Here is a 144,179-nt window from a genome sequence, read left to right on the forward strand (position 1 = left end):
TCATCATCTGGGATGATTTTGATTGATTTTATTGTGATTGTGTACCATCAGAATGGACCATAACGAAGGGCGAATCTCGGAAAAATTCCTTTTTTTAGGTATTTATCAATATTATATATTTTTAAAAGATCATTTCTATTTATCATAATTTTTAAAATATTTTTATAAGATAATATAAGTCTATTCAAAAATATTATAATCACATCGACCGATCAAAATCAGCGGATCAGTTCGAGTTGAGTTATTACTATGTATTGCCATGAGTATTTTAGAGAATATAACAAAAAGGGTATTAATTAAAAAATAAAAAATATACGTCTCTTGAGAAAAGTTCAAAAAAATATTTTTCTAAAAATTTGCCCCAAAATGAATCCAAAGGTTCGTACGAGAATAGTTTGCTGAGGAGTTGTTGTTAGTATAAAATCTGTAATCATGCTATCTATAATGCGGAAAAACTTTTATACTAAGATTGAAATCAAATAAATTGGATCTAACAATATTACGATGCATACCTTTCTTATTGTTCAGAAGAAATAAACCTTATCTGATCTACAAGTGCTCTATCGTCGGATCTGAAATATCAATCTGCAAGGATCTGCAAAAAGAACTAATCCTTCTCCTCTATTCCTATCTATTCACAGGACCACATAGATTGATGGATTAGGGGATTAAGGGAGAGGGAGATTGAGAGAAAAACCTTAATCTCTTAATTGACTCAACTGACTCAGATACTACTCGGATGCACACTTGACCCCTAGAGGTCCTATCTATCAGATGCGCACAGATAATATATTTAGCCCCTAGAGGTCCTGTCTATTTATAGGCGAGAGCAAAGGGTCTAGAATAAGTTATTAGGAGAGTTCCTTCCATCAAGGTTATCTCCTAAAGAATCCTACTTTAATACGGACTTCTTTTCTATTGACCAATAACCATAATCAGAATCCAATAATATCTATAATATATCTTACCTAATTAAATAGGGCCATATAATCTAACATTCTCCCACTTGGCCCAATAATTGGTAAGATACAAAAAGACTTAAAAATTAAAAATAAATAAATAAAATTTATTTAAAAACAATTTGACTCAATTGGATTCTGAAATTTTTGAAAAACTATATACACGCGCGTGAATTTTAGAAAATAGGCCAATAAGTCTAATAATAATAATAATAATACTACATTAAGTTTGACTAACAATATGAGTCATAGTGGTTGTATGCCATCAGTGTCACACTTCCTTCTATGTACCACAATACTGTTAGCCTTTCCTAATGCAGTCCAAAATGACCCCTATAATTTGTCTTGTCAAGACAATCCTGTCATCACATTCAACCATAATATGTACATACATAATTGTGAACAAGATAGCAGAAACAAATAACTTTAAGTACGTAAGTAAAAATGTCAATTATAGTGTCCACTCAAACATGCATCACCATATCCTTTATGGGTTGCTCACAAACTCAATCATAAGAACATGTTCTTTCAAAATACTTTAGACTGTAAGTCCTAAGTGAATGGATCAGCAATCAATACAGTGGAACTCAAGTAATTAATTGACATTAGATGTTTCTGGACTCATCTTCTCTAACCATCAAGTACTTTATACCATAATGCATATAGATGCAATAGTACTTGTCATTCTTAGAGAAGAAAACTACTACAATGTCATAAAATATCTTCAACAACTTGGTAATTGAGTCTGACTACACCAAGCCCTGAGATAAAAATTTTGCAATCACAAATTTGATTAGTGGCCTCAAAGCATGCCACAAAATCAACTTTTATTATTAATAATAATAAATTACCTCTCTAATTACATAAATATTAACCGTAAGGTGGACTTCCTATTATCGAGGTAATTTATACAATCAGCATCTGAAAAATACCATTATTTCAAGTTGATATAATTTCATACATGTGATCATATAATCATTAGTCCCTTCCGGATATCTTATTACTTTCTCTGTAGTCCTTTAATGTTTTTACTTCTGGGTAACTCCAATATATACCCAACATTTTAACTGTAAAAACTAATATCTTTTCTAACAGAGACTTGAGCATAGACTTCCAACTACGCATATACAAAGAATATCTTATTTATCTGATTCTTTTCAAGTCATTTTCAAGCATTTACTATTGACTAAAATTTTGCTTTTATGATTTACTGAACAAAGCTGTATATTAAAATCATTTCAAGACTCGGTTGATATATCCTTTCTAAGACAATCTTCATAATCATTGAGGTCTATCATTGAATTACTCAATGTTAATAATATAAGATGTCTCATTCATATCAACCATATTAAAACTCTCAGTGACAAATTCTTGATTTAGTACAATAAATCAAGATCACTACTAGTAAGGCAAAATATTATCCATATATAAGACCAATATAATAAACTTGCTCCCACTGATATAAATACTAATTAATAGTATTTACCTTAAATCTGAAATAATGATATGAAGAACTTTTATATATCATTACATTGAAGCTTGTTTAAGGTCATAAATGGATTCCTGAATTTGCATACCAAACTTTATATTTCTTTCATTTTCTTTTAGAGTAAATCAGGTAGAGTAACCCATATAAAGCTAGATCTTTAAAAAAAAAAAAAATATTTTCATATCATTATGATATAACTTAAGCTCATAATGAATCATTAATGTCATGATGATTCTTAACGAGTTCATTAAGAATCTCGTTATGGTCGATACATTCCTTACGAGTAAAACTTTTAACCACAAGTCTGACCATTATATCGACATTGTCCTTTGAGCCACATTTATATAATAGACTCTTTTACAATTATTGGACAATTCGATAAATTTATCAGACACCATTCTGATTATTAATTTTAACTCTTCTTTTATTGCATCATATTACTTTTCAGAATCATTACTTTTCATGACCCATGACAACAATAAGGGATCCATTCTGATTCCTATATCATAATATAATTCTTGTAGATATGCAACATAATAACCATAAATGACATGATTCCTTCCCCTTTGAGATATTCTCAAAGTTATCAATTATGGTTGTTCTACAAGACCATTAATAATGATATCAATATAATGTGGGAGTTTAGTAATATTATTTTGTTGTTCACTTTTATCAAATCATTTAATGATTTGAGTAACAACAATCTCTCGAATAATAAAGGAGTATTAACTTGCATCTCCTTTATATCAAAATTAAATTTCGAGATTTTCACTCCCACTGATTTGCTATTTTATAGGAATCTTATGTCACCATATTTAATTATCCTCGTACTATGATTAGAGCAATAAAATATGTACCCCTTTTAAACTTTTCTGAATAGATAATAAAATATTCAGAAATAATTATTAAATCTAATTTTCTTTTATGTGAGTTGAAGATCCTTATCTCCATAGGACAATCTCAAATATGTAAATATCTTAAGTCATGTTTCCTATCATTTCATAACTTAAAAGAAGTCATGTAATTTACTTACTAGGAACACCATTCAAGATATACATAGTCGTCCTTGGAGCTTCTTTTCACATTGATTTGGGTACAAAAGAATAATCTATCATGCTCCTAACCATATCTATAAGGTACGATGATATCTTTCAGCAATCATATTATGTTGTAACACATCTGGTAAATCATATACCTTATTTTTTCAAGAATCTAAAAGAATTATAATTGGGTTCATCATAAATACCATAAAATTTATCACCCTTTTCAGATATGATGATATTGACCTTTCTATCTAATTGTCTATCAACTTCATTTATATACACTTGAAGAGTGTAAATGGTCATAGACTTTACATGAATTAGATATATATAATTATATCTCAATAGATTATTTATATGGTGATAAAATGTCTCTCTTTAATGAGACAAAAGCATATAGTGATAAACATAACCTCAAGGAGTTTATAAAACTAAATTTTACTTCAATATTTAATTATATGATCATTGTAAACTTATGATTCATATTAATTCTGCATAGACTATTATACAGAATTCAAAGGTTAATTTTATTGAATCACAGTATGTTTACAACCACCAAAAGAGAAATAATATTATAACAATTCTAGGTAAAGAATTTAAATTCCCAGAATTATAAGAACATAACATGGATTCTTAAGATTTATCAAATTGAATCATCTTTAGATATAAGCGATAAATACAAACTAATATCGCTTTCACTTTAAGATAATTCCCTACATTGATAAATATCTCATTCTCTTTTGGTTTTATCTCAATATCTATTATTGGTAACATATGATGAAGCATCAAATTAATCCATCAATAATATTAGTAATATTTGATTTGAACCATACAAAGGTTATAATTATACATTTTTTCATTTGAAATCAAATCATATAGTATATTTTTTCTTCACATAATTTTATTTGCTACAAAAGTAACACTTTATTGTGAAGATATTCTTTTATGAGTTTATATAATAATTATAAACTCAGATGGAATTACGCTTCATCCTTATTTTAGTGTTACCTACTCCTTGAGTAGTACTCAAAATATTATGAGTCTTGAGCTTACAGCTTTTATCATTTATTTTGAGGATATAATCTTAAATCCCTCAAATATTATCATTTTAAGATTTTAACTAATGACTTATCAGATAATTTAAATTGATCCTTAGATATTCTTATGCGCAAGTTGTAAACTGTACTGAAGTCTAAGTATCATAAAATTGAGTATTTCATGCCTTTCTTGATCAGTCACCTCAATTATTTATTTCACAGAACTTTCAGTAATTATGTTCTGTTCAATTAATATGAGATCTCACTTACTCAATACAACTTGTATATGCTCAAGTCATTTGTTTCAGAAAGTATAGGGACATTTATAGAAACACGATAAAGAAAGTGCCACAGTAATAATATAACATTAATGCTTTGAGTTTCCAAAATATGATGAACTATTGATATCATCTATATTTCACCTTTGGGTGAAATATTGACATATCTAGTGTTCACTCAAAATCACTTATGGAGGACTAATACCATTCTTGTGGAATAGTGTTGTTACCTTTGGGTATACAACCCTAAACTGCAAGAATATCCAAAACAGTATCATCCTACCCCATCACATAATTATTTGAAATAGATTCTCCTTTGAGATTATCTAAATCTCATAATTATATGTGTCATCGTGAATATTATTTTATTTAATGTCATTTAGGATGAATTCCATAATGTATTTTATAGATTATTAGTCCAGGTCACTTTGGTGGCTACAGGACCAATACAAAAATATAAAATACAGTCTAAAATATCCCATGAATGACATGAACTTTATTGTAATTCATATCCCATAAGCCTATCATCCCAGGCTACTTTGGTAGCTACCGGTCAGATAAAACTTAAAAAGATAATTCCTTTATCCTGATTCATGCTGCCATTATGAATATTATTTTATTTAATATCATTTAGGACTAAATACATAATGTTTTTTTATAAATTATCAGTCCAAGTCACTTTGGTGGATACAGGACCAATACAAAAATATAAAATACAATCCAAAATGTCCTATAAATGATAAGACCTTTATTGTAATTCATATCACAAAAGTTTATCATCCAAGGCCACTTTGGCAGCTACAAGTCAGATAAAACTTAAGGAAATGAATTACAAATAATATTCATCAAATTTATTTAATTTATGCTAAGCAGTTCAATAATAGAATAACAACCATAATAATTATTGAATATTAATGCTAAGCAGTTTCAATAATAAAATAACCATAATAATTATTGAACATTAATGCTAAGTAGTTCAATAATAGAATAACCATAATAATTATTGAACATTAATGCTAAGCAGTTCAATAATAGAATAATCATAATAATTATTGAACTTTAATTAGCAAAAGAAAACTCATATGATAATCATGATAATATATAAATCATGTCTTCATTGCCTTCATGTGAAAAGTAAACATAATTTCATAATTTTAAATATATACATGTGAATAACTAAATAAATATCCAAGAACAATAATTAGATTTTATTTATCACATGTATAATCAATAATTCATATGAGAAAACTATAAAGTAAACCATAATTTATAGTTTTTATTTTAATCAAAAATTAAATCCAATCAAATAACCAAAATATAATCATGATTAAATTCAATCATAATTATAATAAATCATATTTATCAATTTAATAATTGAGAATATAACTTAAAATTCTCAATTTGAATAAAATTGTAAATATACGATAGGATATAAACTGAAATTAAGAAATTCACGAAGGGCAGAACTATAATTTGGCAAAATTAGACCCGAGGGTAAAATTATAAATATGTTGTCAGAACATAAACTAGAATTACGAAATTTGCAAAGGGTAGAATTGTAATTTTGCAAAACCCTAACATCGAGGTCAAAACCGTAATTATGCCAAAACCCTAATCTGCTTGCGCCCGTTGCGACGTGCGGCGCGGTCGTTGAGACGTGCGGCGCTGCCGCCGCGGGGGGCTGCCTCTGCCCACGAGCGGCCGTTGCGACGGTTCCTGCCCGCGCGTGGCCACCGCCTGTGCACGGCCTACCCACGCGCGACCGCCGCCGGTGCGCGGTTGCCATGCCGCCGCGCTGCCTGTGCCCACGCGCGACCGCTGCCACTACCTGCACGCGGCTGTCGCGGTTCCTGCTCGCGCTTGGCGCGGCTGCCGTTGTCGCTGCTCGCGCTTGGCAGCGGTTGCCACCATCTGCGGCCACCGCCCTTCCGCAATCACCGCGTTCACATGCGGTGCGGGATGTCCGTGACGCCGCCACCGTTCGCAAGCGAACCTCTACCTGCGCATGACCGTGATGCGCGACTGCGGGGTGGTACACGACCCTTTCTTGACAACGATCAACAGAGATGATCATCTCAATAACATCGATGATAATAAACAGCAAATTCATCGATCAAACATAAAATTATACATTGCTCATAATCAATAATAGAGCAAATCATATAGAAAGAAAACAAATCAATAATATCCGACGAATCATTCAAGCATCGTAAAGAACAATAATAGATCTAATATATTTGATCTCAAGAACCTGGCTCTGATACCAATTGTTAGCATAAAATCTGTAATCATGCTATCTATAATGCGGAAAAACTTTTATACCAAGATTGAAATCAAATAAATTGGATCTAACAATATTACGATGCATACCTTTCTTATTGTTCAGAAGAGATAAACCTTATCTGATCTACAAGTGCTCTATCGTCGGATCTGAAATATCAATCTGCAAGGATCTGCAAAAAGAACTAGATCCTTCTCCTCTCTTCCTATCTATTCACACTCTTCCTATCTATTCATAGGACCTCCTAGATTGATGGATTAGGGGATTAAGGGAGAGGGAGATTGAGAGAAAAACTTAATCTCTCACTTGACTCAAATTGAGAGAAAAACCTTAATATCTCAATTGACTCAATTGACTCAGATACTACTCAAATGCGCACTTGACCCTTAGAGGTCCTATTTATCAGATGCGCACATATAATATATTTAGCCCCTAGAGGTCCTGTCTATTTATAGGCGAGAGCAGAGGGTCTAGGATAAGTTATTAGGAGAGTTCCTTCCATCAAGGTTATCTCTTAAAGAATCCTACTTTAATATGGACTTCTTTTCTATTGACCAATAACCATAATCAGAATCCAATAATATCTATAATATATCTTACCTAATTAAATAGGACCATATAATCTAACAGTTGTTGGTCAAAGAACAGCCAACGAATTCAGATAGAGTGTAATGGTAGAAGAACACCTGCGTTCTCTATATAGTTTTTGCTTCCCTTCACCATCTGCCCACTGCGTTAGCAAAGTATCGCTGGAACATGTTGGGGAAAGAAGCTACCGACCATGAAACCTGTTGCTGCTGAACATTTCGCCATGAGAATCCAAAGAGGAGACTTCTGATTCTTTTATTTTAATGGTCATGTGATGTTCCGAGGCATGCAAGATAATGTCTTGTACAGTAGTAATCCAGGATTTATTATTCTTTTAATGGTCATGTGATGTTCCTTACCATGCACGATCATGTCCTGTACAGTAGTAGCTCATTGCAAAGGCACACAGGCATGATTCATGGTGCCGTGAAATGACAAGGAATTCCAGCATACAATCTAAACAAGTAGTCAGTCGCAGAAAGCAACACAATCAAAAGGAAGAACAAAGAAAATGAGGTAGGAGGCTTACTTGGCCAAAATTGAGTAGCCATGGCATAAGTTGGAACTTTAGGCAAGCCTTGCATCAACCTCTCACATAGGTTTAGCACATAATTCAGGCAGCTCTCAAAGCATATCAAATTGCATGTCGCTGATTTCGACTCATAATCAACAGATTGCTTGCTAAAGCAGGGAACGCACAAGATGGAGTAGGTATGACTAGGAATGGCAGCTAGCAGAATCATTGTTAGTTTCATGTCGTTCAGTGAAGTTCCCTATTTCCCTGTTCAATCATTTGAATCATATATCTAGTTTTCATGTCGATTTACTCACCTAATTCCGTTGACTTCCTCGGCAATGTGAACCTCGGAATCTTTGGCTTCTTTGGCATTGCACTAGAAAATGACTCCCCAACGGACGCGCCGCGCCCGTGCTGCAGTCAAGCAGCGGAGTGGCGGAGAAGCCTCGCCCCTGTCGCGAGGCACAGGTCCCAAGTGCACGGCCACTGCCTGCGACAGCCGTGAGCACGACGGAGTCCATGGAGGGGATCTCGCTCCCCCTTCCCACTGTGGAGACCAACAACAGGGCCCGACAGTTCTCTTCCTTTTCTTTATTCCCCGCGCTTTGTGATGCACGAACAAAAGCGGCGAAGCGCACGCATTCAAAGGGAGCGGAGAGATAAAGAGCAGTTCTTTTGCTCTGCTACCAAGCGTATCTCTTTTCTCTGGTAGCTGAAGTAGTTCGACTTGCCTTGAATGCTTTTCGCTTTTCTTCCGTGTAATTTCCTGCGAAGGTCGCCGCCTCCCTCCCTCCCAGCGTTTCTTGCAAGCTGCTGAGCTATTAACTCTGCAGGCTGTGAGCTCTGGAAACTGAAGAGAAGCGCAGCAGCCATCTCTGCAACTGACCATGCCGCCTCACACAGAGGCGACCTTCCTTTTTCTTCTTCTACTCTGCTTCTTCTCTGCCACAGGTGATGCTTTGTTTTCTTTCCTCGATGCTCTCCGCCGAGTATTCTTCTCTTGCGCTGCCCAAGTTTGGATTTTGACGCCGCAAGATCCTCTTTTTACCTCTTCTCGGTGCTCTTTAACGCGCTGTCGTCGTCTGTGGCAGCTAAAGGTGGGCGCTTTGCGAGGCTGGGCATCAACTATGGCACCCTCGGCGACGATCTCCCCTCCGCCGCTCGCTCTGTGCACCTCCTCCACTCTATTGGCGCCGGCGCAGTCAAGATCTATGACGCCAACCCGGCCATCCTCCGCGCACTCGCTGGCACCCGCTTCCGCGTCTCCATCATGGTGCCCAACGAAATCATCCCCTCCCTGGGCGTCAACGCCTCCGCTGCCGACGCCTGGGTCGGCACCAACCTCGGCCCCTTCTACCCCGCCGTCCGCGTCCGCTACCTCCTCGTCGGCAACGAGATTCTCTCCTACACCTCCCTCGCCAACTCCACCTGGCCCTTCCTCGTCCCCGCCATGGTCAACATCCACCGCGCCCTCAGCGCCCGCTCCATCTGCGACGTCAAGGTCGGCACGACCCTTGCCATGGACGCCCTCGTGACCTCCTTCCCGCCCTCCGCAGGCGCCTTCCGCTCTGACATCGCTGAGCCGGTGATGCGCCCTCTACTCCGTTTCCTCCACAAGACCCGCTCCTACTACTTCGTGGATGCCTACCCTTACTTCGCCTGGGCCTCGAATCCCTCCTCCATCCGCCTCGACTACGCCCTCTTTACCTCCAATGCGAGCTTCAACTACTTCGACCCAGGGAGCAAGCTGACCTACACCAATCTGTTCGACCAGATGCTCGACGCGGTGGCGGCGGCGATGGGCCGGCTAGGGTCCGGCGACGTCCGGATCGCGGTGGCGGAGACGGGTTGGCCGAACGCCGGCGACCTGGACCAGATCGGGGCCAACGTACACAACGCGGCCATCTACAACCGGAACCTCGCGCGGCGGCTGGCGGCGCGTCCGGCCGTAGGAACGCCAGCGCGGCCAGGGGCGGTGATGCCGGTGTTCGTTTTCTCTCTCTACAACGAGAATCAGAAGCCTGGGCCGGGGACGGAGCGCCACTGGGGGCTGCTGTACCCCAACGGGAGCAAGGTGTACGAGGTGGACCTCAGCGGGCGGCGGCCGCTGGACTCGTACCCGCCGCTGCCGCCCCCGGATAACAACGAGCCGTACAAGGGGAAGATCTGGTGCGTGTTCGGCGGCGACCGGAAGGCGGCGGCGAACGCGACGACGGTAGGGGCGGCGCTGGCGTACGCGTGCGGGCAGGGGAACGGCACGTGCGACGCGATCCGCCCAGGGGGGCCATGCTACAAGCCGAACACGCTCGTGGCGCACGCGAGCTACGCGTTCAACTCCTACTGGCAGCAGTTTCGGCAGGCGGGCGGGACGTGCTTCTTCGACGGGCTCGCCGTGCAGACCAAGACCGACCCAAGTAAAGGCCCACTTCCTTTCTCTTTACGGTGGCTTCCTACGGAAGTTGAAGTTAGTCTTTATTGTCCATAACCTGTTCGCTGAAAGTTCAAACTGACGCAACTATTGCATGGTCCAGTGTGCGATATAGCAGGTAGGATTAGATTATGGCAACTTCTAGGATTCACAAAGAACTGAAACATAGAATATGGTTTAAGGTTTAGAATTGTGTGATGACTAAAATTAATTATAGATCAATGTAAAGAATGCAGTGTTTAAATGGAGAAGTCAGAACTAAAATGATGGCAACTTCTTTATGTGAAAATTAAGATGAATGTGATACATACCGTATTGCAATGGCAACAAATTGGAGTTGATTTGAGATGGGTCGGTAATGGTTATGATTGGACTTCCGAAAACAATAAACTGCTCGGGCTTGATATCAATGGAAATGAAAATGTTTATGATATTGTTCAAGTCGTAAAATATATCATAAAACATATCTTTCCTCTATAGGTACTTGCTGAGGTTGGCATTTTGGCCACCGAGAAGAGGTAGCTTGAGTCATTGTTTTTAAGAGATTTCCTAGTTATGAAGTATATTATAACAGATGATATGGATGAGGGTAACAATTAGTTGTTTCTGATTTATTAGACATGTATCTGGTTGTGAATACCTCAATAACATATAGTGCCTAGCATAGAGCAAAACATAGAACAAAGTAATGTGTTTTTTTACTAATATTATCTTTGCAATTATTCTGAAAGATTAGATAAACAAACATTCGAATTAATGGTGATGTTGTATTTGATTGTCAATAGTTGATAGCATATGGAGCCTTGTATATGGCATAATATTGAACAAAGGAATGTTCTTTGACTTGCTCGCAAAATGGTATGACAGGTTAGAGAAAGAAGCATTCAACCTAAAGTGACATTCCCATTCAACTTGGCACTAAGAAAAAACATCTTTTTCACATAGGGGAAATTTGTCACAAAATGATTTGAAGGATTGGGCAATCAAACATTCATTTTGATACTAAGAAACAACTCATTGTTTTCAGATAAGGGAGACTTTGACAATTTAGTCGCCTATTAACTTATGCTTTGAAGTTTAAAATGTAAATGTTTAGCAAAATTCTCTAACATGTATGCCATTTTTTAGTTGATTTCTTCATGGTTCGTATCATGATCATGATATATTTTGGGGAACTATTGTCACTCTTCATTTCTGTAATACTCTCTTAATTGTTGAAACTGTTCTTCATGCTTCAGTAGATTACCGTTTATAACGATATGGGAAGATTGTTTGTGAAAGCACAGTTATGGAGCATTTGTGTCGGATGCAATGCTTTCTTCATGGGCTTTACAGATTCATGAAATAATGTGGCTTTACGGTCACACAAAAAAATTTCGATCTAATGATTCTCCTTTTTATTTGTGTGCTCTCTTTCTATGTTTGTTGTCTTGATTGAAAATGCTGGCTGGAGTGATTTTTTGATGATCTCTGCAGGTTACGGAACTTGCAAATACGCGAGTTTGACAAACTGAGGAGTATTAACACTATCAGCAGCATGTCAAAATCAATATGTGATTTGCGGAATCCATTTGTTGAAACTCTTATTTATTTCCAGTGTTATGAGTTATTTTGAGATTAATTTGCAGTGGTATCTGAATTTCGAGGGTTACCTCTCTGTATCGTTCCAACTTAAATAAATTTTACCGTGTTTTGCTGTTCATCTATTCTCTACCTGTTTTTTCTTCTAATTTCTTTTGGCATTTTCATTCATTCCACTTTGTAAAATTTGTTGATGTCGATAATTATAATGAGGAAGCATATAAATTCTGTGATAAATATGAGCAATTACTTTTATGCAGTTGGTTTAGAAAATTCTCCAGGGTTACTTGGAGTGAGCAAAAGTTTCATTTGGATGAAACCAATTTCTCCTCCTCTTAAAATGTTAATGAGTTCCAAAAGAGTGTAGCAGGTTAGCTGCAATTATATTGATGATCACCCAACGCATGAACCGTTTTAGCCTGATACTATCGATAATATCGATAGGAAAAGAAAAGATAATTAGTTTTCAAACTATCCTTACTTCTTATTATATCGGATAGTAATACACCTATTAAACTTTTCAAAAAGAAAAAACTTACGAGAATCTTAAACTATTCTCGAATCTTAGTCTTATAGGTTCGAATACTTGAGAACATATAGATGTCATAGTGAAATATAATTTAATTAAACTAAGAGTCTCTTATCCCTACGACTCGACTCTATTTAATCAATTTATTTAAAAGATAAGATAATAATTTAACATCTTTCAAAAGATATATTTTAATTTTTATCATAAATTTTTGAGTTAAATCATATAGGATAAAAAAAAGTCAAATGGATAAAATTTGTGAACACATGAATAAGGAAATAGATTAAAAAAAAAGATTCACTATAAATATTCTTTTGAAAAAAAAAAAACTTAAATGATCTGCTTAGACTTTATTTTACAACTATGACCTAAAGCCTCGCGGAATGAGAGCTGTTAGACTTTATTTGGGTTGAAGAACGTCGCATTTTGTTATAGTTTCAATCCTCGAGCACAGGAAAACATAATAATTCTTATGTAATGGTCGGACAAGTAACAAATTTATGTCAAACCCTACATTCATAGATTCACAGAGAAAACACAGATAGAAATTATGACCAATTCACATTGTGATGGTAATGATCAAAGGAAATCCAGTCAGTGTACAAAGGAGGATGATAATGATAGATAGAACATTTATAAATATGACCGAGTTTCTTGGAAATGAAAAGGTTGTCATAAAGATATTGACCGCTGCACACCGCTAGAAGTCGATCCGTCGTAAGCGTTTCTGGAGTCATCAGACCTCCTCTTGATAACTATAATCCAAGTAACAATCTCCAAGAACAAGGCAATACCACCCAAAATGCAAATTATGATGATAAAATACACTGTCCATTTATGATCGATGTTCAGTATCTGCAGGCCTTTGAAGACGTTGACGATCCCCAACACAATCACGGTGTATCCCACAGAGTGATGGTAGATGTTCCAGTACAATCTGTACTTGTGATCCTTATTTGGCCTCAGGAGCAGAGCAGAAACCTGTGGATCACACGAGTCAAGCCATCAACAACAAGTTTAATGAACACAGATGAGAACTACTTTAGCATATGGCATATGAAGAACATAGTTGTCAACAAACTCTTGAGTGACTTCTTTCTCCGAGTAATTCATTCAAATAATAGAATGTGTTTGATGAAGTCAATTGCTCCATAACTCATCGACAAGTTTAGCATGTCTCATTTGAAGAACATGGCAGATTTCCTTCCTTCTCCGAATAATACAAAGAACAGAGGGTGATGCTTTGTTAGTTACCTGTATGGTGCAAAGAGTGAAAAGGGAGATGCCGATATTGCGATGAGTGGTGTACTGGATTCCCTTAGATCTGGAGCCAAGAACGAGACCAGTAGCCCAGCCACCGACTCCAACAGCGTAGCCAATAATTTGGCACGATACATGAAGATAAAACCATGCAGGGTCTGCAGATCTGAATGTTTTCAGATATCTCGCGAAGAGTTGGCCAATTGGAAGCAAAATCCCCCAACTCACAGCATTCAGAATTCCATGTACCTGTATAGGAGACAAGTTAGGAGTTTGAATCCTGTAAGAGCATTGTTGAGTAAAATTAAGAAGAAAGGAGTAAATTCTAATTGTTTGCTGGCTATAAATTGGTTTGCGAAATCAAAATATTGCTTGAAAGTCTTTAACTATTCCTATATTTGCAATTTATAGCACTTCTACTATGATTAATATTAGGAAGTCTATGTAGACTGATAGAAACATATAAGCCATGCATTTGGAGAGTAGTAGTAGTAGTCTGTAATAAGTTATTTCAACTGCATATTGGACCGATGTTTTAGGTGTCTCATCATATGAATTTTTTGAGAATTCATTACTACATATTGGGTCAATTTTTCCAACATGTTTTTAAATTATTCTCCACCAATTTGCTTCTAAAAAAAAAGTAAACCTTTTGTCACCATATACCCCAAATCAGCCAAAAATATCAACTTTGGAAAGAAACCAAAACATTCACCGCCAAAAAGGAAGGATTTTTAAGGGAAGGGAAATCAAGGCAGGAAATGCATAAATTCCACTTACATATTTGTTTCTTCTGGGTGCGGTGCCTCCGCCGGATGCCGAGATCGACCCCTTGATGAGATCCAACTGTCCCAGCGACTGCAGATTTTCCGGCTTGAAGTCGTGCTTTTGGGGGACGCCATTCGCCACCGCCGACCCCACCTGCCACACCTGTTTCACCTCCGTCATCCCCGCCGGCAGCTTCATCTTCGCGAAGAGCCGCATCACCCCCCCGGACTGCTCCGCCGCCATGTCCGACGTCTCGAACTCGATCGGCCCCTCCGCGACGGGGCCGTACCTGGTGATGTTGCACGTCTTGATACCCATCACGCCGTTGGGCTGGCGGAACGCGATCAGGGTCTGGCACCCGATCATGCCACCACCGCTGGGGTTGATCGCCCACGACACCCACCCCTCCGGCCCCGCGGGCGGCGCCACGAACGCGAGGGACAGCGTGGCGGACGCGTTGTCGTAGGACCAGTGGAGCGAGGAGGAGAGGCGGGGCAGGTCGATGCACGCGGCGTACACGCGGTTGGAGGAGAACGCCATGGAGGAGCAGCCACTGGCGGTGGCGGCGGCAGCAGAGCCCACAGCAGAGAGGAGGAAGAGAAGACGAAAGCCTAGAGCGGCCATGGCGCCAGCCAAAAACCCAAACTTCGGAGGTGGCCGTCTTCCTCCACACGCGCTCTTCACTACAGGCCTGGGAACCGAATATATAAGGAATCGACGGGGGTTTTCGCAAAAACGGAAGGAGTACAAACGAGTCTGTCTACTTACATAAGTTAGTAATTGATTAGGGAATCGAATGCCTAATAGACCGATCGGAGGAGAAGGAAAATATCGATGGAACAGTACGTCGTTACGAATTCTCGGTTAACGAGTGGTTTCGTTGCCAAAATTAGCGAGGGAAAAGAAGGAAAGATGACAGCTCGCTTCTCGGAGAGAGAGAGAGAGAGTCGGTCGGGGGCGGGGGGGAGGCGGGACGAGGAAAGGAAGGACGGGTACGTTGTTCCGCGGGGATGTCAGAATCAGTAAGCGTGGCATCGTCTAATTCGGTGTGGCATGCGTAATGGAGCTGTGGCCAGAGAAATTAACGCGGTCAAATTTGTTATCCTCACCCTTAAATTTAGAAAGATGCACTCCGACGCTTGGAAACTTAAATACTTTTCGTTACTTGTCGGAGTTCGTTTGTACGGCAGAAAACAAAACGTCGAAAGTGTCATTTAACCCAAAATTTTTGTATACATAAATATATATAATAAATTTGTAATTGGACTCAATTTTGATATAGTTTATGTTAGAAAACTGTCAAATAAGAGTGAAATAGATGTAAATTTATTCAAAAAAAAAAATAAGAAACCAAATTAGAACTTGTAAAACGAAGTATTATTCTTATTTTTAACAAGAATGTGAAGCTATTTAGAATGGCTTAACTATTAAGTCCACAAATTTGTTACTATTCACAAGTAACTTTTAATACAATTCATGCTGAAAAAGAATCAATAACAGTATCACCTTGTTAATGTACAGCGGAGAGTCTTATATTCTTTTGAGTCAATTCTGAAGGAAAATACGAGGGGAACACTCATCTTGATATGAAATCTATAGTCAGCTGATAAGATTCTCATATGAGATCCAAATAACCTTTCACCCATCATAAATATTCAAAAAACTGAAACATAAACTTTATAGCAATCATAAATTTTCTCCACTTCCTATGTGGTAGAAAAGACAATCCAAAACTCTTTCTTTTTCTTTATGACAAAAAAATAATTATAAATTTTCTTCCTATTTTTATAAAAATATATCCTCAATAAAAAAAAGATTAGTTCTTTCCTTTTTTTAATTACTCAAACTCATATTTGCATATCTCGGATTAAGCATCGAAGGGATATGGTCGGAAAGTCTCTCCCGACCTTAGTTTCCATATAGATGGCATATCGAAAGCATAATACTTCTACCTTACCAGTATCGTACTATTGAATCTCGGATTTTGATGATGAAACCAATTAATAGTATTTAATAATTTAATCTATATTTTGAGTGACGCAGGATGCTTCGATTAGGGAGAGACAATTAAAGCAGGAAGAATCATGTTGGGCCGGGAAAAACATGCCATAAGATTAGACATCGCGCCGGAGGATCGGTCGACGTATTGACAAAAGTCTTTAGGCCATGGTTTCGAGCATCGGGCCAAGAAGAGTAGATATTGCACTAAGAATATCAGCGTTGTGGAGGTCAAATGGCCAATTGAGTAATAGGCCACAAGAGAGGACGATGCGTCGAAGAATCGGACGAAGCGTCGATGGACCAATAACATGCCGGACAACATGATTCATGCTTAGTAATAATTGTCTAGATCGAAGTGTGTTTTATATATGCAGGATTAACTACGATAGCAAGGCATAAAGCAAAATGAAGTCTCGGAGTTGAGAACGAGATTTCGTTGGGAGTTCGAGAGTTCGTCGGAAGTCCAAACGTTCATCGGAAGTTTTGCCGGAACCAACTGAGAAGTCCAAGAGCTTGCCAAAGAAGCTCGTCGGAACTCGCCAAGAAGATCATCGTGAAGTTCAAGAGCTTACTGGGAGTCCGCTGGAACATTGCTGAGAGTTCGTCGGGAGATCGTCGGAAGAAACCTTGACTCATTAGACTTATTTAGCTTAGTGTATGCTTTAGAATTCGTAGTTAGCACATAATTAGGATTGGAATTGAGCCAACCCAATAAGGGGCTAGTTGGGCCAATGTAAGGACTATGTTGGGCCAAGTGAAAAGGCTCAAACAGTGACCCAAGAGGTGGCACCGTCGTGGCATAGTCTCTGAGATTGTGTCAAGCGATGATACCGTCGGTTTGGGCAGTGGTACCGCCCAAACATAGCCTCTGAGAGATTGTCAGGTGATGGTACCGTTAGTCTAGGCGGTGGTACCATCAGTGTGGGCGGTGGTACTACCTAGTGTCAGGTATCAAGCGGTGGTATTGTCAAACTAGGTGGTGGTAACGCCCAATGCAGTTCAGTGTTAGACTAACACAGGCGGTGGTACCGCCTATACCTAGGAAACCCGAGATGAGACATTTTTAGACTCAAAGTTTGAATCAACTTGAGGCCTATAAATACCCCTCTCATCCCTAGTTAAAAGATACAAGCATAGAGAGTTTTGAAATAAGAAAACGCTGTTGCAATCACTTGAGAAATCTCCTCCTCTAGATCTAACTTTTGAATTCTATTTAAAGAGGAGTGAGTGCTTGTAAAGGTTGTCTCCTAAACTTGGGAAAAGGAGAAGAGAGGTGTAAGAAGGAGGTTGATCTTTGTCTATTAAAGAAAGATCGTTAGTGGATGCCAGTGGCCTCGATGGAAGAGGAATCGGCGGAGTAGATGTAGGTCACAACAACCGAACCACTATAAACTCTGTTTGCATTTCTATTTATGCAATTTACCTTTACTATAAACTTACTTGCTTTATATCTACTACCCTCTTCCGTACACTTTCAATTTTAAGTATATTTCCGAAATCGGCTTTAATCGAATGAGAAATTTTGAACCGACGTAATTTTTACCGCTGTACTAATTCATCCCCCCCCTAGTGCCGATTTGTTCCTAACAGTTGGTATCAAAGCAAATTTACCTTTGTCATAATGTGAAGATTGATAAAAAGGGAAAAGAATTACAACATTGGATTCTTCCCTTCCATTTGATAATGACATAGGGGGAGCAAATTTTGCTAGCTTGCATACTTCAAGAAGAAGCAAAAACTTTTTAGTTTCCTCATCTCAAAAGCAAGAAATACAATCTTACAAAAGTGCTATCTTTCCTATCTCAAGAAGCAAAACTTATAACTTGCACATTGCAAAAGGAAGCAAGAATTGCTAGCTTACACTATCTAAAATGATAGAAATTTTTTTTTGCTAGCTTGTATGTTGTAGAAAATGCTATCTTAATATCTAAAACTTGATAGCTTGCATGATGTAGCACTTGCTAAATTTGCTAGCTTGCATGATGATAAAACTTGATATTATATTTATAATGCAATGATTTGAATTATAATATGTCCTAAACACTTGATAGTTGAACTTCTCCTTTTGTGGATGACAAAGGGGGAAAAGTATGATAATGTTATGCATAAGTTTATGATAGCATGTTGCTTAGATTTTTGAATCCAAGAGTTCTATCAATATGGCATATTGATGGGGGAGTTTGTTTAAACTCCGTCATCAATTGGTTGTCATCATAAAAAAAGTGAGAGATTGTTAAATCTCAGATTTTGATGATGAAACCAATTAATAGTGTTTAATAATTTAATCTACTTTTTGAGTGATGCAGGATGCTTCGATCAGGGAAAGACAATTAAAGCAGGAAGAATCATGTTGAGCCGGAGAAAAACATGTCAAAAGATTGGATACCGCACCGGAGGATCGGTTGACGTATCGACAGAAGGCTATAGGCTATGGTTTCAGGCATCTAGCTAAGAAGAGCAGATATTGTGTTAAGGTTCTCAGAGTTGTAGAGGTCAACTGGCTAATTGGGCAATAGGCCGCAAGAGAGGACGATGCGCCGAAGAATTAGACGAAGTGTCGTCGATGGACCAATGACATGCCGGACAACATGATTCATGCTTAGTAATAATTATCTAGATCAAATTATATTTTATGTCTGTAGAATTAACTACGATAGTAAGACATAAAATAAAACGAAGTCTTGGAGTCGAGAATGAGAATTCATTAGGAGTTCGAGAGTTTGTCGAAAGTCCGGACGTTCGTTGGAAGTTCTACCGGAACCAACCAAGAAGTCCAGGAGCTTACCAAAGAAGCTCATTGAAACTCGCCAAGAAGATCATCGTGAAGTCCAGTAGCTTGCCAGGAGTACGCTGGAACATTGTCGAGAGATCATCGGTGTTAGGATCAAGAGCGGCACTAAGAGGGGGGGTGAATTAGTGCATTGAAAAATTCTTCGATTTTCGTATAAAATATTTTGTCCATTCAATGAAAACCAAATCGGAAGGATAGCAATTTGAAATATATGAGAGAATAAGCAAGATGAGGAGGAGAAGTAGTTTGCTATGAAATGATTTACAATTAAAGTAAATTGCATTAATGAAAAGCAAACCAGAATTTAGAGTGGTTCGGTCAACGTGACCTACATCCACTTTCGAATTCCTCCCCCAATGAGGTCTCCGGCGTCCACTAAAGGCCTTTCTTCATTAGGTGAAGACCAACCACTTTTACAGTGCTTTATCCTTTTCATGGGTTTAGGAGAGAACCCTTATAAATCTCACACCTCTCTTGAATGATCTCAAAACTTAGAAATGCTAGTCATAGGTGCCCAGCAAGTCAATCACGTGAGTGATGGCACGTGTGACTTGATATATATATATATATATATATATATATATATTGTGATGTCCTTGGATTTGTGCAATGAGAATCGGATCGTGATTAGATCACGAAAATGAGATCGATTCACCTTTAAACACATATCCTAAATAATCCCAATCATAGGTTACTCAAGAGGGACATCGTGATAACCGGACAGATTGGTGTGTTATATACCCGTCCATATGATGGATGCAACATGTCTCATAGCTGCTCGTGTAGGGATACTAGGGATACAATGCAGGTGCTCATTGGAGAATGAGTTCACTGATTGATCCGCTTACGGAATGCTAGATGGTTGATGATGCCTTATTGTCAGACAGCGATTTCGTAGTCCTAGTGGTATATCTGGTCCTTAGACTTGAGACACCAAGGATGTCCTGTATGAGTGCTCCATTCTTTGATACTAGACTTAAAGGTTTGGTTGTCCCAGATCTAGTACAACTGGTCATTGGGAGTGGTAGTCGACCTTACGAGGGCTATTGAGTGTCAATAGAGGATCATTCACTCTCGGCGTCATGAGAGGAATATCCTATGTGTTCTTGCTCAGACAAATCCCTGGCCAGGGTCATTCGGGTTGAGAGAGAAAGAGTTCTCTAGGAGAATCCGATTAGAGCGAGACTCGAGTAGAAACCGTATGGGTCTGACAGCACCATGCTCGATATACGGTCTTTGGGATATTAGATGAATGAGGGACTATAGGTACACAGTAATTGAGGACAGACAGGTCCAATAGATTGGATTCCCCTGTATCGTTTGGGGACTACGGCGTAGTGGCCTAGTACGTCTGTAGTCGATGAGTCAAGTGAATTATTATAGAAATAATAATTCACTGAGTTAGAAGGAGTTCTGACAGGTATGACTCACGGCCATCTCGATATTGGGCCTAGAGGGTCACACATATATGGTAGGCATTGTGATGAGTACAGGTTCATATATGAGATATCCGATGGAGCCCTTGTCTTATTGGATATCCAATAAGCTCCTGAATTATTAGATCCCATGGACGAGATCCAATAAGAGCCCATGAGAGATTATTGGATAGAGATCCACTAATCTAAAAGGCTTGGGTTATTGGATGCAGATCCAATACCCACTAGGCGAGGATCCATTAGGGTTTGACAGGGGACCTCTATAAATAGGAGGGATTCAAAGCCTCATAGGCTAGAGCCTTTGCTTGCCTCTCCTATTCTCCTTCCCCTCTCTATCTCAGAGCAGGCCTGGAGTTTTGAGGAGCGTCATCACAGCCCTGCTGTGTGGATCACCGCTAGAGAGGAGGACGCTTGATCTCCTTCACCCTCTCCTAAGGATCTGTAAGGAAACAGGGATATACGATCTCCTTAGGTAATACAATCTATTCTATACGCAGTTTTTTCAATTTCGTGAATTTTGCGCACCAATCTTCGCACGACGACGAACATCTCTTTGGGAATCGTGGATTTTATTTTCTTGTTCTTCCGCTGCGCCTATGATGTCGCCCCCAAAGATTTTCCCAATAAGAAAGGGAGTAGTAGGACTCTAGCACTTGTTTATACACCCCAACAACTCAAGATTATCTCAATGCTTTCGTGCCCTTTCATGCAGAAAAGGATGAGGTTTTTATAGGCCCCAATGGCTTTAAAAATGGAGCCAAAAAGTGTCTAATCCTGGGTTCCAAGGTCTTGGCGGTACCACCACCATTACTGGGCGATACCACCACTTGACACCTAACACTAGGCGGTACTATCGCTCAGTCTTGGCGATACCACCATTGGCAGCAATAACTGTCGGCGATTCCACCGCCTAGTCTGGGCAGTACCACCACCCAATCTAGGCGGTACCACCGCCCAGACCACCTGGGAGACTAGGTCTTCTGGGCAGTGCCACCGCCGGCCTTAGCGGTACCACCGTCGGCCATGTTTTCAAGGGCTGATTGAGCTATTCAATCCGGTGTAAATAAGCTCTGTTAAGGGCCCAATTGTCCCCTAATTAAGTTAGTGGGATTACCTCCCAATCCTAACTTAATTTACACTCTAACTATGATAATTAAGACATGTTTACTACACTTCTTATTTCGGTGCGTCAATTGCTCTTTCGGCAAGCTTCCAACAAACATCCGATGAATTCTCGGCAATGCTCTGGCGGACTTTACGATAATCTTCTTGGCAAGTTCCGACGAGCTTCTTTGGCAAGCTCCTGGACTTCTCGGTTGGTTCCAGTATAACTTCCGACGAACTCTCGAACTCCCAACGTGATCTTGATCTTGACTCCAGCACAACACTTGCTTTATGTCTTACTGCTATCGTAGTTAATCCTACACACTTTTCTCAATATATAGATTAGATCAAACAAATTACAATTGACTTCATCATCAAAATTTGAGATTCAACAATCTCTCCCTTTTTGATGATGATAATCAATTGATGACAGAGTTAACCTTAACTCCCTCTATCTATATGCCATACTTGAGAAAAGACACTCTTGAATTCAAGGCCTTTGAATTCAAGAAACAAATTGATAAGTTAAGTTTATTTAAACTTATCAATACACACATCATGATTCCTATCATGATCTAACATTCTCAAAATAATGTCAAGGCATGACATCCATTTTCAAGTATGATATTTCAAATATGAAAATGATAAAGATAGCAATTCATCATTCTATTGCAAGATATCAATTGTAAAATAGCAAGTTAAGCTCTAGATATCTTATCATAATGAAAAAAATTTATCAAGCAAATATTTCAAGTATATATGATGAAATACATTGCATACATTTGTCATCAATTTATCATATTTTGGTATTATTTCTCCCCCTTTGTCATCAACAAAAAGGAGAACGATTCAACAATGCAAGTGTGGTAAAAATTCATGCCATATTTCAACATGTAAAAATTTATACCAATTATATTTCAAGCATTCATGGTATCATTCAAAAGTTCTCAACATTTAAAAGTTATAAACATTTAAGGAGATGGCTTCATCACTTTCTCCCTTTTTATTTTTCATCAAAACTTCGCATGAAGAAGGAAAGTAGGGAGGAAAATACATTGAGAACCACTTTTATGAAATGATTTGAATCAAGTCAAAAATGATAAAAGAGTTTCATTAAATCATTGCTTCAATTTTCACAAGGATCATGATATTTATGTGAAATCAAATCCTCACTCTAGCAAGTGTTATCTCATACTAAAAAAATTATAAAAATTCTTCCTTCATTAAGAAAGAATTCATGTAAAAGAATCATCATATGAAGGATAAAAGAAATTCCATGAATAAACCTTTATAATGAGAGGAGCATCATATCAAATATATTTCTTATTAAAAATTCACAAGAGATAAATCCGTGAGAGATGCATTTGTTAATGAAATCCATGGGGTGATTGAGTGTATAAAAAATCATTAAGTGATGGAGTAAGGGTATGAAATAAATTTGATACCAAGGAACATAAAAACAAAATAAGTTCATGAAAGCTCCATTTATGAGATATAAAAAGATAGTCCGGAAAAGATATACATCAAATTCATGTATTCGGACAAATTAACATTCGCAAATGATCATAATACATCAAGTCATAAATACCAACAGTTAAATGTATCAAGAAATTTATCCATTCAAAAGATATATCAAGTCTAATTCTTGAGTGATATATTCATTAAAGTAAGCTCAGAATTTAGCCATCAAAGTAGTTAGCACAGAATTTTACTATCAAAGTAAGTAGCATTTTAGGCATCAAAGCATAGTATTGCGATCATCAAAGTAAGTAGCATTTTAAGTTTACAACATTAAGGTAAACAACATATGATTACAATATAACAAAGAGGAATTGTGTCCACTTCTCCTCAAATACATACACAGCTTATTCAGGTGGTGGAAAGTTCAAATGTCTAAACAAAGTATTAAACTATTGATGAATTTGCTGCAACTCAGTTAAGATTTGATATTGGCATTATTCAAGTCGATCTTGTCATTGTTCAAAATGATCCATCCGAGTCCCTATATCGTCGATAGATGAGGGAGGTGCTTGCTCTACTAGAGATGATTTCTCAAAGGGACCAGTTAGAGGAGATAGATTACCCCTAAAAATTGGTGTTTCATATTCTGGTTTAGGTTGGAGGGGATTAGTCCTTCTAGGCAGTCTAGTCCATATACCATTTCTGAATATACATCTCATCCATCGAAGTAGATTTTTATTTATGATACTGAATCTGTCTAATTTTATAACTTCTTCATCGGATGGAATAACAATATCATAGACATGGAGTAGTCTTGTGATTAAGCCACCATATGGAAGCATCATGTTCTTTTTTGATATTTCAATCATGTTTTGTTGGATTAGGTAACCAAAATAATTGTTATGTCCCTTCATAATCTAATATATGGTACCTAGTTCTATTTGGCTTACTTCATCATGATGATATTACTTTGGGAGAATGATATTTATCAAGATGTGATGAAGTATTTTGGTGCTTAAAGGTGGTAAATGTTCATAGCTTTTTGGAAGAATCATTAAGTTAGGATTGCCAAAAATTATTCCTAAAGCATCAATCGTAAGTAGTCCCAACTATTTCATCATCTCATTGTCCTCTAAAATAACACCCTCTTTCTTTTACCGGAATTCCTATGATGTTACAAATGGTTCTATCCATAATGGATATATCATGTCCTAATAGATACGTAGATACCCTTTCATCTTCATCTACATGTAAATTATTGTAAAATAGCCTAACAAGTCTAGGGTAGATAGGTTCACTCATTTGAAGGATTGAGAGAATGTCTAGATTAGCAAGCTATTGAATATGTTCCAAATCACTTAATTCGTCTAAATCAACATATTATCCCTTATGAATATGTCTAGACTCTATGGATGAAAATTTTAGGGCATATTGATTAGAATCGAAAAATATGGAGTCATAATTTTTATCTAATCTCCTCTTCCATTTGTCTCTAGAGGATCTTTTAGAACCCATTAAGACTACAATAATGAAGGCAAATAAGGAGCAAGAACAAGTAATATAAAGGAGAATCAATTTGGTGTGGAGATTACCTTAGTAGTTCTCCTTTCTAGTGATCTTTAAAAGAATGTCGGAGATTGATCCTTGATCTAGTGGGAAGTGAGGATTTTTGGGTTGCTAGAGGGAGAGCAATGGGTTTGGAGCTGTTTAGAGGAGTGCAAAATGAGTTGGGGTTGGTTCTACCGCCAGCCCTAACTTGGGGTTTATAAGGGGCAGGTTGCGGGCGGTGCTACCGCTTGCCACCCGTGACAACTAGCAGTGCCACCGCCTATAGGCAGTGAGCACTGTTCACATAGTTGTGTGGGGGAAGGGGGGTGACATCAACCTTATCTTGCAGTGAGCACTACTTACATGTAACCACACAACCTTATCATGAAAGATTTTTATTGTTATAAACCACACAACCTTATCATGTGAAATTCGTATTATAAGAAAAGAAAATTCGTATTGAAGACTCTACGTTTATTATTCATCATATAAAATGCACACCATGCTCAAACGTTATATTGAACTCATATTATAAAATGCCTACCATAAGTTCATGATTCATCATTTGCAAACATCATAAAAACTCGTATGAAAAAAAAATGCATATGGCTCATTATGCACACTATAAGATCATGATTCAGGTGAGTGATCAAGAAGGTCTGAAAATAAAAATTTAACAAATTCATGATCTTGTTAGATAGAATTCGATCCGAAAAAAATTTGGGAGGAAATGTATCCTAGAAATTTAGAATTCCGGAAGAAGTTAGAAAGGAAACTTGTGCATAAGAATTTTCAGGTTTGAGAGATCAATATCAAGTGTTTATCACACAAGATTTCAAATAATTATTGCATCATGATCTTATAAGTATCATTTTGTAACTAATAGTTTTAATTCTTATGATCCCCTTTTTATTATTTTGGTTAGAGAGCTTTATGGGTTATTTTGGATCTTTGGTCATAAGCCTTGAGCATCCAAAATCAAAGTATCATCTCTTGCTCCTAGCTTGTGATGGTACATTTTTTATAAAAAGAGATGATTTTTAGGTATCCATTTGACCTTGGGTGCTTAAAAAATCGATCTACATAATTTATCATGTTGCATTGAGTCATTTGAGGTTCTTTTAGGAACCCAAATTAATTTATGTGGACTATATTTCTTAAATAGACAATGATAAGCTACATGCCCAAATTTGTAATAAAAGTTGCATTTGTTTCGGGATGAAACATGCAAAGTAGGTCCTTTAACAAAGGTGGTTGGATTTTGGTGAGAGCTACTCACAAATCCAATTCTACTTTTTCTATGAATGTGACCCTTCTTGGCAAGGATCATATTCAAGGACTTGCTATCAATCTCAAATTTTCTTAAGGTTTCCTTTAGTAGCAAGTGCTAGTCATAGGTGCCCAGCAAGCCAATCACGTGAGTGATGGCACGTGTGACTTGATATAGAATCTTTTTGCTTATTATATTTTGGCGTATATCACTTTATAACTATTGCATAAATGCATATATATATTGTGATGTCCTTGGATTTGTGCAATGGGAATCGGATCGTGATGAGATCACGATAATGAGATCGATTCACCTTTAAACACATATCCTAAATAATCCCGGTCATAGGTTACTCGAGAAGGACATCGTGATAACCGGATAGACTGGTGTGCTGTATACCCGTCCATATGATGGATGCAGCTGGTCTCATAGCTGCTCGTGTAGGGACACTAGGGATACAGTACAGGTGCTCATTGGAGAATGAGTTCACTGATTGATCCGCTTACGGAATGCTGGATGGTTGATGATGCCTTATTGTCAAACAGCGATTCCGTAGTCCTAGTGGTGTATCTGGTCCTTAGACTTGAGACACCAAGGATGTCCTGTATGAGTGCTCCACTCTTTGATACCAGACTTATAGGTTTGGCTGTTCCCAGATCTAGTACAGCTGGTCATTGGGAGTGGTAGTCGACCTTACGAGGGCTATTGAGTGTCGATAGAGGATCATCCACTCTCGGCGTCATGAGAGGAATATCCCATGTGTTCTTGCTCAGACAAATCCCTAGCCAGGGTCATTCGGGTTGAGAGAGAAAGAGTTCTCCGGGAGAATCCGATTAGAGCGAGACTCGAGTAGAAACCGTATGGGTTTGACAACACCATGCTCGATATACGGTCTCTGGGATATTAGATGGATGAGGGACTATAGGTACATGGTAACTGAGGACAGACAGGTCCAATGGATTGGATTCCCCTGTATCGTCTGGGGACTACGGCGTAGTGGCCTAGTACGTTCGTAGTCGATGAGTCGAGTGAATTATTACAGAGATAATAATTCACTGAGTTAGAAGGAGTTCTGACAGGTATGACTCACTGCCAGCTCGATATTGGGCCTAGAGGGTCACACACATATGGTAGGCATTGCGATGAGTAGAGGTTCGGATATGAGATATCCGACGGAGCCCTTGTCTTATTGGATGCAGATCCAATACCCACTAGGGAAGAACCCATTAGGGTTTGACACAGGATCTCTATAAATAGGAGGGATTCACAGCCTCATAGGCTAGAGTCTTTGCTTGCCTTTCCTATTCTCCTCTCCCTCTCCACCTCAGAGTAGGCCTGGAGTTTTGAGGAGCGTCGTCGCAACCCTGCTGTGTGGATCACCGCTAGAGAGGAGGACGCTTGACCTCCTTCACCCTCTCCTAAGGATCTGCAAGGAAACAGGGATATACGATCTCCCTAGGTAACACAATCTCTATACGCAGTTTTGTGTTTTGCGGATTTTTGCGCACCAATCTTCGCACGACGACGAACATCTTTTTGGGAATCGGGGATTTTGTTTTCTTGTTCTTCCGCTGCGCATATGATGTCGCCCCCAATGATTTCCCAACAGCAAGTTTTCTTTTTGAAGTATTTTTAGTTTATCACATTTCGTACATGGAGTTAAACTATCATTGTGCTCAACTTTTAATATATCGAAATTACTAACAAGAGAAGCATGCTCCTTTTCTAACAATTTATATTTTTTACTAATTAATTTGTATTCATCAAATAGATCACTAAAAGAATTTAATAGTTCATTAAATGATAAATTTACATCAAATGAACTTGTTATCTCATCTCCAATGGTCATTAGTGCATAGTGAGCAACTTTCTCGGTGATGGTAAGCTCCTCTTCTTCAGATGCACTTGAGTTGTCCCACGTAGCTTTGAGAGTCTTCTTCTTTGGTTGCCTTCTCTTTGCTTGGGGACATTCACTCTTGAAGTATCCCGACTTCTTGTATTCATAACATATTACTTGTTCTTTCTTAGGTTCAAATTTATTTTTAGTATTATTTTTAAATTTATTTCTTTTTATGGATCTTTTGAACTTCTTTGTTAAGAGTGCCACATCATCATCAAAGTCCTCATCACTTGAGTTTTCTTTCAAGTTATCTTCTTGTATTCTCAGTGCTATATCCTTTATGTTCTTTGGAAGGGTGTCCTCAAGCTCTTCATGAGCTTTACATGTCATTTCATAGGTCATTAGTTGTTGGGAAATCTTGGGGGCGACATCATATGCGCAGCGGAAGAACAAGAAAACAAAATACCCGATTCCCAAAAAGATGTTTGTCGTCGTGCGAAGATTGGTGCGCAAAATCCGCGAAACTCAAAACTGCGTATAAAGTAGATTGTGTTACCTAGGGAGATCGTATATCCTTATTTCCTTGCAGATCCTTAGGAGAGGGTGAAGGAGGTCAAGCGTCCTCCTCTCTAGCGGTGATCCACACAGCAGGGTTGCGACGACGCTCCTCAAAACTCCAGGCCTGCTCTGAGGTGGAGAGAGAGAGGAGAATAGGAAAAGGCAAGCAAAGACTCTGGCCTATGAGGCTCTGAATCCCTCCTATTTATAGAGGTCCCCTGTCAAACCCTAATGGGTCCTCGCCTAGTGGGTATCGGATCTACATCCAATAAGACAAGGGCTCCATCGGATATCTCATATCTGAACCTCTACTCATCGCAATGCCTACCATATGTGTGTGACCCTCTATGCCCAATATCGAGCTAGCCATGAGTCATACATATCAGAACTCCTTCTAACTCAGTGAATTATTATCTCTGTATAATAATTCACTCGACTCATCAACTACGGACGTACTAGGCCACTACGTCGTAGTCCCCAGACGATACAGGGGAATCCAATCCATTGGACCTGCCTGTCCTCAATTACCGTGTACCTATAGTCCCTCATCCATCTAATATCCCAGAGACTATATATCGAGCATGGTGCTGTCAGACCCATACAGTTTCTACTCGAGTCTCACTCTAATCGGATTCTCCCGGAGAACTCTTTCTCTCTCAACCCGAATGACCCTGGCCAGGGATTTGTCTGAGCAAAAACACATGGGATATTCCTCTCATGATGCCGAGAGTGGATGATCCTCTATCGACACTCAATAGCCCTCGTAAGGTCGACTACCACTCCCAATGACCAGCTGTACTAGATCTGGGACAACCAAACCTTTAAGTCTAGTATCAAAGAGTGGAGCACTCATACAGGACATCCTTTATGTCTCAAGTTTGAGGACCAGATATACCACTAGGACTACGGAATCACTGTCTGACAATAAGGCATCATCAACCATCCAGCATTCTGTAAGCTGATCAATCAGTGAACTCATTCTCTAATGAGCACCTGTATTGTAACCCTAGTGTCCTTACACGAGCAGCTATGAGACCAACTGCATCCATCATATGGACGGGTATACAGCACACTAGTCTGTCCGGTTATCACGATGTCCCTCTCGAGTAACCTATGACCGGGATTATTTAGGATATGTGTTTAAAGGTGAATCGATCTTATTATCGTGATCTCATCATGATCCGATTCCCATTGAACAAATCCAAGGACATCACAATATATATATGCACATATGCAATAGTTATAAAGTGATATACGCCAAAATATAATAAGCAAAATGATCCTGTATCAAGTCACACGTGCCATCACTCACGTGATTGGCTTGCTGGCACCTATGACTAGCAATCTCCCACTTGACCTAAAGCCAATCACCTATGTGTCTGATCCCCATCAGACCCCTGTGACGCTCAAAGACAATCTGAGACAACGGCTTTGTCAGTGGATCTGCAATGTTATCTTCGGATGGAACTCTTTCCACTGCTACATCTCCTTGGGTTACGATCTCTCTGATAAGCTGGAACCTCCTCAGAACACTTCTGATGAGACCCGGGTTCCCTTATTTGAGTAATCGCCCCATAGTTGTCGCAATATAAGGAAGTCGACTTCTCGCTATCCGGAACGACTCCCAAATCTGTAATGAACTTCTTCAACCAGACTCTCTCCTTTGCTGCATCTGATGCAGCAATGTACTCCGCCTCTGTGGTCGAGTCAGCAGTAGTATCTTGCTTGGAACTCTTCCAGCACACTGCTCCTCCATTCAAGGTGTACACATACCCTGAATTCGACTTGCTATCATCGACATCAGACTGAAAACTTGAGTCAGTGTAGGCTTCAACCTTAAGGCTATTACCTCCATATACTAGTAAAAGATCCTTAGTCCTTCTCAAGTACTTAAGGATACACTTTACTACTTTCCAATGCTTCAAGCCTGGATCCGCCTGATACCTGCTCGTGACACTCAGAGCATGCACTATATCAGGCCTAGTACATAGCATGACATACATGATAGACCCTATTGCTGAGGCATAAGGTATCATATTCATGTTCGTCCTTTCTTCTGGAGTCTTTGGGGACATACTCGTAGAAAGCGATATCCCATGTCTCATCGGTATGAGACCTCTCTTGGAATTTTCCATGCCAAACCTTTTGACAATGGTTTCTATGTACCTGGATTGGGACAAGCCAAGCATCCTCTTGGATCTATCTCTATAGATTCTAATCCCCAAGATATAGGATGCTTCCCCTAAGTCCTTCATGGAGAAGTGTCTAGATAACCAAGCCTTTACTGTGGATAGCATTCCTACGTCGTTCCCAATGATGAGGATGTCATACACATATAACACCAAAAAAGGTAATAGCACTCCCACTTACCTTCCTTTACACACAAGGCTCATCTTCGTTCTTAACGAAGTCATAGGATCCGATTGCCTCATCAAATCTTATGTTCCAACTTCGGGAAGCTTGCTTTAGTCCATAAATGGATCTAAGCAACCTACACACCTTATTTGGGCAGTTCTTGGACACGAATCCCTCCGGTTGCATTATATACACCTCCTCCTTGAGGTTCCCATTGAGGAATGCGGTTTTCATATCCATCTACCAGATCTCATAATCATAGTGTGCTGCAATAGCCAATAGAATTCTGATGGATTTTAGCATTGCTACGGGTGAGAAGGTTTCGTCGTAGTCAACACCTTACCTTTGACGATACCCCTTAGCCACTAGCCTTGCTTTATAGGTCTCTACCTTTCCATCTACTCCGATCTTTTTCTTAAAGATCCACTTGCAACCGATGGGTACAATACCTTCGGGCGCATCAACTAGGTTCCAAACCTTATTAGAGTACATAGAATCCATCTCAGAATTCATGGCTTCTTGCCACTTCCCAGAGTCTATACTCATAATAGCCTCCTCATAGGTCTGAAGATCAATATCCTCAACATCCTCTCCTCTAATATGTCCCACATATCCTTCAGGAGGATGTGATACTCTATCAGACCTGCGTAAAGTTGAAACTTGTGTATTAGGTACCTGAACAGACTCGGGCTGTAGAGTGGTGCTTGAGCTTGGTTCTCCAACCTCGCTCAACTCTATCATTCTTCCACTGTCTCCGCCAAGAATGTGTTCCTTCTCAAGGAACACTACTCTCTTAGCTACAAAGACCTTTTGGTCCTCGAGATGATAGAAATAATACCCACAAGTTTCCTTGGGGTATCCCACAAATTTGCATCGCTCTGTCCTTGATTCTAACTTATCGGGGTTGTGTCTTTTAACGTGGGTAGGGCAGCCCCAAATCTTAACAACCTTAAGATCAGGCTTCTTCCCTTTCCATATCTCATATGGTGTAGACACTACCGACTTAGTTGGAACTCTATTCAGAAGATAAGTTGCGATCTCTAGGGCATATCCCTAGAATAAGATGGGTAGGTCAGCGAAACTCATCATGGACTGTACCATATCTAATAGCGTATGATTTCTCCTTTCAGAGACACCATTGAGCTGAGGTGTATATGGAGGTGTCCATTGGGATAATATCCCATGGTCCTTGAGGAACTAAGTAAACTCTGTACTTAAGTACTCACCTCCTCGATCTGATCGAAGAGTTTTGATACTCTTTCTAGTCTAGTTCTCCACCTCATTCTTATACTCTCTGAATTTCTCAAAGGCCTCAGACTTATACTTCATTAAGTACACATATCCACACTTTGAAAAATCATTAGTAAAGGTAATGAAGTAGGAGTAACCACCAATGACATGAGTTAACATGGGTCCACATACATCACTATGTATGAGTTCCAACAGCTTAGTGGCTCTCTCTCCAATTCCACTAAATGGAGAGTTGGTCAGTTTTTCACGAAGGCAAGGCTCGCAAGTTGCATATGACACATAGTCGAATGGATCTAGATATCCATCATTTAGCAACTTTTGAATCATTCCTTCATGGATATGACCTAGCCTACAATGCCATAGGTATGCACTGTTCACCTCATCTCGTTTCCTCTTAGACACTTACATTCATGATATATGGAGTAGTGTCTTGCATAAACAAACCTTTATGCAATATTCCTCTCGTTAATCTCCCCTCGGCTTTACTAGAATTTATAATAAATTATAGATGTAATAAGCAATACTGGTATCCAATACCAATGCACTATCATAAAAATCTGCCAATTGGAGATTGGTCATGAATGTACCTGAAGCTTCTCCAAGCTTCTATTTCACCCTTTCTGCAAGGTACTCTTTGTAGTTCCTCTTCCAGTGCCCATCTTTACCACAGTGGAAGCACTGGCCTTTGTCCTTTGCTGAGTCTTTCTTAGCAACCTTTGCTTTACCTGGTTTGCCCTTGCCCTTTCCCTTCTTAAGGGACCTTTCTGCTTTCCTTTTCTTTCTAGTCTCACCAGTGTAGAGAACTGGCTTCTCTTTCTTAATAGTACTCTCTGCCTCCCTCAACATATTGAGGAGCTCTGGGAGAGTCACCTCAAGCTTGTTTATATTAAAATTCATTATGAACTGTGAAAAGGAATCTGGTAGGGACTGAAGCACAATGTCCACACACAAGTTATCCTCTAGGACCATTCCTAGACCTGTGAGTTTCTCTATCCACTCAATCATCTTTAGGACATGGTTCTGAACTGGTGTCCCCTCAGTCATCTTAGCGCGGAAAAAGCTCTTGGATATCTCATATCGTTGAGTCCTTCCCTATTCCTCAAACAATTTGCGGACATGTAGGAGAATGGATCTGGCATTCATCTTTTCATGTTGTCTCTGTAACTCAGGAGTCATAGAGCCCAACATATAGCACTGAGCAAGAGTGGAGTCATCAATGTACTTCATGTAGCGAGCGATCTCATCCTCGTTTGCCCCTTCTTCGGGCGTAGGCATCACTATATCAAGGACGTACACGATTTTCTCCGCTGTGAGAACAATTCTCAAGTTACGGAGCCAATCCGTATAATTTGGACCAGTGAGGCAGTTGACATCAAGTATGCCACGTAAGGGATTTGAAAGTGACATTTTCTAAAAATAAAGATGCAACAGAAATGAATAACATGCAGATTTTGCAAGAAATAAACTATCAAGATATGGACTTCTATCTTAATATGCTCCCACTATTTTACTAACGAGTCACGCGACACCTTCAGCACGTGAAACGGAAGTCTCCGGCAGATTTCTAGTGGGGATCAGGATCCAATCAGCGTCTTAGTGTAACCTCGAGGGACTCGACCAATCACACTAAGCCTAAAAGGTAGGCAACTCTTGCCGATCACAACTCCTTGTGATTCCCGTCCTGTTCGGCCTCCGAATCACCATGGCCTTGAGGGACTCAACCAACCATGATGCTCGGTTAAGTCAACACCTTCGTTACAAGATGAGTCTGATTTGATGATATACCCTCGAGGGACTCGACCAAGCATACCATGCCCTCAGGTCACTGATGACATCTCTATGTTGTAAGCAAGATAGCGAATCGCGATATAGGTGAGTCTCGAGGGACTCGACCAACTCAACCTACACCGGGAATCAGTTCCTACTTATAACGATGGAAGACCACGTGGGTCAATCTAATTGCCTCACGTTTACCGACTTAATATTATCGAGAGATGTTTCTATGATTTGGTCTCCTAATATGACATGTCACACATATACATATTTAATATATATCTACATCGCATGCAAATATATATACATATCTAGTATGTGTATAAGCAATCACACCAGATGATCATGGACCACAACCTAATATGATTAGGCCCGAGCCAGTAGGCCTAATCACTCATATCAAGATCTATGTGTGCAACGATGCATCTCCATGCCCTGTGATCGTCCATCTCATCCTCGTCGGTTCCGTCGACATTTTGATGCATCTTGATGCATCGCGATCGTCCGTCTCGTGGGTCCCGCTATCGCATCCACGCTCCCGTTGCGCCTCCTCACGTGATTACAACTTAATCATAGGCACATAGGCCCGACAATAAATGAGAAATATAATGGAGGCACGCATACCTCAATAATAATAATCACAAGTACACACATCACACGGTCCATGATCATCCGTCCACACATCATACATCACATGTATAAATAATCATCATCATGTAGGACAACTAGATAATAATAAAAATAATAATCAACTAAACCTTTTAATTAATTAATATTTTCTGAAATCAGGGACATGTAGGGAATTTCTCAATCCTAAGGGTATTTTCATAATTTAGATAAAAGACAGAAACTGAAATTTCTCAAATTCATAGGGGCAAAACTATCTTTTTGCCCAAAACACTAATTCCCTCTTACTGCTGTCGCCGCCGCCACCCTGCTGGTGCCGGCCTGTGCGACGGGGCGAGGGCGCTGCCCTCGCCTACAGGCGGCACGCCTGCTGGCGGCGCTGCCGTTGCAGGTGGGCGCCCCCCGCGGGCGGTTCTGCCGGTGACCCAATTAGTTTTTCAAGAGGAAAATTATTTAGATCTTTGGCCTCTTAAATGATCGTTACTTTAGGGTCCTAACTCTTTGGAAGGGATCTTAAAATTTTATTAATAAGTTCAAAATCCGAGAAACCTTTACCAAGTCCTTTTAGACCATTGACGACATATGTAAATCGGGTGTATATGTCTCCAATGGTCTCACTCGGTTTCATTCGAAACAACTCATAAGAAAGCACTAAAAGATTAATTTTTCACTCCTTCACTCTACTAGTGCCTTCATGAGTCACTTCGATTGTGTGCCAAATGTCAAAAGTCATTTCACAAATCGATACTCGATTAAACTCATTTTTATCTAATGCACAAAATAAGGCATCCATAGCCTTAGCATTGAAAGTAAAAGTCTCTTCTCCAACTCATTCCAATCGTTCATTAGAAGAGAATACTTTTGAAAACCATTTTCGACAACGTTCCAAAGCTCAAAATCCATTAAAATTATGAAGATCCTCATTTTAGTCTTCCAATATGTGTAATCTGTCTCATTGAACATAGGCGGATGTGTAATTGAATGACCCTCTTGGTTGCCAGTAAATATCATCTCTTTTGGGTTTTAAACCAAACTTGAGTGAACCTTGCTTTGATACCAATTGTTAGGATCAAGAGCGGCAATAAGAGGAGGAGGAGGGGGGGGGGGGGTGGTGAATTAGTGCAGTAGAAAATTTTTTAATTTTCATATAAAATATTTCATACGTTCAATAAAAACCGAATCGGAAGGATAACAACTTGAAACATATGAGAGCGTAAGCAAGATGAGGAGGAGAAGCAGTTTGCTATGAAATGATTTACAGTTAAAGTAAATTACACTAATGAAAAGTAAACCAGAATTTAGAGTGGTTCGGTCAACATGACCTACATCCACTTTCGGATTCCTCCTCCGATAAGGTCTCCGGCATCTACTAAAGGCCTTCCTTTAATAGGTGAAGACCAACCATCTTTTACAACACTTTCTCCTTTTCACGGGTTTAGGAGAGAACTCTTACATGTCTCACACCTCTCTTGAATGATCTCAAAACTTAGAAAGAGAGGAGGAGGACTCTAGCACTTGTTTACAACACTTTTATACCCCAACAACTCAAGATTATCTTAATGCTTTCATGCCCTTTCATGCAAAAAAGAGTGGGGTTTTTATAGGCCCCAATGACTTCAAAAATGGAGCCAAAAAGTGTATAATCTCGGGTTTTCGGGTCCTGGTGGTACCATCGCTATTACTGGGCGGTACCACCACCTGACACTAGGCGATACTACCGCTTAGTCTGGGCGGTACCACCTTCTAACAGAGCTCGGAGACCGAGCTTTGATGGTACCACCGCTGGCAGCAATAACTGCCGACGGTTCCATCACCCAATTTGGGTGGTACCACCACCTAGACCACTTGGGGGACTGGGTCTTCTGGGCGGTGCCACCGCCGACCATGTTTTCAGGGGCTGATTGGGCCGTTTAATCCGGCTCAAATCAGCCTTGTTAAGGGCCCAATTGGCCCCTAATTAAGTTAGTGGGATTACTCCCAATCCTAACTTAATTTACTATCTAATTAAGATAATTAAGACATGTTTATTGCACTTCTTGTTCCAGTGCGTCAATTGCTCTTCCGACGAGCTTTCGGCATACTTCCGGCGAACATCCGACGAACTCTCGGCAATACTCCGGTGGACTCCCAGCAAGCTCTTGGACTTTACGACAATCTTCTTGGCAAGTTCCGATGAACTTTTTTGGCAAGCTCCTGGACTTCTCGGTTAGTTCCGGTAGAACTTCCGACGAACGTCCGGACTTCCGTCGAACTCCCAACGTGATCTCGATCTTAACCTTGGCACAACACTTGCTTTATGTCTTACTACTATCGTAGTTAATCCTGCACACTTTTCTCAACATATAGATTAGATCAAACAAATTACAATTGACTTCATCATCAAAATCCGAGATTCAACAATCGAAAATTCGTCGGAAGATCGCCGGAAGCTCACCGGAAGAAACCTTGACTCGTCGGACTTATTTAGCTTAGTGTATGCATTATAATTCATAGTTAGCACATAATTGGGATTGAAATTGGGCCAACCCAATTAAGGGCCAATTGGGCCCATGTAAGGACTGTGTTGGGCCAAGTGAAAAGGTCCAAATAGTAACCCAAGAGGTGCAATCGTCATGACATAATCTCCGAGACTGTGTTAGGAGGTTGTACTGCCCAGACACAACCTCCGAGAGGCTATTAGGTGGTGGTACCGTTAGTCTAGACAGTGGTATCGCGTAGTGTAAAGTATCAGGCGATGGTACTGCCAGACTAGGCGATGGTACCCCACCCAATGCAGTGTTAGTGTCAAACTGACACTAGCGGTGGTATCGCCCAACACACGTGATGGTACTGTCCATACCCAGGAAACTCGGGATGAGACATTTTTAGGCTCCAAGTTTGAACCAACTTGAGACCTATAAATACTCATCTCATCCCTGGTTAAAAGATACAAGCACAAAGAGTTTTAAAATGAGAAAATACTATTGCAATCACTTGAGAAATCCTCTCCTCTAGATCGAACTTTAGAATTTTGTTTAGAGAGGAGTGAGTGCTTGTAAAGGTTGTCTGATAAACCTGTGAAAAAGAGAAAAGGGATGTAAGAAGGAGGTTGATTTTTGCTTATTAAAGAAAGATCGTTAGTGGATGCAATATTAAGTTTATACTAAAAGTTAGTACAATTTTGTGTAAAACAAGTTTAACTCATATATTTCCTTTAACAAAATGACATAATGGATTTCACATCTATTTCTTATTTTGGATAAATTTTCATCCATTTTATTATTTTATAATTTTAACATGTGCTATATCAAAAATAGATAAAATATAAATTTAATAAATAAAAATTATATTATTTATTGGGTGATTTATTTAAAAAATACATTTTTTATTTTTTTATTTCAAATGGTTCCCCTTATTTTTATTCTTTTAATAATACTTTTTATTTTTTATAATTTTATAAATATCCTTTCTTCTTCTACCCCCGTCGTCTCTATTGCCTCCTCCCTGCCTCCTTTCACCCCTCCCCTCCTCTTTCTCATCACCTATCCTTCCCCGTCGCCTCATTCCTTCCTCTCATCACCTATCCCTCTCTACCTACCTTTCCTTGCCCATCGCCTTCTCCCTTTCCTTTCCCCTTCCTTACACCTTACAAAGACAATGGACTAAGTGATCTATGTTTCAATCAAATTTATCTTTGAATAGCGTTACATTCATAGATCAGACCAATTTACATATTACAAATGAGTTCCAACAATTTATCTGTTGTCAAAGCACATTCGGGTTACCGAAACACTAAAGGAGATCCAGAGTTAATTTAAGTGCAACGTCCAAGCTTGTCACTAGCCTTGGCGTTGAAACTCAACACAGTCCTACTGGAATTTCTTGTAAAACTGTATCAGGATTCCACAAAAGAGTAAAGGAATGCGAAAGCCCTTCAAGTTTGATGATATGAGGCTTTTATAATAATTTCCTCTATCGGTTAGGAGAAAATGGTTTGATGATATGAATATTTGATGGGATTCATCTAATTTATACCCTTCAAATCATTCCAAAAAAAGGGATCTTCCCCATGTTTCACCGATTAGAGTTCCAATCATCTCTTCATGGAAATGGCAGAGTAAAATGAATAACCATTTTGCGGCAAAACATTGATATTCACAAAGGCTGGGATGATGCTGTGGCAGAGCACAATGATACGCCAATACAAGAGAATGCCAATTTACATCGATTAGGACGCATATTAAGAATGCTTTGGTTAGTTCATATTCCCGGGAAACATTCTCATCTCAAATGTGCCAGATAGGTAAAAGAGCAGGCACTGGGATCATTGGCTCGAATGAGATTCTGCAAATGAGTGCTTAAGTTTCTCCACCAGGAACAACTTTGGATGGTGTTTCTCCGTAGTTCCATAGGTCTCCAATTTCTCCTCTAAGTCCACCCAGTACAACAGTAAGACCTGATAAGTGCAGAAAATTAGCATTTTTTAAACCACAATTTCCTCTACATTAGCAAGAAGATTAATACTGATGAATTGAAAGTCGAACACATCCAAATCATCACCTAAGGTGCACGGAACCAAGTAGAGCAGAGCAGGTTGTCCATGTCCATTCATCAGGTAAAAAACAAGATATGTGACAGACAAACCTGCAAAAGAGAGTCAATTTTTTAGGAACAACAAGAATGGCAAAAAACATTTGTGCATGGATTCATACCATGAGAATATGCAACAATAACACAAAACGACTGAGGCCGTAATCGGGTTGGGGATTTCTCTTGATATATCAAGGTTTGATACAAATACTCTCATGTCTCGTTAGAATTGAACAGTTTTGTGATTAAGGTCCACTAAATCTATGAAAATTCAAATCTCTGGGGTAAATTGGAAGCCCAGAGACTTGGGTCCATGGAAATCCCAGGATAAGATAAATACCCATACCAACCAAGCATAAAAACATGAAATACTACCCTGAAATTTGGAGAACCAGGAGTTGGAATTTAAAACTCTAATGCAACATTAGGATATCCATTATAAATCAAATCCCCTCTTGGAACTGCTGGAGAACTCCTAGGATTTTTGGACCTCGTATCAGTTGGGAGCTTAGGCTTACATAATGAAAGAGAATACGTCAGACCAGAAACAAGGAACCAGTACCAACCACTCAGTAATTAACAACATGGTGGAATCAATTATTAAAAGCCAAATGCAAAAAGAAGTAAGCAGTTTTCAGAAAGATAAAAAACCAACTTAATGCCAACGGCATTTCTCTGTATTACACTCCTTTGCAACAGCACACAAATTGGCAACTTTTCTCTAGCCATAATCCAAGATTATCCAAGATTAGTTCTCTAGCCATAATCCACAGACTGCCTATAAGAAGAATCATAATGCAACTTTTCTCTGGCTAAGCTCCACTGTCACCGATAAGAATAATCTCTTTTCTCATCTTTTTCCTTCATCATTGTCAAGTGTTTGCATTTTATGTTGAAGATTACTTCTAATAAACAAGTGATGTATGTTATCTCGTTCCATGAAGCATAACTTTCTTTGACATCCTTATGTGCCCAAGGGTATGCCCCAGAATTATAGGTGTGGGCTCACCTATGCTGCCCTAGCACCAAAGTGCATGTGATGCCATAATCAGCACCAACAAGGTAATCAAATGTAGGCATGTCAAGACAAGAAAGTGTTGATCTGAAGCATAGAATCAGTTGCATAAATTCCAATTGTGACTATACACAATGCGATAAATGAATTCCTATTCGCAAATGAGTTGTTAGCCTCATGAGTTTTCCAATATCTAATAAGCATAAATAACTGCATTTGTAGAAAAACCTGTAGTACGCATTAAAAATAAAAGTCATAGACCTGAAGGAAAATCAATCTGCTAAAAGCAAAAAAGAGAAGGCAAAAGCATCAATAATTTTTTTGAAGTTTCACAAAGGAACTGACGAAATATATATTGGCATGAAAGATAGTAAGTTAAGCTCTGGCAAAATTTAGAAATCATGAAACTTATCTGTTATTTGCAAAGCCATTCTTGTTAAAAATGTAAAAGTATTTATAAACCGAGTGAATAAATCAGAATTCTATAAATGAAAAGAAGCTCATTTGACTCAACTTCTGCTTTACCCAAGAAAGAGAGAAAAGAGACATTAACATTTGCCCACAAAATGGAAGTTTCCAAGAACAAATATGCCAAACATAACCTTCAGTTATTAGAGATCAATCAACAAGCTTAAGATTGACCTTCTGTATGTATGTAGATGCTTGTGACCACAAAACCCTTGTTTGTGGTCACAAGATGCTTGTGACCATAAGTTTGTTGTAATATATTTAATGCAAGGCATAGGACAACAAGAGAACAGTACATACAATCAGAGGAATCGCCCATGTTTCAATTCAGAGGGGCATAGTACTTAATAAAAGGCAACAAAGACTTGTATTAGCTTGTAACAACTCTAATGGTATCATCACAAGTTTCATATACAAGATTATATGGATCTTTCTTTCAATATGTGTTTGAAATAAAAAGATTGACACGAGAGATTAGTTTAAGAGAAAAAAACACTATTTGAAACCAGTGTGCTCACAAAACTTGCAAAGTGTTAATGCTTTTTATCTACATAGATGTTAGGGTTCAATTCGCATCAGGTTCCTTTCTTCAATTTCTGTTAAAAAAAAATGATCACGATGGTCTGGGTCTATTAGTGTGCCTTTCTGAGCCCAAGAGAAGTTCAACCAAACTTGTGAGCCTATTCCATGTCTACATGATAACAAGGAAGATTTTGTTGCAACCCAAGGACTAACCTTTCCCAACAAGTTTCACTCAACTACAGTGACACCCATAAGTACAGGGTTGAACAAGCAAGGAACCTAGTAGGAACCCAAACCTCACAAGTATGAAGCTAATTTGTGGGAGGAGGCAAAATCCTTAGCTCAAGAACACAACTCTTTTAGCTCAAAAAAATTTGCAAATGGAAGTTGCAGCATTCTCAAGATTTTGCAGGCAAAGTTCTCTTTTTGTTTCTCTCCTTTCTCTTATAGTTGTGGTAGGTTTGGCTCAATGAGATGGATTTTCAAAGTTTGCAGGTGATCTCTGTTTATAGAGATCAAAAGCAAATAAGATAGTCTATTAAATATCATTTAAAATTCTAGTTTTTTCTCTAACTTATCCTGACATCTGTCATATCACGATTGTGTAAATTTGATTTGTTGGTAAAAAATCTTCAAAAGATTTTTGTGTAGTCAAGGAAAATTTGATTGTTCAGGGTTCTTTAGGTCTCTTGGCGGTGGCATGCATGTGTTAGTTTTAGCTTCTGTTAAATTCAGTCCTTGACATAACTGGAATTAGCTTTAGCACAAAGACTTGGTCATTTCTCCAACTTGTAGTAATTATGGAACTATTATTTGCAAATCGAATCAGAGCTCATGAAGTTGCAGGCAGAAATGATTGATTCATTTTTTACTGAATCATTGGAGCTCTGTTTACAACTCCACTTCAGATAAAACACAGTCTCTCTTGAGTTTTAACGTATTGAATTTAAGGATTTACATGACTTGAGCAGTCTTGATTTGAGCTCTTGAACTAATTCATATTTGTAGGATGTTAGTGATTAGTTCAATTGTAGCTTTCATACTTTACGGCCTGGTTGCAGATCATCTCATACTTTAACCTATGACAAGCGCATATGAATTTTGGTAATTATTCCATATATGAGCCTTGATAAGATATTAGCACAATCAACAATTAGGTCCATCATCACCAATATCTAGATTCAACAAATTTAGCCCTTGAGTGTGCAAAGGCCTACATACAAAGGCCTATGCGTATGCATCCTTTGCAACCAGCATGAGAGTCTAGTAGTCACTGGTTGGATAAACATGAGGGTCCCACTTAGATGTTACCGATTGTGTGTTGGTTGCAGAGACCTGGCCACCTTCCCTCTGTCCATGCACATAATCCTTGGCAGAAAGAGAATACAATACTTGTTTGTATGTGTCGCTGCCCTTATATTTTTTCTCCTCTTTTCTTTCTCCCTTTTCATTTATTTATCAATTATTCAATAAAACTATTATATATTTTTTTCATCAGTTAAAAGAAATATAAACATTTAGAAAACAGAAATATCTTGTTATCTAAAATCAAGGTTGAAATGAAAAATAACAAACAAAATTATATCCAAGGAAAAAGGACCTACCAAAAGTGTAGCCAAATATTAGCCAAAGAAAATAACCATTTGAGATGCCCTTTTTAGTTAATTTATCAAACCTGTGCAGATAAAAGAAAAGGTCAATGACAATATGGCTCCTAATTGAAGCTGATACAAGAAATACATAACAACAACCTCATTTTTGTCCAAATAAAATTTCAATTTAAGTAATGATGTTTGGCTACAGCACTAATATACACTGATTCAACTTCTACCATAAAGTAGAATCATTTTTTGTTTAACTGAAAAAAATGAAAAATATCCATTCTAGACAGTTACAATGGAGAAATCAAAAGCAGTGCTTATCATGTCACAAGTGTTATTGGCATACAGAAAAATGTCTCGAAAACATGTGCCCACTTTATATAGTAATAAAAAAGGATGGACTAATGAACGAAGCTCACAACAATGGGGATCTGGCAAGGATTAATTTGTATCAACTCAAGATGTACCTTTACGATTTGAAGTCAGGTGTACATCTCCTACTCTTGCAAGTAGAAAGACTGTTTTCATGACTTAGAACCATAACCATCTAGGTCACAAAGATCAACCTTATTGTGGTGCCAAAAGCTCACTATCTTGTATGGTCATAAATGGATGCAACACAACAAAGCTATGAGTCCTAACTGTTTGGAGTCAGTGATTTAAAAAGCGCTAGGCGCCAAAAGGCGTCAAGGTCCAAAAACGCCTGAGGCGCTAGGCGCTCGCCCGAGCGAAGCGAGACGCTAAAATATAAAAATATATAATATAATTAATAAAATAATATAAAAATATAAAAAAATATATAATATAATTAATAAAAATTAATAATATTAAAATTAAAATAATATATTATTAATCTATTAACAATATTAAAAATTAATCATTTCAAATAAACTTAATAATATTAACATTTAACAGTATACAATATACGTATATTGTTAAAAGGAAGTGTAAAGGGGTGTTGAGCCTGCTGACTGAGAAAAGAGGAAGCGGCAGTAACGACAGCGGCGAGCGGCGGGAGCGGGAGTGGCGGGAGCGGGAGCGGCGAGCAGTGGGAGGCGGGAGCGGGAGCGGCGAGCAGTGGGAGGCGCGAGCGGCGACAGCGGCAGCGTTTGCGAGCAGCGACAGCGGGAGCAGGAGCGGCAAGCAGCGGGAGGCGCGAGCGGCGACAGCGGCAGCATTTGCGAGCAGCGACAGCGGGAGCGACGAGCAGCGAGAGGCGCGAGCGGCGACAGCGACAGCGTTTGCGAGCGACGAGCAGCGGGATCGGGATCGACAGCGACGAAGGTTAGGGTTCATTTGTCACTTATATCAGTTTTAGTTGGTTCGATTGAACCAACTAACCATCATAGACCGAACCAGGACCGAACCAGACCTAAAATCCTGGTTCGGTCGCCTTGGTTAACCCAGGCGCTCGCCCGAAGCGCCCAGCGCCTAGGCTCGGGCGAGCGCCCAGGCGGCGCCTGTTTGAAGCGCGCCACCTGGGAGATTAGCGAGGCGCTCGGGCCTCGCCTCGCCTCGCTCGAGCGCCTAGGCGAGCGCCCGAGCACCTTTTTAAATCGCTGTTTGGAGTCACTACATCAATCTTTTACCGCCATTAGAATATGTAAAAAACCATATGTTTAGTTAAGTTCAGAATACTTAAGTCTTTATTTATAATTTCTATTAAAATCTTTTTAGGTTTTCGTCTATCTCTCCTCACACCATTAACATTAATCATTTCACCTCTTTTGACTACCGTATCTAGAGATCTCCTAAGCATATGTTCATATCATCTTAAATGATTTTATCTCATTTTATCCTCTATCGAAGTGATACCAAGTTATTCATGAATAACAATATTTTTTTTCCTATTTTCCTAATAACTCTACATATTCATCTCAACATTTCTATCTCAGCAATACAAACTTTTTGCATATATTATTTCTTAGCTGCCCAACACTCAAATCCATAAAGCATTGTTAGTCTCATTATAATTTTATAAAAATTTTCATTTAATCTCAAAGGTATCCAATGATCACACAAGACTCCTGACGCTCCTCATCATTTTAACCATCCTATTTTTATTCTATGAATAATATCTTCATCAATCTCTCCATCTTATTGAATAATTAATTTAAAATACCTAAGGCTTTTACTTAAAGGAATCTCTTATCCATCCAACTTAAATATATTCTCCTATATATTTCCAAAATTACTAAAATTGTATCTCATATATTTCATCTTAATCCTACTTAATCTAAAACATTTAGTTTCTAAAGATTGTCTCCATAGCTCAAGTTTATAATTAATTCCACTCAAACTCTCATCAACTAAGATAATATCATCAGCAAATAATATACATCAAAGAGGGCTATCATGTAAATGACTAGTAAGTCCATCCATTATCAATATGAAAGGATAAGGACTTAATGTGAATCCCTGATATAATTCTATGCTGATAGGAAACTCACTAAACACACTCCCTATAGTTTTAATACTAGTAGCTACATTATCATACATATCTTTAATAATATCAATATAATTTGTGAATACATCTTTCTTTTCTAAAACCCACTATAATTAATCTCTAGGAACCTTATCATAGGCTTTCTTCTAAGTTAATAAAAATCATATACAAATCCTTTTTTTCTCCCTATACCTTTCGATTAATTATCTTAATATATAATTAGCTTATATGGTTGATCTTCTAGTCATAAAATCAAATTGACTTACGGAGATATTTGTTTCAAGCCTTATCCTACATTCAGAGATATAGTAATAAGTGCATAACAAACAAAATATCATGTCAACATATCATATGACTTTTAAGTTTTAAGAATATTGTAGAAAGTTGTTATGAAAAATTAGTCATCGTTCACACACTAAATCTAAGCAGATATTCTAACTAAATGAATTAAGTTAGAATATCTGCCATAATGTTGATACAAGCACGACTAAAAATATACTCAATTTAGGATGTGGGTATATGTGGGCACAATATCTTCTGATACATGTATCTTTTATCTTGATTGATACATTAATTATGTTACTTTTATGGTGGTTTGTTTAGAAAATATGATAGAGAAAAAGAAAGATTATATCGTTATTACCTGTTCTATATTAAGATTATTGTTTCCTGTTATTTAATTTCCAAGCTCTGGTGAGACTGAGATGGGGACCAATAACTTGACTTCTTTCATAAAAGGTGTCCTGAAGTGGTACTTGGGACAAGCTGCTGCCAAAATAGGTAAGTTGTTTGTTAATAAAATTTAACTCGACAACTAATGATTTTTTTCTTACTCTCAGAATCCTTGAGAAGGAATGCACATAGATTAAATCTACCTGTTAAAAACTTCAATGCATCTTTTTGGATATTTATCTCTTCCTACATTTAGATGGCATTTTATTTTTTGCCATGCTGCCAGCATGCTGGAGTCATGGCTTGGTGGTTGGGGGAATACTTGACAAGCCCCATATCCCATCCCAACGATCAGCTAGCACAATGTTGGAACTTGAATCCTTTTTCTTAACTATGCCTATGAAACATTAAGTGATAAGTCCAACTATTTGAATTTTACTGCATGATCCGCTCTAGTTATTGAATTTTATTGACACAAACATCATTCACCAAACTAAGCAGTGCACCATCAAAACCCATATAATTGTTTTTACTATATTTTTTTAATCTTCCTTGCACCACTAATTTGAACAAATAGACCTTGATTAGGCATGCCCAGACTAATTTTAAGATTTTTCCTAGTTGATTCACCTAGAATGTTCAACATCAACAACAAAACTGAAAGTCCCAACTATTTGGGGTCGGCTACCTAGATCTTTTGGTACCATTGAAATATGTAAAAAGTCATATAATTAGTTAAATTTAGAATACTTAAATCTTTATTTATAGTTTCTATTAAAATTTTTTTAGGCCTTTCTCTACCTCTCCTTGTACCACTAACATTAATTATTTGACTTCTCTCGGAGGTCTCTTAAGCACATGTTCATACCATCTTAAACAATTTTTTCTCATCTTATCCTCTATCGAAGTGATACCTAGTTACTCATGAATAACGATATTTCTTTTCCTATCTTTCCTAGTAACTCAACACATTTATCTCAACAGCACAAACTTTTTGTATATGTTGTTTCTTAGCTGCCCAACGCTCAGATCCATAAAGTATTGTTGGTCTCACAATTGTCTTATGAAAATTTTCTTTTAATCTCAAAGATATCCGCTGATCACACATGATTCTTGACGCCCCTCTCCATTTTAATCATTCTATTTTTCCTCTATGAATAACATCATCATTAATCTCTTCATCTTGTTGAATAATTGATCCAAGATACCTAAAGCTTTTACTTAAAGGAATCTCTTATTCATCCAACTTAATTATATTATCCTCTCTATTTCTAGAATTACTAAAATTGTATCTCATATATTTAAGCTTAGTCTTACTTAATCTAAAACCTTTAGTTTATAAGGATTGCTTCCATAACTCAAGCTTATAATTAGTTCCACTTAGGCTCTCATCAACTAAGATAATATTATTAGCAAATAACAGATATCAGGGAGGTCTATATGTAAATGACTAGTAAGTTCATTCATTATTAATGTGAAAAGATAGAGACTTAATGTGAATCCCTGATGCATCTTATACTAATAGGAAACTCACTAGACACGCTCCCTATAATTCTAATACTAGTAGCTACATTATCATACACATCTTTAATAACATCAATATAATTAATGGATACAACTTTCTTTTCTAAAATCCACCATAATAAATCTCTAGGAACCCTATCATAGGCTTCCTCTAAGTCAATAAAAACCATATGTAAATCTTTCTTTTTCTCCCTATATTTTTCTATTAATTGTCTTAATAAATAAATAACTTCTGTAGTTGTTCTTTCGAGCATAAAACCAAGTTGATTTTCAAAGATATTTGTTACAAGCCTTATCCTATTTGATAACTCTTACCCAAAGTTTCACATATGGCTCATGATTTTAATTCTTCTATAATTTAAAAAAATTTGAATGTCTATCTTATTCTTGCAAATTGACACTAAAAAACTCTTTTTCTATTCATTAAGCATCTTTATGAATCTTATAATTTTGTTAAATAAACAAGTTAACTAAGTTACTCCCTTATCCCCTAAACTTTTCCAAACCTCACAATAAGGATACAATTAAGTCCCAGACTCTTATGTATTTTCAAGTTCTTTAATGCATCTTTTACTTCACTGATTCTAATGTTACGAACAAATCTATGATTATTAAATCTATCACTATTATTTATCATTAGATCTAAATCCTGTATAAAATATTTATTGAATAAATTATGAAAATAATTTCTCCATCTTTCACCAAATGAAAAAAGATAATATTCTATTCTTTTTCTAATAATCCCATACATTTATCTCAACATTTTCATCTCAATGACACTATTTTAGATATTGTTTTTTTTCATAATAACTCAACATTTTGATACATAAAGCATAGAAGATATTACATCTTTTTTTTCTATTATCGTTAACAGCATTTGATGATTACAACACACTAGATTATCGTCCCTACTTAAACCATACTGATTTCACTGTGTGAACTGTGAACATATCACTACAGACTTGGACTTTTCATAGCAGACAAGATTTACAACATTCTCATTGCCAGTAGAAGTACTAAGATTGCAACCATGGAACGCATGTTTGGAACAAACTCACCAACTAAACTTCAAGTTCACAAAGTAATCATGATGTTTAACCAAAATAAAGGGTAATGATCTTTTAGTGTTACATGGTCCATATGTCATATAGCACCATACCAAGACATCCAGAATGCAAGGATTGTTATTTCTATGATAGTTGGCATAGGCCAAAAAATTTGCCCTGATCCTATGTCATCATCTTTCCTGTGGCTCAGTATGGTACACATTGATGCCTTCCTTGCATGAGAAATTAAGATGCATTTTGAGGTTCCATCCACACAACACTCATTGCTACAATGCGTAGGCATGTGATGATACAGAGGAGCATTGAAGTATATGTATTATGACAACGAATTTGCTTTTCCTAGAAAATACTTGTCTATCTTAAAAGTTCATGAGATCGGTAACACACCAATAATTCTCCCTAAATTCTATTAAAATAATGTAATTGGACTTAAATATTATTGAGTCATGTAATTCTAGTCCTCCAAGTTCCTGGCTTAGGAGCTCTATCAAGCTGAGCTATAACAGTTGGTATCAGAATAGCTAGACCATAACAAAAATAGAGGTAGAATGCATTTAAAGCCCCACTAAACTAATGTTTGAACTATTGGACAAAACCAATTTTGAGATTAGATAGATCTACTCACTGTAGAATATGAGAATTCAACCATCAACAGCTGTCAAACATATATAGTTACAGAAGCAAAATGCAGTTGAAAATTAATGAAGGATAGGTGTAAAGAATCAAAAGCAAATGACCTCACAAACTCATACAATCCAAATGCATGTCATGTAATGCCAACAATACATTGCACCAGTCAGCCAGATGGTAGCTAGCATAAGGGCATGATGCAAGAAGAATCAGAAAATCCTTGCCTTATAATTGTGCAAAGCTTTAGAAGACATCCTTGTCTTTAGAAGAATCAGAAAATGACAGTAGGAATAATTTTTATAAGAAACAAAGAAACAAACAGATTTGTAGAATCAAGCCTGTCTTCGTGTTATTAATTTCATAGATGAGCTTAAGACAGAGTTAATCGTGGTGCAATAAGAAGCTCTATATTTAGTCAAATTGTCATCTAGTAGATCTAAAATCATAAAAGCAAGACTTTGACATTTTTAGCTTTATAGAGCATGCATCATCCATGTCTGTATGTTTTGGTCAATTCCACCAGCTTCCCATCTCATTCAAGATAAGCAAAGGACACCAAGGATTTACATACAAGTCTGTACCATATATCAGTCAAGCATCAGAATTAACATATACCGTGATTACTGTTAGAAAAAAATATTTTGTGTTGATAACTCGAGATTAGTTTTGTATCATTACTCATTAGTATAATATCACTGTAGGGATGGATATGCAAACCGGTTAAAGTGATTAGAACAGTTTGGTAATTAAATCCTTGGTTAATACACAGGAAATCTAGTTTCCACCGTTTGTAGGTCTCCATTAGGTTTTGTTAATATTGTTACATATGTTTATCATTTTTTTTTGCCCTATCTCTCAACCCGATTCAATGCCCCCAGTTTTTTCACCATAGTGCACTAATTTTAATTGACAGAGCCTGCCTCGCTCCTTCCTTATATCAGAACATGGTACAACTGTGAGAAAGTGTTTCTAGGTCATGCCATACCTTTTCTTTCTGGGTGGATCTGGGACCCACTAGATTTAAGTTTTTTAATCTTTCATTTAATTCTTTTTATGCTAATCAATCCCTCAAATCCACCCAGCAGATCATCAGAGATGTTCTATCTTATGCTAGCAACGCATTATGCTATCCAATTACAAGATAACATGCGGTGCATACCATTCCAAAGACAAAAAAAACTGAGTATATGTTTAAAAATAGATATCATATAGTTTTAGCCTCTTTGATCAACCAAGGATCAAAAATTCAAATATCGAACCCATACAGTCTCCAGCCAAACTGTACAAATTTGGTTTGCACCAGCATACATACACATGGTATGCCAGCAGGTGCTACACGGTACCAATAGAAGGGAGGGGATGGAGGAGGACCACAAGATTGGGCAGCCAGCAACCAAGGCCAGTGGTCAGTGGGAGAAGGACAAGCAGCAGCGTGAGGCACACCAAGCAAAATGCATGCAAGGATGAGAACGTGTTTTTATCTAAGTCCCTGTGCTTTGTTCAAGAAAACCAGACCAAACTGGGCAAAAATCCCTGGTCTGCATCATAGTTCAAACCTAACCAATAAATACCGCTAGGTATGCCATGGTCCTGGCATAATTGGCAACCCTACATCCAAGTCCAACAATCAAATTTACATTCAAATAGCCAAATTTTACCTAATCATGTAGAGAAGTCTAAACTTATGAACCACTAAAAAGCCCTATTAATATTGATGCATATGGAACAAATTGGTTCATGTGGAAATACACTCGAGCAATTTCGAAGATCAAACTTTTGTTAAATAGTGAGCATAACTACAAAATCGTGTGCCTACTCAAGATATTTTTCAGAATTCATCCTTGACAAGTTTAACTTCATGACTTGATCTTTAGAAAACTCTTAACAGCTTTCATGGGCCTTGGTATGCTACCTTAGACATTTGAGCATTACCAAGCCTACTTGGCAAAGTCAACTTCCATCTTCCTTGGATATTGCCCTATAATTTGAATTGGTTCTTTTTATTGTAATGTATTCAGTTTGCCGTTACACTCTAATTTCTGCAGATGACATTACAGATATGCAAGCTTCAGAGCAACATAACCGTTAATCTTTACAGAAAAACACCATTCCATATCACGTAATATTTAGTGTTCCATTTTCTTAGAAGCCTAGAAATTCAGAGGTTCCTTTCTTGACAATTAAGGAGAGACCATTTCAAAGGAGATGTAAATTCAATTTATTAAATCTGTTTTTAAAAAATAAATATTTTTATTTTTTTCTTCCTTGTTGCATTTCTTGAGAGAAACGATATCATTATGCCCAAAATATAGAAAATAAGCATCACCATAAATCACAAAGCATGACTTTTTGTTTTACTATTTAAGAAAAGCAAGGCAGATCACATGAGGAAATTATGAACAAACTTACACAGGTCACAGCTAATTAACAGACAGTTAAAGTATCTGTATTTTCAAGTTCTCTAAAGTTTCTAAACTTCCAAAGCTGATAATTAACTGTTGCCTAGCAGAAAATCAGACCATGATTAGACTTCTTCCACATTGATATCTGATGCCTAATTCTGAATTTTGATACTAATAAAATGCACCAGATAAATACTAAAAATAGCAGTCAAAATCATGCAAGTTAAGCACTGAAAAGATGTAACATTAACAACTTATTAGAGTACCTGTGACTGAAAACAATAAGCAAGCCAGGTAAAATAACGTCTCCAAATCCAATCATTTGATAGCCTCCCCAAGGATCAAAAAATCTAGGTATTTTCAGAAGCATGGGAATGGACTCTCCACCTGCTTTGTGACCAGTAGCAACCTACAAACCAAGGAAAATTTCTCTGTTACATAATTTTATCGTTATCTCATGGATTGGACACACACCAGAAACTGAATCTTTTAAGACTGTTGAAGTTGGTCTAGTTATAGCAGATAGGGCCAAGCATTTCAGGCAAAATGATAGTACCAAAGGCAATTACATAAAGAGAAAGAGCTCATTTCACATGACTTTATTATCACAGATATCATACATTTCCTTTATATCAGAAATCTTCTGATATTCCATCATTACTCGGAATTTTGGTATTCGGATACCAAAGATGGTTCACTTATTCTATAGACAATTTCACCCATATGCTATCTTGATACCATTCCTTATTGTTTTTCAATATAAACAACACCTTGTTTTTTCCTCTGTAATCACATCCTGCACCTGTTGTTAATCACTATAACAGAGACTTATCTAACCATGAGCTCAAATTAACCTGAGTTGTAACAAAGAAATATCTTTGATTTAGTTAATATGTTGTCCATAAAAAGAAAATTGAAAAAACAAAACGATATTCGAATTACATTAGAAAAACATCTCCTTGATAATCATTCCAAGCCACATATAAAAAGATGCCTCTACCACAAATCAAACAGCAAGTAAAGGACATGGTCAGAATTTGACAAGGAAGAGAGGAGGATAACTGGAGGAGGAAAACAAAAGTGAGGTACCACTTGATGAGGAAGGGACAGTTGGGTTGAAGAAAGAGGTAAAAGGCAAAATATAGTTACCTGCCTAGAGGGAGATAGACATAGAAGCACCATATCTCCCCACTGCAAACTAACGATCCTTATACTAGTCAAAAACTATCTTCAGCCTAACAGGGAAATGCCTCATTGGTTCTAATTTCTCATCATGTTCCTTCAATTTTCCATCCATTGTATCAAGCTTAGCAGAGTTGGGATACATGTGTCTGTCTATATAGAACTTCACAAGTTGTCATGCCTGCAGAAATCAAAGCATGCTTCAGGTTGCTACTTGCATACCACTTTTAAGTTTCAAGTCCTTGATTAAATACCTTGAAAGGGTCATTTGTTTAGGGATGGTAGATTATGGTCATTGTAAATTAGGTATCTTGCAGAGAAAATAACCTTTTTTCATAATGGTCACAAAAGTCTGTTGTTTCCTATTTTAAGCGACACAATCCAATGCCATGCTAGTAAGAGGTGTAACTTGAGAAACGCTTGACATTGCATGAGTGCCACAGTGGGAATACAAGATAGCCCATGCAAGGTGGAGGAGGTTTAGTAGCACCCAGCAAAGGCCTGGATCAACTTGGCAATTGGTTGGGCTAGCCAGGCAAAGTTTAGCCCAGTCACAAGCAAGTTTCGCATGGCTTGGATCTCCATTTCTTTCTATTTTCTTCTTGCTACCCACTGTCTCTAAACTTTTGGCATGCATCTCCTGACACATGACCACATCCTTAATGCGTAAGCAAGCTTGGCATAGGCTTGGATCTCCATTTTTTATTTTTTTCTTATTGCTACCACCTATCTCTTAAATTTTGAAATGCAACTCCCCAACCCATGACCACGTCCTCATTGCATCCTACAAGCACAAAGTGATTGATCATGGCTACTTAGGGATGGATGCCAAAAGACTATTTCTGACAAAAAATAATTATTATGAAGAAAATGACTATCCCATTATTATCAATAGCTAATGTAGGGGGTATTTTGGTCAAAATTCTGAATAATGTATATATTACTTAACATTTAGGTAAAACTTTTTGTCTAATAACTAGTACCACTAATTTAAAGGATAGTCTGAAATGGCATAAATACTAAATAGCCTCCACTCCCTCCCATTTATTCACAAAAATTAGTTGATTACATACGACTCTATGTAAAAAATATAATGGCATATCTTGTAGATAGAGGGATGAGGCATTTATCAAATGTCAATATATAGTATGTTAGGCAGTCATTGAAGCAGCTCTCCGATGCTAACACTTGGCTTATCTTGGATGATTCCTTCTAAATGACATTGATTCTGAAACCATAGTAGAAGGGTTATTCAAGTTAAACCAAGTGAAGCACTACTACAACTGGCACCCTTTACATCAATACGGTATGCTCTGTCCTTCAATGAATATATTATTGAAGATAATGATTTCCTGATGCAGTACACAGTATTCATTTAGTATCAACCAAGTGATATATCACCACTCTCCTACCCTATTGATTAGAACCCTTTATACCCTCAGTCGAGTTTTTAGGTTAACCTTGTTCCTGCAATCAAATAGGAAGCAATAACTCATTCCACTCAAAAAGGGTGTCAGGCCCTTCTGCTGCAGTATTCAATCCCTGCTAAACCGGTTTGACTCATTGCTAAACTAGTCTGGTCGGTCCATACTGACGATAAAGCCAAGTTAGTCTAGAAATGGAGTGGTCCAAGGGTAGTATTTTTAAAAGCGCAGGCATCAATGTCCCAAAATGCCTGAGTCACTACGTGCCTGCCTGAGTGAAGTGGTTATAAATAAAAATGATGTATCAAGTTAATCGACCTCAATATGGTAACTGTGTAACAAAGAATTCTAACTCTCTGGCAGTAAGTTAATCAACTACCAACTTCTAAGTTCTAATTCCAGACAGAGTAATAGTGCACCACTTTAATATGGTGCAGTAAGTTAATCGACGAAATTCCCTATAAAATGAGAAAGAGAGGGTTGAGAAGATGGAGAAGTAATCAATGGTTGTAGAGGAAGGTGAAAACCGATAGCGAACGAAGCTACAGAGGGCAACGGATGAAGCTCTAGCAACGGACGAACCATACAAAGGCAATGGACGAGGTTGACAGCAGCAACGGATGGTGCTACAGCGATAAATGATGTGGACGAAGGCGATGGATGAGGTTGCCGACAGCGGCAGACAAAGTGAATGGAGTTGCAGTGGAGGACATAGCATATAAAGGCGGCAGACAAGTGATAGGGTTTCGCTTCTAGTTTCTTTCACTTGGTCAAGCACGGGTGGAGGGGTGTTAGGGTAAATGACATTAGTTGGTTTGATTGAACCAACTTACTCGCCTAGTTGAATCCAAGCTCAAAGTCAACCCGATTTGGCTCAAGCACTCGCTCGAGGCACCCGGCATCGGGTCTCAAGTGCATGCCCGTGCAATGCTTCATTGAAATGCCTCACCCTGAGGTGTTACGAGGCGCTCAGGTCTCGCCTTGCCCGAGGTGTTGCGAGGCGCTCGGGTCTCGCGTTACCTTGCCTAAGCGCCTAAACAAGCACCCAAGCGTGTTTTGAAAACAATGTTTAGAGGTTAGCTGGCCTACAACAAAGCTACATTGCGATAGGGGTTTGCAGCATAACTTAAATCTTTGACCATCAACATATACCTATCCATACAGTCACACAAATTGTTGCAGCATCATTTAAATTTCCACATCATTGTGATGCAACCAATGATCTCAACAAGAATCTGCAGTAGTCACTCAGATATATTTCTACCCTCACAATTTTTTTGAAAAAATAAAACCTGATGACAATCCATTACAACCAGCACCAACAATTCCTTTCCTATAAAGTTTTGCACTTTCTTCACCATATTATCATTCACAGTATACTGTTCCAAGATAAAATTGGCCAATGAATCCAAGAACTCCCTAGAATGTTCAATCATGAAGACTATTACTTTCCATGTGATTTGTATCTCAAGAAATGTGATTTTTGTACAAGATCTAGATCCAGTTTCTTTTCAAAATATTTCTTGTTCCCTTTCCTCTTCTTGTTTTCTGATTCAAATCTACATTTTTCCATAGGTGACATTTGCCACAAACATCAATGACCCAAACAACAATCATCTCTTTGTTTCTTTGTCTTTTGTTTGCACTAATATTTTTTACACTTCAATAATCCACATTTTCATGTTCTATGTTTTTCTGTTCTATCCCAAATTTTCCTGTCTTAATGCAACAGTCCTATTTTCACTGTTTTTTTCTCTAGACAACAATCAGTCCTGTTTTCAAGTTTGAAGACTGGACTCAAGGCTATATCTATATTGAATGATTGGGCTAGTTCCTGCTTTGCAGGTTCATTGGATGGGAAGATCATGGAAAAGCACACATTATCCTCTAAATATGGACACAGTGATTGAGCTCATTGCTGTCATAATTTCATCATAACGTAGTCCTACTGCAGGTTAACATAGATGAGTTACGTATAATACATGATACACACCATAGAGCAGGAAGGCACCTCCTATTCTCATGAGGTCTAATTTTTCTCTGTATCATTGATCGGACATAGGACACTAAGAACTCCAAGAAACTTCATATGACTATTAAAGTAAAAAACACTTAGCATGCAAACATGGAGGACCTAGCAAGGCTGCATTGAGGGTAGCCAGCACGTGCAACCATTTGGGGGAAATAGGCATTGAGATATAGGAAAAGGAGTCGCTCAAAGGAGCGGCCATCCGAGATTGACATTTAGAGGTATAGACAACCCTTCGAGCAAGAGGCACCATGAGGACAAGCGAGCTAGGAAGAACGTATAGTGCACAAAGGTTGGGATGGCTGAGTTCGAGCTACAACTCGACGTTGGCAACCAAACTTGACGGTGCTCAAGGCAAGCTGCACACTTGGAAAATGATGAGACCGTGCAAGGTGGGATGGGTTGCTCAGCGATCGAAAGAGTTGTACAAAGCTCACAGAGGTGAGGGGAATTGCTAACTTGAAGAATTTGGTACTCATGCAAGGGCTTGAATGCGGATGATGGACTATCCGTGGCCATCCCATGGCGATCGAAACTCAACGCCATCGAGCATTGAAACTTTCGCTTCGGCATAGGAATGATACGTCCATAGGAGGCTGAAGTGTGCAGTGAGTTCAGCATGTCGCTAGGCCCTGAGGGGCACAACGGGGGTTGTATCGACAAAAAGTTACAATCTAGCAAGTGCACTTGCGAGAGCGAAACAGTGCACAATTTGTTTAAGGCGAAGTAGTCCAAAGGGATGGTGGTATCTGAAACTTCCAGAGGGAAGGATGCAAAGAGAGAAGTTACTTTAATGGGATAGATATCCATGAGGGATAAGTCTCGGTTCTCCAAAGAGAGAATCATATGCAACGGACCACACATGTTAAGGAGGGGTACCTCAAGACAACAACTCAACAAAGCTCAACAGACTGAGTGAGCGACGAGGTGTCGTCGCATGAGATAATGCATTAGTGGAAGCATTGCGAGATCAAGTGGAGGAGCGACCTACGACAACACCAACCGAAGGCACACTTAAAGTCAATGTCGAGATCGAACTCAATGGAGGGTTGATTCGTGGAATGGTGGGCGCAAGAGCCACTATCAACTCAATGCAAACTGAAAAGCAGAGCAACTTGGGTGGAACTTAATGAAGTGCCTAAGTCACATGAAAGAAGTCGATATAAAAGACGAAACATAGAGCAAAGGCACGAAGCTTTCTTTGGACAGAAGTCAAGGACATGAACTCTTACAAAGGCAAGGGCGAGATCATGTCATTCCATGGGTCCCTCATTCTAATGGAGCGGATTCAACCTACATAGTGCTAAAGTCGAAGGGAGTTTCAAGGCCCACACACCTTATCTCGACGAAGCATTTGCTGGAGGAACTAAGGCGACTCAACTTGCTATCACGAACGGTCGTCGCGCACTCGCAACAACTTCGTTCAACTAACCGTTCGTCGTTTTTGCATGCTTGAACAAAGACATGGCAGTCTGTTTTGCCTTGATTTTGTGCGTTTTTGCTTGTAAAAATACATGTTCGAATAGGTTGCAGTGCATAGTGCGATCGCTCACCGCGCCGGGCCAAAAAGCCTCAAAATGGCTCCGTTTTCGCATGTCGCAGGCTGTTTTCTGCAGCTCGCTGCAGTGCACGAAATGTCAGCCATCTCAGCACCTTGGAACCCCCCGAGTGGCATAGGGCTGGATGGGGCTTCGGTATATTGTCGAGCATTGAACAATCTTCACAAGTTCGCACGTTTTCTTGACGGGAACTTACCTTCGCACCCGACACCCAACACCCTATGAGCAATTGTTTGTGGACTTGCAACTGTTCGTTCTACCTTCTAAAGTCCTTGTTTTCCTCCTTCCTCTCTTTTCTCCTGTGCACGCAAGATGCTTGCTGAATTGCTTGTAAAGCTTCCCTCTTTGCAAGACATCGGGACTTGTCCGTCGTTCGTTTTCAATCTAATCATCTTCCTGTTTTACAGGTCCTTCGGGACCTGTACGAGGTTGTAACTAGGCTGAACCTTTGGGAACGCATATGTCCCAAGGACTCCTCGGGACTTAGGCAATCCCAGCTAAGTTTGAGAAGTTGGCGCAAGTGTGCATCGCGACTTAGGCAACTCAAGCTAAGTTCGCGTCTTGGCCGCAAGGGTGCATGACGACTTAGGCAATTCGAGCTAAGTCCGTGACATTGTGGTATCAGAGCGGGCAAGCAATTCGAGCAAGCAGCGAAGGAACTTCGCAATTTCGCCATGGCAAAGCATCGTGGCGAATCAAGCAAGGCAGGGCAAGCCGAACCTTTGCCCCAAGCAGCCGCAAGTGGGCTACAAGTGCAAACTCGCTCTCATGTCGTTGGAGCCGCTTTGGAGGATCGTGGCAGCGAACATGATGAGCGAGAAATTGGCTACTCTCCGTGAGCGGAGGAGGTGCAATCTGGAGCGCCAACTGGAAGAAGAGCCATAAGGAGAGACTCACAACGGCGGAAACCCGCTTGGATGTTCTTGAAGCGAGCTTGGAGGAACTCTACCAAGGTCAGCGAATGCTTATTGGGGTAGAGAGCTCGCAAGAAGAAGCTGAATCCTGAATCAACAAGGTCGAGGCCCTAGTCGATCGACTGTCGGACGACACCAAAGACTCCGTGCAACATCTGAAGGAAGTCGTGGCAGAACTCACTTCCAGGGTGACCATGCTCACAAGGGCACTGAATGCGGGAGGAAGCAACACTCGTATTGCACCGCCAGAAAACTTGAGGGCACCCGAGCCGCATTGTTATAGAGGTGCCCGAGATGCTAAAGAGCTCGAGAATTTCCTGTTCAACATGGAACAATACTTTCGAGCTACGAGACCTGATTCTGAAGAAACCAAAGTTTCGATAGCAACCATGTATTTGAATGGGGATGCAAAACTTTGGTGACGACCCCGTTGGGAGGAGATCCAACAAGGTCAGTGTCGGGTGGACACATGTAGGACTTAAAGCGAGAGTTGAGAACTCAGTTTCTACCTGAGAACACAGAGTTCATCGTAAGGAGGAAGTTGAGACAACTCCGCCAAAGTACTTCCATCCGAGACTACGTGAAGCAATTTTCTGCGCAAATGTTGGACATACAGGACATATTCGAGAAGGATAAGCTATTCAGCTTCCTCGATGGTTTAAAGTCATCGGCTCAACAAGAACTACATCGAAGGAATGTCACCGATGTGATTGGGGCAATTGCTGCCATAGAAAGGCTCACCGACTTTGTTTCCTCTGAGGACCCGAGAAAAAGGAAAGCATCTTCAGGAAATCGTCCTCCAAAATATTCTCGAGCGAAGGAGCCCAAAGGCAAACAGAGGAAGAAGAGTTCCCACAAAGGGTCAAACTCAAAAGGCAAGGCCCCGAAACCTGGCGGATGCTTCTTGTGTGGAGGGCCGCACATGGTGAGGGAGTGCCCACAGAAACAGGCACTCAATGCTTTAACAACTTGCATCCATCCCCCCAAATCAGACAAGGGTAAAGTCGTCGCCCTTAGTTCAAGCAGTTCTGAATCTAGCAGCGACGATAAGGAGTCGCAGGGTCCCCGAATGGGAGCAATGCGTTTGTTAAATGAATTACTGAGTCAAGTGGGGGAGAACATGAAGGCAAAGCCATTGAAAGCAGGGAGTAATGAGTTGATGTACGTGGACATTAAGCTCAATGGCCAAACAACCCGTGCAATGGTGGACACAGGAGCTACCCACAACTTTATTACCAATCGAGAAGCAAAGCGACTTGGGCTGATCTTAGAGAAGAACCCAAGTCGAATGAAGGCGGTGAACTTGGAGGCAAAGCGAATCTCCGGATTGGAAAAGGGAGTTCCCATCAAGATCGGAACATGGAGCGGGAGCACAAACATGATGACGATGCCACTAGACGACTTCCAAGTGATTCTTGGAATGGAATTCATGCACGCGACGAAGTTGGTGCCAATGCCGTTCCTAAACTCCCTATGTATGATGGGAGGTGACGACCCCTGTGTGGTTCTCGTCTCTCAGAGAGGAACCAGGGAACCCCAACAGATATCGGCATTACAACTAAAGAAAGGGGTATGAAAAGGCGAATTAACATTCGTGGCTACTATGAAGCTAGAGCCACTCGATGAGAAGGTTATTCATGAACCTGCTATGGTGGCGAACGTCCTGAAGGAGTTCACAGATGTTTTGCCACCTGAGTTGCCAAAGACTCTACCGCCACGCAGAGGTGTGGATCATCACATCGAGCTGGAGCCAGGAGTGAAGCCTCCAGTGAAACCACCCTATCACATGCCCCCTCCAGAGTTGGCAGAACTCAGAAAGCAATTAGGTGAACTGCTAAGTGGTAGTCTCATCCGTAGTTCTAAAGCACCCGTCGGAGCTCCAGTTCTCTTCCAAAAGAAACAAGATGGGAGCCTCCGACTATGCATCGATTATTGAGCCCTCAACAAAGTGATGGTGAAGAACAAGTATCTCATCCCGCTCATCGCGGACTTGTTCGACCAATTGGGCAAAGCCAAGTATTTCTCTAAACTTAACCTCCGATCGGGGTACTGGCAGGTGCGCATTGCTGACGGCGACGAAGTAAATACTACCTGCGTGACCAAGTATAGAGCGTTTGAGTTCTTGGTGATGCCTTTCGGCTTAAACAATGCTCCAGCCACGTTCTATACTCTTATGAACCAAATATTCAAAAAGTAGTTGGATAAGTTCATGGTCGTCTACTTGGACGATATCGTCGTCTACAACTAAACGCTCAAGGAGCATGTCGAGCACCTTCGGACAATTTTCAAGGTTCTCAGGGAGAACACTTTGTTCGTGAAAAGGGAGAAATGCTACTTTGCTCAAACAAAGATCTTATTCTTGGGGCATCGAATCGATGATGGCTCCATTCAGATAGACAAATCGAAGGTGCAAGCTATTGCGGAATAATGAACTCCAAAGAAGGTGCCAGAACTAAGATCCTTCATTGGTTTCGTCAACTACTATCGACGCTTCATAGCGGGGTATTCGAAGTGTGCAACTCCATTGACAGAGTTGCTAAAGCAGTGATTTAAAAAGCGCTAGGCGCCAAAAGGTGCCAAGGTTCAAAAACGGCCAAGGCGCTAGGCGCTCGGCCGAGCGAAGCGAGGCACTAAAATATAAAAATATATAATATAATTAATAAATATAACTAATTATATTTAACCCAGACCTAAAAATCTGGTTCGATCGCCTGGTTTAACCCAGGCGCTCGCTTGAAGCGCCCGGCATCTAGGCTCGGGCGAGTGCCCAAGCGATGCCTCTTTGAAACGAGGCACCTGGACATGAAGCGATGTGCTCGGGCCTCGCCTCGCCTCGCCCAAGCGCCTAGGCAAGCGCCTGAGCGCCTATTGAAATTACTGTACTGAAGGAGCAGCCTTGGAGGTGGTCTGATAAATGTGAAGCTGCATTCCAAGATCTGAAGGCTGCTATGTTGGAAAAATCGATGCTCAAATTGTCGGACTATGGGGAACCCTTCGAAGTCCATACAGATGCTTCAGACTTCGCTATTGTGGGAGTACTCATGCAGGAGGGTCATCCGGTGGCCTACGAGAGCCGCAAGCTCAACGAGACCGAGCAACGGTATCCAGTGCACGAGAAGGAGATGACAGCGGTGGTCCATTGTCTATGAGTTTAGTGGCACTACCTTCTTGGATCACAATTTGTGCTGAGGACAGACAACATTGCTTTGAGCTATTTCCAAACTCAGAAGAAACTCTCCCCAAAGCAAGAATGATGGCAGGACTTCCTGTTGAGTTTGATATGGCAATGGAGTACAAGCCCGGAAAAGCAAATGTCATGGCCGATGCATTGAGCCGAAAAGTGGAGCGAGTGAATGCCGTACAGTTGGAGGGCAGAGGCCAAGCAAGTCAGTTGCACTCTAACTTCCTTTCCAGGATCAGGGATAGACTGTATAGTGATCCCCAAGCAGTAACCCTGATGCAACTCATTAAAGAAGGCAAGGCATGACGATTTTGGGTCTAGGAGGGACTCGTTTACACAAAAGAGAGTAGGGTTTATGTCCCTCGAGTGGACAATTTGAGGCATGAACTCTTAAGAGAGTGTCATGATTCTCTTTAGGCTGGACATCCGGGCATTCATAGAACCTTGGCTCTCGTGGAGAGGGCCTTCTATTGGCTGAAGATGGGGACTGATGTGGAGGAATATATTCGAACGTGTCTCACTTGCCAACAAGACAAGGTGGAGCAGCGGAAGCCAGTGGGACTTTTGGAGTCATTGCCCGAACCAGAAAGGTCGTGGGAGAGCATTTCCTTTGACTTCATATCAAGCTTGCCGACAGTAGGGGGACTCGGATCGATACTCGTGGTGGTCGATCGATTTTCAAAGTATGCAACTTTCATTGCTGCACCCCTACACTGTTCAGCAGAGGAGGCAACCAAGCTGATGATGAAGATTATGGTGAAGTATTGGGGAGTCCCACACAATATTATCAGTGATCGAGATGCTCAATTCCTGGGATGATTCTGGACCGAGCTATTCAAATTGTTGGGGTCTAAGTTATACTTCTCCACAAGCCTCCACCCCCAGACAGACGACCAAACCGAAAGGATAAACTCGCTCTTGGAGCAATATCTTCGGCACTACGTGAGTACCAACCAACGAGATTGGGTGAAGCTGTTGGACGTAGCCCAATTCTCCTACAACTTGCAGCGGAGCTCTGCGTCCAACAAGAGCCCCTTCGTGATCATTACAAGACAACAATCGTCGACTCCTCACACCTTGGCTATCGGATATACTGGGAGTAGTCCGTCAACATATCACTTTGCAAAAGAATGGCACCAAAATGCAGATATTGCGCGGGCTTACTTGGAGAAGGCGACCAAAAAGATAAAGAAGTGGGCCGACTTGGGAAGGCGACCGCAAGAGTTCAAAGTCGGCGATTGGTGTTGGTGAAGCTCCAACCAGCATCACTCCAATTCTTTAGGAACAAAGTACACAAAGGATTGGTGTGCAAGTATGAAGGGCCCTTCCCAATTATCAGTAGGGTGGGCAACGTCGCCTACAGGTTGCAGCTGCCGGTGTGGCTCAAAATTCACAATGTTTTTCACGCCAGCAACTTGAAAGCCTACCACTCAGATCCGCAAGATGCTTCCCGAAGCGTTCCAACTCGGCTACCCCCCACCAGAGCCTCCTACGAGAAGCGAGTTGAAACCATTCTAGCGGATCGCAAGATAAAGCTACCCAATGGAGCTGAGCAGACCGAGTACTTAGTGAAGTGGCGAAAGCTTCCCCGAACTAAAGCCAGTTGGGAGCCCAAAGACGCCCTACGACATGAAGAAGCAATCATCAACAACTACCAACAAGCGTCGACGAGAGCAGTTTAAGTGGGGGAGAATGTCACAAACGGTTGTCGCGCACTCGCAACAACTTCGTTCAATGAACCGTTCATCGCTTTTGCATGCTTGAACAGAGAAATGGCAGTCTGTTTTGCCTTGGTTTTACGTGTTTTTGCTTGTAAAAATACATGTTCGAATAGGTTGCAGTGCACAGTGCAACAGCTCACCGCGCCGGGCCAAAAAGCCCTAAAATGGCTCTGTTTTTGTCTATCGCAGGTTGTTTTCTACAGCCCGCTGCAACGCGTGAAATGTTAGCCATCTCAGCACCCTGGAACCCCTCGAGTGGCACAGGGCTGGATGGGGCTTCGATATAGTATCGGGCGTTAAACAATCTTCACAAGTTCGCACGTTTTTTTTACGGGAACTTGCATTCGCGCCCGGCACCCGGTGAGCAGTTGTTTGTGGACTTGCAACTGTTCGTTCTACCTTCTAAAGTCCTTGTTTTCCTCCTTCCTCTCTTTTCTCCTGTGCATGCAAGGTGCTTGCTAAATTGCTTGTAAAGCTTCCCTCTTTGCGAGACATCAGGACTTGTCCGTCGCTCGTTTTCAATCTAATCAACTTTCTGTTTTACAGGTCCTTCGGGACCTGTACGAGGTTGCAACTAGGCTGAACCTTTGCGGACGCATATGTCTCAAGGACTCCTCGAGACTTAGGCAATCTCAGCTAAGTTCGAGAAGTTGGCGCAAGGGTGCATCGCGACTTAGGAAACTCAAGCTAAGTTCGCGTCTAGGCCACAAGGGTGCATCACGACTTAGGCAATTCCAGTTAAGTCCATGACATTGCGGAGGCAAAGTTGGAATTAGAAGGCCTTGGCACGGGACAAAAAGACGCAGAGCCGGGTACTTCATAAGAATATGCCACGGTGCTACCATTCAAGTTGCCGCAAAGGAAGCGATGTACAATAGAGATTGTGCTAGGAGCAGAGGCCCAGGATCCAAACAATGGCGCACCAACTTTAGCAAAGTCAGTGGACTTTGGAGCTACTGGGCAACGGACTATCCTAGAAATGTGCTTCGTCTGGGTGTGTGACCCGAGAGCGGGTGGATAAAGGTCGATTGCCAAAGGAGGGAATGCAATCGGAGATTGCAGATGCTTTATGATGTGCTGGCAGGGGCCACACATGGAGAGATCATAATTCGAGTTCATCCCACAAAGATTAGACTGCTATAGAAATGTCACCAGGAGACGACATGGTGTAGCGAATCGTTATGGAATAGTTCGAGGAAAGCAACACACACGGGAGAAGTCCTATGAGGGATGTGATCATACGAAGGTATGATCGTAAGTTACTAGGAGCTCCACTTCAGTCAACAACATGATAGCAAGAAGTGCTATGGATTCAATGAGTGAATGTAATGGTACCGTAGAGGCGGGTCTTCTGTATGTGCATCTAATTTTATATCGGATGAAAACCTTAGTCATCAGCATACGGGGGGGCTGTGTACCACTGAGAGGGAATTCCGAGTGCAAGTACTAGTAAGTCCCATGAGAGAAACCTAATCATACAGAGGTATGATCGGAGCGGTTAGAGAGTTGGACTGCTCTAAAGCTCATATTCGATTAAGGAAACCTAGTAAGTCAGAGGACCAGGCCAAGTAAGCGAACGTTGCTACCAAAGAAGCAAAGGAGAACAGAATCGGCACGAGCCCTACAACATGATTGCGGAGGGCATTTATGGGAGTTGTTGTTTGTCTTTCCATTAACCAAGAGGAATTGCTTGGAAAACACAGAGGTATTAAAACAAATGGTTAAAAGTAGCGAGGAAATGATAACGAGTCCAGAGAGACTCAGCTACCCAAAACCAAACATCGATTAGAATGAAAGTGAACTCAGAGAAGTACTATAGAGGCGGAACTACCGATCGTGAAGAAAGAGACATAGATGCAAGAAGACAGATAGTAGGGTCATGAGTATAGCAGCGACATGGTACCGTAGAGGCAGGACTTCTGTGAAGTCATTGATCCCTTGCTTTCATGGAGGAAGAGCGCTTGGCCATAAAAAGGGCCAACGAGGTAGAGAATGTAGAGACAAACTCCAAGTACTGAGACAAAGCTGAAGGGCAAAGGCTAGGGAACTTCGTAAGAACGATGTCAACTTCTCATCAAACTAGTCGAAAGTGAAGGACTTCGGGTCGATGCAGGAGTGCTCATGATAGAACCCTTGCAGATTCTAAACTTGGGGTTGATCTCTTTAGGGGATCGGCCTCCTTGGAACTCTATAGGGGTTCCTCCCTCCAAGTTGCTGCTCAAAGGCTGCAGAAAAGATTCATCTATTGCTTATCAAAAAAGGAGGAATACATGGTTATTTATAGGGTTTCTAAACCCTAACTCCTAATAGGACTCTTACTCAAGACTCCTACTTCTAACCAACTCCTAATAGGACTTCTATTCAAGACTCCTATTCCTTTACAACTTCTAATTCTTCTCTAAGAAACAACCTCCTAACCCTAGCCGGCCTCTTCACCTCTTTAATAGGGGTCGGCTTAGGTAGGTTTTACATGAATGTCCCTCTCAATTAGGACTCTCCTAGCTAGAGTCCTAACAGACCCGCCCTCTTCAAATCAGCCTTGTCCTCGAGGCTGACGATTCATGAATTTTGGGAATTTGATCTTCAAGTCGTCATAGTTCTCCCAAGTGGCATCTTCTGTTGGTAGGTTCACCCACTGTATTAACACTTTAGTAGTGGGTCGTCGTCGTCGAGTCACGATCCGTCGATCAATAATGGCACTTGGCTGGGTCTGGAGTTCTCCTTGGAGAGTCATATTTGGTGGGTGGCTTTGGGCTGTCTCCAAGCACCTATTTACAACTTCTATCTGGTCGTCGATTTGTGGGTGATATGTCGTACTCCTTTTCAATTTAGTACCCTTATAGTGTAATTCTTTTGAGTCCCAATTGTAATGAGCCACGGAGCTTGGTGCTTCCTCCAATTTTTTTATAATCTTACTAGTTTCTGAATCTTCCTGTCATTCCACCTTAATATCCTCAAGGAAGTCGCTGGTCGGAAGTGAAACGGTCGAAACTTCAGCTTGCTTGGGTAATTGTGAAAGCACATCTGCAAGAATATTCTCTTTCCCCTTTTTGTAAGTTATTTCGTAATCAAATCCAAGAAGTTTTGTTACCCATTTTTGCTGCTCAAGGGATGATATCTTTCGCTCCAAAAAGTACTTGAGGCTTTTATGGTCGGTTTTAATTTGAAATCGTCGACCAATCAAGTAGGGTCTCCACCTCGTTGCTGCGCGCACAATGGCGAGCATCTCCTTATCATATGTTGACTTATTTTGATGGGAGGGAGATAATGTCTTGCTAGTGTATGCGAGTGGTCGACCATCTTGCATGAGAATGGCTCCAATTCCTACTCCAGATGCGTCGGCCTCAATAATGAAGGGTCGGTTGAAATCTGGTAGTGTTAGCACCGGCGTCGTCGTCATGGCTGCCTTAAGTTTGTCGAAGGCAACGGAGGCTCTGTCCAACCATTGGAAGACATCTTTTTCCAGTAAGGAAGTAAGTGGTGCATTGATCTTTCCATAGTTTTTCACGAACTTGCGATAGTAGCCTATTAAACCCAGAAAGCCATGTAGCAATTTTATGTTTCTCGGGGTCGGCCAGTTTTGCATTGCTCCAATTTTGAAGGGATCCACTACAACACCTTCCTCTGATATGATATGCCCAAGATATTCCACCTTATGTTGAAGAAAGCAAAAATTCGTAGTGGTTGTGTGTTCAAAAGGTGGCTTTCGGTATGTCTTCTTCGCACACTCGTATTTGATGATACCCGGATCAAAGGTCTAGCTTTGTAAAGATTTGTGCTCCCTTTCATCTAGCAATTCATCTACTATTGGAATAAGGTATTTGTCCTTGATGGTTATGCCATTGAGAGCTCGGTAATCAACGCATATTCGCCATGTTCCGTCCTTCTTGCGTACAAGTAGCACCGGTGAAGAGTAGAGGTTGCAACTTGGCCGAATAACTCTTGTTTCAAGCATCTCTTTTACAATCCTTTCTATTTCATCCTTCTGGAGATGTCGATATTGATATGGCCGAGTATTTGCTGGAGGTTTTCCTGAAAGAATCATTATATAATGATCATGCCGACGGGTAAGAGGTAGGTTGTGCGGTTCATCAAATATATCTGAAAATTCAGCAAGCAAAGGAATAGGTTTGGATCTTCAAATTCTATTGGCTCTCCCTTAGTTTGCTGCTCAAGTTGTGCCAAAAAGCTGCTGCATGCTTAATGCAAAACCTTCTCTATTTGTTGTGTGCAAATCGTCGTTACGTCGCCCCCACGTTTCCCATTCAGTATCACCTGTTTCTCCTTACTCAAAATCCATCCGTCGGCGACCTTAACGTCAAACCTGCTGCATTTGTTGATAGGTAAGGCCATCCGGACAGCAACCTTACTGTTTAGGAAGTTATTAGTACTGCCCGTGTCGATGAGAACAGTGATCGGTTGTTGTTTAAGAAGGCCTCCAACTTTCATCGTTTGCGGATTTGAGTAGTCGACTAGTGCATGTACCGTAACTTTGGTCGGTTGTGACTCTTCTTCTGCATCTTCTTCTTCATGTTCAAGGATCTCTTCTGGATGTTCAATGACCTCTTCTTCTACTGGTTCAATCATAAGAAGTCTCCCTTTACTACAACGATGCTCACGGCTCGTCGCAATGCCAACATAACCCCTTCGCATATCGCTCCCGAAGCTCTTCTCTTGTTAACCTCTTTGGTGTAGGGACTTGGTCGACAATAGGGGGGGCTGAGGGCTTCAATATTACTGGTTGAGGAGCGACCCTAGTCCTCCGAGCTTCATGGTTCAATTGCTCCTCTTGATGTCGTGCGAAAGAGATGGCTGCCATAAGCATATACGGTTGTCGCGCTTTAACTTCTCCTTGGATCTCTGGCTTCAAGCCCTCAATAAAGGTCATCAATAGCTGTTTTTGAGACCAATCATGAGTTTGATTAGATAACCTTTCAAACCCGGTTTGGTACTCCTGAATGGTGGAGGTTTGTCGGATCTTTGCTAGTTGTCCGTCAATATTCTCATAATCGGTTGGTCTAAAGCGGATCAGCAGTCCTTTGAATTGTCGCCATGAAAGGACTCTATAAGTATGTTCAAACCAGTCAAACCACTGTATAGCATCCCCTTCAAGATGTATAGCTGCAATTTTCACCATAGATGCGTCCACGGTTTTGTGGTACCGAAAATATCGCTCCGCACGCGAAATCCAACCAATCGGGTCTCCTTCTTCCCATCTAGGGAAGTTCAATTTCATGCATGGATAGTTGGGGTCGGTCATAGAGCCTCCCCTCCTTTGGAAGTCATCTCTTCGGGCTTGGTGCGATTGGGCAAAGCTCTCTCCTTGATATGATTTCTTCGGGCTTAGTGGTCGGCCCAATCTGAGTTCGGTAAAGAGCGTCCGAATCTTATCCTCCATTCGCGCCTCCAAGGCTTCGAATTTAGCATTGATTGCCTCCTTAGATGCCATAGTATATGCCCCCAAATCTATGATGTTAAGATCTCTCTTTTGTTGTTGGGTTAAAGGCATGTATAGGTTGAGAGAAGTGATGGTCGAAAGGGTTGGTGGATTGGTGGATGTAGGCTGCGGTTTAGGCTTGTTTTGTGGTTGTTTTGGGTGCAGTTTGAGGGTGTGGTTTAGTAGAGTTTTAGGGCTGTGGATGAAAGTTTTGGATCTGTGGTAGATGGTAGCAAAGGTTTGATCGAAATCAGTGGAAGTTGCAGCAAGTATGTGCTGTCTTGTAAGAGTAGAATTGTCGTCGAAGAAACTACAGTTTCTCGACGTAATTTCCACCAAAAACTTGAGAGAATTGAGGAGAGAATTGATAGCAAAATCACAGTTTATATGACAGCAAGGATGTCTAATTTAATCAAGAAAATTTCGACAGTATAATAGCAAGGAAATTGATGCAAGTTGCGATTGTAGAATTCTTGTCGAAAAATTTCAGTGGTTTACGACGAAAATTTGCAGCAACACAAAATCGTTATTAGAGATGAATTCTTTAATAGATCAATCTTAGATGGAAGCCAAGATGATCTATGAAGTGTATAAGAAATTTCATTCAAAAAAGATTGCAAATAGATGGGTTAAGGCAACAATACGCGGCTGAAACTTTCTACAGCACAGATTTTTAAGTATAGCAGATTGGACATAAAAGATCAGTGGTTTATATTGAGAATTTTTTTATGAAACCAAAGGGAAATCCACTATTAGGAAGTGTCAAAGCTATCATAAAAATTTCATAGAGATTTGGATAGAAACAACGTAGTATCAAGATCAAACAAACAGTGCTATGCGGCTGAAATTTTACAGTGCAGATTTTCAAGTATTGCAGATTATATATAAAATATCAATGGTTTATATTGAGAATTTTTTGACAAAACCAAAGGAAATCTGCTGTTAGGAAATGTCAAAGATGTCATAAAAATTTCGTAGAGATTTGGATAGAAAAAACATAGTAGCAAGATCAAATAGACGGTGTTATACGGTTGGAATTCTGCAATGTATCTTTCGTCGTAGAGATGAAAACTTAATGACGAAAAGTTTATGCATCAATATAGGAATAATTTTTTTGAGATTTTCAAATAAGGATAACTAAATTGCAGCAGCAGTAAGGTAGAAAACCAGAACCTGTTGCAATTCACGGGGAGATCAAAGGATGATCCGTGATGGTGGAGATAACAGCGAAATTTGGCGACGATCTTTTAAGCAATTGTGGGAATTGCTTTGGGTGGTTGTGGAGGGTTGATGGATGGCTGTGGAAGGGCAGCGAGACGCCAAGAATGCTGCTCTAATACTAGGTGATAGAACCCTTACAGATTCTAAACTTGGGGTTGATCTCTTTAGGGGATCGGCCTCCTTGGAACTCTATAGGAGTTCCTCCCTCCAAGTTGCTGCTCAAAGGCTGCAGAAAAGATTCATCTATTGCTTATCAAATGAGGAGGAATACATGGTTATTTATAGGGTTTCTAAACCCTAACTCCTAATAGGACTCCTATTCAAGACTCCTACTTCTAACCAACTCCTAATAGGACTTCTACTCAAGACTCATATTCCTTTACAACTCCTAAATCTTCTCTAAGAAACAACCTCCTAACCCTAGCCGGCCTCTTCACCTCTTTAATAGGGGTCGGCTTAGGTAGGTTTTACATGAATGTCCCTCTCAATTAGGACTCTCCTAGCTAGAGTCCTAACAGCTCAACCAAGAAAAGAAATAGGCAATACACGGTGTTGTACCTTCCCTACTCAGAGGAGTAGGTCACAAAAATGATAGAGAAGACGGTACAATCCCAAAGTTGATCAAAACTATTAGAGACCTGCTCTAAGTCGTGGGAAAATTTGCTCTTTTTCGAGCAAAACTTCTTGCATTCCAGAAGTTCGATGGTAATAAAAAGACGCATTGCAGAAGCTAACTCAAAGCAAAGAGTACAAACACTTCGGGTGCTTCAAAAGTATGAGCAAAGAGCAAGCGAAGGCTAGTAACCAACTTAATGCATAGAGTATAACCAAGGATTAAAATTTCATACCGCACTAAAATTTCGAGAAATGCTCAATACGGTATGGTTACTGTATACCGAGCGATATATTTTTGTATACCGCTCGGTATATATATATATATATATATATATAAGAGGTAAACGTCTCGGTATACCTCTTCTCCCCACGCAGGGCAACAAATTTTTGCGACGTCGTAGAAAAAGAAAATTTTGCGACGTCGCAGAAAAAAAAAATTTTTGCGACATCACAGGAAAAAAAAAATTTACGTCACAGAAAAAAAAAATTCGTTGAGGTGTGGCCTCTCTTTGCCCCGCGACGCCGATACTCTTCTCCCCGAGTGCGGATTAGAAGTTGCCGTAAACGAGGAGAGCGACGCCAATCTCAGATTCTCTTTTTTTTTTTTTCTTATTTCTTTCTTCCCCTTTTGCCTCTTCTTTCACCTTCTCCCTCTTTCTTCTCCCTCAATCACATTCGACTCCCTCTTTCTTCTCCCTCGGTCACCATCGATGATAACGACCTCAATCGACGTTACCGCTCGATAGCAGGCGGTCCGTGTACCAGTTTGCTGACGGACCGATACATACCACCCGGTATAGACGGTATCATTCGGTATTGCAAACCTTGAGTACAACCCTCGAGGAGGCAAGCGAAGTCAAGTAACCTTTGCCTTCTCAACCCTTAAGAGAATGAGTGAAACCGAATATCTCAGTTCTCTTATTTATCCAACAAAGAAGCTTTGCATATGCTCAAAGATCCTTTGAAGAAACTTAGTGAAAGACAACAGTTGTCAAAACCTCACCAATGGTGATCGGTGCTACTAAAAGTAGACTCTCTGCTTCATTTCTTAATAGAATGCCAATCGAAAGTGAAAGTGATACGAACCTATTTAGAGGCGACAACTAAGTAGATGAAGAATCAATAGGTAAATTTTACAGAGGAAAGACCTCAAAAACTTCAAAGTCTGCAAGGCGGTACTCGCTAAAACTCCAACAGGCATCCAACCAGTTCAAGCGACGCAAGACGTTTAAGAGACTAGCGCACAACAAGGAAGGTATTTTCTTTCATCTAAAGGCTCCGCAAGACCAAACAAGGATAGCATAACACAGCTGACCCCACACCAGAGTCAGAGTCGTTGGCGAGTTGATGCAGCATGGTGGATCAAAGTTCAACTACTCAACAACAATAGTAGAGAGCAATTGGGAGCCAAGAGGCACGTTGTAGCTGGAGCAAAAGATTAAAGATTCGATAAAGGTGAGGAGATCCAACGTCCGCAAAGGCTTCAACGAGAACATTAGAGGAACAAGCGAGAGAGAATGTCACGAAAGAAGCTGTAAATAGGATGTTCGATGTAATACTCGTGTATGTCTATGTCTTTCGGTTTTGTTTATGCTTTGCACAGTATATAGAAGGCTTGCAGTAGGCTTTTGTAGCCATTTTAGGCTTATAAATGTAGGTTATGTGCAGTCGTCGCACAAAGGCAAAACTGCCTTGAAACAAACCACCCAAGCAACCATTTAAGGGTTTTCTAGCTTCATAAAGTGGTGTGGAATGTCAGCTAGCACAACACCCAAGAGCTACCTGGGTGGCACATAGTTGGATGCATCTTTAGGGTAGTGTCTAGGGCTAGTTCGCTACCTTGTTCCACTGTGGTGTCATGTGGGCACTTGTGGGAACTTTTGACCACGGTGGACCACCTTGGAACCTTTGCCGCATGACCATTCAGAGCTTGCGAAGTCTATGTTTGTAATTTACATTGTCTATCAAATGTTTGTTGAAATGGCTGCTTGTGGATCTCGAGTTAAACTCTTTCTCTAACCCCTCTTCTTTTTTGTAGGTCCTTAAAGGATCATAAGAGGTTTCGGGGAGGCTAACTCTTTACGGATGGATACACAAGGGTGCCACACGACTTAGGCAAAACCAACTAAGTCTGTAGCGCCCCATGAGTTGCCACTTTTGTCATCTTCTCTATCCATGCGGAGTCCCACAAGTTGCTGCTATCATTCACAGCCACTACCAAATGTTTGTTGAAATGGCTGCTTGTGGATCTCGAGTTAAACTCTTTCTCTAACCCCTCTTCTTTTTTGTAGGTCCTTAAAGGATCATAAGAGGTTTCGGGGAGGCTAACTCTTTACGGATGGATACACAAGGGTGCCACACGACTTAGGCAAAACCAACTAAGTCTGTAGCGCCCCATGAGTTGCCACTTTTGTCATCTTCTCTATCCATGCGGAGTCCCACAAGTTGCTGCTATCATTCACAGCCACTACCTCCCCACCGCCCATCATGTTATCAGGGACTTAACTGGAATTGCCTAAGTCATGAGGTACCCTTGCACTAAAGTCATAGACTTAGCTGGAGTTGCTTAAGTCATAAGACGCCCTTGCGTTATCCATCCGCAAAGGGTCAGCCTAGTTGCAACCTTGCTCAGGTCCCATAGGGCCTGTAAAAAAGCAAATTAATTAGATCGAAAACGAGCGACAGACAAGTCCCGATGTCTCACGAAGATGACAGCTTTACAAGAAATTCAGTAAACACTCGTGTACAAGAGAGAAAAGAGAGGAAGAACATAAGGACTTTAGAAGGCAAAACGAATAGTCACAAGTCCGCAAACGACTACACACCGAGTGTCGAGCGCGATGGCCAATTCCCATCAACTTAACATGCAAACTTGTGAAATTCAATCAATACCCAACCCCTATCCAGCCAAGTGCCACCTAGGGGGTTCCAAGGTGCTTTAATTTTGAATAATATTGCCTGTACCGGGCGGTACCGCCGATTGGGGTTGTTTCTACCCAGTTACCACCCTAAATCCATCGGTGACGGTCGATTTCGACCATCACCGCTCGCTACCGGATGGTATTAGTCGAGGGAGAAGAAAAGGGAGAACCTAGAGATCTGACGCCGCTCTCCCTCGACAATCCCGATCCGTTGCCGGCCTCCCTCACCAGACGCCGTAGATGAGATGTTGCCTCCTCATCTAAGGCGACAAGGCCTCGGCGTCGTCAGCGACTTCTCCTCATCCGCACAAAGAGAAGAAGCCTCGGCGACATCACAGGGACAAGAAACGGAGCATCGTCGAAGTGACGTTTCTTCTCCCTACGTAGGCAAAAGAAACAAGGCGGCGACGTCACCTCAGTGATGTCGCCCCCTTTTATATATATATATATATATATATATATATATATACCCAAGCGATACACCCTACTGTACCACTCGGTACGCTCGTACCATGCCGTACCGAGCTATGCGTGAAACTTCGGTACAGTACAAAATTACAATCCTTGGTACAAGCACACAAAAGCGACGGACGGTTCGTTGACAAAGATGTTGTGAGTGTGCAACGGCCGTTAGTGACATTCTCCCCCACTTAAATTGTCGACGATTGCTAGTAGGATTTGATGACTACTTTGTGTTAGAGGGCATCTTCAGGCTCCCAATTGGCTTCTGTTTGAGAAAGCTTTCGTCACTTCACCAGGTATTTGATTTGCTTTGCTCCGTAGGGTAGCTTTGTCTTGCAATCCACTAAAATGGTTTTAATTCGCTTCTCGTAAGAGGCTCTGGTGTGCGGTAGCCGAGTTGAAATACTTCGGGAAGCATCTTGCGAGTCTGAATGGTAAGCTTCAAGTTGCTTGCATAGAAAACATTATGAATTTAAGTCATGCCAACAGCTATAACTTATATGAGACATTATCTACCCTGTTGATTATTGGGAAGGGTCCTTTGTAATTGCGCACCAATCCCTTGTGCACTTTATGCCTAAAGAACTGGAGTGATGCTGATTAGAGCTTCACCAACACCAAGTCACCAACTTTAAAGTCTTATGGTCACCTTCCTAAGTCGATCCACTTCTTCATCTTTTTAGCCGCCTTCTCCAATCTCTTGTGTCATTCCTTTGCACAGTAATATGCTAATAGACTACTCCTAGTATAACCGATCACCAAGGTGTGAGGAGTCGACGACTGCAATCATGTAATGATCTTGAAGGAGCTCTTGTTCGATGAAGAGCTCCACTGCAAGTTGTAAGAAAATTGAACAATGTCGAACAGCTTCACCCAATCTCGTTGGTTGGCACTCACGTAATGCCGAAGATATTGCTCAAGGAGCGAATTTATTCTTTCAGTTTGGCCATCCGTCTGGAGGTGGAGACTTATGGAGAAGTATAACTTAGACCCTAGCAATTTGAATAGCTCGATCCAGAATCATCCCAAGAACCGTGCATCTCGATCACTGATGATATCATGCGAGACTCCCTAATACTTCACCACATTCTTCATCATCAACTTGGCTACCTCCTCTGCTGAACAGTTTAGAGGTGCAGCAATGAATGTTGCATGCTTTGAAAACTAATCGACCACCACGTGTATCGATCCGAGTCCCCCTACTACCGGTAAGCTTGATATGAAGTCTAAGGAAATGTTCTCCCACGGCCTTTCTGGTACGAGCAACAGCTCCAAAAGCCCAATCGGATTTCATTACTCTACCTTATGTTGTTGGTAAATAAGACACGTTCGAACATATTCCTCCACATCAATCCCCATCTTCGGCTAATATAAGGCTCTCTCCACGAGAGTCAACGTTCGGTGAATACCCGAATGTCCAACCCAAAGGGAATCATGACACTCTCTCAAGAGTTCACGCCTCAAATTGTCCACTCGAGGAACATAAACTCTATTTCCTTTGGCGTAGACAAGTCCCTCCTGGACCCAAAATCATCATGTCTTGCCCTATTTAATTAGTTGAATCAGGGTTACTGTCTAGGGATCATTACACAATCCATCCTTAATCTTGTAAAGGAAGTTGGAGTACAACTAACTTGCTTGGCCTCCGCCTTCCAGCTACATGGCATTCACTAGCTCTACTTTCCGGCTGGATGTATCGGCCACGACATTTGCTCTTCCGGGCTTGTACTCTATTACCATATTAAACTTAGCCAGGAAGTCCTACCACTGTGCTTGCTTTAGAGAGAGTTTCTTTTGAGTTTGGAAGTAACTCAATATGATGTTGTCCGTCCTTAGCATAAATTGTGATCCAAGACAGTGGACCACCACTGTCATCTCCTTCTCCTACACCGGGTGCCATCACTCGGTCTCATTGAGCTTACGGCTCTCGTAGGCCACCAGGTGACCCTCCTGCATGAGTTCTCCCCCATTAACGAAGTTTGAAGCATTCGTATGGTTTCAAAGGGCTTCCCATAATCCGACAATTTAAGTATCAGTTCTTCCAACACAACAGCCTTTAGGTCTTGAAATGTTGCTTCGTATTTGTCTGACCATCGCCAAGGCTACTCCTTCAGCAACTCTGTTAGTTAAGCTGTGTGTTTCGAGTACCTAGCTAGGAAGCGCCGATAATACTTGACGAATCCAAAGAAGGATCTCAGCTCCGATATCTTCTTCGGTGTTCGTCATGCCACCACAACTTGCACTTTTGATTTATCTATCTGAATGGAACCATCACCAATTCAGTATCCCAAGAACAAAATCTTCATTTTAGCAAAGTAGCACTGCTCCCTTTTTATGCACAAAGTGTTCTCCTTGAGAACCTTGAAAATTGTTCAAATGTGCTCGACATTCTCCTCGAGCGTTTTGCAGTAAATAACGATATCATCCAAGTAAACAACCACCAACTTATTCAGGGACTCCTTGAATAATTGGTTCATGAGAGTGCAGAATATGGCCGGAGAGTTGGTTAAGCCGAAAGGGATCACCAAGAACTTGAATGTTCCATATCTAGGCACACAGGTAGTCTTCGCTTTGTCGCCTTCAGTAATGCGCACCTACCAGTAACCCGACCGAAGGTTGAGTTTAGAGAAATACTTTACTTTGTCCAGTTTATCGAACAAGTCCGCGATGAACGGGATGGGATACTTGTTCTTCACCGTCACCTTGTTTAGGGCCCGATAGTCAACGCATAACCAGAGACTCCCATCTTGTTTTTTTTGGAAGAGGACTAGAGCTTCGAATGGTGTTTTAGAACTATAGATGAGACCACCGCTTAGCAGTTCATCTAACTGCTTCTGAGCTCTGCCAACTCTGGAGGAGCCATGCAGTATGGTAGTCTCGCTGGAGGCTTCACTCCTGGCTTCAGCTTGATATGATGATCCACGCCTATGCGTGGCGGCAAAGTTTTCAGCAACTCAAGTGGCATGACATCTATGAACTCCTTCAAAACGTTTTCCACCAATAGCAGGTTCATGAATGGCCTCCACGTCAAGTGGCTCTAGCTTATAGTGACCACGAAAGTTAATTCACCTTTTCGTATCCCCTTCTTCAATTGTAATATCGATATTTATTGTAGGTCCTTGGTTCCTCCTCGAGAAAATAGAACCACGCAAGGGTCATCACCTCCCATTAGGCATAGGGAGTTTAGGAACGGAATTGGCACCAACTTCGCCGCGTGTATAAACTCCATTCCGAGAATCACTTGTAAGCCATCTAATGGCACTGCCACCATATTTGTGCTTCTGCTCCACGTCCCGATCTTAATAGATACCGCCTTTGCCAGCCCCAAGATCCGCTTAGCCTTTGAGTTCACTGCCTTTATCCAACTTGGGTTCTTCTCCAAGTTCAATTTAAGTCGCGTTGTTTCTTGGTCAGTAATGAAATTGTGGGTAGCGCCCATGTCCACCATCGCATGGGTTGTTTCGCCGTTTAGCTTGATGTCCACGTACATCAACTCATTACTCCCTGTTTTCTGTAGCTGTCTTTATGTTCTCCCTCACTTAACCCCGCAACACATTCAACAAACGTATTACTCCCATCCGGGGTCCTTGCAACTCTTCATCATCATTGCTAGATTTCGAATTACTCGAACTAAGGGCAACGACCTTGCCCTTATCCAATCTGGGGGGGTGGATTGATGCTGTTAAGACATTGAGTTCTTGCTTTTGTGGGCACTCCCACACCATGTGTGGTCCTCAGCACAAAAAACATCCGCCAGATTTTAGGGCTTTGCCTTTTGAGCTGGGCCCTTTATGGGAACTCATTTTCTTTTCCTCACCCTTAAACACCTTCCCTCGAGAATATGTGGGTAGGCGATTTCCCAAAGATTATTTTTTCTTCCCCGAGTCCTCTAAGGAAACAAAGTCAATGAGCCTTTCCGCGGCTGCGATTACCTCGATTACATCAACGACATTCCTTCGATGTAGTTCTTGTTGTGCCCACGACTTCAGGACATCGAGGAAGCTAAACAACTTATCCTTCTCGAATATGTCATATATGTCCAGCATCAATACAGAAAATTGCTTTATGTAGTCCCGAATGAAAGTACTTTGGCGGAGTTATCTCAACTTCCTTCTTGCAACGAACTCTATGTTCTCGGATAGGAACTGAGTTCTCAACTCCCGTTTCAAGTCCTCTCATGTGTCCACTCGACACTAATCTTATTGGATCTTTTCCCAACGAGTTCACCACCAAAGTTTTGTATCCTCATTCAGATACATGGTTACTATCAAAACTTTTATTTCTTCATAATCGAGCATCGTAGCTCAAAAGTACTATTCCATTTCAAACAGAAAATTTTTGAGGTCCTTTGCATCCCTAGCACCCCGTAGCATTGCGACTCGGGTGCCCTTAAGTTTTGTGGTGGAGCAATGCGAATATTGCTCCCTCCCGCATTAAGAGCCCTTGTAAGCAATGTCACCCTGGACATGAGTTCCGCCACGATTTCATGCAGATGTTGCACGGAGTCTTTGGTGTCTTCTACCAATCAATCAACCAGGGACTCAACCTTGTCGATCTGAGATTCAACTTCTTCTTGCGACTACAGACAAGTCCCGACATTTTACGAAGAGGACAACTTTACAAGCAATTCAGCAAACACTCGGTGTGCAAGAGAAAAAAGAGAGGAAGGAGAAAACAAAGACTTTAGAAGGCAAAACGAGTAATTGCAAGTCCGCAAACGATTGCTCACTGGGTGTCGGGTGCGATAGCAAGTTTTCGTCAACTTAATGTGTGAACTTGTGAAATACAATCAATGCCCAATACTACCTCAAACCCCTATCCAGCCAAGTGCCACCTAGGGGGTTCCAGGTTGCTGAGATGGTTGACGTTTTGCACCGTACCGCAATCTACAAAAAATAAACCGTGGCACACAAAAACGAAAACATTTTCGGTTAGTTCTGCCCAGCGTGGTGAGTGATCACACTACAGCGCTGTGATCTGTTCTTACTTACAATTTTCAAGCAAAAACATACAAAACCAAATCAAAATATGCTGCCAAGCATCTGTACAAACACACAAAAGCAATGAACTGTTCATTGACAAAGTTATTGCGAGTGTGCAATGACCATTCGTGACAATGTGTCGTGGACCTCAAGTATGCTTCCCCCTCCTCTTCTCCCCCTCCTCTGATGTCGCTTCCTCCACCACCACCTCTTTTTTTTTTCCTCTTCCTCTCTTTCTTTCACCAGTGACATATTATATATAAGTATCATGTATGATAGTAGTAAAATAATGAATAGATCATTAAGAATTATATACTTGATCTACAATTAAATCACATTAAAGACCTAAAACCACTTCCCATTGAATCATAGTAATCCTTTTGATAATATCACTAAGAAGGTTTGACATATATACGTTTACTTTTTAACTTGTCTATGTGTTTACAAATATTTCAAGCTTTCAATTGTTAAGGCATATCCATGTTTCCTCTTCAATACTTCTACAAGGTTTTGATGCATGATTTCTTGATATATGGTATATAGTAATGGGGGTTACTCATCTCTTAATTTTGCTTTGCATTAAACCCTCTCTTATATTCAGATGATGAACATTGAGTCTTCTTCTGAAGGCTATTAAGAGATATACAGATTGTCTATTTCTTGGGAGAGGTCCACACCTAGGTGGCATAAGCTGAATTCTAATGGATCCAAGGACTCAAATCTAAATGGGAGAATTGGGTCTCAATTCTCAATGAGGATCCTAATTGCTTGCTTTCTGGTTGCAGATAACTGACAAACAGAAGTTGCCTTTAGCGTGAAGCTGCTGCAACTCTAGAAGGGCTCGAGATGGTGCACGAAGAAAGAATTCTGTATATCATAGTTTGAGTCTGACTCCCAAGTGTTAGTTAGCGAACATTTTGAACAGGACCTATGCTCCTCCATTGTCCATTGTTAATGCAAGCAGAAATATTTTCTTTTGGTTGCAAAATGTCAGTCTTGTTGGACAGTTTCTTAGCCATCAGAGCATAGTATGCTGTTAAACTCCACATTTTTGGGTCGCATGTGTACTTTTTTTTTTAAGTATTATATAATATTATATTTGCAAAACAAAAGACTTTGATACCAACCATATCTAGGTGGAAAGTCAGGTTAGTTTGTAGACAAGCAATCATTGAGGTCTTGTAAGTGTAAATGGATTCTTGATTAAAAATAAACAAATCACCATTAAAACAATCATTAAGTTAGTTCATGCAAGAAACCAATAACATAGAAGGTTCAGTCATTCAGATACTTCAAACATAAAGAGTTCAGAAAGATTGTTTGTGAAGCATGGTCACAAGATAAGAAAAAGCATTTAAATGACATTTATTTCAAAAACTGAATGCTGGAATCTTAAACAGTTTTGATATATTCCTTGCAATTACAAGGTGTCCACCTATGACATCAAATAACATATAAGTACATTCATACATAAAAAATTATAATAAAAGGTCCAGGGAAAAAAAAATATGAACTTACAGCAATCATGACGCTTTGATGAAATATAAGGGGTGAGAGGAAAACCCAGAATATGTCGTAGAAAAATGCGCAGCAAAGAAGAATTGAAGCCACCTGAATATATGCAAATATTAGATAAATAAAATTTTGTCAGCTCATCACAATATAGATCTTGTTGTTCATATTACCTTTATATTTGGTAACTCAAGCACTTGCAACACCGTTATCATTAAAGTGATGCCCTGAATAAATTATAAAGAACAGTTCCAGTAAGAAAAAAATTAATCCTGAAAAAATGGGCATGCCCCATCTTGAAGCACATAGAATGAAAGGTATGCAAAATCTTCTATGAGAAGAAAAAAAAGGTCCTTTTTTACGTTCAATTTCAAACATGTGGTGCATATTCTTGGCCAAATGTTGGAAGAATGAAATTTTATTTCTGTACATAATCACAGATAAATAATTACATATGAACCGTTAAATGTAGTAGGTATGCTGTCAAAAGTCATATATCATGTGATAATTTCAGTGTTTCTAAAAGTTTTTATGCATGTGTTTTTTATATATAATTTGTAATTGGTCTTAGAAACATGTTCCAATTTATTAGTGAAGCGAAGAAACAAAAAAAAGGGGGCCTAGTAGGAGCTTTATGGTCCGAACCAATTTGAGATCAGGGTTCGCTATACCACTCGGTATGGGTGGTACATACCGGTCCGATAGAAGAATGGTACACAGACCATCCTCTACCGGGCAGTACCCATTACATGACCCCATATCGAGCGATACAAGATCTATACCGGCCGACCGTTACCGATTAAGGGCTCAGATTGTTCTATTTTAAACGGTCAATTTGACCGTTTGAACAATTTTAGCATGCAAAGGTAAAGGGGAAGACAATAACATCAATCACACCGTTGGAAAGAATCAAGTCGAGTGATTTGACACCTTATCAATTGCATTCAACAACCTGCTGGTTTTGGTCGATGACTCATATCGGTACCAGACTAAGATTTCAAAACTTGCTACTTGGTGCTTTTAATAGTTTAGTTAGCTATACACAAGTATTATAGGTGAGGTCACCTAAACATGACATTAGGATTGAATGTCATTGCTTTATGTTTGTAAAAATGTCAAGTTGTTATGAGAATATGTTATATAAACTGGTTAAGTATTTATAGTTTTATGAATCAATAAACCTAATAACTTTAAGCCAATCACTGCAAGTTTGTGGTACTTGGTCCTGAATATTAACCAACCAAACTGTGAACAATGGAATAATTCTGCATAAAAGATTCAAGATGATGACAGAGTAACAGAAACATGTAAAACACCAGTTTGAACTAACTTACAAGGATATCTTGGCCAATCCATGCATGTGGTGAATGTCGATTTCCAACCCAAATAATGGAAAATGCAATGCAAAAAGGTAGAACCACAATGGCAATAACTGAAACCTTCCCTAAAATGGGAATGTTTATTTTCATTTGTCTACAGCGTTTGGAAGCTCTGGATAATAGAATTGAATAGGAAAATTAACAAAAAGTAAAAGGAAAAGTTACCATCATGAAAACAAGTTAAAAAAATTGTGCACAACTAACTAAAGTGCTGGTTCATGCAAACATACCTTGAAATAAGTGATACTATGCAGAAATGCATTCCCTGATATAAAGACACTTCAAAAGAAACATTAGAAGACAAACAAAATGGCTAACAAATCCAAAATAGAATATTTGTTATTGATAAAATTATGGACTTCTTACAGGGACAGGTCTTCAATGTATTCAGTACCTGTGAACCCGCTAAAGAGAATATCACGTTCAGTGCAAAGACAAATGAAGAAGACATAAAGAAAAAGAGCACCACCAAGAAAGCTGATGCTACTATTACAAAAGCTATAGCTCCCACGGCTTTAATTTTTAAAGTATTCTTCTCAGAATCTTCTTGATTTGTTTCAGCACTAGGTTGATCCTGTCCATTAAAGTAGAGCTATTAATTAACTGTACACTTACAAGCACTACATGTTGACAATATGAAAAAAGAAATCATATATAATTGGCACTGAGCAGACTGCATATATCCATTGCTTACTTGTCAACAGGCAAAAGTGAAGCTAACAAACATAGACCTAAATGTAAGCAAACTATTTCAGTGCCTAGGCATTATTTCAAAGCCCTTAATATTGGGCATCATGCTCATGCATCCCTGCAGAAGAACTAGCTAAAAACAAAAGAACAAAGCCAAGACCATTCTAATATTGCAACTTTACCCACATAATTGTGATTGAATATTGTATTTTGTAGATGTAGTCAAACCTTCTATATATAGTAAAACCTGCAGTTCCCAGTGAGTTCTAGAAAGTAGTCACTAGCCACAATGCCTTACATAGTCGTTTGGGGAGCTAGATATATGTATATGACAGCATTAAGCCAGTTGTAGCAAGGCATTGGCTGCTGTAAAGGCCTCTATGCTATAGGCCAATAGTGGCCAACTCAAGTCCATTACACATTTTAGTAACAAGATCCACAGATATTGGTCACAGAATGCTAAAGAAAAATGAAGCCCTTTAGCTATCAGGTTTAACTCCAAGGCTAGCAATGCAGTTTATATGAAAGAATTTTAAAGTTTGTTTTTAACTTGAATAAAAACAATAAAGCAAAAAAAAGAAGACAGATTACCCCATCCTCAAAAAACAGTGACTAATTTGTTTTCCCATCCTCAAAAGATTCTACCTAATAGTATCATCGTTGTTCGACGAATTGATTCTCATTTTTCAACTTTTGCGTTGTCTCCATGTATAACAATCTCTAGTATACTATATCTTACTTGTTTGATAATGTTTCAGTATATTGATCACACATTATATTTGATATCTTGTTTCTACATTGTACATCTTATCAACAATCATGTTCATGGTTTATAACACTGGTTGGACCAGTGATAACCAGTTGGAATTTTTCGATCTGACCAGGAACCACTAATGGTACAAGTAGTTCAACACAAGGACTATTGTACCACCCGAAATGGTATGGTATGGGCCAGTACATAGACCACCCCCGTTTCAAGCAGCCCAGTTAAAAATATTAAAAAAAGAAAAAGTGGTGGGTCCCATCCAACTCAGCATTAGAAAAAAAAAAAAACAAATTAGGGCTCATGAATGCGAGCCCTCTTCTTGCGTACAACACTACTGTCGGTGCCTCATCGCTGCCGCTGTTCCTTATTCTTCCCAGGTACACTCACCTCTTCTCCTCTTCTTCCGCCTTCTTGGTACCATACCCATCTGATATGAAATCCGTGTTGGTATTGAACCAGTATTTAAATCCTTGATAATGTCGTGATTTGGCATTTTGATGTTTGTATCATTGCATGGCATCTACTCTACATGAATCATGTGTGGTGCTGTTTATATCAACATATGGTCTTAAGATCTTTGTTAAAAAACATAATTTAATCATTTTGATAATACAAGTCATAATTTTTTAAAATAGTGGTCTGCTTTGAGCTTGTAGTGCCTGCTAGTGCACCAATCAGTAATCTTCCATGAAGACCTTCTGTTATTACATACCTGCTACGCCTAGTTAACATAAAATGTTGTTCGATAAAAAATACTCTGATAAAAACACAAGCCAATGCAGGTCCTTATGAAGTATTTCATACATGTGCATTAGTAACAATAGTTCTCCTGGAGAGCATTTTAGTGTCCTGGCAAGATTCTTGTCTCTTTCTTTAATTTTCCAGGTAATTTCATTTCGATGTCAACAAAATATGTTTTCATCTAGGCCATATTCACAGATTTCAATCATGGAAAGTACAAATCCTTGTTTGGTATATGTGCAGTCTTATTGAGAGCCATTTTCATAGTTGAACTTAAAATTGACTTAACCTCCAAAGCTTGTTAATGCACACATACATATGCAACCTTTACATTTTTTAGGCACATATGAGCGAACACATATATAACCTCCAGCTGCTAGATAAGTGACAAATTATCATTTGCAAAAGAATGTCAAGTAAATCAAAAAGTTCATACAAGTCAGCATGAGTAACTAAAGACCAGATATGTCAGAGTAGCAAACTAAACTAGAACATAGAAAACCAAGCTACAATATGTAGAATTGTAGATCATATCAGATAAAAATAAGTACAAATAAATTGGAGAACAAAAATCTTGATTTAGCCACACCTTATAATTTTTTCTCATGTTTTGAAAAAATTTAGAGCAGAAAACTTATAGTTTATCAGAAGCTTCATTACAATAAACAAAGGATCACCATTTGATGCTCCTTCAAAAGCAGAAAATAATTGAGTTAAGTTAAAACTAGGAATAGTCCTTACTCAATTATTTCTACTTACAAGTCAAGAGGACACTAGAATAATAAGTTTAGGATTTTGAAAATTAAAAATTTGCAAGTAGAAAGAACTTCCATCTGGATTGATTATAATGCTCACCAACCTGCTCATGTGCTGTGAATTCATCCCAAAAAGAGGCACTGACAATGGTTCCAACAGCCATTAATACCAAAAAGACCACTGAGATATCCAGAATAGGCCGAGTTGGTGAGTATAGTAGGATGTCCACTGTGATATTTAAAAATAGCCTTTGGTAAGAGAATGCTGAAGAACAAAATTAAACATGTATGGTACACAAGGTTTAAATTAAATTTAAATAATGGTCTATGCTCAAAGTAGTCAAACACCAACCAAACAAAAAAATCAAAAACCAGTCAGAAGTATTAAGATTCAAGAGATGCTATCAGGTATCGACCACGCATTTTAGGCAGTAACTGCATCTCCACCTCAGATTGATAATAGCAGGTGGAAATTTTTTAATAACATGGAGAAAATTTGCTGCTGAATTACTTTGAGAAAACAAGTCTTTGTATATAACTATATGATTACCAGATATGATGATTGTAGAAGATTTGCAAGGAAGAGAAGCCATCTCATTATGGAAGAATATTGCCAAAGCAAAAGTTGAATTACTCAACAAAACATACTAGATAGATACATAAAGTACACATCCATAGTGGATTCTTGTAGAAGGACATTTTCACCTAGGTATAGCAATAATTATTCCTTAAGAAATTAAGATGCACACTATAATACTACAGATGACATAAACTTTTATCTTTATGTACTTAGTTTAAATTTTAAAAAAATTATTATGGCAAAAACAAGCAGCCAAATCAAATAAAGAATTTAATCATCAAATAAAATAATGCTGTAAAACTACACAAAGAAAAGAAAATTAAAAAAAAAAAGGAACTATCAATAGAACTTTTAGATTATAATTCAACTTATGGTCAGTATCAGCATCATAATAATTACCAGACCAACCACCTAAAATATCAATTATTCATAACCTTCATCAAAAGAAAAGATGATCCTTTAAGAGGATCCAGAGAACATCTACAGGCATACACTTGTTTGAGTTGTTTCAACTAATCGCTAAATTATTATGGAAAGCAGTATGTATATAAGGATTTAATTCCCACGTTTACAAGCATTTTAAAATAATATATAATAAAACATTGCACATAATCACATATCATAAGTGATAAGACAACCTTATCTGTTTGATGGTCAACAAGAAACAAATGGTAACCAACCTACAGAAATTCAAGACAAATAAATATTGTCTGGTGACTCCGATCTATATATATACATATATAAGGCACTATTATTATTCAAGCTCTTTTTGCATAAAAAGGAGCCAGCTACATAATTTCCTCAAATATGTATTGGTTGAGAACTGAATTTAGTGGGTTATATAATTCATATTTGCTTTATTTGTTATTTTGCTGTTTGTGACTGCCTGATATCTGGGGCATGTAACTGTGCTAAACAAGTAAACATAACTTTGAAGATACTGCAAAATGCAAATAAGATCAGCTGTTTGGATCAATTCTGTAGGTTTCTTACATGATAACCAGCAAGGACGGAGGATGGAGGATCAGGATAGTAAAAGCCTAAATGGTGCTAAATTTTAAGTGTTTTTCGTTCAAAATGAATATGAACGTGTTGGGTACATTATGGAGTCATGGACATGGATACATGTTAGATTTCGAGAAATACGAAAACAAAACCAAATATTGCTAAAACTGGTTTTGATACTTGATAGAAATCTGACTTAACCAAATATTGCAAAAGGTACATAATTGTTTTATGGAGATAAATATATATATATTCCTTGATAATATTGGAATACAAGTATTTGACGAGAAGCCACTTAAAAAAAGATAAGAAATTTTCTTATATCACAGGCAATAAAATGTAACATGTTTAACTCATGAGAAGCATAATTTATATTGAATAATTGGCCTTATAAAGGTTTGTTGTTGTTACTGTAGATTGATTTTGATAATTCCTTAAATTGGTTGGCATGTTTTTGTAGAAATAAATACTTTAATCCATCTCAGACATTTAGGATAAATTATGGCTTGAAAAAGAATGCAGACATGTACTTGTTTTTACATCTGCATCAGTATTCATTTTTTTTCGATCCAAATCCATATCCATATCCATATCCAGACACCATCAGACTTAGTGCAGATGTTAATCTGCCTTTGAAGAAGAAATATCAAAATCAGAACCATACAACTAAATCCTCACACATAATATAAAGTGAAAGTTCACTTGTACATTTAAAACTCACCCTTGCCACCACTAGACATAGATCTTCTTAGATAGTCCCCTGCTGACTTTGGTATCATAACAACAGGAATTGTAATATTCAGATGAGTTTCATTTTTAGTGCACACCATTTCAGTAAGATCTGAGATGTAGCAGATAAATTGTTAGATGACAAGAAACGGATTGTTTCTATAAGAATTTGTAACTGGAGAAACATACTTTGAAGGGAAAAGAGGAGAAATATTACCTTCATCATCATTTATCACCATCAAACCTGCTGCACCACTGGACTCTGCAATTTCTGCCTTGGTTGCATAAGTGCAATTCCCTCGCTCGGCAACAACAAAAGAGTTTGATAACTGCAACAGAAGGAGCACCTTAGGAAGACCAAAATAAAAAAGGGAAAGGAACAAATATATCTATAAAACAAGGACATACTTAGTATCTTAATATCTATGTGGAGACAGTAAGAGATGAAAGGAGCAATAGTGAAATAAACTAAATTTGATTATCATGTCCCACAATGGAGTTTCATCATTAGAAATTTTCTGAACAAATCCCCTTAATTTGGGATGTTCTTGATTGACAGGGAGTCGTCAATTGATTAACTTATAAGAACATCTATTTTGTGCTAATCAAGGATTTAATGCCTGTCAAACCAATACAAGCTGCCCAGAATTTACAGGTTCAACTATTTATCTGTGCGCAAACTGAGGTACTGGACAGCACTGGTTTGACCCAAGATCACAGTCTGGTACATAGCAACTACTGCACTTACCACTCAAGTATACGAAGTTTGAACCATATAAATTTGTACAACGTGGTAAGTCTAATGCAAATCATTTCTCCTCCCAACACTCAAAGCAGATCTGGGGCTGAAATTTCAGAAACAAAACCATTCAAGCTGTTGTCTGCCATCTTTTACTCTTCTCCCCAATCAAGCTTCGGATCTCAAGCAAGGGAAGAACTCTCCAAGATGATAGACATCTTAATTTTTTCATTAATCTTCATTTGTATGTATTACTTCTCTTGCTTCATTTCAATTGTTGTCATTTACACATCAAACTTTTAATGAGCAACTCATGATTAAAGTTAACTGAGGCTGGATATATGCATATCTAACCTAGATCTATGAAAAAACTAGGCTTCAGATGTTTGCGACTGTTGCGGCATCAATTTCATGGGTCAAGGTAAAATTTTGACAATTGATCTCAACATGTAAAATCAGATGGATCTTACTGTCCACCAGAACAGCATAGTAATAGTACCGGTTTTGTAGCACCATTAAACCTTCATCTCACATTTGGTGGAGCACAATATCAGGACCAAACCATGTCTACCAACCAGTGTAGTCAAAGGCACTAGGCACTAGAACGCCTCAAGGTACCAAAATGCACAAGGTGCTAGGCATTCGCCTAGGCAAGAAACTAAACGATTGCAAATATTAAAATTTTAAAAAATATATAATTAAGGAGAAGAGGGAGGAGGAGAAGGAAAGAGAGGGGGGCTGTCAAGGTCCGAGGAGGCTTGGCAACTATCAGTTGTGAGGGGAGATACCCAAGAGGAGGTGGTGATGGTGGGAGGGTGAGGGGGAAATGAGGGCAATGATGGAGAAGGAAAAAGAGAGAGGGGACAGTTAGAGGAAAAGGAATTAGGTAGGAAGAGAAAGAGGAAGGAAAAGGAATCAGGCAAGAGGAGAAAGAGGATGAGGAGGGAGAGGGGGTTGTTGGTTGGAAGGGAACTATCAAGGGGCGATAATAAAGGAGGAAAAAGAGGGAGGGATAGCGAGGGGGAAGGAGAGAGAGAAGAAGCAGAGAGGAGAAGAGGGAGATGGAATAAGGTAGGAGGAGATCTAGGGAGGCTCGGCAGGGGCTATCAAGGAGGCCCAGCGGTAGGCGACAACAGCAGAAGAAAAACACACTACCGGAGTGTCACAGACTTAGCTGGTTTTGCCTAAGTCGTGCGGCACCCTTGCGTGTCCGTCCGCAAAGGTCAGCCTCCCCGAAGCCTCCCATTGTCCCTTAGGACCAACAAAAGAGAGAACGGGTTAGAGAGAACGCCTCAATCGGGATCCACAAGCAAACATCTCCGAAAAACACTTCATAGACAATGCAAATTACAAACAGACTTTACAAGCTCTGAACAGTTGCACAACAAAAGGTAAAATGGTCCATTACAGATCAAAAATCTCTCGCACGTGTCCACATGACACAACCTTTATTTACAAGCCTAAAGAGGCCACCAACCCAACTAAAATGGGACTATTAAGCCTTCGGCCGGCCCTCTACAAGGCATGAACATGCCAAAAGACACGGACATACATAAGCATTACATCAAACATCTTGTTTAGAAGTTTGTCCGTGACATTCTCCCCCACTTATTCCTTCGACGTCCTCGTTGAAGCCTTTGTCGACACTGCAACTCCTCGCCTTTGCTGAGTCTTCAATCTTCTGCTCCAGCTACAATGCGCCTCTTGGCTCCTAGCTGCTCTCCGCTGCTGTTTTTGAGTAGTCGAACCTTTGATCAGCCATGCTGCTTCAACTCACCAATGACTCTGACTCTGGTGTGGGGTTGGCTGAATTGTGTTGATCATTGTTGATTCCTGCGGATCCCCCGGATGAAGGAAAAGACCATCCTTACTGCGCCAGTCTCTCAAATGCCTCATGCTGCTTGAACTGGGTGGATGCTTGTTGGAGCTTTAACGAGCATCGTCTCGCAAACTTCTGAAGTTTTGGGTCCTTCCTCCACAACATTTGCTCATTGACTCTTCTTTCACTTAGTTGTCACATCCAAGTAGGTTCGCATCACTTCCGCTTTCGATTGGCATTTCGTTGGGAAATGAAGCGGACAATCTACTCTCAGTAGCACTGATCACCGTTGGTGAGGATTTGACAACTATTGTCTTTCATTATCTTCGAAGGGTCTTTGAACTTGTGCAGAGCTCCTCTGCTGGATAGATAAGAGAATTGGGGAACTCGGTTTCGCCCATTCTCTTAAGGGTTGAGAAGGCAAAGGTTACTTGACTTCGCCCGCCTCCTCGAGGTTGTACTCCATGCATCGAGCTGGTTACTAGCCTTCGCCTGCTCTTTGCTCACACTTCTGAAGCACTTGAAGTGTTTGCACTCCTTGCGTTGAGTTAGTTACTATGATTCACCTTCTCAATGCCATCGAACTTCTGGAATGCAGGAAGTTTTCACCCCAATTTGGAGTAATTCTCTTATAGGTTTGGTCGCCTCTGGGATTGTACCATCTTCTCCATCAATCCTGCCGCCTACTCTACTGAGTAGCAAAGGTACAGCACCGCGTACTGCCTGCTTCGTTCCTTGGTTATGCACTCTTGCATAACCCGAAGTCCTTCACTTTCGGCTATCTTGATGAGAAGCTCATTGACACCGGTCTTACGAAGTTCCTCGGCCTCTGCCCTTCAGCCTTATCTCGGTACTTGGAGATTGCCTCTGCATGCTCCACCTCCTCGGCCCCTTTCACGACCAAGCGCTCTCCCTCCATGAGAGCAAGGGATCAATGACTTTCACGGAAGTCCCGCCTCTGCGGTATCATGGCGCTGCCATGCCCATGGCCCTACTATCCGTCGCCTCGCATCTGCATCCCTTTTCTTCACGATCAGTAGATATGTCTCCGTGGCACTCCTCTGAGTCCACCTTCATTCTAACTGATGCTTGATTTTGGGTAGTTAAGTCCCTCTGGACTCATTGTCGCTTCCTCGCCCCTTTCGACCCCCTGCTTCAACACCTCTGTGTTCTCCAAGCAGTCTGTTTGGTCGATGGAAAGACAGACTGCAACTCCCATGCATGGCCTCTGCCATCACGTTGTAGGGTTTGCACCGATTCTGTTCTCCTTAGCTTCCTTGGTAGCAACGTTCGCTTACTCGGCCTTGTCCTCTGACTTGCCGGGCTCCCTTAAGCGAATATGAGCTCTAGGGCAGTCCAACTCTCCAGCTGCTTCGATCATACCTCTGCATGATCAAGTCCCTCCCATGGAACTCACTGATACTTGCATTCGAACTTTTCCCTTGGTGGAACCCAGCCCCCATATGCTGATGACCAAGGCTTTCATCCGATGCAAAATTCGATGCGCGCACGGAAGACCCGCCTCTGCGGTACCATGGCCTTCACTCCTTGAATCCATAGCCCTTCTTGTCGTCGTGTTGTTCACCGAAGTGGAGCTTCCAGTAGCTCCCGATCATACCTCCATATGATCTAGTCCCTCCCGGGACTAGGTCGTGTGTATCGCATTGCCACGAACTGTTCCACCACGATCTGCTGACCATGTCGCCTCTTGGTGACATCTCCATTGCATTCTGATCCTTGTGGAATAAACTCGAATTGTGAACCCTCCATGTGTGGCCTCTGCCAATACATCGCTGGGTCTCTTTCACCTTCGATTTTATTCGCTCCTTTGGCAATCGACCTTCATCCACCCACTCTTGGGTCACACCTAGATGAAGCACCGCTCTAGGACAGTCCGTCGCCTAGTAGCTCCTGAAGTCCACCGACTTCACTGTAGTTTGTGCACCATTGTCTGGATCCTGGGCCTCTGCCCCTACCAGCACAATCTCCGCTGCGCACCGCTTCCTTCGTAGCAACTTGAATGGCAACACTGTGGCATATTCTTCAAGAGTAACCACCTCTGAGTCCTCTTGCCCCGTGCTAAGGCCTTCTGAACCCAATTTCGCCTCCGCAAATTGAGTCGCCTTAGTTCCTCCATCAAATGCTTCTCCGAGATAAGGTGCATGTGCCTAGAAGCTCCCTTCGTCTTCGGCACCATGCAAGATGAGTCCGCTCCGTCAGAATGAAGGACCCATGGAACAACATGATCCTACTCTTGCCTCTCCAAGAGTTCATGTCCTTGACCTCTGTCTGAGGAAAGCACTGTGCCTCTGCTCCATGTTCCAACTTCTATGCTGGCTCCCTTCATGCGGCTTGAGTACTTTGCCAAGTTACACCCAAGTTGCTCCGCTCCTCGTTTTTGCATTGAGTTGATGGTGGCCCTCGTGCCCACCATTCCACGGGTCATCCCTCCCTTGAGTCCGATCTCCATATCGACTCCAAGTGTGTCTTCATTTAAGTTGCTTTGGGTCGCTCCCCCACTTGATCTCGCAATGCATCCACCAATGCATTCTCTCAAGCGAGATCATAAGACGACTCCTCGCCGCTTGCTCAGTCCATCGAGCTTCGTGGAGTTGTTGTTTGTTGAGGTACTCCTCCTCAACATGTGAGGTCCGTCCCACATGATTCTCTCTCTGGAGAGCCGGGACTTATCCCTCCTGGATAACTGTCCCATTGGAGCAACATCTCTCTTCGTTTCGGAGACCACCATCCCCTTGGACTACTCCGATCTGCTGAACAAACTGTGCATTGATCTGCCTCCTGCAAACGAACTTGCTAGATTGCGACTCCACGTCAATACAGCCCCCGCTGCACCACTCAAGGCCTAGCAACATGCTGAACTCATTGCACACTTCAGCCTCCTATGGACGTATCCTTCACATGCTGAAGAGAAAGTTTCAATGCTCCATGGCGCCGAGTTTCGGTCGCCTTGGGATGGCCACGAACATTCCATCGTCCGCATACAAGCCCATGCATGAGTACCAAATTCTTCGAGTTAGCAATTTCCCTCACCTCTATGAGCTTTGTATAACTCTTTTGGTCGTTGAGCAACTCATTCCACCTTGCATGGTCTCATCCTTTACCAAGCGCCTCGCTTGCCTTGAGCACCATCAAGTCTAGTTGTCAACGTTGAGCCGTAGCTCAAACTCAACCATCCCAACCTTTGTGCGCTCCGCATTCTTCCAAGCTTATCTGTTCTCGTGGTGCCTCTTGCGCGAAGGGTTGGCCATTCCTCTGAATGCAAATCTCAGATGTCCGCTCCTCCGAGCGACTCCTTTTCCCTACATCTTCATGCCCGTTTTCCCCCAAACGATCGCGCGTGTGCTGACTGCCCTCAACACAGCTCCGCTAGGTCCCCCACGTTTGCATGCTAAGTGTTTCTATGAGTGCTTGTCTTGCTCTGATACCATCTGTCACGGACTTAGCTGGTTTTGCCTAAGTCGTGCGGCACCCTTGCGTGTCCGTCCGCAAAGGTCAACCTCCCCGAAGCCTCCCATTGTCCCTTAGGACCAACAAAAGAGAGAACGGGTTAGAGAGAATGCCTCAATCGGGATCCAGAAGCAAACATCTCCGAAAAACACTTCATAGACAATGCAAATTACAAACAGACTTTACAAGCTCTGAACAATTGCACAACAAAGGGTAAAATGGTCCATTACAGACCGAAAATCTCTCGCACGTGTCCACATGACACAACCTTTATTTACAAGCCTAAAGAGGCCACCAACCCAACTAAAATGGGACTATTAAGCCTTCGGCCGCCCCTCTACAGGGCATGAACATGCCAAAAGACACGGACATACATAAGCATTACATTAAACATCTTGTTTAGAAGTTTGTCCATGACAGGAGGGCCACCACGTGAGTGTTGCCTTTGCCATAGTGGAAGAAGGAAGCTCTCCACCCTAGGTTTATATCAAGGTCGGTCTCGCGTGTGAGGGAGGGGGAAGGTTGAGTGATGTGTGTCATCTGGTTCGATCTGACCAATATCATGCTCATATAGTATGATCAAACTAGGATCAATTGAGGCATGCTCCTGAGCCGCACTGTCACGGACTTAACTGGTTTTGCCTAAGTTGTGCGGCACCCTTGCGTGTCCGTCCGCAAAGGTCAGCTTCCCCGAAGCCTCCCATGTCCCTTAGGACCCACAAAAGAGAGAACGGGTTAGAGAAAATGCCTCATTCGAGATCCACAAGCAAACATTTCCGAAAACACTTCATAGACAATGCAAATTACAAACAGACTTTACAAGCTCTGAACTGTTGCACAACAAAGGGTAAAATGATCCACTACAGACTGAAAATCTCTCACACGTGTCCACATGACACAACCTTTATTTACAAGTCTAAAGCGGCCACCAACCTAACTAAAATGGGACTATTAAGCCTTCGATCGTCCCTCTACATGCTGTACAAAGCATGAACATACCAAAAGACACGGACATACATAAGCATTACATCAAACATCCTGTTTAGAAGTTTGTCCGTGACAGCACGGAGAAAGGTCTTGGGCACACTTGGGCCACATCCAGTTGAAATCACCCACCAGCCCACCATCAATGACTTCTCTACTACCAACAACATATGACAAGGGAACCTACGAGAAATATCATTCCTAGGCTTTGAACACATATAATGTTTCATAGGTTCTTAGCAAGGCATGTATTTTGTATGTGGTTAGCTTGTGATTATCAAAGCTTATAATCTTATTTCATCTATATGATTGAACTTGTTTGTATTCTAATAAGTTGATGTTGTATATATCTAATTGTACATGTTTAGAAGTTCTTCTTATCATCTTATGTCTTTAAGATATGATTAATAATGTCATATATGTGAGGAGTTGATGGATTATAGGAAGCTTTAAGTTTGGACACCGTGTATGACCTGCTGTTTCAACTTGATGATAAAAGGCATTGGTAACATTGCATCTGCAGCTTGATAGATGACACCATGTGATGCTTGATTGATTACACCACACTTCTATAATGATGACTCGAATCTGATGTTTGATGGGTTCGAACAGCAAAGAGCTTAGGGGATCCACTACTAGATAAGGCAAGAAATCCTCCATGTCCATCTCGTTTCATTTCAGAAGAAGTCAAAGAAGAGGAATTATAAGGGTCAAAGGATGTGGATCAATATGAGAAGTGTCCAATTGTCAAGACAAGAACCTTATTCCGTATATGTTTCAGTGTAATATTTGGTGTCTTCTAGACTGAAACTAATTCAATTTTATTTCAATGTTTTGATTGAACGAAGAAAGTATATCACCAATGTCAGTATGCTAGTACATACTAAATGTGGCAATCCAAAGGACCAGAACCAGCCTTTTACCATGCTATAGTGCATTGATAATATATTGTGTGTCAATATATAATGACCACTGAATCAAAGTTGTTGCTCGCTTTATACAACTGGCTATACCAACTTCAGCAACAAAGCAATAAAGGCAACCGATGCTATGTAAATAGCTCAAAAGATCGTTAACTGATCTCTATAAGAAGCTCAGTTGAGCTTCTTGAGCTTTCAGGCTCCAAGCATAATACATTCATAAACCTCTTCTCTTTCTCTACCCTTCCTCCACCAGCTCTTTTCCCAAACATCCTTCCTCCTATTAAATCTATTCAATTTGTCGAAGAAGTTCAATTCCTGAAGAAGTTCAATTAGGTAAATCTGAAGCTTAATCTTTGTTTAAAGACTTAATTTAGAGGCTTCTCAACCAGCTCGCATATAGACGCTTGGGGAAGCCAGTCTACATCCATCACAGCATACACTGAGTCTGCTTCACTGTGTTGACATTGATAAGGAAATAGAGGAACCCAAGACTGATAGCTCTATCAGGATGATAAAGACTGGATGAGGTAGAAGACCCCCACATCATTCTCAATTTGATATTGAGGTCGTGCAAAAGGAAAAGGGATGACATAGGTCAAAGGATCAAGGAGAGGAAGCATAATGCCTGGTGGAAACACATGGCCAGACTTCTGGTAGTCGATCATCTAGGAGTTATGATAGTAGACAGCAAGTGCATGCATCTGGTAATCACAACAAGGGAAAGGCTTGGCTTCATGATTGCTTGATCTTAAGGTCCACAAATATATTGTGGTTCAACTGATGATGATGGTCAGAGCGGCCAATCTTATGTTCCTGCTACTCAGACATAGATGGATGGTGCGTGGATCGAAGAACAATATTTTAGTCATGCCACCCAAGGTACAGAACACAGTGCATGATGATCTACATAGCTTGTTTATGGCAAGAAAGGAAAGGAAAAAGCCCTAATTATTGATTCATAAGAGGATATGAGACATAGCCTATATGATACTGAGAAAGATAGTAGCTTCTCCTATTGGCAGCCTCCCTTCTATCTTAAATATCATGTTCAATAGATGCAAGGTGATGGTTGGTTATTCTTCTAATAGTCGAGTGCATCTTTTTTTTTTCCAAACAGAACAGACTATCTATCAATCAAGAAGTCTGATACAGCCACTGCACTATTCATCAGAGCAAAAAACACTGTGAACAGGGCAAAAAGCATTGCAAAATGCAGGAGGCCAGCAATCCCTCCACAAAAAATCATTCTTACTTGATCTGACTATTACTCTAAGAGTCTAAGGTGTGTAGTCCAGTGCATCTTATGGAAAATAATAATAGTATAGTGAAGCATTCAATTAACCGACTTAGCAAATGAACTGGAAATGCAATGAAGAATTATGAAAATAAACAAGAATGAAGAACTTAATTACTCACTGCAAGATCTGACTAGCAATTTTTCAAGAATTGTGATAATAATCATCATGCTTGACATCAAAATGAAGCAAAGGAATTTTGTACAAGATATTGACTTCAAAAACTCTACATCTTTATCCTATTAAGCACCAACTCAAAGAAATGGAGAGGCCATTTCAGAATGAGATCAACAGACAAGAAACCTATATGCTACTGCAAATAACATGCCAATTGCTTTTTGCATAGCAGCTTCAAATAGAAAAAAAGATCCAACAAACGTCTAGAGCACATATTATAAGATCAGCATATAAAATTAGGATGTTGACCTTGGAAGATAATTTGTTGCAGGAGTTAAATGGATTTGCAAGAATAGCAGGGAGTCTTAATGCTTTAGAAACACTGGTCGGCAACGAGGCACCAAATCTGGCACTAAGTCCATCTAAGCTTGCACTTTCATCACCATTCACCCAATTCTTTATTTTAACCTGCAAACACAAAAATATAGGTCTGCTACACATAAGAGTTTGTATCTTGTAGCAGATAACCATTAAACAACATGCTTGAAAATGCTTAGAGAGAATATGCAAATATACATACGTATAATTCCATCTAGTTGTAAACTTGTTACAATAACATTCAGCTTCTAAAACTTAATAGAGCTTCTTCAGATTCAAAGAGAAGCCATTATTTATTCTAGTGAAAATATTTAGCATGCATGAGATGCAGTAAAGAGTAGAATCTTTCAACACTAATAAATCAAAATAGATGCATTTTTGAGTTTAGGAGGGTGATATAAATAGATGAAAATATGTGCTATTGTCCCCTTCTCATAAAATCAGGAATTGTACTCATCATTTTAAAGCTCCCAATTATGTTAACCAAGAGAGCTGCACACAAGACATATGTTACAGTTGCTTACAACAAGCTTCCTCTGTCAATTTCACTTTCTTGTGTGCCCTTTCCTCTCTTTCTGTTCACCTTCTTTCTCCAACTTTGCTTTTCTCCCATTCTTTATGGTGACATGCAAGAAAACCGCATACAAATGTCTGACTCTATGCAATTGTCATTGTTTCACTCAGAAAACACTAGCGCAGCAAGCACATGACATATTATATGCACTGATACCTTAACCCCAGATGCGAATATGGCTATAAGAGTCAAATTCAGATGTATTTCGACAATAGAAAATACAGGAAAGTTAGAAGGATACTAAAAGTAATGAGTCATGTCAGAACACGTCACATGATATTCTATCTTATAAGAATATAGGATATTAAAAAAACTCATAAAAGGCTTGAGAGCAGGAAAGTTCCACTTTAAAACACATATTAGTTGAACTCATTACCAGAAGAATCCAACTGGATATGATCAATCAAATATGGATATTGGTTTGTGACACTTGTCAATCAGTATAATAAAGTCTAGGTAAAACTAAAAGCAAACCACTCTGACATATCATCTAAAACATTTCAGCTTACAATAACTCTTTCACAGGTTGCAATTGGGCCCAATTGAAGCCACAAACATCGCGTTTGTATTCTCACATCTAATTGAATTCTCCTGAAACTCTTTTTTTTTACCAGCCAAATATTTTTTAGGAAACATATTTTTTTTTGTTTTCTTTTTTTTTACTATTTCTAGTTACTTATTTATGAGGATGCATACATAAGAGGATAATAGGAACTTTAAGATAATATGATGGGGTCAAGATTGACCACACTGATAGGCACTGAAATTGGACTAGATCAGATGAATCAAGATATTGAAATTGGAGGGTTGGCAATGCAAAATAAATAATAAAAAATTAAACTATTTAAATAAAACTTATTTTCTTTCTTTGTTCCACTTCTCTTCTAACTGTTTTCCTCATCATCATCCTCCAACTGTGTACAGGAATTCAGTTAAAATTCCTGTACATGCCATGAACAACTAAGGACAGTTTTCAAGAAGGAAATTGCTCATTCTTGGTACCTAAGTTGCCAATGAGTTATTCATGGATTAGCAAGGACATCCTGTGACTTACCTTAAGCAGCATTTCAAACCCTAAACCATATTCTATGCATTTCATATTTGTTCTTGTCAGCTGCAATTTTGTAGGGCTTTATAATACAAGACACAAAGCACTATGATTCCAAATGCAGAAAAATGATGTGTTTTTCCTCATAATCAAAAGACTGAATGATGCTTAAGCTAGAGCATCCCGGCAACATCAACAAATTAACCAATATCCATCACTTCCCAACGAGATTGTTGTGAGAAGAGCAAGACGAATACACATTCTAGAATAACTCATCAAGCGTCGATCTGGACATGGCACCAATTCATCGTTTTGCCAAATCCTCACACCAGATTGTCAGAGACATAGAAACGAAACATCAAAAAGCTAATGGGGGGGGACGAATATTTACATCTTGGGAGGTGACATTGCAGCCAGGTGACGTGGAGGCGGATTCCCCGCCCTGCGACGCATCACCGGCGGCGAAACCCTTGAGATGAGAGGAGGCGAATAGGAAAACGAGGGCAAAATGGAGGAGAGGAAGAGAAGGAGAAGATCTTGGAATTGTCATGGCCGACACAATTTCCTCGTTCTCTCCCTTCTTCCACCCTTCCGCTTTCCCCTCCCTTCTCCTCTCCACTCTCCTCGAAAACGAATCGGGACCCTGAGGCAATATATATCGCCTTCTCCAGGGATACTAAACCAACGTACACACGTATTTATATGCGTCCATGTCCGCCAACTGGCGGACATTGCATACAATTTCTTATGCGTTTACTAAAGGCTTCGTGTATAGACAAGTGAATTGATTTGGTCCAGTTCTTTTTTATCGTTAACATTATATATATATATATATATATATATATATATATATATATATGGTTTTATATTTATTCTTTTAAATTTAAATATGTTAGTGTATATTCTAATTATCTAACGTGAGATAATGATTTGGATCCAATCGAAGTTAGTTAGTCTAGGTCCAAGCAACTATTCACAAAATATCAAACCTACAAAACTTAGTTTGGGGCATTTTCAATAAATATCCTTCTGACAATCAAGTTAATTTTGGATTCGGTCCGATCGAACTAGTCGATCAACACTAAAAATGGAGTTTTCTATGAGAGAGCATACTTGGGGGGTCCTCTTTATAGGTAATTTTTAAGATGGTTATGCTCAAAATAACCGATGGCAGGAAGGGAACATGAGGTGTTTCTGGTGGAGGCATGGTATGACGTCTACTGAACCCAACACCCACGTTAGCTAACGCCAATTAAGGGGTTGGATGGTTGGTCATTTAGTCATGTATCACTTGTGGTGGTTACGTGTTGCCTAATCTAATCATCATATGTTGCATATGGTTTACATAGCCAGCTAGTCATATGTGTCCTACAAGTGAGTGATGACACGTGTAACATAACACATAATTTTTTTGCTTATTATTATTATAGTAATTTTTACTTTATATTGCTTGTTGTATAGATATATTGTGATGTCCATGGATCTATGAATGAGAATCGAATCATTATGAGATCATGATAATGAGACTGATTCACCTTTAAACACAAGTCCTAAATAATCCCGATCATAGATTATTCGAGAGGGATATCGAGATAACCAAACAGTATAGTATACTATATATCCCTCCATATGATAGAGGCAGCAAATCTCATAGTTGCTCATATGGGGACACTAGAGATACAGTGTAGGTGCTCATTAGAGAATGAGTTCACTGATTGATCTGCTCATGGAATACTAGATGATTGATGATACCTTATTGTTAGATGGCGATTCCATCATCCTAGTACTTGAGACACCAAGGATATCTTATATGAGTACTCCACTCTTTGATACCATGATTATAGGTCTAAAAGTTTTAGATCTAACACAACCGGTCATCGGGAGTGGTAGCCAATCTTACGAGGGCTATAGAGTGTCGATAGAGGATCATCCACTCTCAGTATCATAAAAGGAATATTCTATATATTCTTGCTCAAACAAATCCCTAGCTAGGGTCATTCAGATTGAGAGAAAAAGAGTTCTTCGTGAGAATCTGATTAGAGCGACACTCGAATAGAAACCATATGAGTTTGATAGCACTATGCCCGGTATACGGTCTTTGGGGTAGTAGATGGATGAGAAACTATAGATATACGATAACTGAGGACAAACAGGTCCAATAGATTAGATTTCCCTTTATCATTTGAGGGCTACGGCATAGTGGCCTAGTACGTTTATAGTCGATGAATTGAGTGAATTATTATGTAGATAATAATTCACTTAGCCGGAAAGAGTTCTAACAGGCATGACTCACGCCTAGCTCGATATTAGGCATAGAGGGTCATACACATATTATAGGTATTGCGACGAGTAAAGGTTCAGATATGAGATATCCGCTGGAGTCCCTATCTTATTGGATATCCAATAAGTTGTTAGGACTCTAGCTAGGAGAGTCCTAATTGAATTTTATTGAAAGGGGCATTCATGTAAAACTTACCTAGCCAACCCCTATTAAAGAGGTGAATAGACCGGCTAGGGTTAGGGTTAGTTGGGAGGTTGCTTCTTAGAGTACGAGTTTTATTAGGAGTTGGTTAGAAGTATAAGTCTTGAGTAGGAGTCATATTAGGAGTTAGGATTTAGAAGTCCTATAAATAGTCATGTATTTATCCTCTTTTAATAAGCAATAGATGAATCTTCTTAGCAGCCTTTGAGCAATAACTTGGAGGATGGAACCCCTATAGAGTTCCAAGGAGGCCGATCCCTTAAAGAGATCAACCTCAAGCTTAGAATCCGCTCGGGTTCTAACACTTAGTGCTAGTCATAGGTGCCCAGCAAGCCAATCACGTGAATGATGGCACGTGTGACTTGATACAGAATCTTTTTGCTTATTATATTTTGACATATATCACTTTATAACTATTGCATAAATATATATATATATATATATATTATGATGTCCTTGGATTTGTGCAATGGGAATCGAATTGTGATGAAATCACGATAATGAGATCGATTCACCTTTAAACACATATCCTAAATAATCCTGGTCATAGGTTACTCAAGAGGGACATCGTGATAACCGGACAAACTGGTGTGCTGTATACCCATCCATATGATGGATGCAGCTGGTCTCATAGCTGCTCATGTAGGGACACTAGGGATACAATACAGGTGCTCATTGGAGAATGAGTTCACTGATTGATCCGCTTACGGAATGCTGGATGGTTGATGATGCCTTATTGTCAAACAGCGATTCCGTAGTCCTAGTGGTGTATCTGGTCCTTAGACTTGAGACACTAAGGATGTCCTGTATGAGTGCTCCACTCTTTGATACCAGACTTATAGGTTTGGCTGTCCCAGATCTAGTACAGTTGGTCATTGGGAGTGGTAGTCGACCTTACAAGGGCTATTGAGTGTCGATAGAGGATCATCCACTCTTGGCGTCATGAGAGGAATATCCCATGTGTTCTTGCTCAGACAAATCCCTGGCTAGGGTCATTTGGGTTGAGAGAAAAAGAGTTCTCCGGGAGAATCCGATTAAAGCAAGACTCGAGTAGAAACCGTATGGGTCTGACAGCACCATGCTCGATATACGGTCTTTGGGATATTAGATGGATGAGGGACTATAGGTACACGGTAACTGAGGACAGACAGGTCCAATGGATTGGATTCCCCTGTATCATCTGGGGACTACGGCGTAGTACGTCCGTAGTCGATGAATCGAGTGAATTATTAAAGAGATAATAATTCACTGAGTTAGAAGGAATTCTGACAGGTATGACTCACGGCCAGCTCGATATTGGGCCTAGAGGGTCACATACATATGGTAGGTATTGCGATGAATAGAGGTTCTGATATGAGATATCCAACGAAGCCCATGTCTTATTGGATGCAGATCCAATACCCATTAGGGGGGACCCATTAGGGTTTGACAGGGGACCTCTATAAATAGGAGGGATTCAGAGCCTCATAGGCTAGAGCCTTTGCTTGCCTCTCCTATTCTCCTCCCCCTCTCCACCTCAGAGCAGGCCTACAGTTTTCAGGAGCGTCGTCGCAGCCCTATTGTGTGGATCACCATTAGAGAGGAGGACGCTTGACCTCCTTCACCATCTCCTAAAGATCTGCAAGGAAACAGGGATATACGATCTCCCTAGGTAACATAATCTACTCTATATGCAGTTTTATGTTTCGTGGATTTTGCGCACCAATCTTTGCACGACGACGAACATCTCTTTGGGAATCGGGGATTTTGTTTTCTTGTTCTTTCACTGCGTATGTGATGTCGCCCCCAAGATTTCCCAACACTTAATATCAGAGCAGCGTTCTTGGCATCTTGCTACCCTTCCATAACCATCCATCAACCCTCCACAACAGCCTAAAGCAATTCCCAGAGTTGCTTAAAAGGTCGTCGTCAAATTCCATTATCATCTCCACCACCGCGGATCATATTTTGATCTCCCCATGAATTACAATAGGTTCTGGTTTCCTACCTTACTACTGCTGTAATTTAGTTATCCTTATTTAAAAGTCCAGCCATCCATCAACCCTCCATAGCCGCCTAAAGCAATTCACATAATTGCTTAAAAGATCATCGTTGAATTCCACCATCATCTCCACCATCGCGGATCATCCTTTGATTTCCCCGTAAATTGTAATAGGTTCCGGTTTCCTACCTTACTACTGCTGCAATTTAGTTATCCTTATTCAAAAATCTAAAAAAAATCGTTCCTATATTGCTGCATAAACTTTTCGTCGTAAAGTTTTTATCTCTACAACGAAAGATGCACTGCAGAATTTCAGTCGCATACCACAGTTTGTTTGATCTTGCTACTGCATTTTTTCTATTCAAATCTCTACGAATTTTTTATGATAGCTTTGATATTTCCTAACAATGGATTTCCCTTTGGTTTTGTAAAAAAATTCCTCAATATAAACCGCTGATCTTTTACATCCAAACTGCTAGATGCACTGTAGAATTCCAACCGCATAGCACAATTTATTTCATCTTGCTATTGTGTTTTTTCTATCCAAATCTCTACAGAACTTTTACAACAGCTTTGATACTTCCTAACAGCGGATTTTCCTTTAGTTCATCAAAAAAAATTTAACGAAACTTGGGGTATCCCATAACTATGAGTCATATGCAACTTGTGAGCCATACCTTCGTGGAAAACTAACCAGCTCTCCATTTAATGGAACTGTATAGAGAGCCACTGAGCTACTGAAACTCATTCATAGTGATGTATATAGACCCATGTCAACTCATATCATTGGTGGTTACTCCTACTTCATTATCTTTGCTGATGATTTCTCAAGGTATGGACTTATGTACTTAATAAAGTACAAGTCCAATGCCTTTGAGAAATTTAGAGAGTATAAGAATCAAGTAGAGAACCAAACTGGAAAGAGTATCAAGGCTCTTCGATCAGATCGAAGAGGTGAGTACTTAAGTACAGAGTTTACCCAGTTCCTCAAGGACCATGAGATTCTATCCCAATGGATACCTCCTTATATACCTCAACTTAATAGTATATATGAAAGGAAGAATCGTATACTGTTAGACATGGTGCGATCCATGATGAGTTTCGCTGACCTACCAATCTCATTTTGGGATATGCCCTAAAGACCACAGCTTACTTCTGAATAGAGTTCTAACTAAGTCAGTAGTGTTTACACCATATGAGATATGGAAAGGGAAGAAGCTCGATTTTAAGATTGTTAAGATTTGAGGTCGCCCTGCCCTCGCTAAAAGACACAATCCTAATAAGTTAGAATCGAGAATGGAGTGGTGCAAGTTCGTGGGATACCCCAAGGAAACAAGTTCGTGAGATGTGACTGTTAGGACTCTAGCTACGAGAGTCCTAATTGAGAGGGACATTCATGTAGGAGGTTTTTTTCTTAGAGAAGAATTAGGAGTTGTAAGAGAATAAGAGTCTTGAGTAGGAGTCCTATTAGGAGTTGGTTAGAAGTAAGAGTCTTAAGTAGGAGTCCTATTAGGAGTTAGGGTTTAGAAGCCCTATAAATAGCCATGTATTCCTTCTCTTTTCTTAAGCAATAGATGAATCTTTTCTGTAGCCTTTGAGCAGCAACTTGGAGAGAGGAACCCCTATAGAGTTCCAAGGAGGCCGATCCCCTAAAGAGATCAACCCCAAGTTTAGAATCTGCAAGGGTTCTAACACCTGGTATCAAAGCAACATTCTTGGCATCTCGCTGCCCTTCCATAGCCATCCATCAGCCCTCCACAGCCACCCAAAGCAATTCCCACAATTGCTTAAAAGATCGTCGCCAAATTCTACCATCATCTCCACCACCGCGGATCATCCTTTAATCTCTCTGTGAATTGCAACAGGTTCTGGTTTCCTACCTTACTGCTGCTGCAATTTAGTTATCCCTATCCGAAAATCCAAAAAAAAAAAAATTGTTCCTATATTGCTGCATAAACTTTTCATCACAAAGTTTTCATCTCTACAACGAAAGATACATTGTAGAATTTCAGCCGCATAGCACTGTTTGTTTGATCTTGATACTATATTTTCTCTATCCAAACCTCTACAAAATTTTCTTGATTAAATTGGACATCCTTGCTGTCATATAAACTAAGATATTACTATCAATTCCCTCCTCAAATCTCTCAAATTTTTGGTGGAGATTTCGTCGAGAAACCGCTGTTTCTTCGACGACAATTCTGCTCTTACAAGACAACACAATTCTGCAGTAAACTTTCACTGATTTCTATCAAACCTTTGCTGTCATCCACCACAGATCGAAAACTTTCATCCATAGCCCTAAAACTCCACCAAACCACACCCTCAAACTACACCCAAAAAAGCCACAAAACAAACCTAAACCGCAGCCTACATCTACCAATCCACCAACCCTTTCAACCATCAATTCTCTCAACCTATACATGCCTTTAACCCGTCAACAAAAGAGAGATCTTAACATCACAGATTTGGAGTCATATACTATGGCATCTGAGGAGGCAATAAATGCTAAATTTGAAGCCTTGAGGCACGAATGGAGGATAAGATTCGGACTCTCCTTACCGAATTCAGTTTGGGCCGACCACCAAGCCCGAAGAAATCACATCAAGGAGAGAGCTCTAACCAATCACATCATACCCAAAGAGATGACTTCCAAGAGAGGGGAGGCTCTATGACCGACCCCAACTATTCGCGCATGAGAGTGGACTTCCCTAGATGGGAAGAAGGAGACCCAATTGGTTGGATCTCACGCGTGGAGCGATATTTTCGGTACCATAAAACTGCGGATGCATCCATGGTGGAAATTGCAGCTATACATCTTGAAGGGGATGTCATATAGTGGTTTGATTGGTTTGAACACACTTATGGAGTCCTTTTATGGTGACAATTCAAAGAAGGACTACTGAACCGCTTCGGACCAACTTATTACGAGAACATTGACGGACAACTAGCAAAGATCTGACAAACCTCCACCATTCAGGAGTACCAAACCAGGTTTAAAAGGTTATCTAATCAAACTCGTGATTGGTCTAAAAAATAGCTATTGGGGACCTTTATTGAGGGCTTAAAGCCGGAGATCCGGGGAGAAGTTAAGGCGCGACAACCATACACGCTTATGGCAGCCATCTCTTTCGCACGACTTCAAGAGGAGCGATTGAACCATGAAGCCCGGAGGACTAGGATCACTCCTCGACCTACAATACTAAAGCCCTCAGCCCCCCCTACTATCAACCGAGTCCCTACACCGAAAAGGTTAACAAGAGAAGAACTTCGATAGCGATTTGCGAAGGGGTTATGTTGGCATTGCGACAAGCCGTGGAGCCATGAGCATCGCTGTAGAAAAGGGAGACTTCTTATGATTGAACTAGTAGAAGAAGAGGTCATTGAATATCCAGAAGAGAGCCTTGAATATGAAATAGAAGATATGAAAGAAGAGCCACAACCGACCGACATTATGGTACACGCACTAGCCGGCTACTCAAACCCGCAAACGATGAAAGTTGGAGGCCTTCTCAAACAACAGCCGATTACTATTCTCATCGACACGGGCAGCACTAATAACTTCCTGAATAGTAAGGTTGCTGCTCGGATGGCACTGCATATTGAAGGTTGCAGCAAGTTCGATGTAAAGGTGGCCGACGATAGAATCCTAAAGTACGACCAAAGATGCTCGCAGGTGAAACTATTACTGCAAGACCAAGAAATTATCACCGATTTCTTCCTCCTACCACTTGATGACTATGAGGCAGTGCTTGGTATAGAATGGCTGACTACACTAGGTGATGTCTCTTGGAACTTTTCTAAATTAATTATGAAATTCTACTGTAAGGGCAAACAGATCATCCTACGCGGGAAGTGCGAAAGCAACATTACCACTGTTTCGACCCAACAAATGGAGAAAGTTTTACACAAGGTAAATGGTGGCTTTTTGATGCACCTCCAGCAGCAACCATAGGGGAAGAAAATAGAAATTGAAGATCAAAATCTTGCCCAATTGCTTATTGAATTTGCTGACATTTTTGCTGAACCATGCGGTCTTCCTCCTTCTCGACAACATGACCATCGAATTCCAATCCTTCCGGGCAAGCCACTAGCGAACACTCAACTGTACCAATATCCTCACCTCCAAAAAGATGAAATTGAAAATATCGTAAAGGAGATGCTTGAAACAGGAGTGATTCGGCCAAGTTGCAGCCCCTATTCCTCATCAGTGCTACTTGTACGCAAGAAGGACGGAACTTGGCGGATGTGCATCGACTACCGAGCTTTAAATGGCATCACCGTCAAAGACAAGTACCCAATACCAGTGGTGGATGAACTTCTTGATGAATTAAAAAGAGCTCGAGTCTTCACGAAGTTGGACCTCCGATCCGGTTACCACCAAATTCGGGTATGTGAAGATGACATTCCAAAAACTGCATTCTGCACATATGATGGTCATTATGAATTCTTGGTAATGCCTTTTGGACTCACTAATGCTCCTTCAACCTTTCAAAGTCTCATGAACGATATTTTTCAGAGCTTTCTTCGTAAATTTGTGCTGGTATTTTTTGATGATATTCTCATTTACAACCCTTCTCTTGAGACTCACTTTCAACATTTACGGATTGTTCTGACGGTCCTTCGGGAGTATACTCTTTTTGTTAAGCAACCAAAGTGTAGCTTTCTCCAGCAAAAAGTAGAGTACCTTGGGCACATAATATCAGAAGGAGTGGTGGTAGACCCAACAAAAATTGAGACAATGCAAGGCTGGCCGAAACCTACAAACGTGAAATTACTACGTGGGTTCCTTGGACTAACAGGCTACTACCGAAAATTTGTTAAGGACTATGGGAAGATCAGTGCACCACTCACTTCTCTACTGAAAAAAGATGCTTTCCAATGGTCGGACAAAGCCTCTGCTGCTTTCAACAAACTTAAGGTAGCCATGACAATGACGCCGGTGCTAGCGCTACCAGATTTCAGCCGACCCTTCATCATTGAGACCGACGCATCTAGAGTCGGAATTGGAGCCATTCTCATACAAGATGGTTGACCACTCGCATACACTAGCAAGGCATTATCTCCCTCCCATCAAAACATGTCAGTATATGATAAGGAGATACTCGCCATTATACACGCAGTAATGAGGTGGAGACCCTACCTGATCGGCCAGCGATTTCAAATTAAAACCGACCATAGAAGCCTCAAGTATTTTTTAGAGCAAAAGATATCATCCCCTGAGCAATAAAAATGGGTAACCAAACTTCTTGGATTTGATTATGAAATTATTTACAAAAAGGGGAAAGAAAACGTTGTTGCAGATGCACTCTCACGGCTACCTACGCAAGCTAAGGTTTCAGCCATCTCCCTTCCTACCACTAGTCTCCTTGTGGACATTAGGGAAGAATGGAAGAAGGATCTAGAGATCAGCAACATTATAAAAAAATTGGAGGAGGATCCAAGTGCAATAGCCCACTACACTTGGGATTCGAGGGATCTACGCTACAAAGGTCGTATTGTGCTTATACCTGACTCCCCTTGTATCACAATCATCCTGCATGAAATGCACTCCATACCTTCAGCAGGGCACTCTGGATTCCTAAGAACCTACAAAAGACTGAAGAAAAATTTTTATTGGAGAAGGATGAAAAAAATTATTGCTGAATATGTGGCACAATATGATGTATGTCAACAACACAAGGGTGAAACTGTGGCAAATCCAGGGAAACTACAACCACTACCTATACCGAACTCGGTGTGGACTTACATCTCCATGGACTTCATTGAAGGGCTGCCACCTGCCAAAGGTAAAAGCACAATTCTCGTGGTGGTTGATCGACTTACGAAATATGCTCATTTTTGTGCTGTGAGAAGTCCCTACACTACTGCTAGTATTGCCCAAGTCTTCATAGAAAATATTGTTAAACTGTACGGGATGCCAAGGTCCATTGTAAGTGATCGTGATAGGATCTTCACTAGTAAATTTTGGACCAAGTTATACCAGTTACAAGGCACCAAACTCAAGATGAGCACAGCGTATCATCCACAAACTGACGGCCAAACAGAGGTGGTAAACAGGTGTTTAGAGACATACCTTCGGTGTTTCGCTAGCGACCGACCAAAAGAGTTGGCAAAATGGCTTCCCTAGGCCGAATGGTGGTATAATACTACATATCATTCATCTACAAAATGTGCCCCTTATGAAGCATTGTATGGTCGACCGGCCCCTGTGATTCCAAAGTATGTAATTGGTTCGGCCAAGGTAGATCAGGTTGAACAAGAATTGATTGATAGGGACAAACTCCTACAACTATTAAAAGATAATCTCTCTATAGCTCAAGCCAGAATGAAGCAGCAAGCCGACACACGACGAAGCGAAAGAGAATTTTTAGTAGGAGATTGGGTTTATCTTCGCCTACAACCATACAAGCAACTCTCCATCAACACTCGAGCCTCCATGAAGCTATCTCCACGATTTTTTGGGCCCTATCAGATCACAGAGCGTATTGGAGCAGTGGTGTATAGACTTAAATTACCTAAGGATGCCAAAATTCATCCTGTCTTCCACGTGTCATGCCTAGAGCCCAAGTTGGGAGAACACGAGTCACCCTAGATCAAACTGCCCAACACCACTGAGGATGGAGTTATTCAAGCTCAACCACAAGCCATCCTTGATCGCAGGATCGTGATGCGTCGTCGACGTCCCTCTACTGAAGTACTAGTACATTGGAATAATTTATCACTTAAAGACGCCACATGGGAACCATATGAGGAGCTGAAGACCCGGTTCCCTGAGTTCATGGAATCTCAGCCTTGAGGACAAGGCTGATTTGAAGAGGGCAGATCTGTTAGGACTCTAGCTATGAGAGTCCTAATTGAGAGGGACATTCATGTAGGAGGTTTTTTTCTTAGAGAAGAATTAGGAGTTGTAAGGGAATAGGAGTTTGAGTAGGAGTCCTATTAGGAGTTGGTTAGAAGTAAGAGTCTTAAGTAGGAGTCCTATTAGGAGTTAGGGTTTAGAAGCCCTATAAATAGCCATGTATTCCTTCTCTTTTCTTAAGCAATAGATGAATCTTTTCTGCAGCCTTTGAGCAGCAACTTGGAGGGAGGAACCTCTATAGAGTTCCAAGGAGGCTGATCCCATAAAGAGATCAACCCCAAGTTTAGAATCTGCAAGGGTTCTAATAGTGACTTAGCCTATAATGCCACAGGTATGCACTATTTACCTCATCTCGTCTCCTCTTAGACATACTTATATTCATGATATGTGGAGCAGTGTCTAGCATAAACAAAACATTATGTAATGTTTCTCTCGTGATGATCTTTCATCATCTAATTTATATCCATTAACTATCAAACATAAAATGAAAATAATATTTTTGATAATCGAAGGAACAAAATAGCATGTATCCAATGCAATAATAGCTCTACCATGCAAATGTAGGGCAACCTCGCAAACAACTACTACAACAACTTTTACTCCATTGCTCATCTTGAGATCCATCTTGCCTCTCGCCAATCTCATCCGTCTTGTCAGAATCTGTAATGAATTGAAAATATGATAAGCACTATCGGTATCTAATACCCATGTGTTATCATAGGAGTTTGACAAATGGAGACTGATAATGAATGTACCTGAAGCTTCTCCAACCTTCTGTTTTGCCCTCTCTATAAGGTATTCTTTATAGTTCCTCTTCCAATGTCCATCTTTGCCGTAGTGGAAGCATTGGACTTTGTCCTTTGTCGGATCTTTCTTAGCAACCTTTGCTTTACTTAGTCTGCCCTTGCCCTTGCCCTTGCCCTTCTTAAGGGACTTTTTCTGCTTTCCTTTTCTTTCTGGTCTTTCCAGTGTAGAGAAATGGCTTCTCTTTCTTGATAGTGTTCTTTGCCTTCCTCAACATATTGAGGAGCTCTACGAGAGTCACCTCAAGCTTGTTCATATTAAAATTCATTATGAACTATGAAAATGAATCTAGTAGGGACTGAAGCATAAAATCCGCACATAGGTTATCCTCTAGGACCATTCCTAGACCTATGAGTTTCTCTATCCACTCAATCATCTTTAGGACATGGTTCTAAACCGGTGTCCCCTCAGTCATCCTAGCATGGAAAAGGCTCTTGGATATCTCATATCGTTGAGTCTTTCCCTGTTTCTCAAACAATTTATGGACATGTAGAAGAATGGATCTGGCATCCATCATTTCATGTTATCTCTGTAACTCCGAAGTCATGGAGCCTAACATGTAACATTGAGCAAGAGTGGAGTTATCTATGTACTTCATGTAGTGAGCAATCTCATTCTCGCTTGCCCTTTCCTCGGGCATAGGCATTATTATATCAAGGACGTATATGATCTTCACCGCTATGAGAATAATTCTCAAGTTGTAGAATCAATCCGTATAATTCGGACCAATGAGGCAGTTGACATCAAGTATGCCACATAAGGGATTTGATAATGATATTTTCTAAAAATAAAGATATAGCAGAAATAAATAACATGCAGATTTGATAAAAATAAATAATCAAGATATGTACTTCTATCTTAATATGCTCCCACTATTTTACTGGTGAGTCACGTGATACCCTCAGCACGTGAAACGGAAGTCTTCAGCAGACTTCTAGTGGGGATCGAGATCCAATCAGCATCTTAGTATAACCTCGAGGGACTGAACCAATCACACTAAGCCCAAAAAGTAGGCAACTCTCGCCGATCATAACTCCTTGTGATTTTCATCTTGTTTGGCCTCCGAATCACCATGGTCTCGAGAGACTCGACCAACTATGATATTCGGTTAATTCAACACCATTGTTACAAGATGAGTCCGATTCGATGATATACCCTCGAGGGACTCGAATAAGCATACCAGGTCCTCATATCACTGGTGACATCTCTATGTCATAGGCAAGATAGCAAATCGTGATATAGGTGAGCCTCGAGGGACTCGACCAAATCAACCTACACTGAGAATCGGTCCCTACCTATAACGATGGAAGGCCACGTAGGTTAATCTAATTATCTCACATTTACCGACTTACAGTCCACAATCATCCATCCACACAGTCCATGATCATCCATCCATACATCATATATCACATGTATAAATCATCATCATGTAAGACTACTAGATAATAATAGAAATAATAATCAATTAAATATTTTAATTAATTAATATTTTCTGAAATTATGGACATGCAAAGAATTTTTTGAATTATGAGGGATATTTTTATAATTTGGACAAAGGATAGAATTTGGAATTTTTAAAATTTTGAGCGGCAAAACAATCTTTTGCCCCAAAAAACCCCCCTCTTTCTCCCTTTGCTTGCTGTGGTCGTTGCCACCCTACCGGCGGTGGCCCTCTACGGCGGGGGGTGGGGGCGCCGCCCTTGTAGGTAGGCACCCCTGCGGGCGCAGCACACGCAGGTGCCGCTGCTCTACAGTGCCTTAGCCCATGGGCGTAGCGGTCGCAGGTGCCTCTGCCCATGGGAGCAGCGGTTGCAAGCGCCGCTGCACGCAGACGTAACTGTCGTAAGCGCTGCTGTCCTGCGACGCCTCTACGGTTGGCTCGCCCATGGGCCCAGCGCCCGCAGATAGCGTGCCTACGGGCAGACGACCGCCGCCGCTGGCCGCCTACGGCCCCTGCACGTAGGAGGCCGAGACCTACATGTAGGTGGCAAAAGGCTACAAGAGAACCTGTGAGGGCGACAACAGTTGCTGCCCTCTCTTGCCTTTTGCGTCAATGATTTTGATGTCAAAAGATTTTTCAAAACACAACACATGCAGTTCAAAACCAATCTTTCGCAAGAACAACTTAGCTTTGGTACTATTGTAGGAAAATCTTCGGGGCAGCATCACATACGCAGTGGAAGAACAAAAAAAATAAAATCCCTAAATTCTCAAATATGTGTTTGTCGTCGTGTATCTAGTAGGTGTATAAGCAATCACACATCACATATGCAATTATATCAAATGATCATGGACTATAGTCTAATGTGATCAGGCCCGAGTTAATGGGCCTAATCACTCATAACAAGATCTATGTATGTAGCGGTATATTTCCATGCCCTGTGATCGTTTATCTCATCCTCGTCGGTTTTGTCGACATCTCGACGTATCTCCATGCATCGCGATCGTCCATCTCGTAGGTCTCGCTATCGCATCCACGCTCCTGCTATGCCTCCTCATGTGATTACAACTTAATCATAGGCACATAGGCTCGCCAATAAACGAGAAATAAAATAGAGGCTCGCAGGTCCCAATAATAATAATCACGCGGTGATTCACACAGTAGGGCTACGACGATGCTCCTCAAAACTTCAGGCATGCTCTAAGGAGAAGAATGGGAGGAGAATATGAGAGACAAACCAAAAAGACTTTAGCCTATGAACCACTGATTCCCTCTTATTTATAGAGGTCCCCTATCAACTTAACCCTAATAGATCCTGCCCTATTAGGAATTGGATCTCCATCCAACTACCCAAGCCTCTTAGATTAGTGGATCTCTATCCAATAATCTCTCATGGGCTCTTATTGGATCTTATCCATAGGATCTAATAATTCAAAGGTTTATTAGATATCCAATAAGATAGGGGATTCGATGGATATCTCATATCTGAACCTCTACTCATCGCAATATCTACCATATGTGTGTGACCCTCTAGGCCCAATATCGAGCTGGCCATGAGTCATACCTGTCAGAACTCCATCTGACTCAGTGATTTATTATCTCCATAATAATTCACTCGACTCATCGACTGCGGACGTATTAGGCCACTACGCCATAGTCCCCAGACGATATAGAGGAATCCAATCCATTGGACTTATCTGTCCTCAGTTACCATGTAACTATAGTCCCTCATCCATCTAATATTCCAAAGACCATATATTGGGCATGGTGTTGTCAAACCCATATAGTTTCTACTCGAGCCTTGCTCTAATCGGATTCTCCAAGAGAACTCTTTCTCTCTCAATCCGAATGACCCTGTCTCGCTCTAATCGGATTCTCCAGGAAACTCTTTCTCTCTCAATCCGAATGACCCTGACCAAGGATTTATCTGAGCAAGAACACGTGGGATATTCCTCTCATGACACTAAGACTGGATGATGCTCTATCGACACTCAATAGTCCTTATAAGGTTGGCTACCACTCCCGATAACCGGTTGTACTAAATTGGAACCTCCAAACCTATAAGTCTGGTATCAAAGAATGGAGTACTCATATAAGACATCCTTGGTGTCTCAAGTCCAAGGACCAGATACACCACTAGGACTACGGAATCGTTGTCTGACAATAAGATATCATTAACCATTCAGCATTCCGTAAGTGGATCAATCAGTGAACTCATTCTCTATTTGTCTTATGGTCGAAAGAGAGGTTGTAGGTTTCTTTGGCAACTATAGCCGATAAAATTGAACTTAAACTCCTTGGCAAGTTGTTTGAAGGAGGAACTAATTCTAGAGGTAGTTTAGAGAATCATTCCTTTATTGCCCCTTTAAGAATTGTCAAGAATGTATGACACACGAGGGAATCTATTATCTCGAATAATGTCATCTGGAAGGTAATAGTGACTATATGCTTAGTGGGGTTAGAGCTCCCTTCATAAAGCTCTAGGGTTGGCATTCTAAATCCCTCTCGGATTTGTCCCTCTATAATGCTCTTAAATGAGGGGAGACCTTAGGTAGGAATCAATTTCAGACTATTTTCCTTGTCTTATCTCATTTTTTTATATCATCTATCCATTAGTCAATCTCAAAAAGTTAGAGCTAGACTTATACATTAGGAGGAACTCGATTGATTGAGAGATTGACTACTTTAGTCCCTCTACTTATTGAGAAGGATTGTTGAGCAAACCGTGAGGGAGGTGAATTAGAGAATTATTTTCTTGAGATAGATAGGCCACAAGGGGATATGACTTTGCCATTAGGCAAAGGGCCGGAGATGGTGGTAGAATTGAAGTTGGGAAACAAGAAGTGTGTGGAGTCGAGTGTGCCCCTTATTGTGCTAATCAGACTAATTGTGAAAGGTAAGCAGCTACAGACTAGAACACTCCTATTAGGAGATGGGCCGATTGAGGTAGGTTGTGGAAGGTTTCAGTAGCTATGGTTACAATTTGAGTTGGTGGAGCTATAAGTTGAGTAAGTGGTAGATTGGCCATCAAGTCTTTGAACAATCAGTGGAAGAGTAAAAGATCGAATAATTAAAAGGTGGGGGAGCAAGTACAACTGAAGGTCTGGGCTAAACCAACCTTGGGGGAGATTGATGGGTTGGGTTGGGCAATGAGGTATTCAACACAATCAAGCTCAGACCCACCACCCAATCTCCCCCCCCCCCATCCATCCATTCATCCCATTGGAACTCTTAGACGATCTTTGAATTTTCTTAAGATATTTTAGTGGCTCTCCTTCTAGCACCAATTTGTTAGTGCATATTTTGATTATCCAAGTCGAGATAGTGATTTGGATCCAACCGAGATCGGATGTCGAGCCAAAGGATCGGTCGACATACTGGCAGAAGGACTTCGTGCTATGAGTTCAGGCATCGGGCTGAAGGATCGGACATTGCACTAAGGAGATCAGAAGTTATCGGAGTCAACATGCCAATTGGGAAATACGCCAAAGAGGACGATGCACCGAAGGATCGAACGAAACGCCTGAAGAACCAATGACATGTCAGACAACATATGATTTGTGCTTTATAATAATTTATCTAGATTGAGTTAGTTTAGGTCTAATTGAGTCGGTATTAGGGTGAAACAATACCAACTCAATTAGGAGCCAATTGGGCTTGAATCATGGCTGAATTGGGCCTTTTGTTTAGCTTATTCAGTGTCCTATAGTAGGGTTTGGCGGTGGTGCCGCCCAGACATAATCTTTAAGACTGTGTCAAGTGATGGTACCGCTAGACTGGGCAGTGGTACCGCCAGACACAATCTCCCAAACTGTGTCAAGCGGTAGTACCTCCTAGTGTCAGAGGGTATTGGTGGTGGTATCGCCAGACTAGGAAGTGGTATCGCCTAGTGTTAGTGCTGCAGGCGATAGTACCACCCAACACAAGTGGTGGTACCGACAGGACCCGGGAAACCCAGGATAAGACCTTTTTTAGTTCTATTTTTGAAGTCATTTGGGGTCTATAAATACCCCAGATATTTTTGCTTAGCAAAGCATGAAATTGAGTAGAAAGGGAGGAAAGAATATTGGAGAAAAATTGAAAAATCTCTTAGGATTTAGAATCTCTTCCTCCTAGAGTTAGAAGTTTTCTAAGGAAGGAGTGAGGTCTAAAAGAGAGGTGTAAAGGTTCTCTCCTGAGCTTGTGAAAAGGAGAAAGAGTATAAAATGATAGTTGATATTCGCCCATTGAAAGAAGATTAGTAGTGGAAGTCGATGGTCTCGAGTGAAGATGAATTGAGAGTGGATGTAAATCATGACGATCGAACGACTATAAAACTCAATTTGTATTTCTTTCATGCTTTTCATTTATATTGTAAACTAATTTACTTGCTTATTACTTTCACTATACTTGCGAACATGCTTTCAAGCCAAGTATCTTTCTGATACAGGCTTTATCGAACAAAAGTTTTCAAATCAATGTTTTTAACTAAAGCACTAATTCACCCCACCAGTGCCAAATTGGTCCTAACATTTGTTATCAGAGCCACTTTTCTCTCTATTTAGATTAACACTCAAGAGAGATAGCTTTTTTCAGTTTTCAAGAGGGTCTTTCTATCACTCGTCCTCCTATGTTCATTGGGACTGACTACACTTATTGGAAAACTCGGATGAGAGTTTTCTTACTTTCTTTGAACTTTGATTTATGGAATATCATTGAACTTAGTTTTCAAACCCCCTCTCAACCTATGAATAAATGGAATAACTTTGAGAAAAATTTATTTTATTTAAATGCGAAAGCTTTGAATGCTTTATTTTACACTTAGGATAAAAATGAGTTTAATCGTATTTTGACTTGTAAAACTGCACATGACATTTGACACACTCTTGAAGTCACACATGAAGGTATAAGTAGGGTTAAAAATTCTAAAGTTAATCTTTTGATGTATGATTTTAAATTATTTCGTATGAAACCAAGTGAGATCATTGGAGACATGTACACATGTTTTACAGATGTCGTCAATGGTCTAAAAGCACTTGGAAAATGTTTTTCTAATTTTGAACTTGTTAACAAGATATTAATATACCTTCCAAAAAGTTGGGATCCTAAAGTTATGGCAATACAAAAAGCAAAGGACCTAAATAACTTTCTACTTGAAGAAATTATCGGGTCTTTCATGACCTATAAAATGACATGTATTACACAAGACAAACTTGAGAATAACCTTCCAAAGAATAGGAAGGATTTGACACTTAGAACAAATGAAGACCATTCGAGTGAAAGCTCAAGTGATGATGATTTTGAACTCTTAACAATAAAGCTTAAAAAGTTCTTAAAATAAGAATCAAAGAATAAAAATAAACTTAAAAAGAAGAAGTTGTCAAAGAATAAGAAAACACTCAATGTGACTTAGGACGAAACGAGTACATCCGAATATGAGAAGCAAACCGATGAAGACGAAGTGGCGAACTTCGCTTTGATGGCTTTCGACAATGAGGTAAATAACTCAACTGAAATGTCTTTACCTTACGATGAATTACTAAATGCTTTCCGTGATTTATTTGATAAATGTAAGCTAGTTAGTAAAAAATATAAGTTGTTAAAAAAGGATCATGCTTCTCTTGCTAGTGAATTTAAAAAATTAAAAATAAGCATGATAATTACATTTTAACTCATTGTATTAAGCATAAAGAGTGAGACTCACTCAGAAAGAAAATTTTATTTTTACAACAAACGTTAGATAAATTTAAAATTTATAGCAAATCTTTAAATATGATTCTTACCAATAAGAGATATGTTCATACAAAAAAGGAATCAGCTTTGTAAGTAATTACACTCAACAAAAGCCAACTACTTTTATTAAAGGACCCATATTGTATTTACCCCTAAGATTAAGTGTAATTTTTATGGTAGATGTGATCATTTTGCATATAAATGTCCATTAAAAAAGTATAGCTCATATAAGTTAGTTTGGTTCCTAAAGGAACGAACCATGAATGACTTAATGTCAAGCTAAGAATGATAGATCAAACTATGACGGACTCAAAGCTAAATGGGTACCTAGAACAAACCCACCCTTCTTATAAACTTCTCTAAAATCAAAAGCTAGGAGCAAAAATGATATTTTGATAGTAGATGCTCAAAGCTTATGACCGGAGATCCAAAATACTTCGTAAAGCTCACTAGCCAAAACAACAAAGGAAAGATCATTAGAATTAGAACTATTAGTAACAAAATAATTTTAATTGAAGATGCTTTATATTCAATGAAATCATGCTTGATGATTTAATGATGTAATGATATAATAAAAATGTCAAAAGTTTTGATATCATGCTTGATAATTTTATATTTTGCATGAGGATTTGAAGTAATAATGATTTGAAATCTTATGTTTTGAAAATATATGTTACCCTTTTGATCTTGATGATTTTTGTAATAAATTTTGCTCTTTCGGTTTTAAATAATGATGTATGTTTTGATTTGGCATAAAAAATAAAGGCATGCTTGTATGAAATAAATCACATAAATTGAAACAACTAAAAAAGGAATACATTTTGAAAATTTCTCTATCTTTATCTTATCGATTTTTCAATAAGAAATTGATAAATCTATTTATGTTATTTTGAATATCTTGAAAGTGATTTTGATGATTTAAATTTGAATTAGTTTTATAAATCAAGATATTTGATACTTGAGATTTTTTTTATAAATCAAGATCTCTTACTCTTTATTATCATATGATTTTTATATTTTTATCTATATGAATCATGAGATTTCTTATGTGAATCAAGATGTTCTACCATTCTATTCTCCCATATTTTTTTTGCCATTTATTAAAGAGGAGAATTATCTATATGAATCATGATTTTTCTTGATTTCTCGGAATCTTAACTTGAGAATTTATTTTATGAAACATGACCTTGATGACTTGAGAATTCTTATGCATGAATCAAGATCATTTATTATTTGCTCTCCTACAATTCTTTTGTTATTTACTAAAGAGAATATTTATCCAAATTAACCATGATATGTCACTTGAGTTTTTAAGCTTTATCACTTGAGTTTCATTATGTATAATTCCTTTATATTATTCTCCTTTTTTTGACACTAACAAAGGGAGAGAAAGTATTGTTAGATTGCATATTTCAAAGAGAAGAAAACTTGCTAGTTTGCACATTCTAAAATGATGTGAAATTTATTAGCTTGCATGTTATAAAATGATATAAAATTTGCTAGCTTACATAATGTAAAACTTGCTAAAATTGTTAGCTTGCTCTTCTCAAAGAGAAGCAAAGTTTGCTAGCTTGCATATTTCAAAAAGATACAAAAATAGGCTATCTTGCATATTTTAAAAGATATAAAATTTTGCTAACTTTCATATGTAAAAAACTTGCTAGCTTTCATGTTCAAAACTTACTATTTTACTAGCTTGCATATCTAAAATCTTACTAGTTGTACTTCTCATTTTTGTTGATGATAAAAGGGGAGAAGGTATGATGTTAATCATGCATATTATGCCTAAAAATGATGATTTAAAATTATATATGATGATTTGGAATCATACATGTAATGATGGTTTTAAAAATATACATGATAAATTGGTATTATGCATGCAATACTCATGAATGATGTATGCAATGATGAATGTAGTGACTTGTTGCACATGATTATTTTGATATGACATGTTGATGTTCTATTAATATAGCATATTGATAGTGAGAGTTTAGTTAAACTCTATCATCAATTGGTTATCATCATCAATTGGTTATCATCATCAAAAAGGGGGACATTATTGAATCTCAAATTTTGATGATGAAATCAATTGATGAGTTTATGATTTAATCTACATTTTGAGTGATGCAATACTAGCTCGATCAAGGAGAGGCAAATTGATTGTAGCAGGATGAATCAGACGTTGGGTCAGAGTTGAACATGTTATAAAATTGGACGTCGGGCTAGAGGATCGATCGACGTGTCGGTAAAAGGACTTTGTGCCATGAGTTCAGGCATTGGACTAAAGGATCAAACATTGCGCCAAGGAGATCAGAAGTTGCGGGAGTCAACATGCCGATTGGGCAATACGTTGAAGAGGACAACGCGCTGAATGATCGAACGAAGCACTGGAAGAACCAATGACATGTCGGACAACATATGATTCGTGCTTTGTGAAAATTTATCAATATCGAGTTAGTTTAGGTCTAATTGAGTTGGTAGGGGTGAAACAATACTAACTCAATTAGGGGCAAATTGAGCTTGAATCAGAACTGAATTAGGCCTATTGTTTGGCCCATTCAGTGTCCTGTAGTAAGGTCTGGTGGTGGTACCGTTCAGACTATACGATGGTACCACCAGACTGGGCAATGGTACCTCATATTGTCAATATGTCAAGTAGTGGTACTGCCTAATGTTAGAGAGTGATAGTGGTACCACCTAGTGTTAGTGTTGCAAGCAGTAGTACCGCTTAACACAGGCAATAGTACCACCAAGACTCAAAAAACCTAGGATGAGCTCTATTTTTGAAGCCATTTGAGGTTTATAAATACCCCAAATATTTCTGCTTGGCAAAACACAAAATTGAGTTGAAATGGGAGAAATAATACTTGAGAAAAATTAGAAACTCTTACGATTTAGAGTCTCCCCCTCCTAGAGTTAGAAGTTTTATAAAGGGGGAGTGAGGTCTAAAAGAGAGGCGTAAATATTCTTTCCTAAACCTATGAAATGGAGAAAGAGTTTAAAAATGTAGTTGATATTCACTCATTAAAAGAAGATCGGTAGTGGAAACCGATGACCTCGAGTGAAGAGGAATCGGAGTAGATATACGTCACGACAACTGAACTACTATAAAACTTGATTTGCATCTTTCCGATATGGGCTTTATCGAATAAAATTTTTTAAACCGATATTTTTAACGAAAACATTAATTTACCCCTTCCTCTTAGTATCGACTTAGTCCCAATAGAGCATACTCTTAGTGTCGACTTAGTTCTAACAGAGTATACCTGAGATCCCTTTTATATGTGCCAAGGGAATACGTGTGTTTCGGGTGGAGGCATGGTATCCCTTTTATCTCCATCGCACCCAACACTCACATTGACTAACTACACCAATTAAGGGATTCAAAGGGTTGACTGTTTGGCCACGTATCGCCCATGGTGGTTACTTGTTGCTCTTCTGACTGCCACATGTTGGCCGCATGTGGCCTACATGGACCATTAGTTCGCCAGCCAGCCAACTAGGTGTTATCCCTCATGTCATTCTTTAACTATTAAAGTGTAATATATATTTTTATAAAACCTATATATGTATATGTATATATATATATATATGTATATATGTATATATATATATATGTATATATGTATATATATATGTATATGTATATATATATATGTATGTATATGTATATATATGTATATGTATATGCATATATATGTATATGTATATATATGTATATGCATATATATATATATATATATATATATATATATATATATATATATATATATATGTATATGTATATATATATGTATATATTTGGGCGTATATGTATATATATTATTGATATTAATCTCTACTCGAATAGAATTTAAATATTAACTAACAGTCTAAATGGTATTAAATACTCATTAATACTTATCATTACAAGAAAATGAGGATTATTTTAGGTTTTCCCGTGTCTTTGAATTGGCTAAAATTAAATTCAGCCGTTATTGGTTAACATAATTTTTTTCTTCGTAGAGAAAGGAATGAATATATGTGCATTGTCAAGAATTATCTTAATATTTTGAAAGATATACGTAATAAATCTTATTATGGATAGATATATAAATATTTTTTTAAATAAAAATTAGAAATAGGAAAAGAAAATATAGAAATTGAACAAAATATAATCAAATAAATTCATATAAAAATAATGAAAATGGTTTCCATGATCTTGATACCAATTGCTTCAATTTTTACGGAGCTTAATATTGAAATATTTTAAATAATTAAAACACCATGATAAAATGGTGTTGGTGTTGTTATATGTTAATTTCGTACTTAAATTATTGACAGCATTTACGAAATCAATTTGTAGAAAAACACTGTTTGAAAACGAAAAAAAGAATATTTTTAATAATAGGGATGTATGTGAAACATTATATATATATATATATATATATATATATATATATATATATACATACCACTTATAATCTCTCAGACGCATGTATAATATATTTCTGCGGTTTCAAATGATGTTGCCCGTATAGAAAACGTATGAAGTATATAGATTGGGTGATTTGTTATGAGCAATCACTTGGGGCTTTCCTTAAATTTATAATATTTGTAGAGAATTCTTTCATTTTCAATCCAGTTAAACCACACTAGATAGAATTTATTATAATATTTTTAATTAATAAATTAGTAAATTATAACTCTATTAAAGAAATTATGATCTAATTTTAATTAGTTGAAATTCTCATTAACCACTTAGATTGATCTCTTTCTATCCTTTCACCGGGACCACTTAGATTGATGGTTAAGGAGAAGGGTTAAAAGAGAGATTGTAATTCCTCAACTGAATCATCAAGATGCTTCTCTTTAGCCCCTAGAGGTCCTCCCATCAAGATTATCTCCTAAGAAATCATACGAACTTTTTTTTTTTTCTATTGGCCAATAACTATAATCAAAATCTAATCATATCCATAATTTATCTTATCTACTTAAAAATGGTCACATAATCTAACATTCTCCTACTTGGCCCAAAGATTAGTAAGATTAAAAAAGACTTAAAATTAAAAATAAATAAATAAAATATATTTAAAAATAATTTGACCCAATTGGATTTTGAAATTTCAGAAAAACTATATACATGTGCGTGAATTTTAAAATAGGTCAATAAGTCTAATAATTATAATAATATTATATTAAGTCTAACTAACAATACGAGTCATAATGGTTGTATATCATTAGTGTCACACTTCCTTCTATATACCATAATATTTTTAGCCTTTCTTAATATAGTCCAAAATGACCCCTATAATTTGTCTTGTTAAAATAATTATGACATCACATTCAACCATAATATGTACATATATAATTGTGAATAGGATAGCAGAAATAAATAACTTTAAGTACGTAAGCAAGAATATCAATTATAGTATCCACTACATGTATCACCATATCAATTTAATTATTTGATATGAATGAGACATCTTATATTATTATTTGATATGTCTTATTCATATAAAATAATAAAGGAGTATCAACTTATATCTTCTCTATATCAAAATTGAATTTTGAGATTTATACTCCTACTGATTTGTTATTTTATAAAAATCTTACATTATCAGATTTAATTATTCTCATTAGAGCAATAAGATATGTATCCCTTTAAACTTTTCTAAATAGATAATAAAATATTCAAAAATAGTTATTAAATCTAATTTCCTTTTATATGAGTTGAAGATCCTTATCTCTATAGGATAATCTCAAATATGTAAATATTTTAAGTTATATTTCATATCATTTCATAACTTAAAAGAAGTCATGTAATTTACTTACTAAGAAACAATATTCAAGAAATTCATAGTTGTCCTTGGAGCTTCTTCTCACATTGATTTGAGTACAAAAGAATAATTTATCATGCTTCTAACCATATCTTTAAAGATATGATTATATCTTTCAGCAATCATATTCTACTGTAACACATTTGGTAAATCATATACCTTATTTTTTTAAGAATCTAGCAAAAGAATTATAATTATAATTGGGTTCATTATAAATATCATATAATTCATCATCCTTGTCAGATATGATGATCTTGAGTTTTCTATGTAATTGTCTATCGATTTCATTTATGTATACTTCAAGAGTATGAATGGTAATACACTTTATATAAATTAGATATATATAATCATATCTCAATAGGTTATTTATATGGTGATAAAATGTCTCACTTTAATGAGACAAAAGCATAAGTGACCCACAAATATAAACATAATCTCAATAAATTTATAAAACTATATTTCATTTCAATATTTAATTATAGGACCATTGTAAACTTAAGATTCATATTAATTCTGTATAGACTATTATACAGAATTCAAAGGTTAATTTTTATTGAATCACAGTAAGTTTACAATCACTAAAAAGGGAAATAATATTCTAACAATTCTAGGTAAAGAACTCAAATTCCTAAAATTATAAGAACACAACATGGATCCTCAAGATCTATCAATTGAATCGTCTTTAGATGTGGGCGATAAATACAAACTAATATCGCTTTCATTTTAAGATGATTCCCTATAATAATGAATATCTCATTCTCTTTTGGTTTTATCCTCCTTCATTTTTTTTATTTTAATGAATATCTATTATTGGTAACATATGTTGAAGCATTAAATTAATCCATCAAGTATTGGAAAAATATTTTTTGTAATATTTGATTTGAACCATATAAAGGATATATTTATACATTTTTCATTTCAAATCAAATCTTATAGTTTTTTTTTTCACATAACTTCTTTAAATTAATACTTTATTATGAAGATATTCTTTTATGAGTTTATATAATAATTATAAACTCAAGTGACTTATATTTCATCCTTATTTTAGTGTTACCTAGTCCTTGGATAGTACTCAAAATATTATAAGTCTTGAGCTTACAATTTTATTATTTATATTGAGGATATAATCTTGAATTCCTTAAATTCTATACGTCAACTAATGACTTATCAGAAAATTTAAATTGATCCTTAGATGTTCTTATGCACTAGTTGTAAAGTCTAAGTATTATAAAATTGAGTCTTTCATACATTTCTTAATCAGTCACCTCAATTATTTATTCTACAGAACTTTCAGTAATTAAGTTTATATTTTGTTCAATTAATCTGATCAAAGTCTCACTTACTCAATACAACTTGCATATGCTCAAACCATTTATTTCAAAAAGTATAAGGACATTTACAAAAATACAATTAAGGAAGTACCACTGTAATAATATAACATAAATGCTTTAAGTTTCCAAAATATGATGAATTATTGATATCATCTATATTTAACATTTGGGTCAAATATTGACATATCTAGTGTTCACTCAAGATCATTTATGAAGAATTGATACCATTCTTGTGGAATAATATTGTTACCTTTGGGTATATAACCGTAAAATATAGGAATATCCAAAACAGTATAATCCAACCCCATCACATAACTATTTGAAATAGATTCTTCTTTGGGATTATCTAAATCTCCTAATTATATATGCCATCGTGAATATTATTATTTTATTTTATTGGTCTAGGTCACTTTGGTGACTGTAGGACCAATACAAAAAGATAAAATACAATCTAAAATATCTCATGAATGATAAGAACTTTATTGTAATTCGTATCCTAAGTCTCTTATCTCAATCTACTTTGGTAGTTACTAGTCAGATAAAACTTAGGAAGATAAATTATAAATAATATTCATCAATTTTTTTTATCATGATTAATGTTGCTATTATGAATATTATTTTATTTAATATCATTTAGAACTAATTTCATAATATATTTTATAAATTATTGGTCCAGGTCACTTTGGTGACTGTAGGACCAATACAAAAATATAAAATATATTTTAAAATATCTTATAAATGATAAGGTCTTTATTTGTATTCATATCTCATAAGTCTACCATCCCAAGCTACTTTGACAGCTATCAGTCAAATAAAACTTATGGAGATAAATTATAAATAATATTCATAAATTTTTTTATCTTGATTCATACTGAAGGAGTTCAATAATAGAATAATAATCATAATAATTATTGAACATTAATCAGCAAAAAAAACTTATATGATAATCATGATAACATATAAATCGTGCCTTCATGAAAAATAAATATTATTCCATAATTTTAAAAATATATACATGTGAATAACTAAATGAATATCCAAGAATAATAATTAGATTTTATTTAATACATGTAAAGATATAATCAATAAGTCATATGAGAAAACTATAAAAGTAAACCGTAATTTATAGTTTTATTAATAAAAAAATTAAATCTAATCAAACAACCAAAAATATAATGATGATCAAATTCAATCACAATTATAATAAATCATATTTATCAATTTTATAATTGATAATATAAATTATAATTCTCAATTTCATAAGGGTAAAACTATAAATATGTTGATAGGACATAAATTAGAATTATGAAATTTATAAAGGGTAGAACTATAATTTGGCAAAACCTAGCCTCCACGGTAAAACTATAAATATGTCAAAAGAATTAAAGGATATTAATAAAATACAGAAGGGCAAAGTTATAATTTGACCAAAGGGCAACCCTAGGGCAAAACTATAATTTTGCCTAAAAATTGATCTGTAGTGCCGCATGCACAAACATTGCTGCCAGTGCGTGGCCGACGCGGGGCTGCTTCTGCTAGCGCGTGGCCACTATGGTTGCGGCGCTACCTGCATGGGGCTTCCTCTACCCGCATGCGATCGTTGCGGTGGTTCCTGCCGCGCGTGGCCGTCGCCTAGCCGCGCGCGACTACCGCCAGTGCATGGTTGCCATGCCGCAGTGCTGCCTCTGCCAGCGTGCAGTTGCCGTGATGCACGACTGTAGGGTGGTACACGACCCTTCAATGGCTTTCAATGTTCACAATTAGCGATAGAGCAAAACAAATCAATAATATACAACGAATCATTCATGCATCATAAACAAAAATAATAAATATAATATATTTGATCTCAAGAACCTAAGCTCTAATACTAATTGTTAGCATAAAATCTATAATCATGCTATCTGTAATGTAGAAAAATTTTTATGCCAAGATTGAAATCAAATAAATGTTAGGATCAAGTCGGCACTAAGAGGGGGGTGAATTAGTGCAGCGGTAAAAACGTCGATTTAAAATTTTTATTTCGATTAAATCCGATATTCGACAAAATCGGTATAAGTAATATGTTTAACTTAAAAGTGTATGGAAGTATAGTGAAAGTAAAGTTGTTTATAGTAAAGGTAAATTGCACAAAAGAAATACAAACCAGATTTTTATAGTGGTTCGGTCGTCGTGACCTACATCCACTCCATCGATTCCCCTTCCATCGAGGCTACCAGTATCCACTAATGATCTTCCTTTAATGGAAAAAAATCAACTACCCTTATAACTCAATTCTCCTTTTGACGGGTTCAGGAGAGAACCTTTACAACCCCTTTTTACAAAGCTTCCCTCACACTCTCCCTTAGAATGGTCTCTAAACTTTATGAAGAGGGACTCTATACTTTATAAGAGTTTTCAACTTTAGAAATATAGAGTTTTTATTCACCTTTCTTCCTGCTCTATATCGGAATAGCTGGGGTATTTATAGACCCCAAATAGCTTCAAAACTTGGAGCCAAAATTCAAATCCTCGAGATTTTGGGGTACGGGCGGTACCACCGCCTGCACTGGGCGGTACCATCGCCTAGTTTAGCAGTATCACTGCCTAGAAGACCATGTCTAGGCGGTACCATCACCCAGATTAACGGTACCACCACCTGACATAGTTTCCGAGACTACATCACGACGGTTTCACCTGTTGGGTCATTGTTTAGGCATTTTTCATTTGGCCCAACACAGTCCAAACTTGGGCCAATTGGCTCCTAATTGAGTTAGCCCAATTCCAACCCAATTATATGCTAACTATGAATTTTAATGTATACACTAAGCTAAATAAGTCTAGTAAGTCTAGGTTTCTGTTAGAATCCTTATAGATTCTAAACTTGGGGTTCATCTCTTTAGGGGATCGGCCTCCTTGGAACTCTATAGGGGTTCCTCCCTCCAAGTTGCTGCTCATTGGCTGCAGAAAAGATTCATATATTGCTTAGCAAAAGAGGAGGAATACGTGGCTATTTATATGGCTTCTAAACCCTAATTCCTAATAGGATTCCTACTTAAGACTCCTACTTCTAACCAACTCCTAATAGGACTCCTACTCAAGACTCATATTCCTTTACAACTCCTAATTCTTCTCTAAGAAACAGCCTCCTAACCCTAGCTGGTATCTTCACCTCTTTAATAGGGGTTGGCTTAGGTAAGTTTTATATGAATGTCTCTCTCAATTAGAACTCTCATAACTAGAGTCCTAACAGATCCACCCTCTTCAAATCAGCCTTGCCCTCGAGGCTGACGATTCATGAATTCTGGGAATTTAATCTTCAAGTCGTCATAGTTCTCCCAAGTGGCATCTTCTGTTGGTAGGTTCTCCGATTATATTAGCACTTCAGTAGTGGGTCGTCATCGTTGAGTCACAATCCGTCGATCAATAATGGCACTTGGTTGGGTCTGGAGTTCTCCTTGGGTAGTAATATTTGGTGGGTGGCTTTGGGCTGTCGCCAAGCACCTATTTACAACTTCCGTCTGGCCATCGATTTGTGGGTGATATGTCATACTCCTTTTCAATTTAGTACCCTGCATATGGAATAACTTTGTCGAAAATCTTCTTGTGAATATGCAAGTAGAATTTGTTACAAGCACAATGCGTCCCTTATAGTGTAATTCTTTTGAGTCCCAATTGTAATGAGTCACAGAGCTTGGTGTTTCCTTTAATTTTTTTGTGATCTTACTGGTCTCCAAATCTTCCTGCCATTCCATCTAATATCCTCAAGGAAGTCACTAGTTGAAAGTGAAATGACCAAAAATTCAGCTTGCTTAGGTAGTCGTAAAAGCGCATCTGCAACAATATTCTCTTTCCCCTTTTTGTAAGTTATTTCATAATCATACCCAAGAAGCTTTGTTACCCATTTTTACTGCTCGAGGGAAGATATCTTCTATTCCAAGAGATATTTTAGGCTTTTATGGTCGGTCTTGATTTGAAAGCATCGCCTGATCAAGTACAATCTCCACCTCGTTGCTGCGTGCATAATGACGAGCATCTCCTTATCATATGTTAACATGTTTTGATATGAGGGAGATAATGTCTTGCTATTGTATGTGAGTGGTCGATCATCTTGCATGAAAATATCTCCAATTTTGACTCCAGATGCATCGGCCTCAATGATGAATGGTCAGTTGAAATCTGGTAGCGCTAGCACTGGCATCGTCGTTATGGTTGCCTTAAGTATGTTAAAGGCAGTGGAGGCTTTGTCTGACCAATGGAAGGTATCATTTTTCAGTAGAGAAATGAGTGGTACACTGATATTTCCATAGTTTTTCATGAACTTACGGTTGTAGCTTGTTAAACCAAGAAAGCCACGTAGCAATTTTATGTTCCTCGGGGTTGGTCAGTTATGCATTGTTTCTATTTTGGAGGGATCCACCATCACACTTCCTCTAATATGATATGCCCAAGATATTCTACCTTTTGTTAAAGAAAGCAAAAATTTATAGTGGTCGTTGTGTGTTCGAAAGGTGGTTTTCGGTATGTCTTCTTCACACACTCGTATTTGATGATACCCGGATCGAAGGTTCAGCTTTATGAAGATTTGTGCTCCATTTCATCTAGCAATTCATCTACTACTAGAATAGGGTATTTATCCTTGATGGTTATACCATTGAGAGCTCGGTAATCAATGCATATTCGCCATGTTCCGTCCTTCTTACGTATAAGTAGCACCGGTGAAGAGTAGAGGCTGCAACTTGGCCGAATAACTCATATTTCGAGTATCTCTTTTATAATCCTTTCTATTTCATTATTTTAGAGATGTAGATATTGATATAGCCAAGTATTTGCTGGAGGTTTGCCTAGAAGAATCGTTATATAATGATCATGTCAACGGGTAAGAGGTAGGTTGTGCGGTTCATTAAATATATCTGAAAATTCAGCAAGCAAAGGAAGTAGGTTTGGATCTTCAAATTCTATTGGCTCTCCCTTAGTTTGTTGCTCAAGTTGTACCAAAAAGCCATTGCATACTTATGCAAAACCTTCTCTATTTGTTGTGTGCAAATCATCATTATGTTGCCCCCACGTTTCCCGTGCAGTATCACTTGTTTCCCCTTACTGTAAAATTTCAAAATTAGTTTCATAAAATTTCAGAAAATATTACCTAATGTCATCAACCATTCAATTCTAAGCATGGCATCATGATCATCAAGAGGGAGGAAAAAGAAATATGCAATCATCTCTTGGTCCTATAGCAACAGTTTCACTCGCGGGCGCCTACGATCATACTTCAAAATCGATACGTCGGCGACCTTAATGTCAAACCTGCTACAATTCTCGATAGGTAATCCGGACAACAACCTTACTATTTAGGAAGTTATTAGTACTACCTGTGTCGATGAGAACAGTGATCGGTTGTTGTTTGAGAAGGCCTCCAACTTTCATCGTTTGTGGGTTTGAGTAGCCGGCTAGTGCATGTACCATAACTTCAGTCGGTTGTGGCTCTTCTTCTTATGTTCAAGGCTCTCTTTTGGATGTTCAATGACCTCTTCTTCGACTGGTTTAATCATAAAAAGGCTCCCTTTACTATAACGATGCTCACGGCTCCATGGCTCGTCGCAATGCCAACATAACCCCTTCGCATATCACTCTCGAAGCTCCTCTTGTCAACCTCTTTGGTGCTAGGATTCGATCGATAATAGGGGGCATTGAGGGCTTCAGTATTGCAGGTCGAGGAGTGATCCTAGTCCTCCGAGCTTCATGGTTCAATCGCTCCTCTTAATGTCGTGCGAAAGAGATGGCTGCCATAAGCGTGTATAGTTATCGCGCTTTAACTTCTCCCCAGATCTTCGGCTTCAAGCCCTCAATGAAGGTCCCCAATAGCTGTTTTTAAGACCAATCATGAGTTTGATTAGATAACCTTTCAAACTTGGTTTGGTACTCCTGAATGGTGGAGGTTTGTCAGATCTTTGCTAGCTGTCCGTCAATGTTCTCGTAATCGGTTGGTCCGAAGCGAATCAGTAGTCCTTCTTTGAATTGTCACCATGAGAGGATTCCATGAGTATATTCAAACTAGTCAAACCATTGTATGACATCTCCTTCAAGATGTATAGCCGTAATTTTCACCATAGATGCGTCCGCGGTTTTGTGGTACCGAAAATATCGCTCCGCGCATGAGATCCAACCAATCGGGTCTCCTTCTTCCCATCTAGGGAAGTCCACCCTCATGCGTGGATAGTTGGGGTCAATCATAGAGCCTCCCCTCCCTTGGAAGTCATCCCTTCGGGCTTGGTGCAATTGGGTAAAGCTCTCTCCTTGATGTGATTTCTTCGGGTTTAGTGATCGGCCCAATCTGAGTTCGATAAAGAGCGTCCAAATCTTATCCTTCATTCATGCATTGAAGGCTTTGAATTTAGCATTGATTACCTTCTCAAATGCTATAGTATATGCCGCCAAATTTGTGATGGTAAGATCTCTCTTTTGTTGTCGGGTTAAAGGCATGTATAGGTTAAGAGAGGTGATGATCGAAAGGGTTGGTGGATTGGTAGATGTAGGCTGCGGTTTAGGCTTATTTTGTGGCTATTTTGGGTGCAGTTTAAGGGTGTGATTTAGTGGAGTTTTAGGACTGTGGATGAAAGTTTTGAATATGTGATAGATGGCAGTAAAGGTTTGATAGAAATTAGTGGAAGTTGCAGCAAGTATGTGTTGTCTTGTAAGAGCAGAATTGTCATCCAAGAAACAACGATTTCTCGACAAAATTTCCACCAAAAATTGACAGTAAAATCACAGTTTATATGGCAATAAGGATGTCTAATTTAATTAAGAAAATTTTGGCAGTATAATAGCAAGGAAATCGGTGCAAGCTGCGATAGCAGAATTCTCGTCGAAAAATTTTAACGGTTTGGGACAAAAATTTGCAGCAACACAAAATCATTTTTAGAGATGAATTCATCAATAGATAAATCTTAGATGGAATCCAAGATGATCTATGAAGTGTATAAGAAATTTTATTCAAAAAAGATTGCAAATAGATGGGTTAAGGCAACAATATGCGGCTGAAATTTTCTACATCATAGATTTTCAAGTGTAGCAGATTGGACGTAAAAGATCAGTAGTTTATATTAAGAAATTTTCAACAAAACTATAGGAAAATCCACTGTTAGGAAGTGTTAAAGCTATCATAAAAATTTTATAAAGATTTGGATAGAAAAAGCATAATAGCAAGATCAAATAAACTGTGCTATGCTGCTAGAATTTTACAGTGTAGATTTTCAAGTATAGCAGATTAGACGTAAAAGATCAATGGATTATATTAAAGATTTTTTGAGAAAACCAAAGGAAAATCTGCTGTTAGGAAGTGTCAAAGTTGTTATAAAAATTTGGTAGAGGTTTGGATAGAGAAAACATAGTTGCAAGATCAAATCATCTGTGTTATGCGGTTGGAATTTTACAATACAGATTTTCAAGTATAGCAGTTTAGACATAAAAGATTAATGGTTTATATTAAGAATTTTTTGACAAAACCAAAGAGAAATCTGTTGTTAGGAAGTGTCAAAGCTATCATAAAAATTTCGTAGAGATTTGGATAGAAAAAACGTAGTAGCAAGATCAAATAGGCTATGCTATGCGGCTGGAATTCTGCAATGTATCTTTCATCGTAGAGTTGAAAACTTTATGATGAAAAGTTTATGCAGCAATTTTGGAACAATTTTTTTTTTTGGATTTTTGAATAATGAAACTAAATTGCAGCAGCAGTAAGGTAGGAAACCAGAACCTGTTGTAATTCACGGGAAGATCATAAGATGATCTACGGTGGTGGAGATGACAGCGAAATTTGGTAACGATCTTTTAAGCAATTATGGGAATTGCTTTGGGTGGTTGTGGAAGGCTGATGGATGGCTGTGGAAGGGCAGCGAGATGCCAAGAACACTACTCTGATACCAGGTGATAGAACCCTTGCAGATTCTAAACTTAGGGTTGATCTCTTTAGGGGATTGATCTCCTTGGAACTCTGTAGGGGTTCCTCCTTCCAAGTTGCTGCTCAAAGGCTGCAGAAAAGATTCATATATTGCTTAGCAAAAGAGGAGGAATACATGGCTATTTATAGGGCTTCTAAACCCTAACTCATAATAGGACTCCTACTAAAGACTCCTACTTTTAACCAACTCCTAATAGGACTCCTACTCAAGACTTCTATTCCTTTACAACTTCTAATTCTTCTCTAAGAAACAACCTCCTAACCCTAGCCGACCTCTTCACCTCTTTAATAGGGGTCGGTTTAGGTAGGTTTTATATGAATGTCCCTCTCAATTAGGACTCTCCTAGCTAGAGTCCTAACAGTTTCTTCCGTTGAGCTTCCGGCGATCTTCTAGCGAACTTCCGACGATCTCTCGATAATGTTCCAACGGACCCCTAGCGAGCTCCTGGACTTCACGATGATCTTCTTGGTGAGTTTCAATGAGCTTTTTTGGCAAGCTCCTAGACTTCTCGATCAATTCCGGTGAAACTTCCGACGAACATTCGGGCTTTTGACGAACTCTCAAACTCCCATGAAATATTGTTCTTGACTCCGGGACTTCATTTTGATTTATACCTTGATCGCTATCATAGTTAATCCTACACACTTAAAACTTACTTCGATCTAGATAATTATTACAAAGCTTGAATCAAATGTTGTCCGACATATCATTGGTTCATCGACGCTTCATTCGATTCTTCGGCGCATCGTCCTCTCTTGCGACCTATTACCCAATCGGCCAGTTGACCTCCGCAACTCCGATTTCCTTGGTGCAATTTATATTCTTCTTGGCCCGATACCCAAATACATGGCTCGAAGCCTTCTACCGATAAGTCGACCAATCCTCCGGCTCGACGTCTAATCTTCTGATATGTTCTACTGCGGCCCAACATGATTCTTCTTATTTTAATTGTCTCTTCTTGATCGAAGCATCCCGTGTCACTCAAAATGTAAATCAAATCATAAATACTATCAATTGGTTTCATCATCAAAATTCAAGATTCAATAATCTCCCCCTTTTTTGATGATGACAACTAATGATAACGAAGTTAATCTTAGCTCCCCCTATCAATATGTCATATTGATAGAACATTGAATTCAAATTGAATTCAAGTCAATAATATTTCATCATGAATATTTGCAACACGATATATGCATATCATTGCATTGCATACATCATTATCATAAGTTTTGCATACATCATCATAAATATTTTAAATCATCACGGTATCAAAATATCAAAATTATTACATCCTACCATGTATGATTCTCATATCATCATATCTTCTCCCCCTTTGTCATCAATAAAAAGGAGAAGTGTAACTATCAAGTTTTAGAGATATACAAGTTTTACAACATACAAGCTATTTAGCAAATTTTTCATCGCTTTATAATATACAAGCTAGTGAGTTCTTTCTTCTCTTTTTGAGAAGTGCAACCTAGCAATTTTTGCTTCCTTTACAAAGTGCAAGCTAGCAAAATTTTACATCATTTTATAACATGTAAGCTAGTAACAATTGTGAGTTTTACAAGTTTGTAAATTTTGCTAGATGTGCAAGTTAATATGTTTGCTTTTCTTTACAATGTTCAAACTAGCAAGTTTTTGAAAAAAAAATGTGAGATAGCAAATAGCAAGTTTAGAACATTTAAACTGTCAAGTTTTTCATATATGAAAGTTGGCAAAAATTTTGCATCTTTTGAGATGAGCAAGATAACCTATTTTTGTATCTTCTTGAAATAAGCAAGCTAGTAAGTTTTGCCTCTCTTTGCGATATGCAAGCTAACATGATTTGCTTCTTCTTGAATTATGCAAGTAAGCAAATTTTATCTCTCCTTTGTCATTCTCAAAAAGAAGAGAAGAATATAATTTTGTAATTCTTTTCTTTTTACATCAATTTTTATATTATAACAAAGATAAAGTATCATTCTTAATTCAATATGTTTGTGCATCATTATAGTTTCAAGTTAAAACATGCACAATTTCAAAACCTTACATTTGCATACTTATTTCATGCATGATACAAATAAATCAATCATCACTATGGGCATATCATACATGATACTCAAGCATTCATGATACATCATTTTGGGCATAACATTCATGACGCTAAGACATTAAATTTTTTAAGCATTTATCACTTCATGCATTAAATCAACAATTTGATCATGATACCAAATATTCATCATTTATTTTCTCATTAGTAAATTATAAAAAGAAATATAGGAGAAAATATTTCAATTCATGTATAAGAAATCTTATGATTCATATAGAAAATCTCCTCTTTAGTAAACAACAAAGAAAAATCATAGGAGTCAAAAGAAGAAATCTTGATTAAAAAAAAATCTAAGTAATTCCAAGAAATCAAAATGGATAAAACTTATTCAAATTAAAATAATCAAATTATTAAAATTACTTTCGAGAGATTCAAAATGACATAAATAACTTCATCAATCTCTCAGTGAAAAATCGATATGATAGAGAAAAAAAAAATTTCATGAAAAATGCTTTCCTCATTTTAGTTGTTTCAATTTAAGTGATTTGATTTCTTACAAGCATGCCCAAATTTTATACCAAATCAAAACATGTATCATCTTTTAAAAGCAAAGTTCATCATCACAAAGATCATTATGCATAATTTTAAAATATAAACTCATTAAGCATGATTTTAAATCATCATTATATTATTTCTTCAAGCATGATTTCATAAAGCGTTTTTAATCAAATTCATTTTGTTTGTTGTAGTAATGCATTTTCCTTCTTTGCATCAATGATTCAATCATATCATGAGATCTACAAATCATAAATACAAAGGAATCATGTCATGAAAGATATAAAATCAAAAGAGTAACACGTAATTCCAAAACATAAGATTTCAAATCCATCATTAAATCTACAAAATGATCATTTTCAATTAAAATGATTAAGTGAATCTAACTCATCATACTTAGCGCTACGAGTTAGTATGCAATTGTCATGCTTATTTTTTTATTTTTTAAAATCATTAAAACGATAAGCATAATCCCAAAACTTTTAACATTTTTATTACATCATTAAACATGTAATTTTCAAAAAAATATATATAATTTTTCTAAACTAAATTGTAAAATAATTCATGAAAAATATCAAGTAATTTTAAAATAAACTAAAGGGATTTTGATTACCTTGTCGTCGAAAGCCGTTAAGACGTAGTTTTTCACCTTGTTTTTATTGGTTTGCTTCTCGTCATCAGACGAGCTCGATTCGTCCCAAGCCGCCTTGAATACTTTCTTCTTCTTTGGCAACTTTTTTTTAAGTTCATTTATATTCTTTAATTCTTATTTTATGAACTTTTTAAGCTTTATAGTTAAGAGTTCAAAGTCATTATCACTTGAGCTTTTGCTCGAGTGGTCTTCATTTGTTCTAAGTGTCAAATCCTTACTGTTCTTTGGAAGGTTGTTCTCATGAAGAAGAGCCATACAACTTATTTCGAGGTCATCAACGACTCAATCAGTTCTTCAATGGGAAAATGGTTCAAGTCCTTTGTTTCTTGTATTACTGTGATTTTAGAATCCTAACTTTTTGGAAAGGATCTTAATATCTTGTTAATAAGTTCAAAATTCAAAAAACATTTGCCAAAAGCTTTTAAACTATCGATGACATCTGTAAAATGGGTATATATGTTAATAATAGTTTCATTTGGCTTCATACGAAATAACTTAAAATCATATGTCAAAAGATTAACTTTAGAATCTTTTACCCTATTTGTGCCTTCGTGTGTGATTTTGAGTGTATGACAAATGTCAAAAACCGTTTTGCAAATAGAAACTCGATTGAATTCAGTTTTATCTAAAGCGCAATACAAGGCATTCATAGACTTGGCATTTAAAGAGAAATTCTTCTTCTCCAACTCATTTCAATCGTTCATTGGAAGAGAAGACATTTCAAATCCGTTTTCAATAATATTTCATAAATTAAGGTTCAAGGAAAGCAAGAAAACTCTCATCTAAGTTTTTCAATAAGTGTAGTCCGTCTCATTAAACATAGGAGGATGAATGATAGAAAAGCCCTCTTGAAAGTCGAAAATAGCTATTTCTCTTGGGTGTTAAACCAAATAAGAAAAACCGGGCTCTAATGCCAACTATTAGGATCGAGTTGGCACTAAGAAAGGGGGTGAATTAGTGCAGCGGTAAAAACATTAATTTAAAATTTTCGTTTCGATTAAATCCGTATCTAACAAAGCTCATATAGGTAATATGTTTAACTTGAAAGAGTATGGAAGCATAGTGAAAGTAAAGTAGTTTGCAGTAAAGATAAATTGTATAAAAGAAATACAAACAATATTTTTATAGTAGTTCAGTCGTCGTGACCTACATCCACTCCACTAATTCCCCTTTCGTCGAGGCCATCGGCATCCACTAACGATCTTCCTTCAATGGATGAAGATCAACTACCCTTACAATTTGATTCTCCTTTTGATTGGTTTAGGAGAGAACCTTTACAACCTTTTTTTACAAAACTTCCCTCACACTCTCCCTCAGAATGATCTCTAAACTTTAGGAGGAGGGACTCTACACTTTACAAGGGTTTTCAACTTTAGAAACACAGAGTTTTTGTTCACCTTTCTTTCTACTTTATGCAAGAATGTTGTGGTATTTATAGACCCCAAATGACTTTAAAACTTAGAGCCAAAATTTAAATCCCCGAGATTTCGGGACACGGGTGGTACCAAGGCCTGCACTGGGCAGTACCACCGCCCAATCTAATGGTACCACCACCTAGAAGATTGTGTCTAGGTGGTGCTACCACCCAGACTGACGGTACCATCGCATGACAATCTCTAAAACTGAGTCTGGGCGGTACCACTACTTGACACAAGTTTCAGAGATTGTGCCACAACGGTTTCACCTGTTGGGTTATTGTTTCAGCCTTTTCACTTAGCCCAAATAGCCCAAACTTGGGCCTAATTGGCCCATAATTGAGTTGGTCTAATTCCAACCTAATTATGTGCTAACTATGAATTTTGAGGCATACAGTAAGCTAAACAATTCTGGTAAGTCTAGATTTCTTCCGGTGAACTTTCGACGAACTTATGATGATCTCTTAGCAATGTTCCAACAGACTCCCGGAAAGCTCTTGGACTTCACGATGATTTTCTTGGCAAGTTTCGATGAGCTTCTTTGGCAAGCTCCTAGATTTCTCAATCAATTCCGGTAGAACTTCCGACGAACGTTCGGACTTTCGACGAACTCTCGAACTCCTAACGAAATCTGGTTCTTGACTTTGGGACTTCATTTTACTTTATGCCTTGATCGCTATCATAGTTAATTCTACACACTTAAAACATACTTTGATCTAGACAATTATTACAAAGCATGAATCAAATATTGTCCGATATGTCATTGATTCATCGATGCTTCGTCTGATTCTTCGGCGCATCGTCCTCTCTTGCGGCTTATTGCCCAATCGACCATTTGACCTCTGTAACTCTGATTTCCTTGACGTAATTTTTACTCTTCTTGGCTAGATGCCCGAACCCATGGCTCGAAGCCTTCTGTCGATACGTCGACCAATCTTCCAGCTCGATGTCCAATCTTCTGATATGTTCTACTCTGACCTAACATGATTCTTCCTGCTTTAATTGTCTCTCCCTGATCGAAGCATCTTGTGTCATTCAAAACATAGATTAAATCATAAACACTATCAATTGGTTTCATCATCAAAATTTGAGATTCAAAAATAAAATTAGATCTAATAATATTGCGATGTGTATCTTTCATTGCTCTTTAGAAGAATAAACCTTATCTGATCTATAGTCACACCATCGTCAGATCTGAGATATCAATCTGCAAGGAGAACTAGATCATTCTTCTCTCTTCTTATCCTTTTATAAGAACCACTTAGATTGATGATTACATAGAAGAGTTAAGAGAGAGACTATAATCCCTCAATTGAATCATTTATGAGATGCTTCTCTTTAGATCTTAGAGGTTATGTTTATTTTTAGGCGAGAGTAGAAGGTTTCAGATAAATTATTAGGAGAGTTCCTCCGCTCAAGATTATCTCCTAAGATATCCTATTTTAACATGAATTTTTTTTCTTCTATTGATTAATAATCATAATCAAGAATCCAATCATATTTATAATATATCTTACCTAATTAAAGAAAACTATATAATCTAACAAATATCTCTAAATTAGTCATGTATTATTGGTCTCCCGAAGATGCGATTAAAACTAATTGTATTTGGTGTTTGGGCTAAATATGAAATATCTTTAAAGAAGAAATTTTAAGTGGACAAGGAGGAGGCTGTGTTCTGTTGATGAAATTTACCATTTCTTTGGCGTTAGTGAACACTTTAGTTCTTCGTCTCTTTCTCTTTTCGAACCAAGGAATAATTTCAATTGTCATGGAAGTTGGGAAGGCTTTGACATATTTCAAAAGAACGAATGATAAATCTTGTTTGTCATCTAGTCTTAAATTTATGTATATCTACAATAAAAAATGTTATAATATGTATATTCATTTATATGTGTACGAACGACCATATAAAATGAGCGATTTATCTATTGAAAACCATTACAACCGATCCAAACCCCCCACCAACTTTAATTAACAATTTTATTGTAGGTTTAATGTTCCCCCCGAAAAAAAAAAAGATTTTTATACGAACATGAGTGGTTTTGAGTAAAAATTGTAAATGTGTTAGCATATTTCAAGATAAAGATCATAACAAATCTAGTTTTTTTTTTTTTCTTTGTTTCACTTAAATCTTAAATTTAGATAAAAATATTTTTGAAAATGTATATAATATTTATGTTCATTATAAAAAATAATTATAATAAAGTAGAGTGGTACATTACTAAGCTATGATGAGTATGATACTGTAACTTCATACAAAAATACTGGACTGCTATAATTAATTGGGCTTCTTGTTTACATATGTTGATTCAAATTTTTATTTTTAGATATGGAGGAGGTTTTAGATTCAATCGATGTTCATTTCTACATTTGTCCTAGGAAGATTCGGTGTTGGGTAGGCTGATCAAAACTAATCATTTAGAGGATTCTTCCAAACTTATATAATACAATTTGCATTCGAGAGAGACTTGAAGGTATGACAACTGTTCGTTGAGTTCATAGTCATTAAATATTATGGACAATTACATGCTTTATATGATTGTAAATAAGGCTAGTAATCGTGCATTAAATTTGAGAATCATGGGGTAACTAATCAGTTAGAGCTAGTCTCCATCGGCATCACTATCATGACTTGAGTCCGATGAGCTAACTGGCCAATAACTTCATTTTGATCCTTCAACCACGAATCAAAATGTTTAAGCTGGAGTTAACGTAGTACACTCATCAAGCCCATATAAGCCAATCATTTTCGATGTGGGACTGAGCGGGGTGTTACACTATCCCCAACTCAATTAGCTTGATTCTCTGACTTCATCTACAGGTAGTCTTTTCCTACTTCAGTCTTCTGGACCAAAATATTTGAGCTGAAAGTGTCATAATATACTTATCAGGTCCATACAGGTCAATCATAATCATTGCCCACTTTCGATGTAAGATTAAGTAGGGTATTATAATGACACTCTATCTTTTCAGGACTCCCATGACATATAAGTTAAAAGTATCAACGATGAGGTGTTGATCAAATAGTGACAACAATGGACTGAGTAATATTAACACGTTAGTCATGTGGCAATGCTCTACTGACTTAAAGATGATGACATGTCAACCATACGTTAATAAAGTATTGATATTCTTCTAACGAATTCTATGTCATTTGTCCTTTTATTATATCTACATACATGAAATAAGATCGGGCATGATATGACTTTTCATGGGCTATCAACCTTGTAAAACAAGACAACATTGTATGGTCGATTCAACCATGCAGTTTTTATCAAGATAATGCTTTAGAATCATCGAAATGGCATTTCACGTGCTATAGTTGTCAAAATAACACTTTAGAGCTGATTCGTCCATGTTGTAGTCATTAAGATAATATTTCAAGGCTGATTCGATCACATTATAGTCATTGAAATAACACCTTCGAGGGTTTATTTGATCGCTCTGTAGTTTTTGAAATAGCACTTTAAGATTGATTTGACCACATTGTAGTCATCAAAATAGTGCTTGACGGTTGACCATGCTATAGTTGTTGAAATAGCATTTCAGGGTTGATTCTGTCATGTTGTGTCGAGAAACAATTTTCTTGGAACACACACCTTTTGTTATATAGTAGTGGTGGATGATTACATAATAGCTTTGCCAATGAATCTCATGTGAATTATCTTCATCACCTCGATTTCCTATCGACGTCTCATTTCGGTGGTTACATTGGATCAAATTAAATCGAATCCTTGATATTCCATAATGATTACCTAACATTTCACATATGTGGCCCAATCGAAGAGCCAACTCCAATCTGCTCTTATAAATAGAGACTCTCTTTCATTCATTCTCCTCACATTTTTAAACAATTTAGAGCATTCAGACTTTCTAAGCGAGGAACACTCAAAGAATTTGGAATCATTATTTCAAAATGGTCCAAAACGTCTTTTAGTTTGTCTTTTCCCTCGTCCATAAATTAGGATTCAAATGAGTCACTAAGCCATATCACTACCTTCAACCACATATACTTCCTCTTATAAAGGGATCAAAATTACTACCACAAGGGACGTTGCTCCTACCATGACAAATCCATCAAGTAGTAGGATCCAACAAGCTTAGATGAGATTATTTAACTTTAACTCATGTAATAGCATCTTTGACATAGAGCATGTTCGATAAGTCCGAGCTAATTATTGCTCGACTGATGATCAACCCTACATACTAAATCACTACCTTTATTACAAGCCTTGATGAGATCATTTAACTTTAACTGATGGATTAGCATCTCTGATGTAGAGCATTTTATATAAGCTTTCTAAATATCGATCAAGTCCGAGCTAATTGCTTCTCAACCGATGATCGACCCTATACACTAAATCACTATCTTTGCTACAAGCCTTGATGAGATCATTTAACTTTAACTCATGGATTAGCATATCTGATGTAGAGCATGTTATATAAGCTTTCTAAATACCGATCAAGTCCGAGCTAATTGCTTCTCAATCGATGATCGACCCTATACACTAAATCACTACCTTTGCTACGAGCCTTGATGAGATCATTTAACTTTAACTCATGCATTAGCATATTTGACCTAGAGCATTTTATATAAGCTTTCTAAATACCAATCTAAGTCCTCGACCTATGATACCTTTGCATATACACTAACACTCTAGAGCTACTTCCCCCTCCACTTTTTTTTTTATTGAGATTTTTCAGTTTTGGAATACCTAGTTTGCCTAGGTAACGAAGAACTCTTAGTGCTATAACATGTGGTTTAGAAGTTCTGACTTCTTTGCTTTGTATCCGAAGTGGCTACAAAGTCTAAGGGCAACAAGCTCCAACAAGAGTTGGAAAGGAAGATTTTTCTATATAACTTCGAGAAAGGGATGGTCTTTTAGCATATTTTGGGCCACTCGGAAGTTTATTGATGCTCTCCAAGTCTAAGAAAATAAGACCTTACAAGAGTTACTCTCTACTCTTAAAGGTATCTTTTAGGGTTTACTCATAAGTCCACCTAAAACGAAAAATTACTCATAAGTCTTAGTGATTCAAAGACAATAATGACTTATCATATGACATCCATCGTCCGGTCCAAGAGGTTTCGACTCTCCTACTAAGGTATTGGTAAATATATTTAGTCCTATATCATTTAAGGAGTAAGTAAACTAGGATCTTATGAGTGTCAAAGTTAACATTAGAGACATCTTTTGGAATCCACCTTAAAGGGACAAAATAGTGTGAACATATCCAAAATAGATAATTTCTCTCAAGCCCTCATGTTGGAACCGATGAAGATGAATAATGATTCATGAGACTCGGGAAACCTAACTCTTTTATTAAAGGTATTAATAAACATATTTAATCCTACATCGTTAAGAAACAAGGAACCGTGGATTCTTTTGTAGTCTAAACCCAAAAGGACAAACTTGTATAGGCCATCAAAAGCATAATTTTTCTAGTAAAAATATTAAGTTTTCTTAGTAAAAATGTTATTACGTGTGAAAATACAAATATTTTCATATATAAACTAAGAGAGACGTAATATGTTTGTCATTAATCTTATCAATTTAAAATTTTAATTTTAGATAACATAATATTGTGAAATCTTCTAGGATGTTAATTGGCAAAAGTATTAGAGTTTTGGTTGAATGTATTTTCTAAAATAATCCGGTCCTTTTTTGCTACGACCCGTATAAAAATATGCGACTGACGTGAGTAAAACTAAAGCAACAGTAGTATTTATATCATTCGTGGGCACAGCTAACTCCCGATGAGGTAACTATATAATTTTCCAAGGTAAAAGAGCACCTGACCAGTTAGAAACAAAAATAAATAATTTAAAAATATTATTATCAACATAAAAAATTTTAAGAAATAGATATTTTGTACACTAAATATTTTTTTATTTCAAAATTGTTTTGGATGGATATCAGGATACTTGTGTTAGACTTGAAGGGTATATATTTACATATAATGATATGTAGGGACAAATACGTCATTCCATAACTTTGAGAGGGATCACGTGGTTGGGATCGCTGATTCGTCGTGCATCGTCCGTTCCATCTTGATCGTCATCGAACTATAAGTATTGGACTCCGACCACCCTCCCCTTGGTTGTCCTTTAGGGTTTTCCGCCGCTCGCGCGTTAGCTTGCCGTCGATTCCAGGCAGCGCGGCCCCAATGGCGATCCAACAGGATGTTAAACTCTTCAACCGCTGGTCCTTCGACGATGTCGAGGTTTGCGCTCTTCCCTCTGCGATACCATCCTTGTGCTCTTAATCTCTTTTGCTTTTGTGAATCTGATTGTTTTTCTCCCTTCTGATATTTGG

General features: G+C 38.9%; 4 protein-coding genes across 7 annotated transcripts in view; 2 read left to right on the forward strand and 2 right to left on the reverse strand.

Moving 5' to 3' along the window:
• The first annotated feature begins 8,591 nt into the window (after positions 1-8,591).
• LOC135605199 (probable glucan endo-1,3-beta-glucosidase A6) lies at positions 8,592-12,319 on the forward strand. Its single transcript, XM_065094996.1, has 4 exons — positions 8,592-8,897; positions 9,023-9,140; positions 9,281-10,603; positions 12,094-12,319. The coding sequence occupies exons 2-4, from the start codon at positions 9,077-9,079 to the stop codon at positions 12,129-12,131; spliced, it is 1,425 nt and encodes a 474-aa protein (XP_064951068.1). The 5' UTR covers positions 8,592-8,897; positions 9,023-9,076; the 3' UTR covers positions 12,132-12,319.
• A 988-nt stretch (positions 12,320-13,307) lies between these two features.
• Positions 13,308-15,637, reverse strand: LOC135604913 (cytochrome b561 and DOMON domain-containing protein At4g12980-like). Of its 2 annotated transcripts, none has more exons than XM_065094561.1 (4): positions 15,524-15,637; positions 14,768-15,446; positions 13,982-14,236; positions 13,308-13,708 (listed from the first exon to the last, which is right to left on the reverse strand). In XM_065094561.1, coding segments are annotated over exons 1-4 (1,245 nt in total). In that variant the 5' UTR covers positions 15,526-15,637; the 3' UTR covers positions 13,308-13,399. The 2 variants fall into 2 exon arrangements, with proteins under 2 accessions (XP_064950633.1, XP_064950634.1); XM_065094562.1 differs by having other exon boundaries at positions 14,768-15,438; positions 15,524-15,616.
• Positions 15,638-38,859: 23,222 nt separating this feature from the next.
• On the reverse strand, positions 38,860-99,484 carry LOC135605200 (signal peptide peptidase-like 2). 3 transcript variants are annotated; one of them, XM_065094998.1, is made up of 14 exons: positions 99,228-99,484; positions 97,146-97,304; positions 87,709-87,820; positions 87,484-87,603; positions 85,282-85,406; positions 82,620-82,799; positions 82,456-82,490; positions 82,181-82,337; positions 81,020-81,073; positions 80,853-80,945; positions 51,953-52,095; positions 42,949-43,019; positions 39,310-39,393; positions 38,860-39,205 (listed from the first exon to the last, which is right to left on the reverse strand). In XM_065094998.1, the coding sequence occupies exons 1-14, from the start codon at positions 99,384-99,386 to the stop codon at positions 39,108-39,110; spliced, it is 1,590 nt and encodes a 529-aa protein (XP_064951070.1). In that variant the 5' UTR covers positions 99,387-99,484; the 3' UTR covers positions 38,860-39,107. The 3 variants fall into 3 exon arrangements, with proteins under 3 accessions (XP_064951070.1, XP_064951069.1, XP_064951071.1); XM_065094997.1 differs by having other exon boundaries at positions 82,456-82,504; positions 82,592-82,799; XM_065094999.1 differs by lacking the exon at positions 82,181-82,337 and having other exon boundaries at positions 82,592-82,799.
• Positions 99,485-143,965: 44,481 nt separating this feature from the next.
• The window catches only part of LOC103972826 (small ribosomal subunit protein uS7), a 7,348-nt gene continuing 7,134 nt past the window's right edge, over positions 143,966-144,179 (forward strand). The window contains exon 1 of the mRNA XM_009387195.3: positions 143,966-144,087. Within this exon, the coding sequence (XP_009385470.1) occupies positions 144,031-144,087 (57 nt within the window). The 5' untranslated portion in view covers positions 143,966-144,030. The remainder of the gene's footprint in view (positions 144,088-144,179) is intronic.

Source organism: Musa acuminata, chromosome BXJ2-2 (genome assembly GCF_036884655.1).
Source record: "Musa acuminata AAA Group cultivar baxijiao chromosome BXJ2-2, Cavendish_Baxijiao_AAA, whole genome shotgun sequence".
NCBI lineage: Eukaryota > Viridiplantae > Streptophyta > Magnoliopsida > Zingiberales > Musaceae > Musa > Musa acuminata.

What these genes read in the sequence shown, in the direction of transcription:
- LOC135605200 (XM_065094997.1), bottom strand. Translation starts at nt 99,386, where the DNA reads ATGACAATTCCAAGATCTTCTCCTTCTCTTCCTCTCCTCCATTTTGCC. An exon ending in ATCAAAGCGTCATGATTGCT is followed by an intron (nt 52,096 to 80,852) that starts GTAAGTTCATAT and finishes CTTGGTTTGTAG; the next exon opens with GTTGCTACTGGTCACAAAGC. An exon ending in CTTATTGTTTTCAGTCACAG is followed by an intron (nt 43,020 to 51,952) that starts GTACTCTAATAA and finishes TTATCTGCACAG; the next exon opens with GTTTGATAAATTAACTAAAA.
- LOC135605199 (XM_065094996.1), top strand. Translation starts at nt 9,077, where the DNA reads ATGCCGCCTCACACAGAGGCGACCTTCCTTTTTCTTCTTCTACTCTGC. An exon ending in CTGCTTCTTCTCTGCCACAG is followed by an intron (nt 9,141 to 9,280) that starts GTGATGCTTTGT and finishes CGTCTGTGGCAG; the next exon opens with CTAAAGGTGGGCGCTTTGCG. An exon ending in GCAGACCAAGACCGACCCAA is followed by an intron (nt 10,604 to 12,093) that starts GTAAAGGCCCAC and finishes TGATCTCTGCAG; the next exon opens with GTTACGGAACTTGCAAATAC.
- LOC135604913 (XM_065094561.1), bottom strand. An exon ending in CACCCAGAAGAAACAAATAT is followed by an intron (nt 14,237 to 14,767) that starts GTAAGTGGAATT and finishes TCTCCTATACAG; the next exon opens with GTACATGGAATTCTGAATGC. An exon ending in TCACTCTTTGCACCATACAG is followed by an intron (nt 13,709 to 13,981) that starts GTAACTAACAAA and finishes TGTGATCCACAG; the next exon opens with GTTTCTGCTCTGCTCCTGAG.